Raw genomic sequence first — 136,602 nt, 5'->3', positions numbered from 1 at the left:
GGTGCTGGTCATCACCCCTGCTTTGCTGAGGGATGGGGGGCAGTGCTGGCAGGGGAATGTGGCACCCAGGAGGGATGCAGCACCCACATGGGCACATCCTTGGCAGGACAGCAGGCAGCAAGGGCAGGTGCCAGCAAGTCCCCAGCCCCACTGCACGCACTATGAGAGACTCCAACTCTCCAGCTTAGCATTGTTTAGCACCTCTTTATCTCCAAACCGAGATAAAAACCACACAAACATGCTCAGGTCTCCTCCAAAGCTTCTATTCTGGTTTCAGGATGATGCTATCTGGGTTCCTGTGTCGAACCTCCAGATGCAGGCAGGGGGAGGGGAGAGGAAGGCGGCCGAAACATGGCTCCACAGCAAACCTGCTGAGAAACGCAGCTGCTTGACCCTGCCTGGGGCCAAATCCCTCCTGCCAGGCAGGTGCCAACCCAGTGATGAGCTGCCATGCCTGCTGCACACCTGACACCCACCTCAGGGCCCCAATTTCCCTGGGATAGGCAGCCAAACCAGCTCCTCCTGCCTGCAGGAGGGAATCAGTCCCGCCAGCTGCAGGTGAAAACCTTGGGAGCTCAGGGGAGCTGGAGTGAGGCTGGATTCAGTCAGGCCCCCAAGGAATTTGAATGAGACACATATATTCCTGACCCAGATTCAGGCACTCTCTGAAGAAAAGCAGATGCCAACCCTGCAACCAGCTCTGCTGAGCTGTAACAAAACCTCGCTCCGTGCCAAGCGCGGCAGAGGCTGAGGAAAAGCACAGCCCTGACACAGCGCTGGAGAACTGGTGTTTGCTGTGCAAGGGGGGGTGAAAGAAAGGATTTAGGGGAATTATTAAACTGGGGTTGATCTTCTCTCCCCTTGCAACTTGTGTGCCAATTTGTGTGGAGTCAGGACACCCTCAAGAAAGGATGGCAGTCCCAACACCAGCACAAGAACTGGAGTCAGCACCAAACCAGGAACCCTGGTTCCTTGCATCCCAAATCACAGTTTCATCCCACACCACACGTAGCCAGGGATGCCATCACATGCAGCACCACAGGAGCACGGACATCCCAGACTGGGGATGTGTTCTGCAGAGGTGGGGTGACAGCAGGTACAGCCAGTGACCTTCTCTGCACAGCCAGCATGGCCAAAGACAGCAGAGGCTGGAGGGGACACAGGGAAAGGAGGCTGGGCAGGAGCTCCAGGCAAAGGCACTGGCAAACCCATGGCACTGCTTGGTGCTGTCCAAAACTCAACCAGGGAACCCTCACCCAAGGTATGGACACCATTTCAGGAAGGAAAAGCCTGCAGGACCAGGACAAGCAGGGACTTGCAGCCCCTCACACCACATGGCTTCCCAGAGAGGCAGCTGCTCCTGTCTCCTGGAGATGCTACAGGGAGGGACAGGCAGGGACAAGTCACTGCAGGGCTTGGTGTTAAACTGGAGGGTCCCCTGCTAAAGTGACCTTCAGAGCACCCTGAGAACAGCAACCAAAGCCTGATGCAGCTGCCAGAAAAGCCTCATGACCTTGAGCAGTGACCTTGGTGGTGGCATCCTCACAGCAGGGGTCATCTGCTACCCTGAGCCTGACTATGGTCTCCAGGTGGCTCAGCAGCTTCCCCAGATGTGCACATCCAGGTTGGGAACCCTGCATACCCTGGGGGCTCCCCAGTATGAGCACAGCATCCCCTTCCCCAGCTGGTACCAACTGCTTGCACAGGGCAGCCGTGTGCCACCTCCATCCCTGTCCATCCTCCATCCCATCTATCCTCACTCCCAGCCACCCTCATTTCCTTCCACCTTTCACCCCACCCACCCTCCATCCCCACTTACCCCCTCCATACCCAACCACTCTCATCCCAATCCACCCTCCATGCCCAGGGAGGAGCAGCCAGACCCCCAAAGCTGTTCCCCTTCCCCCATGTTCTCCATCTATCATCAGCTCCAGAGTCAGAGACTGGGGGTAATTTTTCCCTCTGCACTAAGTAGGGTTTTCTAAATGATGGGAAGCAAGAGCCCATTATCCAGCTCCATTGCCCACCCCCACGGCTCCCTGCAGGGCATGAAATAACCACCTGCCAGCTCCCCGGAGCCCCGCGCCATGGCAATGAGATCGCAGCTTCCCCTGTCACTATTGTCAGAGCAAAATTTAGATACCTGGTAATGAGGAGGTTTAATATGACAGATGAGAGGTTGACTCATTAAAAAGAAGAGCGAGAAGGAGAGGGAGCTGAATTCGGGGTCGGATCCTGCACTCGGCAAATCAGGAGTCTGTCAGAGCTAACCCCGCACTGCTGGGGAGCAGGAGCAGTTCTCCACCCCAAACCAGCCCCACACTGGGGACTTGCACTGGTGCTGAGGCCACAGGAAGGAAAGGGGAGGCATGGAGCGGGAGGATAGGGCTACAGTTTTTGGGGCCATCCAGTTCTGCTCCCCACAGAGCTGCTGCTGCTCTGGGGCGGGGGGATCTGAGCCCAGGAAAAGCCTCAGAGCCCAACGGCAGCAATGTTCCCTTGGAGGGCTTTTCTCTCTCAGTGAATTGTACAGCAGCACCCCAACATTAGCTCCACTCTCCCTGGCACCTGCATCCTGAGGGCGCACCCATCCCCCAGTGCAGCCCAGCCAGGACCCCACTGCCAGTGCCCTTATTGTGGGTCAGTGTCACCACTGTGCTCACCAAGGACATTGATGACTTGTGTGTCCCAAAGGGGGACAATTCCTGCCTTTGGCTCCAGCTCAGGGGCAGGATCTCAGCACTGGGACCCAATGGGGCTCCCAGGGGCAGCTCAGCAGCATCAGGGCAAAGCCCTCCCTGCTGGGAATTTAGGGGCTCTCCAGAAAGGGGACGGGATTTCCTCCAGCAGCAGAGGGGACAACTCTCTCCTCCTGGTGGGTTTTACCCAGGGGAAATTCCATGAGACCCAACTGCTGCTCCAGGCTATGCATGAGAGCAATGGAAATCCACAGCAGCCCCACAGAACATGGTTGAGAGTGAAACTGTCCCAGGGGAAACTCTGCTCTTCCCTCCTGTGTCAGCGGGATGGGGATTGGGGATATGTCCAGCCTGGGACATGTTTATTTATTAGACATGTAAAGGTCTACTATCCTTTGCCCAAGGGCACTGTGGCACAAATCATGAAATCCTAGAATGGTTTGGGTTGGAAGGAAACTTAAAACTCATTCCAACCTCTATCCCAAGTTGCTCCAATCCCCACCCAACCTGGTCTTGAACACTTCCAGGAATGGGGCAGCCACAGCTTCTCTGGGCAGCCTGTGCCAGGGCCTCCCCAACCTCACAGGCAAGAATTTGAACACTCTCAATATCCCATCTAAACTTGCCTGCTGGCAGTGGGAAGCCATTCCCTCCTGTTCTGTCATTGCAGGCTCTTGTCCCTCCCCATCCAGGTCCAAAGCCTCTCTCCAGCTCTCTTGAAGGGGTTCTAAGGTCGCCCTGGAGCCTTCTCCTCTTCAGGCTGAACAGCCCCTGCTCTCCCAGCCTCATCTCCAGCTTATCTCCATCCCCAGCCCAGACACATGTCCCATGACTGTGTCCCATCCCCACCCAGGAAGAAGACACCCCAGAGCAGCTTTTCAGACCCTCCAGCACCCAAAGCTCAGTGCTGGCTCATCCTGGGAGCCAGGGCTGCTCAGAGGTCCCCAGTGACCCCCAGAACTCAGCCCTCGAGCACAATCCTCCCTCCCAGTGCACAACCTCAGCAGCGCCATTCCCAAAGGCTCAGCCCTTTCCCAAAGGCCACCAAGATCTTTCAAACCAGCCTCCCACAATAACTTCTTTGTTGGTTTTGCATTGGTGAGTAACAGCCATGGTGCCCAAAGTCACGGGGCTGCTGATTTGATTTGCATCCACCAACTGCTGACTGCATCCATGCCCAAGGCAACCATCACTTCCGTCGGGTCCAAAGCAGGCAATGCAGAAGCAGATGTTGCTCCTGCACTGTCCCATGCCACACCAATCATCATTGGGAAACAAGCACCAGGCTCCCCAGAGGCTGCAGTGTCCAGCTCTCATCTGGGGTGCAAAGGAGCTGCTGAAGTCAGTTTTGCTGGGAAGGTGATGGTGGTCACCAGCTCCACTTGGCTGCTCGAAGGATAAGAAGCAAAAGATCTTAATTTGTCACTGATATGGCAGTGTTAATTACTGTGTGGATGATGCCATAGCAGAGCTCACTAGAAGAGTCCCTAGGAGAAATGGATGGAAAAAATCTGGCCAACACCAACAGGACCAGGCAGGACCAAACTCTGGCCTCCATCCCCGTGCTCAGACTCCACCATCACAGCTCCAACCTGCCTGTGGCACTTCCAGCCCGGAAACAAAGCCACAGAAATTGTCATACTGGCCATCTGCCTTTCTCAGAAGTGGACATGCCCTCCCATCTCTACATACTCCCCAAAACCCATTTTGGTTCATAGCCTCATGCTCAGAGCTGGAAGCTTGCTACCAGACATTGTATTTTAATAAAAGAAATAAAGGCCCAAACCTAGCATTTGTTATTTGGGACTGTCAAAGCACCAAAAGCACCCTGGGCATGAGAACCTGTCCCTTGGCCCTAAGATCTACAGCTGAGGAGGCACCACCAAAGCCCACCAGGAGGCTCAGACCATGGTCTGGCTCCACTGAACCCCAACCCAACTCACTCTAAGCAAACAGGAGGAACCAGGACAACATGCCACATGGCAAAGACAGGTTTAACTTCCTCTTCCCTTGCACTGCCTTGAAAACACAGTGTCTCCAGCCCAGCACATAAATAAAGAACTGCACTACCCAGAGGCCAAGCAGGGCACCACTGGAGCACCCAGAGCTGCTGCAGCCAAAGCCAGGCTGGGGAGAGAGACACAAACCAGTTCAAGGCTCTCCCCAGCCTGACTCAAGGCTGCTGGGAGCAGAGGATGCCCCCTGTGCCACAAAGGCTTTGCCATCAGGACCTGACTATGCTCCCCACTCAGCCACAGCTTGCACCCACATGCATCCTGAGCCACATGCCAATGAGCCAGAGGGGTAAGAATCCAGCCCCAGCTCATCAGGCAGCTCAAATCCACCAGGACAGCTGGTTCTCAGCTGTTGCTGCTCACTCACAGGACGCACATTCTTGTCGCAGGCACACAAATCCTGTCCTGCTCCTCAGCGCTGGCTGGGCCACCACAGTGAGGCCATGATGACTGCTGCCCCCATGGCAGCCACATACAGACCTGGATGATGGTTCCCACTGAGACAGATTCATCCAGAGCCCATCCCAGCACACATCCTCCAGGAACAGCATTCTGTCTCACAAGGGGATTTTTTAAAGTCAAACTCTGTGTTTCAGCAAGGGGGATTTAGGCGGTGGGGCAAGGTCCCCAACCAGCTGAGACCTTCTGTGGCTGCACCAAAAGCCACAGCCAGAAGGGTGATGATTTTGGCCAGCCCTCAGGATGCAAACATTGCCCACATGCCCCTCCAGGACATCCCAGCAAAGCATGGAGATGACGCTCAGGAGAGCAATGGGGATGCTCAGGCACTGTGGGAAATGCCAACATTTGGCACTTTCCAGAAGCACTGTTCCATCCTGGGTCTGGCACACTCTAAAATCCTACACAGAGCATCACTGACACATGGCCATAGCTGAGGCTAAGGGTTTGTCATGGTTCCCAGCCACAGTACCAGAGGGATCACAGAAAAGCCACTGGGATGCTCCTGAAGCACAGAGGAGATGGACCCTGAGGGCAGGTAAGAGCCATTGTCAGTACAGGAATGTCATGGATAAACACCAGCCACAATTCCTCTTGGAAAAGGAAAAATATTGGGGAAGAAAATCAAATACCACCGTTTTTTGTCAATACTTCCCATGCAAAGGTGGGATGAGAAAAAGTGAGGCATGACTTTGTAGAAAGAAATGAAAATATTTCAGTCACAATTTTTGCTGAAGAGTGGGGATGTAAAAATGTATCAATAAAGAGTTGTCCAAATGGGTTGTTTGCCTAAATGAGGAGCAGGAGAAAAGGGTTCTGCAGAACTGAGGGCAGCCACTCAGTTCCAAAAGCAGAATCTTGGGACCCTGTAGTGGTACCCAAAACAAACGAGACCACCTTGTGACAAGTCCCTCCAAGAGAGGGGAACCCACCTCACCCAAGCCCATCAATGGGTAAGGGGCTGGGTTTAACCCAAAGTTTATCATCCAGCCTGAACCATGAGCATCAGAACTAGGGCAGCACATCCTGGGAAGAGAAACACTTCTTTCTCCCTCCCTCTTGGGAGAGAAAAACTAAAAGCACTTCTGAAAGATCCCCTTCCTATGGGCTCTGCACCTCCATTTTCACAGACAAAGATTATCAGCATTATTAATTGTTACCCCAAAGCAGCAACAGCATAAAAACCCTGAAAAAAATCAAATGGAAAATGATTTTTCTAGGATGAGCCAAGCTCAGGACTGGTCTCAACCCCACCACATGCACCCTCCACCACATCCACCCCGGCCAGGCTGGGCTATAGAGCAAAACAAACATTTAGGAAACAGTGCAGGGAGGAGAAGGAACTGGACAGAGAGCCCCAGTGTGACTTCACCTGACACCCAGTGCCTGGTACCTGGCTCAGCTCCACTGCGGCCGCAAGCTCCTGCAGGGCATCCAGCCCTGGCCAAAAGGATCCAGCACCAAGCAGGAAGGTGTTAAAAGTCCCCAGTACCAACCTCTGAGGAACCACAATAAATAACCTCTGAGTAAACACAGCGGCTGCTCCCCATTCGCCTTCCTGTTTGCTTTCGCAGATCCGGGCTGGGACGTCCACTTCCAGCTGCTGGCCCCATCCTGTCCTGGCGCAGCCAAGCTCTGGCCGCGGCAGAGCCGGCGGTGACACCGTGCTGCTGGTGACACCGTGCTGGTGACACCGTGCTGGTGGCACCATACTGGTGGTGACACCGTGCTGCTGGTGGCACCGTGCTGATGGTGACACCGTGCTGGTGACACCGTGCTGGTGGCACCGTGCTGCTGGTGACACCGTGCTGCTGGTGACACCGTGCTGGCGGTGACACCGTGCTGGTGGTGACACCGTGCTGCTGGTGACACCGTGCTGCCGGTGACACCGTGCTCCTGGTGACACCATGCTGCCGGTGACACCGTGCTGCTGGTGGCACTGTGCTGCTGGTGGCACCGCGCTGGCAGTGACACCGTGCTCCTGGTGACACCGTGCTGCTGGTGGCACCCTCCACCCGCACGTCGGGCCCAGGGACTGTCCCTGCCACAGGGCACTGTGGGCACAAGCTTCCCAAAGGGATTTATCCCCCAGGACAGGCACTGATCCTGAATCCGAGCCCGTGCCTCCTGCCTTTTCCTTCCTGCTCTATGTTTGTTTTGAGTCTAAAAAGAGGAAATCCCAGCTCACCCACTCCCCATAATGGAACCATGACCCTCTCTGTGCCTCAGTTTCCCCTTCTGTCCAACATGGGAGCCTCACTTCACTCCCCTCTCCCTCCCTGCCCACCCAATCCTGGAAAAAAAACTAAGGAACGGGTCCTGATTTACGGGCACTTCTGTGCTTTACCACGAACACAAAGGAGAGGGAAAAAACAACAAGCGGCAAACTCACAGCGAGGATCTGTGTCAGGAGCAACTAAGGGGTCCGGGGCAACCCCCCCTGGCAGAGCAGCGCCGGCCGCGGAGTCTGGCAATAGATAAGGGGCTAAATTGGGAGCTGGGCTCCGGCCCCGGGCTCTGTAAGGCGATCGGAGTGGGGGAGCGCCGGGCTGTTTATTTGGCTCCAAACTCCGCACCGACACTGCAGCGTCACCCGTTTAAAATAGGAAGGAACGAAAAAAAAAAAAAGGGGAGGGGGGACAATAAAAAAATAAATAAAGAAACAAAAAGGGAGAAAAGTGCATGCACACGTTGAACAATAACAACAAAATTAAAAAAAAAAAAAAAATCAAGAGAAAAAGAGCCCGGGGACGGGGGAAATAAAAGGAAACTCAGTTGGGCTGGCGAGGTTTAAAGCGACGCCTTGCTTTAAAAAAAGAAGTTGCTAATTTTAACTCTCCAGTGGAAAGAGTGAGAGGTACTTACAGGAGACAGGGTGGCTGCGTCCTTCTCCACGGCTGCTGCGCGCTGGCGGCCGGGAGGAAGCGCCGGCCGGAGCCATCCCCGAGCAGCGCTGCCCGGCCCCCGGCCGGCCCCGAGCCCCCGGCCCCGAGCGCTGCTGAAGGGCAGAGGCAGATGTAGGGGGTGCAGGGGGGAAGGGAGCGGCCAGGGCTCGCCGAAAGGTTCCTCCGGCAGCCCGAGGCCGCGGCAGCACTGGGACACGGGGAGTGGACGCCGCAGGACCCCCGGGAGGCGTGAGCCAGCTGCTGGATCAGATGACATTTCTGCGCGGACGTTTCTGACCACGCTGGCTTTTCCCCAAGGGAAAAGGGCTTTGAAGACAGTTTTTTTTCCCCGCCAGCGGTAAAATAGAGGATGAGCTCAGAACCCAAAGTGCAGGGCAGAGCCATGACCAGAGAAGGCCACCCGGCTCCACGGGGACTGGAAAGGTGACCTCCAGCAGCTCAGCCACGTTTCAGCTGCGGCAAACACAGCACGAACCCACTGCTCTACCAAATTCAGTATTCCATATCCAAAAGGGTCAAGAGTGGGGATTTGGTTTCAGTGCAGCCACTGGCTAGATTTTATAACAAGATCAGAAGGATCTCGCCAGATGCAAAGAGCCAGGTGCCAGGTGAGGTGGCACACGAACACAGTAGGAGCCTGGAAGTTGCAAATTCCAGTTGCCAATGAACCTTCAAGAGAACACAGGCAAGGCCTCAGACAGGAGAGGAACAGACCTGGTGACCCAAGGGCTCTTCCCAAGCAGCTGGAAATGAGCCTCAGGCTGCAAAATCTCACTGGGAGAGAAGCAGGTGCATGCAGCGACGGACACGTGATTTACCGAGCATGGCTGCAACGAGAGATGCGATGTCTCCAGGACATGAAAGAGTCGATTCAATTAAGGTCACAGGCCCTAGAAGAGTCTTCTGTCACAGAAGAAGGTTTGCCTGGTTCACCTCAAACGGGGCTGGCCTCAGACAAAATGCCTATTGATCGCAGGCAGCGATGCTGCACGTCCAGGACGCGAGGACGTGGCTTCGCTGGGATTAAATCGCCCGGTGCCGGCCGTCACACGCTGCTGAGGCTGGGTCGATACTGCTCCTCTAATTGCTCAGCTCCTGTCACTCGCAGAGCGAAGGGGACAAGTCTTAAAGCAGTCCCCAGAGATGCTTTTCAAAATCCTCCTCCCTGAGCGCACCACTTGCTGAGCTGCTCCTTGGAGTGAGCAGTTCTGCAGTTGCAGAAATCACTGAACTGCTCCTCCCCGCTCAAAACTCTGTACTGGCAGCAGTGGCAGTACAAGGGCTTTGCGGGAGGACACTGCCAACTCAAAACCCGAGAATTTGTGCGAAACTAGAAAACAAGGAGCTGTTGTCACTGGTCAGGACAGAGCTGGCGGGGCTCCTGTCTCCAGCAGCAAGCAGGGATGTGGGGGAGAATGAAGTTACCAAGAGATCCTGCCAACACCCACCAGCATCCGGGCTGGGAGATGGAATGTGCACGGTCCATCAGGACTGCAGTGTTCGGGAGCCAAGGAGGGTCCTGCCCTCCACACACACGCCACAGCAGACAGACCCATCACCCCAACACTCCAAGCAATCATTCACCACATTCAACACGTGCCATTCAGTGAGTATTCATTTGTGCCCAGAGCCAGCGGATCAGAGCTGGTCCCACACCAGTCCCCAGAATGTTCCTGGAGCACTCAGCTCAGCCACAGCGGGACAGACCCAGCTGAGCCCTCCAACCCTCCTGTCCTCTGGCTCAGCATGGCCCAGAGAGCACACACCAAGCACCACTGAGACACAGCAGGGCCCTTCTGCTGCACTCCCCCTGACCCAGCCTGGGGAGCTCTCTTGGTTTCTATCAGCAGATGAAGTCCTTGGTGTTGACCTTGCAGAGGACGCAGTGATGCTGCCCCCATCTCCCACCACCAGGTCTCCAAATAAATTACCTGTCCCCTCTCCAGCACTAAAAGCCATCACAACCCCACAAAACTGCTCACTAAGCAGTCGTGACAGAGCCCCCTCCGTTCAGGAGCTGGGGGTATATTATTTTTAAAAACCTTTCCTTTTATTGATTTCACTCTCAGGTACAGAAGATGCATTACATGAAACCATAGAGCCCTCATCAACCAGCCCGCAGTGGTGTCTGTACCACAACCTCACTGCAGACACAGGAGACACAAACATTTACTGTAAGAGCAATAAACAGGCCAAGAAGGTTGAAAAGGAAGAAAACCTGGACATGAGGCCCTCTCCCCATAGTGCCTTATTTCAGAGGAATGCAAGGGACAAAATAACAGCAAGAACAAGTCTTGTCTGCACCAGGACAAAACAGGGCAGGAAAACCTTCCTTTGCACTGATACACGGGGCTGTGTTGCAAAACACCCAAAGAGCCCCAAATCAGTGCTGTGGCTACGGCTGGGAGCCATCAGAGCTGTGCCAGATGGGGAAGTGAAGGGGAAGATGGGCACTGGAGAACAGCAGTGGCACTCGTTGTTGGGTGTCACCTCCCTGCCCTGCTCTGGAGGCTCTGCACACCAGGACCCCCACATGCAGAGCAGGTGAGGAGTGCACAGTGGAGCAGGGTGTTCCCAGTTTCACCAGATCTCACTGCTCCTCCTGTCACTGGAGCAGGGCTGCAGGGTCTGGTCAGCACCACTGTGGGACCTAAGACCCTTGAGCTGCATCCTCTGTGGGACTCTCTGCTTGCTCCCAGCCTTCAGCAGGTGAGATGCACGTGGCCAAGCAAACCCAAAGGGAAAGCAGGAACCCAGAGTTTGGGATTTCCCCCCTACCTGCTACGCAAACTCCTGCATCTTCAGCTCCTGCCAGGGATGAGCTGCAGCCACCGCTCCTCAATCCAACTGCAAAGACAAAGCAAGCAGCTGTCAGTCCGAGGGGACAGAGGCAAGGACAGGGCTCCCCACGTGTCCCATCCAAGCACAGCCAGATGGAGGGAGCAGTGAGGGGAGCCCAGTATCCCCTGCAGAGCTGGCTGATGGGACAGGGGCTGCAGAGTCCCCCCTGCACTGCCCTGATCCTCAGCATCACTGCAAGGGCCATGCAGGCTGCATGAGACCTGGCCAGGCACCTGCAGGGATCCAGGGAACCAGGAGCCCTGGGGTTATGCAATGTGGAAATCCCAGTGAGACCAGAGGGAAAGAAATTAAAGAGAGCTCAGGAATGAAACAAATCATAAACCAAAAGTTAACACTAACAAAGGATGTGGCCCAGGCAGACGGCGTGGCCGGCAGAGTTGCTCAGAGTTTAGGTGAACTTTGTGTTTTCTGGGAAGATTCTCAAGCACATCCCACAAGAAAAAGCTCAGACACTCTCCCAGGGAATGCACACAGCCCATGTGCTTGGCCCAAGGAGAAACTGCCATGGCCCAGAAGGAAACACAGCTCCTAAACTCATCCCACTCACCACTAGGAGATGGGAGGAGACCCATGGGGCAAAGCCCAGCGGCTTCAGCCAGCCTTGTGCTGGTCATCTACCAGTGGTCACAGCCATGTGGCACTCGTGCAGAGCCCATCACCACAGCACACTCCCACGAGAGGAACAGTGCTGAACAAAAGGGAAACTGAGGCACAGAGACCAGCACCGCGAGCTCCCAAGCTGCAGCCTCACCCCAGCACCTGCAACAGAGCGAGGAATTGTGCGCAGCTTTCCGGCGTCCTCATCCTCCGCTCCAACCACAAAACCAGCCTTCCTCCCCCGGCTGCCTCCCCTCCCACAGCCAGCTCATTTCCTGACATTACAAAATTCAGCCTGAACAAAGAGCGAGGAGCGCGTGGCTCTGTCCAGGGCTGCACCTTCCTCTCGCTGCCGAGGAGCCAAGAGGAGGGGACACCCCTAAACAGCAGAGGTGCAAGTGGCATTCCAGCCTCAAACCTCACGGCACTTGGGCTGGGGTTCTGTGAACGGACCAGTCACAGAGATTCCCTCATCAGGACAGACAAATGAGTCTGTCTTCCACAACAGAGGAGCAGTGGGGACAAGGATGAGGGGCTCCAGCTACTGCCACTCTTGCATCCATTATGCCCACCCCAGGACCACTCCTTTATTTCTCTGAATAAAACAGAGTGTCCTACAGAATGACTGACCACCTGGGGACAGGAGCACCCACAGAAGAAGCACACCTTGCAAGTGCCACGCTCCCAGCCAGGGACAAGGGAAGTGGTGTTCAATGCAAAGGGTCTCTCAACGGGTTCCTGAACCTCCTCTCAGTGCCTGAGCAGATCTCACTGCTCTCAGCACTGCAGTGTCTTGCAGGGCTGGTGGCAGAGCCACAGGGGACCACAGGCCAGGCTGAGTGGAGGATGTGGCCAAGGTCTGCACCCAGGCTGGCTCTGCTTTGGGGGACTTGGGGTCAGCTCTACTGCCCACTAGGATGCAATGGGGAACATGTGGCCAGGCAAGACCTCATATGTCTGTACACAGAGTTGCTTCCTCTCAGTGGGAGATGTTGCTGGACAAGGCAGGAATAACATTTCCACAGGCTCCAGGATGCCCATGGTGCCATGGGACAGCCAGTACAGCCACACAGTCACCACTGACAGACTCTCACACAACAGCAGCCACATCCCTGGCTCCCACAGCCCAGCAGGCCATCAGGACACCAACTTCTGGCCACCACCTGCCCCCATGCAGCCCTTGGCTGTGCCACAGTCCCCAGATCAGGACAACAAACAGCAGTGCCTTTCTGACCCAGTCTGACAGAGCTGCCCTTTGTTGGGCCAAGATGGGGAACTCCAGGGGGAGCAGGACTGCTCTTGGGGTGTTCAGCCTGCAGGCAGTTCTGACATTGGAGCCCAGTGTCATCTGAGACAGGGATGAACAGCACACATGGGGTGACAGCCGTGAGTCCCTGACCCTTCATGCCCCACCCTGGCTGCCCTTTGGACCTGGTGGTACACCCAGCACCAGCAAATCCCAGTGAATCCCCAAGTCCCCATTTTGCAACATTTTGAGCTGGTACAAAGGAGCAAAGCCCTGACTCACTGGCACTGCCAACTCCCTTGTCTGTCCATGCACGTCCTTTGCCCCACCAAGAGAGGATCCTGGCACTGCTCCCAGAAGCTCTGGAGCATTTCAAAAGGTGACCAACCATCTGACCTGCAGAGAGAGAGCAGCCCTGGTGAGGGGCTGGGGCTGGGTCAGGCCACTGGCTGCCCCCAGGGCTCCTGGGGCAGCTCCCAGCTCTCACCCCACCACACATGTGCCTTCTTGTTATAAACAGAGAAATGCTGCTCAGGGGAGGGGAAAAGTACAATATTTTCAAAATGTTCTGTTATTTTATAAGCTAAGGGGGAAAAAACACACAGGGAAGGGATGGAGGTGACAAAGGCAAATTAACTCCCTGAGTGAAAAAAGAAGGGGAGAGAAAAGGGTAAAGACAAGACAATCTTTACGTTCAGCTTTGGGGCAGGAATGTTGAGCAGGTGCTAACACTGTTCCTATTTGAAAACCAAAGCTTTGGTTTCACCAAGTAACAAACCAAAATTCCTGAGGGCAGGAGAATGAGGGGAACCTCCTGGGACTCCCATTTTTAACTGATGCAGTTAGGTTGGCACAACCTGCCATGCAAAGGCAGCAGGGAGCTGCTCCAACCTGTCCATGAAGATCCTGGAGGATGTGCAGGAATGGCTTTTGGTGACATCCCTGGATATCTGCTCAGCCCCTGTGCCATACCTGGTCTTTGCTTACACCCTCAAACACACATATATTCTCACAGATATAACTGCCCAAAATATATATATTCCCATACATATAGCCCTCTCAAAATACATATATTCCCATATATGTAACCCACCAAATATATATCTATTCCCATACGTATAGATAAACCTCCAAATATATATTTATTCCCATGTATATAAACCCCAAATATATACAACCCCTACATCATATATACATATAACACCCCTAAATAAATAATCTATGGAGATGGATGGGCAGAATCACCAGCTTTGGAGCTGGAGGGGCCAAGAGGGAGGCGCAGATTGCGGAGGGGAAGAGCCGTGACCGCAATCTCTCCTTCCTCTTTTTTCATGTTTCCTCTAGCAACGGGCTCAGGGCTGCCAACATTTGGATGCCAAACCCAAATTTCCCCACTTCAGGCTCCCAACCCAGCCTGCCACTCCTCTGCCAGGTGCTCAAGGACTCCCGCCCCAAACCAGGGAGACTCCAGACCCCATTTCCCAGAGCTGTGACATCCAGGGAGTCCCAACAACAACAAGGTGCAGACAAAATAAATTAAAAAAAAAAAAAAGAAAAAAAGAAAAAAGAAATAAAATAATTTCCCCATATTTTCCATTTTTCTCTATTTTTCTCCATTTTTCTCAATTTCCCCAGCCCATGAAACTAAAGCATCTCAGCCATGGCCCAGCCTTCAGTTTGCACAAGCCACTGGGAATATCCCCAGAGTTTAATTAGACCTGTTGAGTCTTTTCCAGTTGGGTTTCCTCTGGCTTGACACCAAGAGGTGGGAAGGAACAAACTGGGAGAGATCTCACTGCAAGCAGGAGCATCAGGCTGGCAGTTGAAGGCAGTGAGGAACCCCAGCTCCCAACCATCCAGTGGTGCCAGAGCTCAGCAGCACAGCAGGAGGGGCTGTGGAAAGGGGGACAGCTGAGAGCCAGGAGGAGGAAATCCACCTCCAATGGCACAGGAGGCTCAGCTGCCCAGCATGACAATGCAGCAGTGAGCAATGACCAAGAATGATGGCACAAGCCAGCTGTGCCAATGGGCAACATGCTGAGTGTGACCACCCCCAGGGATGGGGTGAAGGTACCCCAGATCAAGGCAGGGTAGGAATTGTGGGGTCCTGCTCAACCAGGTCACCTTGCAGAGGTGCTGCCTCACAAGGGTCCCAGCATGGGACCAAATCCAGCCCCTGGATTTGGGAGGGGAGCTGGAAGCCACTCTCCATGTTCACTGAGCCACGCTCCAAGGAAGCTCAGAGCAGCCTAGTGGCACAGCTGTCGCTGCAAGTGTTGCAACAGCAGCTGCTGGCCCTGCCAGGACCTAGGGGATATGTGGGGGTGTCAGGGGGGGCACAAGTGCAACCGTTGGAGCCACCGAGTTTCACTCTCGCTGGCTGAGTTCCCCTTGGGCAGCAGAGATGCAGAACTGAAACCTCCAGCTGTATGGACGTGGGGGCGGCTGGAGGTGCAGGAGGGCTCAGAGCAAAGCCATGCACCACCACACCAGTGACCAAGGGCTGCTGGGGGCACCAGGGGAAGCAGAAGACCAGAAGCAGACAGGAGTTTCCTCTGGCTCACAGCACCCATCTTGCTTCTGCCCTCTCTGCACAGCTGGGCCACCCATCTCCTTGGACCTGGCACATCTGGTGGGAGCAGAAATACCCCTGGGCATGCAGGTACCCACACCTGGGCAGGCTCCAGCTGGCATGGACCCACTCCAGGAGCTGTCCAGGGGGTGACACTGCTGCAGGACAGTGCAATCCCAGTGCACTGGGCAAGTGCTGGTCAGCAGGACCAGGACTGGAGTGGTCCCAGCAGCAGCAGAACCACTTGCACCTCCCAGTGCAGAGAAACTGAGGCACAGGGAGGGGAAGCAAACCACAGAGCTGGACACTTAAGCATCCCCCAAATCCCAATTTCCTCCCCCTGAGCAAGACACTCACCTCCCTCCTTGTAGAAACCTGCTGACACAGCAGCACAAGGAAGACCCCAAAACTGACCCCAGAAGCACCAAAGACATCATGGGGGCTCTCATGAGAGCACAGGGACACCAAGATGTGAGTGTCCCATAACCCAAGCACCCAGTGCTTGCCCTCAGCCCGGTGACAGTGACAGTACCTCAGGCCACATTGCCACCTGCTGGCACCAGCCCTGGGGGCTGAGGGCACTGGCAACTTCCTTGAGGAAGGCAGCAAGGAGCTCTGTGCTGGGTATCAGGTCTGGGTCCAGGTTCAGGTTTGGGTACAGTGGGCCACTGCCACATCCAACTGGAGCAGCCACTGCTCACCTTGCTGAACTAATTTTATCTGACTTCATGGTAACCTGGGACAGTGCATGGGCAACTCAAACCCATCTTAGAGGGGTGTGGGTGCCTCCACCCTGCTCACATCCCCCACACTCTCTGGGGCACTATGTGAAAGTGCTGCTCCAGGGGTGCAGGAGACTTCAGAGCAGCAATGACAGTTGCTCCAGATCTGCAGCTCTAGCTCCTGCTGGCATTTCCAAGGCACAGGTAAAGCAGAGATGGCACCATCAACTGTTCTGCCCCCTAGACTCGCTGCAAGCCTTCCTGATGCCCCAACAACCTCTCCCCAGAGCCCACAGATCTTATTCCCACCTGTCTCCCAGGCCATGCTCTCCCTTCTGTCACAGGGGCATGGATCCTCTGCCACTGCTCTGCAGCCATCCTTGCATCCAGCCATCCACGTTTCCCATCCACACAAACCCCACGTGAGGCATGGGGGAGAGGAGATCCCACCTGCACACATGCTGACAAACACCAGCAATTCATCCCTGACACTCAGTGGCCACTGACTAACACAACTGTCCATGGGTTACACAATCAGAGCCAGAGGAAAATCAACACAGAGCACGGCTCTTCAACACACAGAAAGCCACCACTGTCCCTGGAGGGCAGCAGGGTGACAGGCACAAGGAGCAGTCTCATCCCAGCACACCTGTACCTACATCAGCACCAGCCTGGCCACCACCATGGCTCACATGTTTGCAGCACTGACGTGGATCCATCCATGTGAGGGGCTCACAGAAAGCACCAGGAGCTGCCTGTGAATGCCCAGCATGGGCAAAGCACACGGAGCCCTGGCAAGCGGGCGCCAGCTCCTCTCACCTCCTGCTTTGGGAATGATCTTGCATTGGGCAGGTCTCCAAGGACCCCATGGGAGTTTCCCCCAGGCAGATACAGCACTTCTCCCTCTCAGAGCCTGGGAACCCAGCTGCTCTGGCTGTCCCCACCCCGGCTGCTGTCAAGACCAGCTCTGGCTCTGCCAGACAGGTCCAAACTCCAGGGCCAGCGGGTGAGGTGTGGCCAAGCAGCATGTGCAGAGCCAGGTGGGGGAGACAATCACCATCTCTTATAGGAGCAAAGCCCTGGCCCCTCATGGCCTTGCTCTGCTATCACCTGAGCCAGGAACCACCAACCATGGGGACCTTCTTCATTAGCACAGCCTCGGCAGGCGGCTCAGGCTACCACCAGTCACTCCCCATGGAAACCAAACAAACATCATCACCCGTGTCCAAAACTTCCAGCACATCCATCTCCCCACTGACAGATGGTAGCAGGTCCTAAGACACCTCTCAGCTGCAACTGGGTGACATGCTGGGCTGGCAGAGGGCATTCCCAGCATGGGTTGTCAGATGATCCCCCAAAATCCCTCCCAACACACCACAAAGGAAGAAGGAGGAGGTGGGCACATGTGAGGTAGGGGGACCCAAAACTCCACTGGCCCCTTGCTGGTGTCCCCACTCCAGGAAATAGGGACAGATCCTGGCCCAGCCCTGCCACCCTTGCTGGAAGCTGAGAGCTTTTTTTAAACCTGTTTGTAAGGGCAGCTCACAAACAAGAAAAGAGAGCTCCTTGTGGGGAGGAGAGGGGCTCTGTGGTCAAATACCAGTACCTGGGAGACTCCCACTTAATTCTGGGTTGTGCTACAGCCCCTGCAGTGTGTCTGGAGTGGAGCCAGCTATGGCCAGGGCTGCTGTCTCCAGCACCACTCCAGCACCCAGCCCAGCAGTGCCAGCCATCGACAGTGGCAGCACCAGACAAACCCCTGATTTTCTCCTGCCTGGAAAATCACCTGGCCCAGACACAGCCTGAGCCAGAGGCAGGGATGCTCAGCCTTGGGAAGGAGAAAGGGTGTTCATCCCACAGCCAGTGTGCAAACCCTGACCCCCCACACAAACTCAGAGTCCTGTGGCTGAGCATGGCTCTTTACTGGCTGCAAAGTCAAAAAGTAGGTGTCACATCCCGATGGAGCAAGGCTTTGCCATCCAGCTCCCTCTGAAAACCCAGCTGGGGAAAACCCTGAGCCAGAGACAAAATCATCCTTGGAGTTACCCAAATCTCTCAGTTCAAACCCCAGTTCCCTCTGCATCCTTGGCAAATCTCTGTGGGGAGGGCACCTACTCCCCAAACTCCAGATCCACTATTTAAAAAAAAACCAACTAAAAAACAATAACAAAAAAAGATTAAAATATTTCTCCCCAGTGAGGTGCAGAGAAACACTTGCACATTCGATGTCAGTCGTCAGCAACTCCTACACCACCCCCCACGTACACCATTGCAAGGGGGGAGCAGAAGGGGGTTTATAGGCACCTACAGAGAAAAAAGAAGATTTCTGCATAATTTGGTTAATCAGTCAACCAAATGAATCCATGAGACTGTCCTGCACTCCCCAAAAAACTCAGTCCTTCGTGGGGCAACAAAACCTTCATGGCTGGTACCAGCATCACCTCCCTCTAATAGAACCAAATGTTACTCCCAGTTTGAACACATTGGCAACAACAAATGCCAAAAAAAGGGGATTTATCAAGTCTTGGAATCACCAGAAAAACTCGTAGTGCTGTCAAAGGGGACCCAGCAGAAGCGGGAAGGGAAGGGAAGGGAAGGGAAGGGAAGGGAAGGGAAGGGAAGGGAAGGGAAGGGAAGGGAAGGGAAGGGAAGGGAAGGGAAGGGAAGGGAAGGGAAGGGAAGGGAAGGGAAGGGAAGGGAAGGGAAGGGAAGGGAAGGGAAGGGAAGGGAAGGGAAGGGAAGGGAAGGGAAGGGAAGGGGAAGCAGCTCACTGGCCCAGAAGCCAATTACAACAAATGGAAAGTGTTTTGCTTTTTAATCTCATGATTTTTTTAGCTAATCTCTCCTTTGGAAAGGGACGATCGGCTCAGCAGCACGATGCTGCCAGGGGGATACAGCACGTGTGGAGTCCTGGCTGGGATGGAAACTCAAGTCCTTGCTCTCCAATCCTGTCCTATTGGGTGGATTTATCCTGTTTTTTTCTCGGAATGACTATACAGGGGCAGAGAAACAATAGCAAAACTTTGGGAAACTTCTGAGCAGGGGATTTTGCTGTGTTTCTGTCTCTCTTTTCTGAAGAGGGGAGTTTTCTCTTTTCAAAATACTCTTTTCACTTTGAGTTTTTCACCAGTTTGCACGGGAGGGTTTGGAGGTGGGAAAACCCTCCCCAGCCCCTGCAGACCCTTCTGCTTCTGTGGGCTTTGCCCTCCTTGGGAGATAAAGCCAAGTCCTATTCCTCACCTGCCCAGAGATCATGTAATCACAGAATTACAGAAACATTTCAGTTGGAAAAGATATTTAAGGTTATCAAGATGATCCTTTTCCTGCTGCAAAAAAAAAAAGTTGCGTTCTGGGGAACTTGATAAAAATGAGAAGTTTTAGAAATGAAAAGGACCACACACACACAGCAATGGGTTTGTTTCCTTCTCCAGCCCTGGGCAAGACCTCCACAGGATCCAGCAGAAGGGGAGAACCAGACCCAGCAGTCCAGAAGAAGACAGGAATCTCCTCACCCACCACCACTGGACAGCACAGGAGAGCTGGGAACCATTTGGAGCCTCTTCACCAACCCAGACTCTCCCAAGCACGTGGAGAGCCAGAGGAGGAAGGAGGCCGTTAGATGCCATCCCCAGAGCCCATAAATTACAGCAGGGAACAGAGTTGCATTTGCCCTATTTCTTATCTGCTTGGAAATTGTGCTGCTTTCCCAGCTGCAAAGGCAGCTCTGTTCCCAAGAATTTCAGCAAAGCCATGACCTCTTTCCAGGATCGTACAGTATATGGTGGCGGTGAGCCAGGGCTAATTATAGGCACAGGAAAAGGGGAGAGAGGCATTTGGAAAAGCTCTACCTTCCCAGCCATGGGGAGCAGGGCAGCACAGCCACAGCCAAGCCCCCCATGGGAGCACCCCAAAGGGCTGCAAAACTCAGGGAAGGAGAGTGAATCCCAAGGATCCCATCCTGCTGGACTCCACTATCCTCCTTTACTGGAAAGATGAGAAGCAGCATAAATCTCATCTCAAATACTTCACAATTTCAAAGGGCTCTGGTGAAGAGGGGAACCTTCCTCAGGGGGACCCCACTGCCTCGGCACAGGCTGAGTGTCAGCACAGCACCGCCCTGGCCACAGCAAGAACCAGAGTCTGTCAGTCCTACACCCGGAATCTGAGCTGCCTGGGGTCCCTGCAGAGCCCCATCTCCCAAAGGTGAGCGATGCCACAAGCCCCTCACTGCGCCCTTGTGCCCCAGCACTGCCCAAAAGCAAGACCTGCAGAGATGCTCCCCGACCTGGAGGCAAATAAACGTGCATTAATTTAAACACCAGCCAAGGCTCTCGGGCAAAGCCACGTGCAGGCTTAGAGCTGAGTTCATTGTCACTCACTGAGCAATGTCACAGGAGCCACCTCCCTCCCCTGACCCGCTGCAGAAGTGGACAAGGACATGGTGACACATGTGCCCACGAGACCTTCCGGCAGGGAGGAAGCTGGGCAGGAAAGCACAAACAGGCAGCAACTCTTTTAACCACCAGGCTCCTCTTCAGAGCCACATCTCTGCACAAAACAAAACCTGGGGAAGGCAAAAATCCCACCTAATGTTTTCTTTGAGGAAGGAAGAAGACAAGCCAGGAATCTTCTTCTCGCTTGCCGCAATGGTTTTCATTTTCCACCAAATTAACTCGAGTCTCGGCTCTGGCTGCCGGCAGACCCCCTCCCTGCCTGCTCGCTGCCATGTGTGCCTGCGCATGTGGCAATGTGTGGGTGTGTGGGTTTTGTTTTGCTTTCTGCACCGGCTCTGCAGACCATCTCCTGCTCTCGCCGATCGCAGCCTGCGCGGCTCAGCCCAGCTCCATTATCCAGCAGGGTGGACGTCCCACTCCTCCGGCTACAGCCTTGTGCAGGGCCACTCTCCTCCTCCAAGAACTTCCAGAAACAATGCTTGCAGCTATCCCAGCCCTCTGGGTGCTGCCATTGCCATTGCCAGTCCTTTTGAGAAGGTGCCTGTGCCAAGGTGGGTGCTGCAGAGTGCTGGCATGGCTGTGCCCCCTGGGACAGCACCAAGCGGGGCACCAGCGCAGCCTCCCACCAGGAAAGCACCTCTCACAAAAGCAAGGAATCTGCCTGAGCATGCCAGGTCCAACTGATGCCCTTTTCTAAAGCTCTGTGGCAGCAGGGAAGGCAATCAGGGCACATCAAGTTTGCTCCTCATGAGACCCTTGGGATCACCTCCCACCGGCTCCCTGGATAATAACCCCAGATAAAACCCTGTCCTTGGTGCCCGGCCCCGGTGCTGCAGGTACTCCCTGAAATGCTCCAAAGACTGACCAAGCCTTAGTACAAACCAAAACTATCACTTTCTACATGGCACCCTCCTCCCCAGCTCCAGCACACCAAGGAATGGAGGGGAAGGCAAACAGAAACAACTTCACAGTTCACACCGGTACCACCAGCACCCAGCAGTTCCCCAGCACCCACCCCAGTGCAGCAAGAGGACGGAACACAGACACCCATCCCCACAGAGCTAAGCCCACCTCGCTGGCACATCCTGGTGGAGCACATGGCCTGGCAGGGCCCACACAGCCCCTTCCACCCGGCTCCACGGGCGCCGCCACGCACGGCTCAGCCCTAACGGGATAACAAGCTCACAATGAGATCCTAATGAAGGATTAGCGAAATACAGTTTAAAGAGATTAAGTCTGGGTGTAGCACTGAAACTTTTTGATTTATTTAATTTTTTCCTGACAGCCCATCAGAGGTGAGACACGGATTACAGCCAACATGGATGGAGCTGGCATTCGCCGCTGGCTCTGGCGACTCGGGATGGTTTTCGCATCGCATTTGTGCAAAGAGGGGCCAGGGCTGTAAAAAGGATGGAGGAACACACAAAAAATGGCTCGTGGCGCCTGCAAGCCCTGCCCAAGGCGCTTCACAGCCAGCCAGAGGCTTCCTTCATCTCTCCCCTCCCACAGCAGTCCCTTCCCATCTGCATCCCAGCTGCGCCCGATGCTCTCAGTCCCGTTCATAATGACTGTTGATGTTATCCGCCCGAGCCCGAGCCTTCCAAGGAGCCCCAGGGAAGCAGGTACTCAACTCTCATTCAGGGAAAGTTATTAATAGTAATTTCTTGGCTCTACACAAACAGAGCAAGAAGTCAGCCCTGGCCTGGGAGAGCTTGGCGTGACTGCCAGTCCCACGTGCTCCGAAAGGTCAGGAGTCTGGTTCACCCCCAAATCAAACGAGGATGTTTAAAATAGAAGGCAACACATCTGGGGTTGCTTTTTGGCTTGTTTTGCCCACTCATATTTTTTCTGCAACCACCAACACCACAAATTTTCTCCTCCTGAGAAAGGGCAACGTGACAGTCACCCCATCACAGGAATCCAGGAGTGGGAATTTGCTAAACCAGCCCCAAGAGTGCTAATGCCCAAGGGAAAATGGAAAAGCAAGGCTGGGGATGTGGGACAGGCTCGTCCCATGAGCAGTGGGGCAACTGCTCAAACCCACCCCTCATTTCAGCCAAGTCCTCAAAAGCCACGCGACAAGAGGGAGGTGGGGAGCTGAGAAACATCCCTGTTGAGAGACTACAAAACAAATCAAATGAAGATGTTTGGAGCAGATCCAGATGTTTATTAGTGACGCACACGGAGGTATAAATAATTATCCGGTAGGAATTTTGTTCACAGGCAGCTCTCCCTTATCTAATCAGATCTTGGTGCGACATGGCCCTGGCCTCCCCCTGCTTAAAAAGTCTTGAGAAAACCAGATGCAAAATAAAAAAACCTCACTAGGGGCACCAATTTAATCCCATTAATCACTGGATACTGGGAGCAGAGCTGCCAGCACTCAGATCTCATCCGGCACAGCTTAAGGGAGGATTTTTTCCTCCAGCAGGAGCACTGGCAGAGGGTCAGATCCTGCACGAGGGTGAAGAGAAAGGCCAGGAGCTGAACCCTAGCACCCTGCCCCATGTCCAGCACCAGACACAGGTAAAATGCCATCTGTGGGCACAGAAGCCACCGTGGCACTGGCTGGGCCCCTCCACACCAGTGCAAGGAGCTGGACAAGCTCTCGCCTGTAAAAAACCAACTGCTTAAAATACCCTGGCCAACAAACCCCTCCCTTGTCCGGCTGCGTGGTACCGACCGGCCTCTCCAGCGTCCGGACACTGCAATTACCTAAAAATAAATGGACCACAAACCTCGAGAGGCCAAATGGCTGAGGGGGATGAGGATGGCAGGGAACGTGCCCCAGCAGCACCGAGCCTGGCTGGAGGGACCAGCAGCCATGAGCGGCTGTCACAGCACCACCGAAGCCAAAGGGTTCACATGCAACCAAAAACCAGGTAGAAAAAAAGGCTTTAACAGCTCAAAACCACCACCTGAGCTGATTTTTCATCACCTAACCCATGGGAGGTGCCAGCCCAATGAGCCGCACCACCACCCCCCGCATCAGCAGCCCCTCACCCTGCCAACCCCCCACCAGCATTTCCGATGGTTTTACAAAAATTTAACCAACCCAACCCACCATAGGCGAGGCTGCAGAGGGTTTTGCAGAGGCCAGAGAGGAGCAGTGTTGGAAACTTACTGTAGGAAATTGGCCGCTCGGCTCCAGCTCCTTGTCCCTACTGGTGGGAAAGTCTATAAATCTCTAATAAGGAAAAAAAAAAAAAATCCCCTCCTATTTTATTCCTTCTCTCTCCCCCCTTCCAAAGGATTGCGAAACGGAGAGGGCAGCCAGGGCTTGGATTCGCAGCATTTCTGAGTTCCTACAGAGTCTGGGCTCCCTGCCACCAGCAACAGCGGCTCTGGGGGTGTGGAAAAAGGGAGGAAAAAAAATAAAAAGAAGAAGAGGAGTAAAAAAAAAAATATATAAAAAAAGTCCTGTTTATTTTGGGGGATGAGAGAGAAAGCTTGCACTGCACAAAGCGGGGTGGAGGGGGAGCGAGGCTCTGGCACTCCTGCAGGCACCACGCATTTGGGAATCAAAAAGGCTCCGTTAAAACACCTCAATTTTGGGTGGGAATACTGAGCTTGCAGAGGATGCTCTTTCCCAGAGTGTACATGGGCAATAAGCAATCTCATATAGAGGGAGGCAGCACCTCCAGAGCAGCTGGAGCCCCTCGAGGGCACCCATGGGTGCCAGTGGCAGCTCTCCCCTGGCCTGCCCTGACGCGGCCCCGGGCGCTGTGAGGGGAATTACTGAAGACAGGCTGGAAGAAAAGCCTGCTCCAGCCGTGACCCAGATTCCCCTCCAGCCTGATCCCTCACTGAAGTCATAATCCTTGGAGGGCTTCTGGTCTTTTTTTTTTTTTTTTTTTTTTTAAATACATCCCTGAGCGTTGCCATGGTGACGAGGGGGATGCTATAATTTCAGCATTATAGACTTCAGTGCGAGAACAGGAGGGAGAAGGTGGTAGAAATATGGATGAGCTGCACTGGTAATGCATTTAGGGGGAAAAAAAAAGAATTAAAAAAAAAGAAAGAAAGAACCAAGGCAGCACCTTGGTTTGGGCAGCAGAGGCTGGAGGAACAGGGTCATGTCACAGCTGAAGGGATGCAGGGGATCATGGAATGGTTTGGGTTGGAAAGGACCATAAAGATGGTCTTGTTCCACCCCCTGCCATGGGCAGGGACACATTCCACTAGACCAGGATGCTCCAAGCCCTGTCCAACCTGGCCTTTGGCACTTCCAGGAACCCAGGGGCAACCTAAGCAACCTCTGCCAGGGCCTTACCACCTTTAGAGGGAGTATATTATTCCCAGCATCCCACCTAACCCTGCCTTCTGTAAGCATGAAGCCATTCCCCCCTTGTCCTGTCACTCCAGGCCCTCATCCAAAATCATCTCCAGCTCTCTTGGAGCCCTTTAGGCCCTGGAAAGAGCTCTAAGGTTTACCTGGAGCACACTCTTCCCTGGATTGGGCACATGCTCCTGTCCCTCGGCCAGAGGACCCACTCTGGGTCATTGTCAGGGCAGCAGCTTCTCTGGGCATGGAAACTCCAGACCCCACAGGGCTTTGGGGGATGCAGGCTGCCACCCTGCCAGAACACAGCAACAAGTCCTAAATCCCCCAGAAAACCTTGTGGAGCCCAAGGTGGCCCTGAGCAGGAGCACCCTATTTTGGTGTGGCCTTAGCTCAGCAAACCACAGCTCAGCACCCAGCAGATTTGCAAAAACTTTGCAAAGAAGCAACTCCAAAAGTGCTGCCCTCCCATTTTTACCTGTTTCCTGCCACCTTTCCTTTCTGCCTGATTTGCCCACAGCAGGTCTCCAAGGTATCCCATCATGAGCAGGGTGTGGGAGAGCCTGTGCTCCTGCTGGAACAAAACCCACCATGATTTCACAAGCACATGAGATACCTCTGGATGCTCTTAATGTCACAGCACCTTGGTTCAGCCCTAGAGAGCCCCTGGGCTGAGTTTTCAGGCTAGTGACCTGTGACCCCACAAAGGGAGGAACCAGGAACCTGATGGCTTCAGCCCTCCCCAGACCCTTGGGACCTCAAGCTCTCCTGTGGCACACAAATAGCAAAACTGCACGAACAGAAGCCAAACCAGTTTTAGCCACATTTCCACCCCGCTCGCAGCCCTTCCCGCCCCATTGCCAGGCACTGAACCGGCACCTGCTGTGACGAAAGATTTCCGAAAGACGCACAAATAAAAATAAGATCATACACAAACACCTCTGCCCAAACCCAGACCAACGGCCCATGACCCCATCACACGAGATGTGGGCTGCCAGGGACTCACGGGGTCCCAGAGGAAGCCAGATTGCCCCGAGGGATGCCAGGTCCACACCATGCACAAGTGGGAAGGTGAGAAAAAGCTGAGGTCTGGTGTGCAGCACATGGCACCGCGTCCTCTGGCCATGCAGCCTGCACCCCTCAGCCTCTCTGAGGGCTGGGAGAGAGATCCTGACCACAAAACCCAGGTGGGCAGTGTCAGGGGGCACTGAGACATCACTGTCTCAGTTCTGCACTGGAGCCTCGGTGCCTGGATCCTCGAACCCCAGCTTGATGTTGGGACAAAAGGGTCTCCTGAGCTCTAAAAGCCTAAATAAAACCACAGCACATCACTGCAAAAGTGGGAACTCCAGTTGTGAGGTGGCAGCAGGTGCCAAGGACCCCCCACCAGAACTCAATGTGCTGCTCCTTCACAACAAAAAAACTCGTGTAACCCCAGTGGAAAAAATATCATGACTGTTTTGTTTCCGTGCCCAAAGGGGAGCCAAACCCCCAAACTACCATCTTCAGCATCTGACCTGTCAGGCCTTGGGCCATCAGGGCGCTTTCAGCAGTGCCCCGAGCTCCAAATTTAGCCTCAAAGGTATTTATCTCTGAGAAGCTAAAAACCAAAGCTGCATTTGCATAACAAAAAGACCCCGATGCTCGGTGCTAGTGCTGCTGGCAGGGGAGAGGACATGCAAAGCAGGCTCTCTCTCGCCAAGCAAAGGCAATGAAGGTCACCCAGGCAGATGCTCAGCTCACCGTGGCTGGTCCTCTCCACTGGAAAGGACAAGGCAAGAACATCTTCCCATAAGGAAAGCATCTTCCCAACCTTCCCACTTCCACCTCGTCCAGTTGGAGCACCTCTCTCCAGCACAAAGGCAGGCGTGAAATCCTCCTTCCTAAAGCACACACTCACATCTGGCCCTAAGGCTGAAAGACCTGAGGGCAACTAACAGGATTTTTCCAAACTCTCTCAGTCTGTGTTGAGAGCTGGGCTCACCATTTTCCTCTCCTGCGTGCCAGTGGCTGGCACAAGGCCAGGCAGCTTCATCCCCTCAGGAGCAGTGCCCATGGGGAAGCAGGGGGTGAGGAACCCAGCCCTTGGCCTTTCCCCAGCACGTCCCCTGGGGCCCCCAGGAGCAATCAGGAGCTGATCCCACCGGGACCCCCACCCCTCCCAGCACAGCAGCTCTGCGTTCAGCTGTCTGACACCAGGTCAGCACCTGTTGGTGCCCGCCCGCAGCTCAACCCAGCACCTGTCCCATCGTTTTGGGACAAAGTCCCTTCAGGAACTGGCGCCACCCGACTCCCTGTCTCCTCCTTATCTCACACCGACTGAATCTCCTCCTGCCCCACCATCCTCACAATTCACTCAAAAGCTCAACTGTACCAAAACCCCAGGGCACCACACCGAGCCCAATAAAGCATCGCTGTGCCCCAGGCCGCCCCAAGAGCCAGATGTTCACGTCTCACCCCCCTCTCCCCTTCCCCCCCCCGACAAGGAAACGCCAGCTCTGGGGAGAGGATTGATGGAAGAGCAAGAAGCAGCCACCAGCTGCCGCGGGAAGAGGCCTTGGCTGCCTTCACTACCAGCATCTTGCTCCAACCATTTGTTCTGCTTCTATTTTCGAAAGCGCTGGGGCTCGGCTCCATAGATCCCAGCCTCCCTCCCAGCCTCCCCACCGCCGAGCAAGGCGACACATTTCTGCTAAGAGGGAGCGCCGGCTCCCCTCCCCATCTTGGCAGCAGCATCCACGCAGGACTGGGGATATTTTTGATCGAGCGAGCAGAGAGGTGCTAGTTTTCCCGGCGGCTCATTGCCGGCGCGTGGGAAGGACGGCCATGGCGAGTCAGGGAAGGTTGAGGATGGATCCGTGACTGATCCCTGTGCTTAAAACCCTGGAGATGGGGCGTCAAATCCTCCTAAGTCATGCAAAGTGAGATGTCCAGTGGCACACGGAGGTCTGTGGGAAAGCATCAGCCAAGGGACAAGGCTGGAGGTGAGGCCTGAGTTTGGCTGCATCCCAACGCCCTGAGCCCTTCTGGGAGCCCCCACGCACCCCATGCTCTCAGAGGAGAGCTGGCATGCACACACTGTCCTTGTGATCCCAAGTGCTGCTCCTCACTGGAGTACTCGATGCAAAACTGCCCCAAGCCCAGGTCCAAGTAAGCCCTGTCTTCACCCAACCTTCTACATCCTGCTCCAGTTATTGAAATAAATTTGCTGCTACAGCAGGCTTTTCCCAGGGGCAGAGATGTGTCTCCAGGGAACATGTGGTTTACCCCTGGGATAAACCCAAGGGTTGGAATGAGATGATTTTTAAGGGCCCTTCCCACCTAAACCATTCCATGTGTCTGTGATAACTGTGCCTAGAGGCACCTCCTCACCTCCATGACCTTCCCAGTGGTGCCAGCACCAGACACGATCGCTGACACACAAACACTTTCCTTTCCCCCGTGGTTCTTCCAGCAAGTTCTGAACCAGTCCAAGTGCTTGCTGCATGTCAGGCTCCATGACTGACAGAGCCAAAGCCAGAGCTCCCTGCAGGGAATTCTAAAGGCCAAAAAGCTCCCAGCAGGAGAAGGGTGCTTGTGGCAGAGCCAGGCTCCAGCAACACCAGGATTTTAACAAGCTGTGGAGTCTTCAGCCACTCCAACCTGCCACCCATCATCCAGCAGAGCAGCACCAGGGCTCCCACCCAGAGGAGGTGCCACAGGACACTGCGCGCCAGGGATGGACACCATTCCCAACCACGGGCATTCAGACAAAGTGGGCAGTTCCTCCCAGGGCTGGCAGCTCACTCAGATGCCAGCAAGAAGCCTGCGGGTACCAGCTCCACAGGGACATTTATCACATTTACACAAAGCACGACAGCTCAGCCCTCACCTATAGTTACACAAACACACAGCCACTCTCTGCCTCTGTATATCCAAAATGGGTGAAAAACACCCATTTCTTGGCCATCCCAAGCTTGCAGATGGTCCTTCCCCATGGATCAAGAGCATCCATGCCTGGAGCCTGATTCCAGACATTCCCAGCCCAGCCCCTCATCACAGACATTTATCTCCTGCTCCCAGCACTGAGCACAGCAGCTGCAGTGCAGGACGGTCTTGGTGACTGCCTGTGCAAAATAAAAAAAGGCTGGTCGGTCAAAATAACTTGTCCACATTCTTTATTGTAATTTTTTTCTTCCCTGCTAGTGGAAACTCCTGCTCCGGCACCATGTCTCAAGGTTACTGCTAGGGGTGGGGGAGGATTTCAGGTTTTACAACTGAAAAATTCCAGAAAGAAACCCAGAAATGTTGCCAGCCTTTTACTAAACACAAGTCCTTTATCCAATTAATTTATTTAACTTTTTTTTTTTTTTTTTTACATTTGATGCAGCAGTTTTAAGCAAACTGCGTTTTTTTCAGCCCCTCAAATTTTGTCTGCTTCGGTAGAAAATTCTCACTGATGCCATGAACATTTCCAATTCTCAACTTCTTTTTTAAAGAAAACTAAACCAGATGAATCTGACCCCACATATTTTCCCCACCTGCACAACATGAGATGTGTTCCTGGGTATGGCACCTAGCAATTTTTCCCTGAAGTCTTCCAATAATTGGAAAGAAAAAAATGTAAGAGTAAAAAGAAAAATTTCATCTTCAAAATAAGAAAAGAAAAAAGATGCTTTTGAAAAGGGTGGAGGAAAGTCGCTTTGTTCCAAAAGGCACTTCCATTTAAAAAAGAAGATGAAAATTTCCAAGCAGGGCTATTTATTGCCACTGCTTATATCCATCAATAATTCCTTGCACCTGAAGCTCCACCACATCCTCCAGAGCAGGCACCCCCAGGCCCACAGCCCCAGCAGTCCCGGGGCCATGAGCTGCAGGATCCATCAGGCAGGAGATGCTGATAATCCCCCTATAGCAAAAGGAGGAGAGAGGAGAAGAAGGAATCCCACTAGGAATCCTAAAATGATCCCTTGGCAGCCCTGGGGTGGGCTCAGGCCAGGACCTGGCCCCACAGGCAGGTGCCGCTCCCCAAATCTCATTACTACTTTTTGGGGATGGAAAAAAAGGTAAAAAAATCATCTGGGAGCCACGGATTTGTCCTGCCTCCTTCCAAAAGAAAAAGGCTGATGCAACAGCAGTGCTGCAGTGGGAGGTCACCCTTCCCCACAGCCCCCAGCTCCCCACCATGCCCCAAGCTGGGGGGGCTGCAGGCATCTCCTCCTGGAAGCGGTTTGGGGTTTGTGCCGGACGCTTGCAGGAAGCTGTCTGAAGCTCTGGAAAAAGAAACAATTCCTCCTCCTCCTCTTCCTCCCTGCCTAGAAATAGGTGATTTAATTACCCCCTTTCCAAGCCCAACCACCACTGACTCAGGACAGGAGGTGGGAGTGCTTCCACCCTGCGCCGGCTCATGCCCAGCAGCAGCCCAAAGCCACCGTGCCCGGCTTTGACCTTGAGCCATTGTGCCAGCAGCACTGGGCTGCCAGGGCACAGCCAGGGCTCAGCTCCCCACCTCTGCATTCCAACCAGTGCTGCTCACTTCAAGCAAGGAGGGTCAGGCCATAGGTGCTGCGACCCCCTCCACGCTCAGCCACGGGCAGGGCCGTGCGCCGCCTCCAGGAAAAGCAACGGCTAATTGCGAGCTGGGAAATCCTACGTGTCCTGCTGGGCACTAAGAGTGAAACGTGCAGCCTGGCTGCTTGGGGATGGGACACCATGGTGGCTCCTGGGTGGTGGCTGGAGCCTGCCACATCCCAGCACAGGCATCATCCCTCCCTTCCAGGACACCCGCCCGGCACCGCTACGGCTGCTCGGGCTTCGCATTTTGGCAGCAAAAGAGCAGCACCACAGGCTGGGGACTGGAGGGGCACAAAGCTGTTTTAAAGTCCCACTGGGCACCATGGCAGTACCCAACACTGGCAACAGGCCCTGGCAGCTGTTCCAGTATTCCAGCAGTCAACCATAACCAGGAGATCGCCCAAAGGGTGACACAAATGGTGGCAGCAAGGACCCACCACCACTGCGTGCACCTCACCTCATTGCCCCCTTTTATGTAGGGGAAGGTGATCACCCACAGCTCAGAAGCAGCCTGGGAATTGTGGAGCAGCTAAGCTGTCCCCACAGTCTTGTCATGACCCACACAAACACAGGACAAGTTTTCCCAAAAAACTGTTCCCATGCAGGTCAGAGACCCAAGCCCCCATCTTCTGAGCTCCCATAAAAGAGAAAGCAAACCTAGACCCCAACCCCCCCAAAATAAATCAATCCAAATTGGAGCATTTATCAAACCTTTGCTCTCCACTTGGGCACTTTTTTTTAGGATTTTTTAAAGGATGCAGACTTTTGTCTGTTTTGCAAGTAGTGGGGAGCTACAGCACAGGGACACTGAGAGTGAGGGGAAAGGAAAAATTAAAGAACCACAAGCAAAGCAAAGTGGAGTGCAAGATGCAAACCGACAGATCCAGGGAGGCAGAGCTGCTGGCAGGCAGACGGCGAGATCCATCTTGAAAGCAAAAGCAAACTGCTGCTCACACAGGCAGAGGGAAAACCTAGAGGTCTTCAGCACTGCCTGTGCTCTGATCAAACAAAGTGATTAACAAATCTCAGCTTTTTACTGAAAGCTTCTCTAATTAGAGGAAAAAAGGAAAGGAAAAAACAAAACCAAACCCCTGAGAGTCACATCGAGTGGTGAAGCCCCAGACAGTGCTGGGTGAAGCTGAGGGGGGAATGCACCCCACAGTCCTGCTGGCACAGGGAGGGCAAGCACAGCCAGGGCACCCAGGGCTCACCCCGTGGCACCAGCACAGCCACACATTTCCATGCCTCCCCAGCCTTCCTCCTCCTCCCCTTCCTCCTCCTCACTTGCTTTCTGCTCACCGCGCCGGGCTCAGCAGCAGAGCTGAACCTTCCCGGGAGCAGCACTGTCATCTACAATAGAGTCACCTCTGAACTCGGGACGGCTCAGCCTCCAGGAACTGCCAAAATAGCGATAAAAATAAGAAAGAGCCCCTGGCCCGAGGAGTTCACCCTCCGAACAGATGGGACGGCGGCGGGGTGAGACAGGGGAATATTTTTAGCTCTGGTTGCAGATGGGGAAGTCCAGCACAGCATCGACACGGCAGCCCCATCTCCACCCGTGCTGCTCACCGTGCCTGGGTCACCTCCGTGTGCACTCCCGGGTATTAAGAGGATTTAATGGGATGCTGTCTGCTCACTTCCTGAGCCTCAGGCACCACCTTCCAGGCCAGTTCACACCATCACAGCTCCACATGGCACCTCACCATCGCTGCCAGTAGGGCAGCTGTGGTCCGGGGGAGCAGAGGCAGTGTCAGCAACCCACACCCCTGTCCCTCTTTCCCCTTCATTCCCAAAATGTCCCTGCAATCCATCAGAGCAGAGATGTCACGCAGCACCCCACAGCGGGTTCCTCCCAGCACGCTCCAGGCGATGCCAACCTGACCCTGGGAAGCACTCTGGCATGGAAAAAAAGAGGGAAAAGCGATTTCTGCCCCTCACCACAGATGCTTTTTCAGCTTCAAATGACTCGCCCATGGTGCCAGATGCATAGCTTGTAGCTGAGTCCTCCACACCTAGTTGAAGCCCTCCTGTTCATTCGGGATGTGCCAAGCAGCATCTCCCCCCTCCCTCACATCCATCTTTCCTTCCTGAGCCAGGGCCTGCACCAGCACGGACACCTCCCTGCCAGGCAGCTGCCGGCACCAGCTCCCGGCACACGCCAGCACCGCGGCAGCTGGGTCCCGCTCCCGGACTTTTCGTCCGACACTTTCGGCTTTGTTCTCCCTCTCACAAAGCCGACGTGAGGCTGCTCTGGCAGCATGAAGGGACCTTGAAGTGGATGCAGTTTATGACCATATTTAGGCTCCTTTATGTTGCCAGAGTCACAGTAAAGGGCTGCAGCATTAAATGAGACTCAGACCCCACTTGTTTCACTTGGCAGCCTGGGAAAAATCCACCCTGGGTGACTCCAGCACCATCCATGCCTCCGCCCTGCCCGCTCAGGGACAGCACAAAATAGCAACAGCCCTTTCCAGCTCTGCAGTTGCACTTCCCAAGAGGAACAGGAGCCCCATAGCAGTGAGGAGGGGGGGATTAAACACATTAACCACCTCCCCCATTACGAGAACAACACCAAAGCGTGGGGAAGCAAAGGGATGTGCCCAAGGTCACCTACTGACAAAGCCAGCACTTCCCAAGGTCCCAAGAGCCCCCCAGCAGGACTGAGCACACACAAGGACGTGACCACTCAGCATGAGGAGCCCTCGAGCCGGTTTGTGCTGAGGGAGAGTCCGGGCAGGAGTGGAAGCCCTGAGCCACCTGACACAGGAGTCAATGCCCCTTCAACACGAGCATGTTAAATCCCTGCTGTGGCAGAGGCACCAGCGAAACCCGAGCAGTGGCCCCCACTGCTGCGGGGACACTGGCCACCTGCTTGGAGCCGGCACAAGTGCAGATGCCTCAGCTTGGCAAAGCCGCGACAACTGCAGGGGCTGAAGGGCAAGGTGGTGGGGGTGGAATGGAGAATTCATGAGGCCCATCCAGAGGTCTGTGACCTTCAGGAGCCTGTAGCGCTGATCCTGAGGGCAGAGCAAGCAGCTCGCTTTGGAGATCCAAAGAGACAGGGGCAGCTCAGTGCCCCCAGGCCAGGGCCACCAGCACCAATTCAGCTCAGGGAATAATCCTTACCTACACCTAAAACCTGCACCCCTGGCCTGATGAGCGTTCCCGTCGTGCTGAGGCCGATACAGCCCCTTCCCCATCAGCAGCAAGATTTCAGGCTGGCTATCCTGGGACAGTGGATTGAGAACACCCACCTTGGTCAAGCAATGCCAGCCCAAAAATCCACACACAGCCAGGCACTGCGGGAGAAGGGGCTTTGGAGGGAGAGGATCCGGCCTTCCCGGGGCGGGGGCAGGCAGAGGTGCTGAGCTGAAGTGCGAGGGCAATTTGCACAGGTGTCTCTGTCCCTGCCCAGACCCCCACCCACAGCAAGGGGGAGTCACCAGCCAAAACTGCGTGGCAGCTCTGACACTTGTGGAGGATGAGAGGAGGGGGCAGCCCAGCTGGTGGCCGTGCAGAGCTGGGGGTACCATGGAGCTCCACGGGTGCAGGGGGAAGAGCCACGCGTGTGGCACACACGTCTCACTGACCGTGAGCTGCTCTTGTGCATGAGGGGAGAAAAGGAAAATAAATAAAAAATAAAAATAAAAACCAACGACAAAGCCAAAGGGGTTTGGGAGCTGCAGGGAAGGGGAAAGCTGCAGGCGAACCGGCGTCACAGATGCCGAACAGGCACAGATGCCGGGCGCCCTGTCACCGCATCCCCAGCAGCATCGCCGGTGCCTGTGGCCGAGGAAGCGCTCGGCACCCCGGGGAGGCCGTGGTTTAGTGACGCGGTCCGGCCCCACCACGATGCCCTGCTCCGGCCGCTGTCGGATGGAGCTGAGGCACTGAGCCCCCCCGGACAAACAATCCCAGCTGTCGGCTCCGGAGCCGGCTCTCGGCCAAGGCATGGACGCTCCAGGACTCGATTTACCTCCGGCTCTCCCAAAATCTGCTCTTGCCAATCAAAACGCTGCCCCCACCGGCACCCGGAGCCTCGCCGGCGGGTCCCCCCACAGCGCCCGTGTCACCGCCCGATGTCCTGCCAGCGAGGGCACCCCCAGCCCCCGAAACCCACTGGGCCCAGCTTCTCCCGGGGTCCCGCCAGGCCGCAGCGGGTCCCATCCGGGGGTGGACGCAGTGTCGCGGGTGGGCTCACGGTCTGTCACCACGGGGGTCCCACGGGGACATTGCCCACCGCCCCAGAGCGGGGTGGGCACCCCCAGTGCTGCCCCCACCCCACAGACAGCAGCCAGCGGGACCATCCCCGTGTGCCGCACCCGGCACCCGCACCCCACCGCGTCCCGCACCCCGCCGCGTCCCGCGCCGCCCTCACCTGTCCCCGCAGCGCTCAGGCCGAGCCGCCACCTCTTCCCCTTCCTCCCGCTCCCTCCTTCACCTCTGCACCATTTTGGTGACGGTTTGTTTTGAAGCCGAGGGGGGAGGAGGAAGGAGGGGGGCGCGGGGGGAGGATGTGCCGCTGCCGCCGCCGCCGCCGCTGCTCCCGCCCCCGCCCAGCCCCGCGCCTCGGGGCGGCTCCGTGCGGCGCGGGGGTCGGGGGGTCCCTCCGTTCCCCCCACCCCAAACACAGCCGGGACGAGCGGGGCTCCGCGCGCCCCCCTCCTGAGGCTGCCCGGGGAAAAGGAAGGGGGGTGGGGGGGGGGGCGTTCTCGGAAGTAGCGCCAGAATCGCGAAACGTTAAAAGAAATCAAAAATAATTAAAAATAACAATTAGAAGGAGGGGGGGGGAAAAGCCGACAGCGAAGAAGCGCGAGAGCGGGAGGGACCCACCTGAGCGGGGCGCGGACCGGCCGCTGCCGGGGCTGCGGCGGAGCCGGCGGGGAGCGACCATGGCCGGGCCCGGCCCAGCGTCAGGGGCGGCGGCGGCGGCGCGGGCGGCCAATGGCCGCGGCGGGGGGGGAGCGAGCGGGGCCGGGGTGGGACCGGGGCCAAGGGGGGCTGAGCCGGGGGGGAACCGCGGCCTAGCGGGGCTGAGCCAGGCCCGGGGCTGCGCGGAGACGGGGAGGGGGGATCGTAGCCGGCCGGAGGGTGTGCTGGGCCCGGAGCTCCCCTCTCCCACCCTCAGGGTCTGGCCTGGCCTCACTCGTTTTCCCCATGGTGGGCAGCAGTGTCCGGCCCGGCCCCGCGTCACCCCATCAGTGTCTGGCCCGGGTGGGGGGGCATGGTGGGTTCTGCCCCAGCTTCCTTGGGGGGTCAGGCTCAGGACAGTGTGTCAGTGGGGTGCAAGTGTCCCTAAACCTCCTCAGGTGACATCGGCTGCCTGTGAAGGTCCCAGTTGTGCTGCCGGGACGCTGGGTCCGGCACTCGGACACAGTGGAAGGTGCCAGTTCTGTGTCTGGCAGAGCCCTCGTGGGTACAGTGCTGTCCGGTGTGGCCGGACACAGCCCAGGGGCTGCTCCTGCCTCTGGTGTCCTCACTGTGCTGGGCTCCCAGGGCTCCCAGCCCTAACCCAGCCCTTCCCACAGCACCAGATCCTCCCATGGCACCGGCACTGGGCTCCCTGTGCTCCTCGGCAGCTGGGCCACAGCGTCCAGACCCTGCTCCAAGCCAGGGCTCTACATTCCCAGCTCCTAAAGTAGCTGCAACCTAGGTAAATCACTCTGTGCTACCCACAAGAAATCCAACGTGTCCAACAATGACTCCCATCTCTGTGCCAGGACAGTTTGGGGCTGTGAATTGGGGCAGGGATCTGGTTTGTAGGGGCTTGGGTAACTGGTTCTGTTCCTATCTCACCACCATGTCCAGTGCTGCTCATCCACAGCCTCAGAGCAGTCAGTGGTGGGCACAAGCATCCTTGGGGCTGGGGGGATGCAGACCACCCACCTATACCCCAGGTCTGCACTTAGTGGCATGGTGGGAGCTGGTGATCCCATCCTTGGGGCTGGGGGGATGCAGACCACCCATGTATACCCCAGGTCTGCACTGAGTGCCACTGGGTGAGCTCTCCCATCGCTGGGAATGCTGGAGGAGTGCCATATGGCAGGGCTAGGGGTCAGTGTGGGACACAGGTTTTCCTTTCCCAGGGACACATGTGGCATGGCGGGCCTGGGCAGGCTCCCACATGCCACACAGAGCAGTAAAAATAAAAGTCAGGCTGGTGTGGGACTGCTCCTGGCAGAAAAAGACTGGTGCCAGGGGTCAGAGCCTCCACAGTAGATGTTTCATGTATCTGAGTGGCAGAATGCAGCCCACCTTCCATATGGTGACATGGAGGCAGCACGAGTCTGGTGCAGCTCCGGTGTTCCATAGGAACACTGAGTGATGGCTCTGCCATATACAAAGCCACTGTCCCAGCTCAAGGGGATCTAGGGGGCAGTGACAGGGATGTCCCAGCCCTCTTGGGTCACATTCAGCTGAAGCACTGGCAATATGAGTGCTCCAAGTGTCACAAAACAGCACAGGGCAGCTCCTAGGCGTGGGGACAGAGTCATTGTGTTTTCAGCCAGATGATGCCCATAGCCATTAAGGCACCAGCACGTGGTCCCCCTGCACTGGCTTCCACAACACAGGGCACTGCACTAGCCCAAAACACCTAATTTCCTTCCCAAATGCCTGGGGTGACACGGGATGGGGCTGGGGTGTGCCCCCATCACGGCTGTTCATCACGGCCAGCTCTGCCCTGAGCCCCATCCCAGGCCGGGAGGGCAGGAAGAAGTTCCCCGATGCCAGTGACTCAGCTGAGGGGGTTGTTTTGCAACACTCTGGGTGTGGGAGGCTCCTGGTGTGTGGAAAGTAGGCGGCAAATTATCCAAATTACCCAAGGTGTTTGGTGAGCTCAGGGCCTGGGGAGGTTGGTGGGCACGGAGCAAGCCAGGGGTGAACGGACCTGCACCCAGAGCTGGGGTAGGGGTTCCACTCCACGGCTCTCACCAAGTGCTTAAGGCTGGGATAGCGACTCTGGGATGAGCTTCCCCAGGGTCTGGTGCCCATGGACCCCCCTCACACTGATCTGGGACAAAGAAAGCAGAGGCACAAGGGCGAGAGGCAGCGATGGTCTCAACAGAGAGGCCGGATCTGGCCAAGCATCACTGGGGCACCTCAGCCGCCGCCACCCCTCTGACTCAGTGACACAGTTTCCTGCTGGCTTCTTCCCCCATCCCAATATGTATTTCTAGTGGACTTTTCAGTGTGTTTGGCTTTTTGGGGCTGTTTGTTGTCAGTTAGTTATTTCATTATATTTATTGTTAGAAATAGGGCTATTTTTAGCACACTGTTGGTTTAGATAGAGATGGGATTAGTCATCTCACCAAGAGCTGTTTGCAGTCTCTCCTCAAGGATTCTCTGGGGTTTGTTTTCCAATCAACTGAGATCATGTATCCAAAGAAATAAAAAATAAAAATAGTCAGAATAATATGCAGCAGCCGCGCTCTGGTGCCTCTCCATGAGTTATGGGATGAAAACGAGGGAAGGATCCAACCCAGGATATTTATGAGACAAAGACAAGAACATTACTGTGAACCTCAAAGTATTTTGGAAAGTCAGTTTGAGCTGCCTTTTTTTTTTTTTTTTCTTTTTTTTTTGTCTCTTGGGAACTGAATGCTGAGTAACTCCCTTCCCACACCAGGCTGCTGCTTTGTACAGCTGGTACGCAGCCTCTTGACAGTGGAAACTGCTTTCCCTTGTCCTATGCTAGCAGGAAGGAGGCAGGACTCCTGGGTCCTCCAAGATATGCAGCCACCTACACCCTTCAGGCTATTAAAAAAAAAAAAAAGGCACCTAAAAAGCTAAAGTGGGAAAGACATTTGTTCCTTTTTGTGCCCAAAGCTCAGGGAGTGGAGTGGGGTAAGGGCTGGTGGCAAAGGCAAGAGGCCGAGAGCAGAGTGTTGTATGGCAAAGCAGCATCTCCAGCCTCTTTGCCATGACTTTTTGTCTCTCTCTGCCAATGTTCCTTCCTCTGAACCGAGTGGGAGCAGAGTTCCATGGGAGTTTTGGGCAGACCAGTTTGGCTCTCAAAGACTGGGGTTGGATGCAGGGAGGAATCAGAGTTTGTAGCTCATCTCATGTCTCACTGGAGTGGAAGTGCTGCTGCCAGCGTGTCCCTGGCACTGCCCTTGGTATGCAGAGCAGAAAGCGAGGGCTGGGGATGGGGGTCCTGTCATGCCACATCAGCAGGACCCCGGCCCGGGTGGGGCTGATGCCCTGGCAGAGCACAGCCCATCTCGGGAGGGGACAGGAGCAAAGCCGCACATGCACTCGGGGGTCGTTCCCAGCTGCCCAGCCCCGAGCCGAGAGACAGCCCCGCTGATGGCCAGGGTCTCTGCCAGCCCTGCTGCCGGGACAGCCGTGACCTCCTGCCTGCGCTGGGGTGACACGGCCCGGGCACAGCGCGGCACAGCCGAGGACAAGAGTGGCACACGTGTGGTGCCAGGGCGGGGGGGCAGCGCGGGCAGGGAGGAAGCGCCGCCTTCACGTGGCCCCCCCGCCCACCCCGGCTTGGCCACGGCAGGAGGATGAGGAGGATTATTTGCCCTCGCAGCTGGCCGAGGCCCCGGGGAGGGGGGGGAACATTGCAGGGACCAAGCTGGTGGGAGCGGCGAGCGGGGTCCGTCCTGCCCCGGCCGTGCACCCCCGCCGGCCCCCCGCTCCTGCAAACGCTCCCTTCCTCCCTGCCCCCCTTCCTCTCCAAGTCTAAATTCTCCCACAGCGTCCATTGACGTCCTGCCTGCGTCACCGTCTCCAGCACAACCAGACAGCACGTGGGAGAGGCAGGTTAAAGCGGCAGGGCCCTGGGAGGGCTCCAGCTGCGCACCCCAGCAGCGGGGCTGTGCGGGGAGGGGCCGCCCTGGACCCCCAACAAACGGGACCCGGCTCTTGCTGCTTCTCGCCTCACCCCAGGCTTTTCCTCGCCCATCTCGCCCGGGGCTTGCACGGGAGCGTGAACACATTTTGCTTCCAGCTCCATGCCTGCATCCTCCCCGCCGTGCTCCAAACCCACCCCAAATGGGGACCAGGAGCTCTGTTGGCCGGGGAAGGCAGCTTGCATTCGACGTGCGAGCTCCCCGAACCCGCTCCCCAAGCCAGAGCCAGACTCGCGTGGTTTTTTCCCGGCTGCTGGGCCCCCAGCCAGTCTTTGTGCCTTCACATCTGGGCTTTGCCTCTGCCCGAATTACGGTGCGGCTCAGCTGGGTCCTGGGGGCTGGGAACGGGGTTTGCACGCAGGGGAAGTGCCAGAGCTCTGCCAGGGCGTGGGATGCAGCGAGTTTTGCAAGGGCTCAGGTGCGGGGTGCTGTGACTTTTACAAGGGCTCGGGTACCTCCCCTGAAGCCCACTCATCATTCCTGCTCCAGGATATTGCCTGGCAGCCGCAGCGCTGCAGGACATCCCCTTGGCCGTGACTCCGGAGAACACCCCCCACCCCGAAGCACAGCCCTGCTTCCTTGCTTGTGTCCATGCTGCAACACGGGGGGATATTTTTGTCCCTTCCCTTCTATTTATTGTGTCAGAGCCGTGTGTGCGGTTGGAGAAGGCTGTGGTGTTTGCTTTGTGATTGCTTCCTTCCCGCCCATAACCTTTTGCCTTAAAACGGGATTCGCCCTGATCCTGGACCCAAGGCCGGGAAGCCTGGGCAGCGTGCCATGGGCGCTGGCACCGCGAGGCTCTTGGGGGACAGAGATTCCTGGCTCTGACCCCGGGTTTGATGCAAAGCTGAGTGCAAACACACCGCCCTTCAGCTCTCCATGGCACAAACTGCAGCCCTGAAATCTCCTCCCCTCGAGCATCCCCAGCCCCCGCCCAGTGCCTCCAGCACTGCCACGCTCGCACCCAGCCTGAGGAATGCTCAGCTTCCAAAGGCAGACAGATGGGTGAGTGGGAACCATCGTGGTGAGCCCTCAAACAGGAGCCACCACGAGAGAGAGGGGGAAAATTAAAATAACTCGAGTTGCAGAAAGCAACCACCCAAAGTAGGGGCCACCCCTTATGGGCAACAGGCAGGGGCAGCTCTGCAAGAGCATCCTTGTGGCCAGCAGCACAAGGACAGACCATCCTCATCCTCATGCTCCTTGACACACCACTCAGGGTGTTATCAAGGGGACAGCTATCAGTCCTGAGCTGGGCTACCATGTCTGCGAGGTTTGGAGAGCCCCTGATAAATTCAATGGGGTGAGGGAGGACCCCACTGTTGTTACAAAGGATCGGTCCTGGCCACTGGTCAGAACTATTTGCCAACAACCCCAGCACGCTGCTGCCTTCACCCCACTGCAGGGTGTGGGATCTGCTCACCAGGGCTGACACTCTGTGGGATAAACCCTGTCCAAAAGAGGATTTGGGGCTGTTAGGGAGTGAGAAGCTCGATGTGACCTGGCAGTACAAACTGGCAGCCAATACAAACAGCGCTGTCCCACATATATGGGGCTCATCCCACAGCACAGGGATCACCTAAAGAGGGGGATTCTGCTCCTCTGCTCGGCTGTGGTGAGAGCCCACCTGCAGAGCTGCCTCCAGCTCTGGGCCCCCAGCACAGGAAGGACATGGAGCTGCTGGAGAGAGTCCAGAGGATGAGATATTAGAAAGAAATTCTGCTCTGTGGAGGTTGATGAAGCCCTGGCACAGGTTATCCAGAGAAGCTGTGGCTGCCCCTGGATCCCTGGAAGTGTTCAAGGTCAGAATGGATGGGGCTTGGAGCAACCAGGGATAGTGGAAGGTGTCCCTTGGCAGGGGGTGGAATAAAATGAACTTTAAGGTCCCTTCCAACCCAAACAAGTCTATAATTCTGTGATTCTGCAGGCAGCAAACCCAGCTGGGGTTTAGCTCAGCCCAAGCCAGTGGCAGATTTGCTGGTCTGTGTTGGAGGTTTCCAGCTGGGACAGCAGCAGTTCCTGGGGCAGAACAGGCGCAGCAGAAGCCCTCACCTCCTGCTGCTGGGGGTTTATCAGCTAGGTAAGCATCTTTTAGCACCCAGGAGGCTTAAGCCCAGCACAATGCTTATCAGCTAATGGAGTCTGGGAACACTTTGGAGCACCTTGCAATATTAAATTAACTTGATCTCTCCTTTTTCTTCCCAGCATGAAACTGCAGCCCCGTTGTGGTGCAGCCAGTGGTAGAGCTCCAAAGCTCCCCAAGCAAGTGTATCTCCTCCATGCGTAGGAGTAGCTGCTGACTAGGAGCAGCTCAATTTCCAAGAACTCCCAAAAGTTACAAGCCTTCACGTCTTGCTGAATCAGTGCAAGGTCCGTGGCAGCTCAGAGAAAGCAAAGACCCAGGTCTCTGCAGCCAGAACCTCGGCACTGAACACGAGTATTTCCATCCCCTCCTCCTAGAGATGCTCTTTGTGATTCCTGCACACATGCCTGGCCCTAATGAAAGGGCCCAGCTCCTCCCCATTGCCCAGCCAGTTAAACCTGCACAGACTGAGCCCATCGCACACAAAAAGCCTCTCCTGGGTGAGTTCCTTATCACCCATGAGTCAAGGCAGCCTCTCTGCATGGCTCTGACCCATCCTTGGCACAGACAGGAGGTGCCCAAGGCTCTGCACCAGGGAGGGAGGCTGGATCCCTGCTGGCCACGGCCCTGGGGAGTGTGACCCCGTGTGAGGCTGTGGCCAGCCTGCCCTCGCTGCTGCTCACTTGATCCCGTCTCCTCCCTGCCTAATCCTGCTCCCCTCCCGGTATCCTCTGCTCCACTTTAATGCCAAAGTTGGCCGGCAGCCACTCGGCTCCGAGGACGAGGACGCCTTTTTTCCTGGTTATGCAACGCACGGCTGAGCTGTTTGCCTTTCTCTGTGAGGAGTTTTGGGAGGCTGGGCTGGCTCCCCTGTCCGGGCAATGGGCAGGTCCTGGGATGCTCCAAATGGGGATAGAGAAGCTGCATGCTGCTTCTCCCCTCCTCTCTGCCCCAGGGCCTGCTGTCTGCTCCTAATCCATTCCCCTTCTCTTCTTCCCAGGTATCCCCCAGGGCTCAGCCCTGCTCCCTTTATACATGGCTTCTCCATGCTGCAAGAAGAGTTTTCTCCAAGCTCACAGTGTGCCTGGCACAGCATCCCAGTGAATCCTGCCACAGCATCCCAGTGAACCCTTGCCCAGCATCCTGGTAAACTCGCCACGGCACCCCAGCATCCTGATAACCCTGGCACAGCATCCTGATAACCCTGGCACAGCATCCTGGCTGTCCCTGGCACAGCATCCTGGCTAACCTTGGCACAGTATCCTGCCTATCTTTGGCACAGCATCCTGGTAAACCCTACCACAGCACTCCAGCATCCTGATAACCCTGGCACAGCATCCTGGTAAACCCTACCACAGCACCCCAGCACCCTGACTAACTCTGGCACAGCACCCTGACTAACCCTGGCACAGCATCCTGGCTGTCCCTGGCACAGCATCTTGGTTATCCTTGGCACAGCATCCTGGCTAACCTTGGCACAGCATCCTGCCTAAGCCTACCACAGCACCCCAGCATCCTGACTAACCCTGGCACAGCATCCTGCCTATCTTTGGCACAGCATCCTGGTAAACCCTACCACAGCACTCCAGCATCCTCACTAACCCTTGCTCAGCATCCTCGCTGTCCCTGGCACAGAATCCTGGTTATCCTTGGCACAGCATCCTGGCTATCCTTGGCACAGCATCCTGGCTAACCTTGGCACAGCATCCTGGCTGCCCCTGGCACAGCATCCTGGCTAACCTTGGCACAGCATCCTGGCTGTCCCTGGCACAGCATCCTGGCTATCCTTGGCACAGCATCCTGGCTGTCCCTGGCACAGCATCCTGGTAAACCCTACCACAGCACTCCAGCATCCTGACTAACCCTGGCACAGCATCCTGGCTATCCCTGGCACAACATCCTGGCTATCCCTGGCACAGCATCCTGGTTATCCTTGGCACAGCATCCTGGCTGTCCCTGGCACAGCATCCTGGCTAAGCCTGCCATCCCTGCTGGCTTCCAGCCAGGATCATCACCACCCCTCAGTGTGGCAGTCCCATTTCACACTGCAGTGCCATGGTACTGCTGGCACTGAGTCTCATTTTGGTTCTCCACATGAGTCAGAGCCCCCTCCAAGGACCACGAGGCACAGTCCCAAATTCCAGCACCCCCCAGGGTCGAGTTCCCCCAGCCCAGGGCCTCACCTCATTGCCTTTCCCTTGACCCAGGCTCCAGCAGCCCCTTGCAAGTGATGAGTTTATCTGCTCCAGCACAGCCCCTCTTCAGTGCTGGGAGCTTTGGAGATAAGCAGAGCTCAGGAGAGTGCAGATTTAAGGCTCCAGCTGCTGCTCCCAGGGATGCTTTTCCCAGGCTGCCACACACACCATGTGCTGGGTGACCAACTGTGCCACCAGCTTATTTTGGGGTACACCTGGTGCCCACTGCCAGTGCCCAGGGGGGACAAGATGCTTCCAGCCACAGGTGTGGGTCCCAGGCATTCCTCACTGCAGCTGAAGCTGCCATGCCTTCCAAAACCCACCAGGGCATAAAAAGCTGCCAAAGAGGCTCTTCCAGGGAATGAAACATCCTTTGGAAGGTATCCTGGCCACCTGCCACCAGACCCTGGGGCTCCTGACATCCAGCAGCCTCCCTGCACTCATCAGGAACCCACTGAGGCTGGGGGTGGGGGGAAGTTTGGGACACTGAGGACACTTTATTCCTTGTTCTCCTCTTAAATTATTCTGCCACATATAATAGATATTGGTGCTATTTTTAGGCCTTGCTTGTTTAATTATTGAGAAAGGTATTGAAGGATGTCTTGAAGGCAAGGAAACAAGCGCTTGGGGTGCTCACTGGATTTCCCTTCCTGAAGCACAGGGCAGAGAGCAGGGCTCTAGCAGTTGCCAGCTCCCCTTTGCCACAGGAATCCTCTGACAGCAGCTCCAGCAGGGCTGGAGGGAGCAGGTCTGGGCTTTGGAACCCCTGGGTGGTCGTGAGGAGAGTGGCTCAGGAGGGACAAATGGGACCGACCCCATTCCCAAACCAATACTTGTCTGGCACAGGGACTGTTGGAGCTGGGAAATGTTGGGTCCCAGCTCACAAAAACCAGTGCAATCCCAGCACCAGCTTCCATTAGGAATGAATGTGGCCCAGAATTCACCATTTTTATTTTTAACTGAACGGACACTTTTCTTGCTGAAAAATGACCTTATTCCCAGCTTGCCAAGCAGAATTGCAATGGCAGGATTTTTTTTTTTTTTTAAACCAGTTCCTTTCGTGTTTCCACTTACAAAAAGCCAGAGAATGGCCTTTATTTGAGATTAAAGGGGTTTGGTCAACTTGAAATCTGCTGGGATTTCAGCAAAATGGTATATAATGAAGCAAGAGCCAAATCCTCAACTGGTGTGCTTTGCCCCGGCTTCAGCAGCTTCAGCTTTCCAATACCTCTTTGTACCTGTCAGCAACCTGGCCCAGGACTTCAAGGGAAACATTGATTTACCTCAGCTGCCAGGGTCAGCCAGCTGGGATTAACTTCCCCCAGCTGAGGATATGCAGGGTATCTGTGATCTGTCCAGGCTTCCTAAGGAATATATGTGTGTATAGTCATGTATTTGATCTGCTCATCCTCCCCCTCTCAATCCTATTAGGTACAAAGGTAAAGATATTAATTGTAATAGTGCAGATACTGAGGTGCTACATGTCACATTAAAATAATTATCCCCCATGACAGACCCCGTGCTGACCCTGGAGAAGGACAACAGGATAACTCTGACTCCATCACAGACATCAGCCACACCACAGCAGGAATTGGTTCAAACCCCCCAAAACCACCTCTGCTGCAGCTCCCCACCTGCACCTGGCCCCTGGTGCTTCCTGGGGAGGTCACTGAGTGATGCTGCACTGCTGGGACGCTCCAAGGACTGGCCTGAAGGAATTGCTGTGCTCAGAGGGGATGGGATGAAGCCAGGTCTGGGGTGGGGACCTCATGGCAGAGCCAGGCTGCTCTGGTGGCACAGGCAAGGGGGGCAAGTTGTCAGCCCCTGCTCCTTAACACCCTGACAAGCTTATAACTATTTCATTTGTTACACTGTGAACCTTTTTAAATTAATGAGCATAAGGTTGTCACGGTTGCTGTGGCGACGACACGTTGCTGGGGCAACGGCAGCGATGCAGAGCCTGTGCAGTGTAATCAGGGGTCAGGCTGATGATGGAGCCAGGATGTGTGGGGGCTGCAGGAAGGGGCAGCCAGCCCCAGCTCCCACCAGCCCATGGCCCCACGCTGCTCCCCAACCCCTAAAGCAGCACCCACAGGTGGGAAAAGCATCATTGCTTCTCTGTCCCCACCCCGAGCCAGGGAGCAGCACTGCCTCCACATCCTGGGGTGTGCACGGTCCAGGGATGTGCTGTGCTCTGGGCAAGCCTGAGGCACTCATGGGGCGGCTCTCAGAGCCCATCCCAGGGGTTCAGCACCTCCCCTCTCCAACCTTCCCATCCCCTCTGGCTCTGGGTCTCTGGTCCCTCACCCCACCACAGCGTCCACCCAAACCTGGGGTGGCTCAGGCAGAGCAGACGTGGGTATGGGGCAAAAACTGCACCTCCTGCAGCACCTCTCCCAAAGGGACACGAGGACACCAAGGTGGTTTGAAATCAGCTGCTTTGTTCTTTCCACCAGGCAGGGGCTGGGGCCAGGGGTGGACAACTCATCCCAGCACATCTCCACCCTGGCACTTCCAGGGCTGTGTGCAATACAGAGGTTTTGCAGCCACAAAACTCTTTCAGAGCATTTATTTCCCCCCACACCAGCAACAAATTCAAAAAGGGAGGGAAGGGAGGGGGCAACCAAAGAGCTCTGTGGGGAAACTCCCCAAAATTCAAGCAGGAAAATGATTTTGCAAGACCTCTGGGCCCAGGGGCCTTGAGCTCCTCTTCCTAAGTCCAAGTGAAAGGATGGATAGGACAAGGGGGGAGCATTTTTAAACTAAAAGAGGTTGATTTAGGTTTGATATAAGGAAGAAGTGGTGAAGCCCTGGCACAGGGTGCCGAGAGCAGCTGCAGCTGCCCCATCCCTGGAAGTGCTCAAGGCCAGGTTGGACAGGGCTTGGAGCAACCTGTGATACTGGAAGGTCTAGTGGCAGGGGGGTGGGATGAGATGAGCTTTAAGGGCCTTCCAAGCCAAACTATTCCATGTTTCTATGATTTTATGGTCTCCAGTCCCTCTCACTCCCCATACACCCAGTTCTGCAGAGCTGCCCTGTGCTCGTGGCATCCACATCCAGGAGCTCCTGAGTGGGACCCAGCAGGGAGAGCAGAGGGTCAGGGGCCAGCCTGGGAAGCCACAGCCCCACAGGGTGTGGAAGGAGTCTCTGCACCCCCTTGGAATGAGGCAGAGCAATGGGGTGAAGCCCAGAGGGCTGGGACAAAGGAGTGGGGTGCAGGATGGGGACTGTCACTTCCCCAGCACAGGGTGTGGTGGCCACCCTCTGCTCAAGACAATGCAGCTGACATGTGCCTGACATCAAAACCCGAGGGTGTGAGCAGAAAAATGGGGTGGGGAAGGCAGATTCCTGGGCTGGGGATTTGCTCCCTGGAAAGGGAGGTCTGGGCTCATCCCAGAGCCATCTGCACAGAGAAGAGCAGCTCTGTTCCTCACTGACAGGCCCAAGGTCCCCACAGCATCCTGCAGCTCCAGATGGGGTTTTCATTGGCCCTTTCAAAGTACATCTGGCCCAGACACCTTCTGATGGGAAAATGGGGGGCTGGTATGGACCACAAACCAACTGCCTTTCCAGCCCTAATGCAAAATATCTGTTTGTAATACATATACTAGACTTATTTAATAATCAGCTAGTGAGGTTTAATATGCTATATAGTGTATTTTAATGTACTACATTTATTTTTGTGTACACAAGATATATCTATATATAGATATATATATGTATGTGTCTACACACACATCAGAAACCTCCCCAAAACAGCTCAAACCCATCTTCTTCTCCAGATTTTGAAGGCAGCTTGGTGCTGGGCTGCTGGCAAGAGGAGTGACCTTATGGGGTGAGCACTGTGGGTCTCGTGCTGCCGAGGATGCTGCGTCCCCCAGACTGATTCTTTGTGCTGAGCTTTCATCAGCACACGTGAACGGTGCTGTAGCACAGCTCTTCCAGCTCTGCTGCCTGTCAGGGAAATGTCTAAATATTTCTATTTTCCCCAAATACATTTTTCATCAGAATTGGAAAGGGGAAAAAAATTTTTTTTAAAGCCATGAAAACACTGAAATCCACATTAAGGCTTGAACAAAAGCAGAGTCTGAGCATTGGGAGGAGGACACACCCATGGGCCCCAGGGATGGATCTGCATCCCTCTGGGGCTGTGCTGGGCTCTGGGGTTCTGTATCTCCCTGTTTCCGTCCTGTGATGGGAGATGAAGCATGTGGAGTCCCAAGGGGACAATCTGCTGGGCTGTCTCCTGAGGATATCCACAGCAGCCAAGGAACAGGGACCAGAGTGGAGCCTGGCTCTGCTGTGTCCCAGATAACGCTGTCAACCCACAGAAGGCAGAAAGCAGAAAGCAGGCTCGTCCCAGCGAGCTCAGCAGAGGCCAAGGCATGAAGGAGATATGTCAGAGCCACCCTGCTGGGAAAAGCAGGGCTGTGATACCCAGGAGGGACGAGTGTCCATGAGACCTCCCCTGGATGGCCCCAGCTCTGCTCTCTGTCACTCATCAGCAGCCACTGGGAGCTGGGGCAAAAAGCACTAAACTAAAAATGAAAATAAATAATAAAAAAAAATTCAAATCTGAAAACCTTCCATGACCTCCACAGGTGTTTGGTTTAAGCTGGGGTTTGTTTCCCAGAGCTGAGCATTGCCCTGGTTGTTGCTCAGGTCACTCACTCCCACTCCAGCCACCCCCCACCAATGCTGCCACATTCCCCAGGGGCTGCTGAGCCCCTGCCCAAGCTTGGCAAGGAGCTTCCCTTTCCAAGAGGGTCATTTCCAGAGGCCAAACTATGACCTGGCAGCCAAACCACAGCTTCCCCTTCCCACAGAACCAGAGTCAGCATCATGTGCCTCAGTGATGCTGCTCCCTCCCTCCCTCCACTGCCTTTTCTCTGTGCAAGGATGGAAGGAAAGAAAATGGTAAGGAAGGAAAAAGGAGCCTGACCTCACTGAACCCTGCGACTTCAAGGCAGGGCTAGAGGAAAGGACCAGCAAAATCTGCTCCAGTAGCTGTCAAGACTAATTGAAGAGCAAATGCAGCCCTTCCCAAAGGAATCAGCACTCTCCAGCTGCAGCTGCTGCTGACCCGTGGCTCAGCCTTGGGTTGCAGCTGACCATTGTCACCTCTGCCACAGCAGCTCAGAACCCCAAAACCTGGGCTAAAGCTCCCAGCCCCCCAAAACCTGGGCTAAAGCTCCTGCTGGGTGCCACAGGGCACATCGAGGGGCTGCCCCCCATGCTCATCCCCAATCACACTCCCTCCCTGCAGGTTTCTCTGTCCTGAAGTCAAAGTCACTCGTGCAGAAAGGCTCTGCTGGTTCTCAGCTCTGCCGGGCACGAGGGACTAATCCTGTTTTACAGATTAAGGAAGCATCCTGCCACGTGCTCAGCTGGAAATAGTGCCCAACTCCCTTCCCTGCTCCAACCCACAGCCACTCCAACTATCAGCACCCCTGGTTCACTGTGTTTGTTAGCTCTAATCCCCAGAGTTTGGTGCTCCTGCTCCTCAGGGACAGGGCTCAGTTTCTCCTACTCAGTCCCATGCAGAACCTGCCACCTCACTCCCTCTTTCCCAGCACCAGGCATCTGCTGCACACCCAACTCTGCTCCTTAATCCTCATCCCCACTTCTGCCTCTGCCTCAGCCAGCCCTTATCGAGCTCCCTTGTCTAACTCAGGGGCAGAGATAACTCACCATCTCCCACCCCAATCTCTTCCACAGTCTATTTTCTTCCTGCCCAGAGTTGATTCCCCTCACCTAATTGCCCAGAAAGCTCTTTTCCCTTCCCCTAATCAGTCTGGAGCAGACTTTCTCTAGATAATTGCGCTGAGACCTGATCACCCTTCTCATCTCCATCTCTCCAACACTCCCATTTCTTCACTAAACTCATCTGCTGGATCTGAATTCCTTGGTCTAATTATTTCAAGGCTCCGTCGAGTTAATTGCTTATTCGTCTGGCACCCGTATCTGGAAACTACCAGAGCATCTGAGGCAGGGTGCAGGGCTGAGTTATCCTGGTATAACACCTTCCCAGTGGATAAAAGTGCTCCAGGTGTGTGACAGTGGGAGCCCAGAGCAAAACCTGCTTGGGAAAAAAAAAAAAAAAAAAAAAAAAAAAAAAATGAAATTCTGAAATTCACTTGCTCAGGTTGCCCAGAGCAGCTGTGGCTGCCCCATCCCTGGGAGTGTCCAAGGCCAGGTTGGGCCTTGGAACAGCCTGGGATAGTGGAAGGTGTCCCTGCCCATGACAGGGAATGTAGATGAACTCTAAGGTCCCTCCCAAGCTGAACCATTCCATGATTCTGAGATTCTGGGAAATGCAGAACTTTCTGCTTCTCTTGGTGGAGGAGCAGCTGCCTGGAGATGCTCCACTGCAGCCCACCAGGAGCTGAGTGAGGCTTACACCAGCCACAGCCAACAGCAAACAGCAAACTCACCTCCAGGCCAGGTGTGAATTCACTTGTGCCAAACTGGAATAACCCACCAATCTCATTCCATGACCCTTGGAGGCTCCAGCTGGGACCATTTTCCCTCTTTCCACCCCTTCCCCACAGCTCCTCACTCAAAGCTGTTGGGGTTGTTTTGACTGGCCCCACTTCCCTACTCCCATTATCACCCAGCCACCTCCTTTTTCCCAGGCTAATTGATCCACTGTTTTGTTTTCTTATCAAATTACTCTCAGCCTCTGATGCTCCTTTAATCAATGCTCAGCCCTATCAGTTCCAGGGACTGCTGGGAGACCTCCTCTGCAGCCACCTCTGTGTCTAATCACTCGGGGACTTTACCTAATTGGTGTAAAACCTGATTTCTTTCTCTAATCGCTCCGAGGCCCTGATTCACTTATCTAATCGCTCCAAAGCCCAGGCCTTGCACACCTCTCTCCATATCCTTCTCCTTCATAGGTTTTTCCCTCCCCCGTAGGTGGCCTGGCTCTCTTGACTCCCTAATCCCTCAGTGCTTGATCTCTTTAACTAATCCAGCCAAGATTCGGCACCCGGGCTGGCTGCTCCCCTAACCCAGTGCCGCTCAGAGCCTGCTCCCCATCTTCCACCCACCCACAGACTGCAGATCCACCACCGAGGGGCTCCTCCTCTCCAGGGCTCCCTTGGGAAGGGTGATGAGTGTCCCCAGCGCTCGGGGCGTGGTGACAAAGGCGCAGCCCCCCAAGGGTCACCCCCCAGCAGAGGAATCTCCCCTCTCTGCCGGGACGGGGAGCACCGGCTCAACCAGTTCCCCCTCTGCTGCACCCACTGGGCTGGGCACGGGGAGGGACAGGGGGAATGTGAGCCCTGAGTTTGGCTGGGAGGGGACTGGGGGACCCTGCTCCTGAACGCTCCCGAGCCCTCTCTTTCCTCCCGGTGAGTCACGTCCGCTGATTCAAGAAAAAGAACTCGATAGAGGAAAACATTCACGAGCGGCAGCCTGGAAGGATCCCAAGGCTGAGGACAGGGTGGCAGCAGCAGAGGGGAGATTTATCTGTTTTTCCCTGAAGTTTCATGGCAAGCGAGTCCCATCCCATCGCAGATGCCGCTCACCGAGCCCCGGGATAGCGAGGGGTGCCCAAACCTGCTCAGCGCTGCACAGCCCCTAATGCTCTCCCTGCAGAGGAGGAGCATCCCTGAGCTCGCATCCACTGCCCTGCTTCTCTCTGGCCAGCCCCAGAGCTCATTCTTTCCTCTGGAGCATCCGGCCTGAGCAAAAGCTTCCCTTTCCCGTGGCTGCGGGGCCGCGGCCTCAGCCCACGCTGGCTCAGCAGCACAAGGTCGCTCCTGCCTTGGCAGCAGCTGCGCTGGGTGACTCACGCTGGCTCCAGCTTCTGCTCAGCCCCGTGTGGAGAGCTTTTTGGGGTGGAAAACACTGCCCTCCCCTCACCACCCCCCATCTCGGGATGTGGATTCAAGTCCCAGTTCCAGCCTTTTATTTCTTCAGTTTTGCTTCGCTCCCCAGACCGGGGCTTGGGTTGAAGCTGCGCTCAGGGATGCTGCAACCGGTGCTGAAAGCAGGGAAATGGGAATTGGGTCTCGCCTGATAGCTCAGGGATGACAGAGAGCTGGGGCCTGATTCTTGCTCTCTCCTTTTCAAAGAGGGAACAGAGCAGCGAATCTCTGCACTTTGGGATTTTCCAGACCCCCATCAGGGTTAAAGTTGTGTTTCCCCTCACCCCAGACAGCTCCAGGTGTCACCAAAGCCGCTCCCTGCTCCGAGGGTGGGAGGATGCAGCAGGAGGGAGGCAGACACCCAGGACCTTGCTGGGTCCCTGCCCTCTGTGCAGGGCCAGGAGCACGTTCCCAGAGCCCAGCAGTGGGAATTTGCTGTGTTTATTTGCAATCCAGCAATGACCCCGGGACTGCAAGGAGAATGAGTCAGCTTGCAGTTCAGGGCAGGATTCTTCATCAGCCCTCTCAGTTAAAAAATCATCATTTGGAGTTGCAGCGGTTAAACAATTTCATTAAACTGGCACTTCTGATCAGTGACAGGCTGAAACCTTTCCACAGTGGCACTTTTCCGTGCCAGGCAGGATGGGAAGCAGCAGAACCCTCAAACCATTTTCTCGCAGGAATCTCTCCCCAGATGGCAGATGGCAGTGCCCACAGCCCCCAGGAGCTCAGCCTGCCCGCTGCAGAGCCCAAAGAGTTAACACACATCTCTGGAGCTGCACAGAACGCTGCTGGCTCCCAGGGGCACAGCCTTCACCCACCCCTGACTGCTGTGCCCTGGGGATGCCGCGGGGCACGCAGGCTCCTGCTCTGACGGATGTCAGCTCGCGGGGCTGCGGGAGTGGGAGAGGGGCTCTGTGAGCATCCCCATCCTCCCCGAGCTGCCCTTGGCCCTGTCCCCTCCTCTGTCCTGGTGTCCCCAGTGCCACGCTGCCCCGGGGGACCCTGGCTCCATCCCGCAGGGATGCAGGGAGGATGCTGAGGGGAGCAGCCCCTTCTCCACATACCCACAGGAGACAGAGAGCAGCGTGACCCTCCCCACACTGAGCCAGGCTCCAGGACCAGAGGAAGGGCTCTGGATGGGTGCAGGTGCCCCCACAGCCCCACAGCACTGCCTGGCACTCTCACAGCTCCTCTGGTGAGCGCTGCCTGGCAGCAGCTGCCTCTCACAACACCAGTGTTTCACTCTCTTTCCTCTAGTCGGGAAAAAGAGGATGAACCCAGGTACTCCCAGCCTCCTGAGGAACAGCAGGGCTGGCAGCTGTCCCCATGGACCCTTCAGCCAATCTTCCTTCGCTCCTCTCCAAGCCAGGCCCCTCTTGGAGATCCCATGGGATGCGAAGCGAGCGCCCAGCCCAGGCTCACCCGGGAGGGCAGGAGCTGAGCTGGGCCACAAACGTGACCCCATCAATCCCCACGGGGGGCTGCCAGCAGGCCAGCAGCTTGTCCCCAGGGAGCAGAGCCCCATCTCCCCAGCACACAGCACTGGTACCCGCCATGCTACAGCCTGGCGTGTCTTCCCAGGGTTGCCAAAGCAACCGCAGAAACACAACAAACAGCAACAACACACAGCAGACAGTCGGCAAACATTCCCCTCTTATTTTCTCCCCAGTTCGGTTTGTGCTTTTTCCCCTCTCCCACAAGGAAGCTGCTGCCATCGGAAGGGAACAACAATATTATTCCTCAGTGCAGGCTGCGCCATCCCAGCAGGAGCTGCTGTGCGGAGCCGCCGGCATTGCCAGGGACGCTGCTGCTCCTGGGGAGGAGCCTGGCACAGCTGAGCTGAGCCCTGCCTCTGCCACGGCCACTCGGAGCTGCTCACCTGCCTCCTCCGTGCTGCCTGCAAGGCGTTGTTGTGAGCGAGCAGGGCTGTGCTGAAGGCCAGGCAGGTGAATCCTGCTCCTGGGCAGCGGGGATGTCCCTGGAGGTGCTGCCCAGCCTCTATCCAGTGTGACTCAGGAGCCTTTTGCACAGGGCAGGCAGCACCTGAGCATCCTCAGGACTGGCAGGAGAAGGAGCAGGCAGAGATGTGAGCACATCCAGGGCTGCCTGTGGAGAGGAGCTGGGTGCAGGGACACCCTGGGCTTGGGCAGAAGGAGCAGGCAGAGATGTGAGCACATCCAGGGCTGCCTGTGGAGAGGAGCTGGGTGCAGGGACACCCTGGGGGTGGCCGGGGCAGCAGCACAGCCCGAGCCCTGCAGCCGTGGCATGGGGGGGGATTAGCGGGCACAGATTGGGGTGCCAGCTTTCCAAATGGGATTAACAACTCTGTGGCACATGGCAGTGGGGACAGTGACTCTGCTTTCCAGCTGGGTGCTCAGTGTCCAGCACCCAACACCCAGAACCCAGCACCCAACAATAGCTCCAGCACCCAACAGCTCCTGCACCAGGCCAGGCAGCCCTGAGCTGCTGGGATCAGGACTTGCAGCAGCACCTTCCTGAGTCCTGTTTAACCATTTTTCATCCCTTTTGGGTGTATGGATTCCCATGAGCAGGCTGGAGTGGAACAGGGACAGCGAGCTCCCAGATGTGAACCTCCCAACACTCCTTCATTCCATCTCACCTCTCCCTCACAAAGCCTGGCAGATCCCAAATCCCCTTTCCCACCCCAGACCAGGGCAGCATCCCAGTGTGGGGCACCTTTCTCCACAAATTACACTTTTCCTACACATGCTCAGCACCACAAGCTGCAGGACCTAGACCAACCAGCCTGGTGAGATGTGAAATGCTGAGTGCCTATCCTGTATCCTATCCCTCTCACACATCTATACACATGCACTCATACTTATACATACAGCTTTCTTAACCCTCCCTCATTCCTTTTTTTTTCTTTTTTATTTTTTTCCCAAAGTCCACCCATCTGGTAGCTCATTTGTACTCCTGGAGGCAATTATGGCAGTAAGTGAGGAGGGAGCAGGAGCAGGGTTTTGCTGCTGAGGGGCTGTTATGACACCTGGGGGGGATGTGGCACCTTCAGCAGCAGCACTGGGAATGCTGTATCACAGCTGAGTGTGTAGGTGCAGAGGGGGAAGTCAGTGAGGGGGTTTAATATAAGCATGATCATTCCCTGTGCCGTGCAGAGAAGGCTGGGGGGCCAGGAATGGTACCTGAGAGCTGGACAGGATGTGCTGGAGCTGGTCAAGGTGAAATAACACCTCCCTGTACCTAAAAAGTGACAGGACAAGGAGGAATGGCTTCCCACTGCCAGAGGACAGGGTTACACGGGATATTAGGAGGAAATTCTTCCCTGTGAGGCCAGTGAGGTCCTGGCACAGGTTGCCCAGAGAAGCTGTGGCATCCTTGGAAATGTCCAAGGCCAGGTTGGACAGGGCTTGGAGCAACCTGGGATAGTGGAAGGTGTCCCTGCCCATGGCAAGGGATGGGACTGGATAATCTTTAAGGTCTCTTCCAACCAAACCATTGTAGGAGTCTCTGGTATGAAGTACGAGCCCCAGGGGGAGCCCAAATTTCTCCTTTTCTCCCCCTTCCCAAATAACACCTCTCAGGATGGTCTTAGGGACAGGTTGCGGCAGGACCTGATTTTCTTTACAAGTCCCTTTCACTGTCCCAGCCTGGGACAGCACCGCACAGACCCCAGCAAGCCCAGAGAACCCAGTGAGCCCAACGAGCCCACTGTGCCCAGAGAACCCAGTGTGCCCAACGAGCCCAGGGAAACCAGTGTGCCCAGTGAGCCCAGAGAAACCAGTGTGCCCAGTGAGCCCAATGAGCCCAGTGAGCCCAGAGTGCCCAGTGAGCCAAATGAGCCCAGAGAACCCAGGGAAACCAGTGTGCCCAGTGAGCCCAGTGTGCCCAGAGAACCCAGTGAGCCCAATGAGCCCAATGAACCCAGTGTGCCCAGAGAGTCCAGTGAGCCCAACGAGCCCAGAGAACCCAGTGTGCCCAGTAAGCCAAATGAGCCCAGAGAGCCCAGTATGCCCAGTGTGCCCGACAAGCCCAGAGAACCTTGTGAGCCTAGGGAGCCCACCATGCCCAGTGTGCCCAGCAAGCCCAATGAACCCTGTGTGCCCAGTGTGCTCACTGAGCCCAGAGAGCCTTGTGAGCCTAGGGAGCCCACCATGCCCAGCAAGCCCAATGAGCCCAGTGTGCCCAATGAGCCCAGAGAACCCAGTGTGCCCAGTGTGCTGTGTCCTGTGAGCCCAGTGAGCCCAGAGAACCCAGTGTGCCCAGTGTGCTGTGTCCAGTGAGTCCAGTGTGCCCAGTGAGCCCAGAGAACCCAGCAAGCCCAGCGAACCCAGTGTGCCCAACAAGCCCAGAGCACCCAGTGTGCCCAGAGAACCAAGTGTGCCCAGTGTGCCCACTGAGCCCAGAGAGCCTTGTGAGCCTAGGGAGCCCACCATGCCCAATGTGCCCAGCAAACCCACTGTGCCCAGCAAACCCAGAGAGCCCAGGGAGCCCAATGAACCCAGTGTGCCCAGGGAGCCCACTGTGCCCAGCAAACACAGCGAGCCTAGGGAGCCCACCACGCCCACTGTGCCCAGCAAACCCAGAGATCCCAGGGAGCCCAATGTGCCCAGCCCTCCAGGAAGGCTGAGGAGAGCCTGTGCTGCAAGCTCCTGGCATCTGCAAACTTCAGCCTTACTTTGCCCACATCGGGCCGTGCTGGGATTGCTGTGGTGGATCCATCCTTGGAGCTGGGGCCAGGCTGAGCATTCCCAGTCCCTGGAGGAGCCCACGGCAGGGCTGTGCTCGCTGAGCACTCCCGGCTGGGGCCGAGTGGCCGCGGCCATTCGAGCGCTTATCCCCAGCTTGCAATGACATCTAGTGGAGCTGTCTTGGGAGGAGCTCAGCGAGCCAGCGCCAGCCCTCTTCCCGCACTCCCAGCACTTCATTTTCCCCTCCGACCTTCTCTCCAAAACATGTGGGCAGGAGGCAAGAGGTGGCACCCTATTTCTGAGTCATGGTTGGCCACAGCACATTTCCCGGGAGCCAAAAAAAAAAAAAAAAATTTAAAAAAATCACCTTTTCCACAGCAACATTGAGTTCCCTCCAGCCCATGCTGCAACTCTGCTTAGTGAATAGTTGGGACTACTATTATTAGGTGGAGTGCTCTACTTCAGGCTTCCCCTCCATCCCCAAAGCACCCCAAAAAAAGTGTTCTCAGCATGCCAAATGCTGCTGGTGCAAAGCCAATGGCTGCTTGGTTGCTGGGGGAGGTGGCTGGCAGCAACAAACCACACTGAGCCACAGCCAGAGAAATTCTGGATCCTCCTCTAAAGGCAAGGAAGGAAAAAAATAAACAAATATGCTAACCACAAGATAAAAACTCCAATGTGGTAATGGGTAATGTGCAGCAATTGTCCAGGATCCTGTCCCTGCAGATGGTGCAGCATCCAACAGGTTAATGGCAGCCCGGTCCTATTTTAAACACAGAAAAGTGCTGCAGCTTGATCCCACTTAATTCCTGTAGAGATATAATCATAGTCTTTAGGAGATGTAATCATAGTATTTATTTAAGAATTAAGTGTGTCTGAAAGTGGCCTAAATTCCCTGTGCAAGAGCTGAGTTGGTGCCTCAGCACCTGACTGGGCTCTGCTGCGAGGGGCCAGGCCCTGGTGTCCCTGGCCAGGAGCCAAGGGGGCACCTTGCTTTGGGAACAGGGGGCTGCAGCCATGGCACAGCCTCAGAGAGCCTGGTAAGCAAGAGGAGAGGCAGGTGAGAAGCACATGGAAATGATCATCCAGAGAAATTCTGCATTTTCTGATACATCTTTATTTAGAATAAACAAGCAGAGGCAGCACAGCAGGAATCCAGCACGGATGGGGATAAAATGAGCACAGTTTGAGGCAGTTAGATGAGGGAAAGAAAAAAAACACTTAAAAACCTCACAAACAAACATCACTTTCCAAAGACAAGACAGAGCCTGAGATGCCAATAGATCAGGTACCACTGAGCTGCCTCAAGGTCCCACAGCAGTTACTGAGCAGCAAGGGAGATTCTTATTCCAATCCCCCAAAAAACTTCCTCTGCAGAGCAGGTTTGGGACCTGCTGCTCCCAAGATGGGGTGGGAGGAGATGAGACTACCAGCAGCTCCTTTCCCATCCCATGGAAGGGGCTGGAGAGGGAGCTCACATGGAGAGAAAGTGCTTTAAAAGCAGCCATGGCCAAACACAGTCATTGTCTCACACTTGAAAACCGATTAATCACCAGAGCAAATCCAGAGGGGACACAGACACCACCATCCCTACTGAGATGGTGCTGTGGGGTTGCTCCACAGCAGATGCCAGGCACCAGTGTGGTCCCTGCTCCAGTCCCTCAAAGCAGCCATGGGGCAGCAGTGGCACTGAGCCTCACTCTTGTTTCACAGCCTGGCTGAAGAGCAGTGAAACTCATCTTTAAAATCAAAATTCTTCTACTGTACCTCAACAGACTAGAGAAGAGCTCACAGGTGTCTTCACAAACAGTTATTGCCCCTCTGTTCTGGCCTCTCCCTACCCCTCCATATAAAGACTGATTCAGACATTTCCCCAGCCTTAGTGTGAGGAAGAAATAAATACATACATATAGATATAGATAGATAGATGTAGATATATTAGAATACCTTTATTACATCAGTAAAACCTCTGTAGTGTCAGAAATACAGTGTCCTTGGGCAGCTGGCTGTTGGCAAGACAGGAATTAAACAGCCAAAATACCCAGATAAAATAGATTTTAAAAGTATCACATGCTATAAAAGCTTTAGCAGCTGCATCCTCCTGCAGGGAGGTTGGGCACTGGTTTAGTACCAAGCTCAGGGTGCCCAGGGCTGGGGCTGAGCCCTGTGCTCCCCAGTCAGGCAGTGCTGGCTGCAGATGCTCAAGCACACACACCCATGCAGGAAAGCTCCATGGCCAGCAGCAGCTTTCCTGCCCTAGGACCACTGACCCTCAGGTCTCTTTGGCAGGTTTACATTGCTCCCCTTCTCTGCAGCCCCACCCCTGACCCTGTTACTTCTTGAAAAACTTCTTGTTGAGGAGGAAAATGAGCAGGTTGACATTGACCTTGGCCTTATCGAACATCTTCATGACTGCTACACCCTCATACTGCAGCTGCAGCAGGTCCTGTGGGAGAGGGGACTGTCACTGCCAGGGACAGGGGGCTGGGTTTGCAGGGGGAGATGCACAGCCAGGCTGCCCCCAGCAGCTCAGGGCAGGGCTACACGTGGGCTCCAGGTCCCACCAGTCACCACCCAGCCCCCACACACCCTGGCTGCCCTCATCTCTCTGTCCCCCAGCAGCTGCAGGACAGGCTCCTCACCTGGTAGTGCAGCTGGAAGCACTCCATGTCGATCCCCATGAATTTGGCTTTCACCTGGAACTTGCCTGATTCCTCACAGGGGATGATGTCAAAAATCACATTCTTGAGCCTAGGAAGACAGAGCCACTCACTACCAAAAGGTGTTTCAGAGCTTTAACACAACCAGGTCACTCACCCAGTACACACCCTCAGCACAGCAGCCAGACCCACAGCCCAAATCCCAATTTTCCTGCACTCTCCTACACAATACAACTTGCCCCACATGGCAGGACAACAGCAGCCCGTGTGCATCCTCCTCCTCAGTTATTTTCCTCTACCTGCCCAAGTTTTCATAGTATTGTGGAATATAAAAGGGACCCACAAGGATCATTAAGTGCATTAAGTCCAACTCCTGGCCCTGTACTGAGTAACCCAAAGTAAGAGCTCCTCCCCTGGAGCAGAGTTACTCACTGGCTGGGTGGCAGGTCCTGGATCTCCAGCAGCACCCCCTTCTCCCACAGCTGGGCTGCTGTGTAGTGCAGTGATGGCAGCTTCTTGCTCTTCCCACTGACCCTAGAAGAGAAGGGACCACATGCTGAGAGCTCACCTCCAGCCATCCACAACTCCTTGGATTCCCAACCTCTCCAGGACTCACAACAACCAGAGAGCAACAAAAACAAATGGGATTTTTAGAAAAAAATAACTGATTTTTTGTAAGGAACCGCACTTGTTGCTGGCTGCCAGGTTGTTGAGGCAGGTCTTGATGTACTGGTTGTAATAATCAATTTGCTCCTCATAAAACAGAGTCTTGGCATCAAGGCCCTCCAGAGTCTGCCTCAGCTTCAGGAGCTCCCCGTGGCGCTGCTGCCGGTGGCGCCGCTGGTTCCGGATGTCCTGGGGGAAACACAGCAGTGCCAGAAAGCCAAGAGGTGCCATTATGGGCTGTACCTCTGGGGGTTCAGGGGTGATCCCCAACTCGGTGACCCCAGCACACCTTGGCCAGCTCATCAACGAGCTCCTGGTACTGGTTGGCAGAGTCCACCAGCCCCAGGCTCTCCAAGCGCCGCAGGTTGCGGATGACCTTGCGCTTCTTCTCCTCCATGGAGAGCTGCCCGTTGGCAGCCAGGGAGCGATGGCGCTTCAGCTGGGCAGAGGCTTGGGCGTCCCGCAGCGCGCGCTGGCGCACAAGGCGCTCGTGTGCAGCTTCCTAGGGATGAGAAAGGGTGAATCCTGGAGCTGGAATGGGATGCAGAGATGGAGCAACCAAACTCCTTCATCCATGCTTTAATGTGGGTCTCTTGTGGCCCAGAATGGGTGATTTTTCTGAAAACTAGAGTCCAGACACTGCTGGATTGTGGCTTTTCTTTTTTGGTCCTTGGTGGTATTTGCCAGGACCAGAGAGTGCTAACATGTAGCTCTCTCTCAGAAAAGCTCACATTTAGCCAGCAGAGAAAGACCAGAGGTCTTACTTGACAAGTTCCACAAGAGTCTTTATTTCATGCAAAGGGTGGTCAAGCAGGGATTCTCTCAGAACAAAGGGCACACAGCCATATTTATAGGTTCAGGGAGGATTCAAACTACAACCAATAAAAGTTTATACAAAGGACAGCATCCAATCTAAGTGAGAAGTTCTAAAGGTAAGCTGATCAATTACACAAACTAATTTCTAACCAATTATCTTCCAAAGTGTTAAGAGAGTGACCAAATTCTTAAGGAATTTGGCTCAACCTTTGTATCTAGGATACCTTATATCTATTATAGCAAGTTCCAGGGGCCAGGGGAAGATGGCTTTGGAGGAATTGTATCATCCACACTGGATCACAAGAGGAGGGGCCAAACCTCCAAGAGGAACAGGGCAGCTTTTTGCTGAGAACTTTTTGCTGTTTGCCCATTAAGTTTCTCAGTTCATCCCCAGCAGCAGCCTCACATATCCCACCTCATGCTCTGAGGCTGGTGTCCACAGGATTTCTGGGAGGGAATCTCCTGGCTGGGCCTGGATCAAATCCACCAGCATCTGCTTGGTGCTAGAAACCAGAGGGAGATATCAGGCATCTGCTCCAGAGCATCACCCTCCACACAATATTCAGTTGCCTCCCAAAACTTTCTTGCCCACTTTAAGCATCCCAGCCCCCAGTACCATTCCAACACCCCCAGTACCCTCCTGATGCTCTCAGAGCCTGTCCTCACCTCAGCAGCAGGCTCCTCGTGTCACTCTCCTCACTGTTGGCCACTGGCATCAGCTTGTTGGTGAGGGTGAGGGAGATCTCTGTTCTGCTGAACTGGGAGAGCACCTGCTCAGTACTGCTGTCTCCCAGGCTGGCAACACTCTCCCCTGGGAGGGTAGAGAGAGCCCTGCTAGCTGTGTTGGGCTCTAGAAGGCTGGCTTCCCATGCCCAAAGCAAACTAGCTCAAGCTTTGTGCAAGGAAAGTTTGCCCACATCCACCCTCCTTCCATCAGGGTAGGTGGTGGGTCCCAGAGTTCAACCTACCAACCAGGGACTGGACTGTAGGGAGTTCATCAAGATCCTCCAGGAGCTCATGCAGGGGGTCACTGTGCTGTGGTGCAATGGAGTCCTGGTGCTCAAGCAGGAGCTGGACAGTGCAAGGCATGAGTCAGTGGCAAAGGGGGATGCAAAGGGAGAGTGACAGAGGGCCACCCAGGAGTGACAAACACCCCTTGCACCCAAGGGGGGGATGAAGACAACATGGGGTTTGCAAAAGGACAAACCTGCAGAATCTAGGTTATTTCCTTGCTTAGAAGGGAAAAAAAGGGTCAGGAAGAGGGAAGCTGTGCTAGGGGTGGGGTACAGAGGAATGGGAAGAAATGCAGCAGAAAGCCCAGGAAGTGGGAGCAGAAGAAACAGAGCTTGTCATGAGCTTTATGCCCTGACCTTGTGTGTGTTGATGAGCTCCCCCACAGTGATGTAGATGACTGGTTTGGCCACTGCCACCATCTCTGAGTACTCATCCATGTTAAATCTCTCTTCAGGTTCAGGGACACAGCAGGCAGCAGAGATGAAGCTCCTGCAGGGAGGGACCCCATTGGTCAGCCCCAAACCCCTGCCACCAGCTCCTAGCCACCCTCCCACCCCACCACCATCCTGGGGCCCACCTGAACTTGCTGTGGGTGTCCTCCAGGTACTGGTTGAGCCTGCAGAGATGGGAGCTGTCCCCCTCGAAGGCCTTGCGGGCGGCGGCGTGCTGCAGCACCTTGGCGATGCAGCCCAAGCTGCGGCGCTGCTCGGGGTGCAGGGCAGCCCCGGCCGACACGTCCACGATGTCAAAGCCATCAGGGGCCACCACCGCTGGGTTCATGAAGCGGTAGTAGAGCAGGTTGCCCACAATCTAGGACATGAGACAGGCTGGGGGATGGGGAGCAGATGGGTTGGGGCCCAAGGAGGTGGGGAACCTTGGGGGTCAGCAGGGAAGGATGTTTCATCCTTGCTCTGCACAGTAGGACCCCCCTAGAAGAGATGGCAGCACAGGGAAAAGCCCACTCTTTGTATTTCCTTAGCAGCCCAAGGAAAATGGTGACTTGGAAGGTGTTTTTCAGTCAAGAGGACCTGATTTTCTGTGGAGGGATATTGACCCTTCATGTGCAGACATAGCTGAACCCCCCCAAATCATGCAGGTATCCCAACCCCACGGTACCTTATCAACCTCCTCTGCTGGGGCCTTGGGGAATTTCTCAACCAAGGATGTCCTCAGGATTTTGGCCATGTAGCGCATCCCATAGCTGAGGAGATGTAGTGAGAGGACCATCAGCATATGGGTCCACCCTGATGACCCAGTCCTGCTTACTACCCATCATCCAAGAAGCAGCAAGTCCCCAGCCCTGGGGTGATGGAGAAGCCCATAGGTAGGACTGGCAGCTACAGCACCCCTCAGCTCGTTCCCCCACCCTGCTGCCAGCCCAGGCATCTCCGGAGGAGGCCTCCTTCTTCTGAGATGACCACAAAGCTCAGTTTCTCCCTGGCAGACATCTCAATGTCAGCAGTAAACTGCCCAGAAACAGAGCAGAAAAACAAGCCAGTCCATGAGGCCCTGCTGATATTTGGGGTTGCCCTTGCTGACAGTACAGTAACTCAGTCCTGCAGCAGCAAAGGGGCCAGAAAGCTCCCCATAACCCACCTCCCTTTCTAAGTCCTTGCTGGAGACACCTTAGAGCCAACAGCACTGCTGGGGTGTGCACAGAAACCATCGGGATACTTACGGGATCTTATCAACAGAAGAGGTGATGGCAGAGACAAACTTGTCTGTTATTGCCAGGAGATTGCAGACAGAGATGTCCAGCCGCCTTTGGACCTCAGGGTGGCTGAGAGCCTGCTCAGGACTGACCTCATACGGGAGCTTGCTGTGAAGGGAAAAACAGGACCCCATCATCATCCCAATGCTCATCACCCTGTGGCTGAGCCGAGCCTTCTTAGCCAGGGTCTGACCTTCTGTGCCCACTCTGCGACTCAGTCTGGTTGATCCACGCCTTGTAGATGTCCACAGGGTCTGTGCGGATGCTGAGGGCCTTGTCCTGCAGGACCTCCTGCACTGGGCCAGCCAGGATGTGCCTCAGGGCGTTCTGCCCGCGCGCGTTGCGGTAGAAGCTGACCACCAGCCTGATCACTGTGGCATTGCCCGTCAGGATGTCATGAACGTGGTCCACCTTGGAGCTGGAGACAGAGATGGGGCAGATGGGATGAGGGGATGGACCAGAATGTGTGTGTTCTCCAAGCAGGAGGCAGCAGACAGAAGAGATAACAGCATCCAAGCTGATGCAGTTCAGCCTTTCCCTGATCTCCTGATCTCCCACCTGATCTCCTCCTGCAATGCCACTTTGAAGAGCTGGAGCAGCAGATAAGCCTCCCGTGGGTTGGACGCGTAGTTGTAAAGCGTAAAGATCACCGACTCCATGAACTTGGTGGACTTGTTCTGGGGCATCTGGAAGATCAGCCTGGCCAAGTACACTGGCTGTGTCTGCAGGAAAAAGGACACCAAGCTAACCCAAGTGGTGTGGGGTAACTGGGGGCCAGGTCCCTGCACTGCTCCCCCAGCTCTGGGGGACACAGCAGAGCCCCCCAGCCCCACCTGCAGCAGGTAGAAGAGGTGCTGATAGGCCTCCAGCTTCTGCCGCTTCTCCTTGCTGAGCGACTTGAGCCCCTTCTGCTTGTCCCTGGACATCATCTCTGAGAGCTGCTCCTTGTTCTTCTTGGTCAGCTTCTTGCAGTGGGAGACCACCTCCTGCAGGGAGAGAAGCACTGGGGTCTGCCTAAGGCTCCAACATTCTGACCACTTCTGGGAGAGCCAGAGGCACCCCAGTGCTCCCCAACCCCTCCAACTGCTCAAAAAATGAAGCAGAGACACGTCCAAGCTGAACTGCCATGGAGGACAGGACCACACAGAGGCAACCAAGTCCTCCCCCACTGTCTCTACCTGCAGAGTGATCCTGTTCTTGACCAGTAGCCCAATCTTGATGTCCATGAGGTCCAGGTCGTTCTCCAGCTGCCGGCTGGCGCGGATCCTCTTCACCACCTCCTCCTGCAGCCGCAGCACCTCCGACTCCTCCCAGAAATCGTGCTGGCTCTGCTCCAGCAGGTGGATGAAACGCTGGACGATGCTCAAGGGTGGACTCTTGGTGTGGACTGTGGTAATACACAGCAATGCCGTGAGTATTTGCAGTTTGATGGAGTGGCCATTCCCACTGCAGACCCTCAGACCCCCAGCATTCACCCAGACACCCCATCCTCCTCCCCAAAAAGCATCTTGCAGCACCAGGACTTGGGACAGCACATGGCCACACTGTGCAACAGCATCCAGGAAGCTTTTGGGGGCAGAGGGGCAGCCCCAGGGCTGATGACCAAAGAACCACCAAGGCTGTGTCACTCCTGTCCTGCTCACAACTGCTTCCCCACTGTGCAGGGCCAGCAAGGGAAGAGGCAGAGTCCCTTTCCCAATTAGCCATCACTTCCCTTTCCCAATTAGCCATCCCAATTCAGAGCAGGCACTTACCCAGCATCCTGTAATCCCCACGGGCCTTGTTTGCTCGCACAAAAGCCTGGATTTTTATTACAGCTTTAATCTGCCAAGACAAACAAGGGGGTGGGAGATGTCTTTCCACAGTGCCCCTAACACACACAAGGAGGGAAGGAAAGCTGGACAAGCACATCACTGCCTGGTTCCAACTGCCAGGAATGTATTAAGCCCTGGGATGAGGGTGTCTACAACACAGGAGAGATTTTGGGATTCTACCCTTCTCAGTGGTCATTCCCCTCTACCCACTGTATATCAGAAACTGCAGCAACTCCAGGGGTGCAACTTCACTTTCCACAGCTGATACCCCCTCTTTTCCCCAAAAAATTTCCTTCCCCTCTTAATTGACATCTTGAAATCATTGTTCTTTGATGGAACTGGAGTGATTTTTCTCCCCTCACACTTTACAAAACCTGAGAGTTTGGCTTCCAGACCCACTAGGTACCTATTCCTTCCCATCTGTCCCCCTGCCAGGATGAACCAGTTCTTCCAGCTGCACTCAGGGACAGGGATCCAATTGTGTGCTCTGGATCATCCCCCTACACCCCCTGAAGTTTTTGATTCCCATCCCATCACTTACATTCTGTCTGAAGTAGTGCAGCCTCTCCTGGTATTTCCTCCGTGTCTGCCACATCCTCACAGCTGCCTGGATCTGGGAGAGATGTTCAAACTTTTGGATTCTGGAAGAACTTGCTTTGGCCAAAGGGAATGGGTGGAGGGGAAAAATCATGAGGACATCTGGGGGAGGTTTAGGTTGGATATTAAGGAAAATTTCTTCACAGAAGGGGTGGTCAAGCATTGGCACAGGCTGCCCAGCAAAGTTGTTCACCATCCCTGGAGGGATCTAACACCCACAGGGATGTGGCACTTCGGGACATGGTTAGTGGTGGCCTTGCCAGTGCTGGGGGAACAGTTGGACTTGGTGATCTTCAAGGGTGTTTCCAGCCTCAGTGAGCCCATAGTAACAATTCTATTCTATGATTTTTTTTCTCCCCTGCCCACTCGCACACTGCCCTGGCCCAGTTGCCACAATCCCCCCTGGCTCCTCTAAGCTAGGCAGGAGTAGATGCCACCCTTACAAGCACGCAACAATGCCCAACATGGGAACAAAGGCTGAAGAGAGAATCTTCCAAACCTTGATTGCAGCCTCTGTGTTGGATTTCAGGTAGTGCAGCCTCTCCAGGTAAGCTCTGCGCTGTCTGTACCCCCTCCAACAAGCCTGGGCACAAGAAAACAGAGAGACCTGTGTGAGCCCACTGTGACTCCATTGGTTTTTCAGGGAGCACATAAGAGAATAACACAGCATGGGGAAAGAGGAAACCAGCACCTAAAGCTGCTACTGTGAGAGAAACAAGCCCCGCTCTCTGCAGCACCTCAGTAAAACCACAGAGCAGCAAATTCTGGCACTCCCTGGACCTGCTGGAAGGTGCTGCAAGCAGCTGCCCTTGGTTTGTGTCACTGTGTTCAGAGGAGAGACAGATTCTGGCTGTGTCACCTGGATCCTGACTGCAGCTGGCCTCTGCTCCTGCAGGACGTGCCGCCGCGCCGCAAACCGCTGGCGAACGAGGAAGCCGCGGAGCCGCGCCTGCAGCCTCACCACCAAGGACACGCTGGCTGCCCACAGGAGCTCCCGCTCGTGTGCCGCTGTCACACGGGTGATGACCGACTGCAAGGACACAGGGCATCAGCTCAGCCCCCAGTGATGCCACTGGTGCCCACCCAGCCCCATCCTGCCCGTACCTGGAGCTCCTCCCGGCTCAGATGGGTGGTGTTGAAGCTGCCGTTGCGTGGGCGCTGCCAGCTGCCCTCCAAGGTCTGCAGGTTCAGGTAGTACTCAGCTCCATCCAGCAGCCTGTGCTGGACCCAGGATGGCTTCACATTCCCTGCATGCCACGATGGATGGGAGCTGCTGGAGAGTGCTGCTCCTCCTGAACACCCTGGCCAGGGGTGCATCCCAGGTTCCCAGGGTGGGGGAGGTTTTGCAGCCCTCAGAGTTTTACCTGCTGGTCTCTTGGTGGCCATCAGAGCTGCCAGCTGCTGCTGGTAGGTGTCAGCACAGGCATCCACCACCCCACACAGGGCCACATCAGGGTTGCACAGCACCCTCAGTGTCTGTGATGCCTTCCCTTCCTTGATGGCTTGGTTGATGGCAGCTATGCCCAGAGCCACTGTGGGAGCAGAGCTCACATCAGCCCCTTCATATCCCCTGACCTCCAGCAGCACCCACATGGGGAGAACACTCACTGTTCCTGGCTGCCACTGTGTCCTGGTTGGCCTGGCAAACCCCTTCCTGGATCTCTTCCCACCAAAGAACAGCTCCATTGTCCTCTGTGGCCTGCAAGATTGGGGAGATGGGGTCTAATGAGCTGGGCAGACCCCTTTGAGCACCTCCTGCTTTGCAGATGCTGCATTGCTAGGGTGGGGGGGGTTACTTCACAGTCTTGTAACCAAGGCAGGGTACCCTGAATCCAGGGGAGATACCACACTGCCACAGAGGTACTGCACAGCTGATGACCCCCACCCCACCTGGACTTTGTGCCTCCGTGCCCTGGACAGGATGCTGTGGTAGCGTGGGGCAGTTGGAAGGGCAATGTCAGGCAGGGCAGGTGCCAGCAGCAGCAGTGCTGCCAGTGTCCTCTCAGGGTCTGCCTGCAGCAGTGCCTCGTTCACCAGCCGGACTGCATGGACTCCTGTGTGGAGGGACAGGATACACCTTCAAGCCCTGCAATGAATGCTCCAGGCACCCAAGGGAGTCACAGCCCAGGGTGGTACGAGATTCTCTGGTGTTTCATTGGGGTTGTAATCCCAGGGCAACCTCCCCTCCAAGGATATCTGCAGACCCCCTGCACGCCCAGCCTTCACATGGGCAGGACTCACGGTCGTTTTCATCCTGCACTGATGAATTGGTGCTGTTGATGCTGTCTTGAATGTCATTCCAGCTCAGGAATTCAGCTCCTGCTTTCCTTGATTGGTCTTTCAGCTGCAACAAGTCATCAAAGTACCTGCAGGAGAGACACAGGGCAATGACTTGGAGCATTCTGAGGAGGGTTGGTGCATTCAGAGCAGCAAGGTGCCTGTCAGAGCCAGTTTCCCAGCTCTTCAGAGGGGAGAGGCAAGGCACAGGACAGGGAGGCTGCTGGAACAAGCCCATTAAAAGCCCAGGTTCCCTGACCACCCCTTTCCACAAGATTCCTTCACACCAACCCACAACACAGAACCCAACTCACCGCTGTGCATTTGTATCCTTAACTCCTGAGAGGCCCAGGACAGGGCTGACCAGGCTGCTCCAGAGCCTGTTAGGGTTCCTGGCATCCAGGGCTTGGTTAACCAGTGCCACAGCTGAGAGCATCTCCACAGCCACAAACAACTCCTCCTGTGCCAACTCTCCCTGCACAGGACAGGCAGAGACACTGAACACCCATAATCTCCTCCTCCAGCCTGAGTTTCCCCAGGGAAGCAGCAGCAGAGGAAGCACCCCAGTCTTAGCAGAGGGACCAACCCACCCACCCCCATGGCCCATGACCCCCCATAACCCTGGGGGTATCTCACCTGTGGGTGTTGGCTCTGCAGCAGGGCCAGCTGGTGCTGGTACAGGGGGGCAGCAGGGACATGCACATCAGGCAATTGGGCTGCAGGGTCCATCAGTGCTTCCAAGGTTTCTGCTGGCATCCCTCGACGGATAGCAGCATTTATCCGGCCCACAGCCTGCAGCACTGAGGGACAGACAGGGGGGCTGCAGGAGGTGGCAGTGCCCTGTCTCAGGGCCAGGCTGCCAGCAGCCCCACCAGCTCCTAGGATGCACTGGGCAGCAGAACCTGCAACAAGTGTTTGCCCAGGCACTCACTGGCTCGCTGCTCCTTGTCCCTCTGGTTTGCTGTGAGGATCCCTGCCTGCACCTCCTCCTGCTCCAGCAGCTCCAAGTAGCCCAATTCCTGCAACAGGCAGAGAGGGGTGTGAGGTCTCACAGCTACCAACTCCCCAGCCTGTGGGACCTCCCTCTTCCTGGGGACCATGGGCTGCCCTCCAGCACACACACCCTGCACCACAGGCTCCTGCCAGTCCCTACCAGTGCCTTCTCCTCCCGGTCCGTGCTGAGCTGCTCCAAGTAGAGCTCAAGGTTGTCGCGCTGGAGGCAGCGCAGGGCCAGGGCGGGGTCCTGCAGTGCACGGTGCAGCACCAGCACATCCTGTCTCTCCAGGGCATTGTCCACCTCTTCCAGAGCCCCACGCACTACAAGAGGCCAGTTCACCCCAGAGGTGAGCAGGTAAATCATCCCACGGCTCCAGGGAGCAAAGGCAGCTATGGCTAAAGCCTGCATACTCATTATTTTAATTTCCCCTTTGAAATGCACACCCTGCCCTTCTTCCCAGTAGGTCTGAGGCTGGCCTGAGCAGATTTCTTTCTGCCATGCCCATGACTCTCCCCACATCCTGGGCTACCATGATCCCACCATAAGCCCTGGAGAACCCCCAGAGGGAAGGCCCAGCTTTGCTCACCGTTCACTTTGTTGATGTTCCCTTGGATTTCAGCCTGGGTCAGACACCAGTCATAGACATCCTCTCCTTCAGGGATGACCTGTGAGTACTGGACAGGGATTCCCCAGCCTGAGCTTTCTGCCCAAGCACACCCCAACATGTGCAGTGGGGTTGCCTGCAGATGCCTGGGCTCATTTCCCAGCCCCAAGCCCCGAGTGAACCAGCCCCGAAAGAGGAATCATCTCCTCCATATTCTGCTCAGCACAAGGGCTCCTAGGCTGTGTTTTAGCAAGCAGGGTATGGCCTGTGGCCAAGGGACCCTTCCTGCTGGAAACACCCACCTGCCCATCAGCAAAGGGGCTACTCCTCTCCCAGCCACCCTGGAGCACCCTATGCCCTCCTTACCCTGTTTCTGGCATTGCTGCCCTTCTCCAGCTTGGCCTGGTGCAGCACCTCCTGGTAGGCACCTGCCAGCTCCTCACGCAGTCCCACCAGCATCGCGTGGGGGTTGTGCAGGGTCTCCATTGTCTGGGCCACCACCCCCCGATCCACGGCTTCATTGATGGCCAGCACCGCGGCATGGACTGGAGGTGAGGCAGGAAGGAGGTGAGATGGGACATGGAGGGGCAAGATGGACCATCTGCTTTGTCCCTGCATGCAGTGGGACAAGACATTCCATGGGTGATGGTGGGAACCTGCCCTGTTCAAAAGGCAAGCTGCAGTCTCCAGCTCCCAGGGAGCCTGTGCCTCACAGCAAGCCCAGGGAATGCAGAACCCCAGCTGCTGCTGGCTAGGAAAGGGCTGTGCCAGCACCTGCAGGCTTGTGCCAGGCTGAAAGGGAACAACCAGGTGCCTCCCACTGCATCCCAGACCACCATCACCTCCCAGAGCACTCCCTCCCAGTTTGCTGGCCCCAGGTTTGCTGTTCAGGGGCTGAGCCAAGATCCTGCTAGGGGCTGACACCCATCCCCATTCCCCACCAGGCAGCCGTCACCTGCTGCTTCATCCACTGAGAGCTCGTTGGCCAAAATGCCGCCAATCTTGCTGAAGGCAGGCAGCTGCAGCCCATACTTCTCCAGCTCCCGCTTCATGTTGTTGATCTCCTCCTCTGGAGCAGAGCAGAGGCAACACTGCTCAGCACCAGCCCTGGAGCTCAGTACTGGAGCAGGGACAGCCAGCAGAGCTCCCACTCCCTTGCCAGACCAAGAGGGGAGCAGAAAATCTCCACAGCTGGGATGAGTATCCCTGAGGCAGCTTTGGCAAAATGCATCCAAGACTCACTCCCTACATCCCTACTCCCACATGACCCCAGAACATTGGTGGCAAATCCCCCTTGGCAACCCCCATCCCAGGTCTCCCCACACAGCACCACCATACCTGTGAAGTTCACTTTCCCATACAAGTCCTGGATCGGAGGAGCCAGCCCCAGCTTGTAGAGGTAGAAGCTGAAATACAAACCCACACCATGACATCACCGGCTTCTCTGACAGGTAACACCACCAAAGGGCTCATGAGCATGAACACACTCCATGACAGCCAGGCCAAGGCACCCACCTGAGTGCATGGATGCAGTAGACCACCCGGGGCATGTTCTTCTTGTCATACACATCAGTGGTCTCTGGGTGGAAGATCTGCCAGCAAGACAAGAGATACTCAGGGGGCAACGGCATCCAGACAGTTCCCAGGGTCGGCTGGTGTCAAAGAGTGGAGGACAAAACCCCACTGGCCATACCAGCACCCCCCCGGTACTGCCATAAGGCAAAGGCCAGTGTATCCCTTGGCTGGGGAAGGCAGAGGGGAGACGTTACCGAGGGCAGCCCCACGTGGCTCATGGCACTGCGCCAGTGGTTGATGTTATCCGTGTGCCGAAAGTGAAGCCCGGCTGCCTGGAAAAGAGAAGCTGAGGTCAGGCTGAACCACACTTTATCTCATCCCTGGGGTCCCCCATTGCCCCCAGAACAACCCAGCAAGTTAAAGACAGAGGCAATGCCAGGGACAGCACCACTCAAGGACCCCATTGCAGCCATCAGCTACAAAACAGCCCCTCAGTGATCGAGGGGCTCCTCACTCTGCAGGCAGCAGCAAGGGAAGGGTTTGGGGGTACACCCTAGGGGTTCTACACCTTCCCTCTGCTGCCACAGCCATACCTTGTACCGTGTCTGTTCAGGGTCGTAGATCTTCTTCAATGGGACAACAGCAGGGGCAAAGCAGTGGCCCAGCTTGGCCAGCAGGACCCCATTGCGCAGGGTCTCCTCCAGCTCTGTGGATGGGGGCAGCTCCTCACCCAGACAGGCCTCCATCCAGCTTCGGGGCAGAGACAGGGCACGTCACAGACTGCCAGCACCCTACACAGCAGAAAAGCACCCAAAGGACATCCCCCCAACCCCATTCCAATAAATCCGCCCCAGCGGGGGAGCTCAGGCTTCTGCTGCTGGGTGGTTTTCAGTTTGGGTATAGGGCTGAGTGTTTCTCCACAAAAAAAAACCAAAAACCAAGTTTCAACTTTGAAGAGCCACAAAGCTGCAGGATCCAGGCAGCATTCTGCAGCATTATAGCCACTTCCCACCCCTTCCCTCTGTCCCTCCCCATAACACCCCTTTTCCCCCCAAATCTGAGCTTGAGGATCTTCCCAAGTGCAGTCCCACCGCTTGGCTTCCTCCAGGTGACACAGGTACTGGTAGGCAATGTTCTGCCTCCTCTGTTCATCCATCTCGTCTGCAGTTGGGCGCTCACCTGGATAGAAAGGGGGTCTCCCATCAGATCCCCCTGCTCAGAGAGGCTTTTTGGAGCCCCCAAGGCCACTAAAACTAAGATTTGGGTGAGGAAGCCAGGCTTTGGGTGCAGTAGCCTCCCACAGTCCTTGTGGGAGTGGCACCTGCGTCACAGAGGCACCAGGCAGGCCCTTCTGGCAGTGGGAGGAAAGTTTCCAATTTCCCTTTTTTCCAAATAACAACCCTTAGAGCTAGCACTGCAGAGGGGGAGGACACAGAGCGAACACCCGGGAGGAGGCGGGGAAGGGGAACACAGCTCCAGGTTTGGGGTCCATTGACACTGCTCCTGCCGGCTGCCCACCAACAAACTGCTCCCCAAAATGTGTCCCTCCCAGTTTGTCCCCAGGGCCTGGCACTTTGCCACCACGGTCCCTCTACCCACATGCACACCTGCCTGTACCCCCTGAATCTCCTGCACTCCTAAACCCGACTGTTCCCCCATCCAGAGCCCCTGTTCCCCCCTGCTGTACCTGTCCCCTCACATTCCCCTGTACCCCCAGCTGTACCTGTCCCCTCACATTCCCCTGTCCTCCCCAGCTGTACCTGTCCCCTCACATTCCCCTGTCTCCTCACGTTCCCCTGTCCCTCCCAGCTGTACCTGTCCCCTCACATTCCCCTGTACCCCGAGCTGTACCTGTCCCCTCACGTTCCCTCTGTCCCCTCACATTCCCCTGTCCTCCCCAGCCGTACCTGTCCCCTCACGTTCCCCTGCACCCCGGACCCGTCTGTTCCCCCATCCCCGCACCGCTCTGTCCTCCCCCAGCTCGCTGCACCCCAGACTCGTCCCCCTCTCAGCCCCCTGCCCCCCGTGCCGGTCACTCACAGCGCCCCGGCCCCGCTCCCTCCATGGCCGCGGTGGCTCCGGCGGCTCCGCCCGCGGTTTGAATCTCCCGCCGCCCACGTGACCGCGCGGGGACCGCCGGGACAGCGGGACAGTGGGATAGACCGGGATGGACCGGGATACGCCGGGACAATGGGATAGACCGGGATGGACGGGGATACACCGGGACAATGGGATAGACCGGGATACACCGGAATAGACCGGGATACACCGGGACAGTGGGATACACCGGGATACACCGGAACAGCGGGATACACTGGGACAGTGGGATAGACCGGGATACACTGGGATACACTGGGACAGTGGGATACACCGGGACAGCGGGATAGACCGGGATAGACCAGGATATACCGGGACAGTGGGATACACCGGGGTACACCGGGACAGTGGGATACATCGGGACAGTGGGATATATCGGGATACACCGGGATACGCCGGGACAGTGGGATACACCAGGGTACACCGGGACACACTGGGGTACACCGGGACAGTGGGATAACGACACACGCCGGGATGCACCGGCACACAGCGGGGTACACCAGGATACACCAGGACAGTGGGACACACCGGGGTACAGCAGGATACACCGGGACAGTGGGATAACAGCACACGCCGGGGTACCGGGAAACACTGGGACATACCGGGACAGCGGGACAACGGTACACACTGGGATACACAGGGACACAGCGGGACCACCAGGGTTCCGGGACAATGGGACACTGGGACCACTGGGATACACCGGGGTACCAGGGCAACGGGATACACTGGGACACACAGGGATATACGGGAACAGTGGGACAACGGCACACACTGGGACACACCGTGGTACTGGGACAAGGGGATACACCAGGACAAACCAGGACAGTGGGACAACGGCATACACCAGGACACACTGGGTTACATGGGGATACACTGGGGTACATGGGGACACACTGGGATACAGCGGGGTACCGGGATAACGAGATACAACGAGACACACCGGGACAGTGTGACACACAGGGACACTGGGACACAACGGGACAGCAAGACACACCGGGACAGCGCAACACACAGGGACACAATGGGACAGCGAGACACACCGGGATACACCGGGACATACCAGGACACACAGTGACCCCGGGGAGGTGCGGCACTGGGACAGCGGGTACTGGCACACCAGGACACCGGGACACTAGGATACCCTGGGACATAGGGGAGCAGTGGCACCGGGGGGAGAGCGTGGGACTCACACTGGGGAGCTCAGGGGGTGCCGGGAGGTGACACACACTGAGAGAACGAGGGGAGCCTCGGGTTGCAGGGGGAACTTTGAGGCACAGGGGCTGGGCACACACATGGGGTGCAGGGGGAGCTCGTGGGTGAAGGGCTGCTGTGTCAAGGGGTCAGAACTGTGGATGTGCCACACCAAGGACGTGCCACCCGGCCCCAGGGTGCCCTGTACTATCGCTGCTCTGAACCCATCCATTAACCTGCTCCAAACCTGCCCCTGCACGGAACAAGCCCCCAGCACCTGCCCCAAGCTGTTGAGACAGCGAGGAGCTGGTTGTGCCATCCATCACACAGCTGTCCTGTCCACCACAGCGTTTTCCCGTCCATCCCTCACACTGGCACTGCTGCACTGAGTTGCCATGGCACTGCACACCACCCTGGTGACAAGGATGAAACTGGAGCCAGCAGAGCCATTGTGGGATGTGCTTTCCCAGGAACGGGCCTGGCTTTGTCCCAGCCTGTGTCACCGCCTGCCACGTTCCTGTGTCTCAGAACCCGGCTGTGCTCCAGCACTAGGTGCTATCGTCCATCAGCAGGAGCTGCTCCAAGCAACTCTCATCCATGCCTGCAGCAGAGAGCCGTGGCTTGCAGCAGTGATGCAGCTGCAGTGGCAGGGATGCCCTATTTCTCTGCTCCCCGCTCTCGGCACCCTCTGCACCTGAAGAGCAAACAGTAAGTGTGTGCAACTGGTTATTCTGCCCCCCAAAAAGGCAACCCAGTAACATCCCACTCCATGCTGTGGTGTCCCTCCTCTTCCTCCCCCAGTGACCTCTTTCCTCTCTCACAGCCACCAAGGTTTGTGGGGTCTTCCATGGAAAGGCCTTTTTGCTTCCTGAAACTTAACAGCAAACAGGCTACAAGACATCCCTAATTCTTCATAAATAATATAAAATAACACTGCTCGTTTGAAGTGCTCTCTGGCAGGACCCTGCTGTCTCGGCTGCCTAAGCACATCTCTTGCAGGCAGGTTGCTGCCCTTCCCCATGGATTCAGAAGAGGCTGCTGACCTGGCAGTGCCGCCCACCATCAGCACCACCCCTGCAGCCCCCGCAGCCTCCACCAGCTGCAAGAAGAGCAGGAAGAAAAAGGAGAAGGCCGAGGCCAGGGAAGCTGCTCGGGAGGGAGGAGACGAGGCAGGGCGGGTGGAGGCCATCAAGGGGCTAACACGAGCCGGGCAGCGGGCGCTGGCTCTGGGAGCTGGGCGGGAGGCAGTGGAGTGCTTCAGGAAGGCGCTGCTCCTCTCCAGGGACACTCTGAGCCCCCAGCTCCACAGGGCTTGTGCCTTCAACCTGGGGGCTGCCTACGTGGAGACTGGGAAGCCCAAAAAGGGCCTTGAGTTCCTCCTCCAGTCCCAGCCCTCAGAGCTGGAGAGCAGGGACCACTTGGGGAGCCTTTATTTCAGCATCAGGGCGGCTCACGAAGGGCTCCAGGATTTTCCAAAGGCTCTGGAATGTTCTGAGAGCGTGGCCGGGCGCGCCGGTGCCGCGCAGGCCGGCGGCCGAGCAGGGACGTGTGTGCAGATGGGCTGCTGCTACCTGGGGATGCAGGAGCCGGCCAGGGCCGCACGCTGCTTCTTGGACGCAGCACAGACCTACGCGGCGGCGGAGAGCCCTGAGGCCGCGGCCGTGGCTCTGAGCAGGGCGAGCGGCTCCATGCTGCAGAGCCGGCGCTTCCGGGCCGCAGAGATCGCCAGGGTGCTCGCCCGCTGCCGCTCGCTCTGCGAGACCATCCCCGACCCGGCCCTGCGAGGTAAAGCTGCGCTGCACCCTTCGCTCTCAGCGCCCTGGGGAGCAGCTTCCACACCTGCTTTTCCTCTCTACCCCAGGGAAACTCTACAACGACATCGGCCTCGGCTACTCCCAGCTCCACATCTTCTCCCTGGCTGCCGAGAGCTTTGAGCGGGCCCTCGGGCTGTGCAATGGGGAGCAGGGCCAGGATCGGCGGCAGGAGGCTGCACTGCTGCAGAATTTGGGGGCTGCCCACAACGCCCTGCGCAGCTTTGGCACGGCGCTGCGCTGGCACCGGCGAGCGGCCGCGCTCCACGGTAGCTCGCGCTGCTACCTCTGCCTCTTGGCTTTGCTGTGTGTGCCACAGCTCGGCACAGAACCCTGTGTTCCCAATTCCAGGTGCTCTGGGGAACCGGAGAGCTCAGGGGCAGTGCTTTGGGAACCTGGCGTACGCCTGCAGCCAGCTCGGGAACCATGGGGCTGCCGCTGAGAGCTACCTGCATGCCCTGCAAGCCTTCCGGGACTCGGGTGAGAGCACAGGGGGAGGCTGCAGCATCCAAGTGGACTCCAGCTGGGCGATGCTGCCCGCTGGGGATCTCGGCTGAGCAGTGCTGGGACTGATGCAGCCCTCTGCCTCCCAGGGGACTTGCAGGGGCAGTGGCAAGCGTGTGAGGGGCTGGGTGCAGCGTGCTTCCACCTGGGAGACCCCCAGAAAGCCATCGCGCACTATCAGGAGGCCCTGATTTTGCTTTCTCACTGTCAGGTAAGGCATGATGGGGCACCCTCCTGTGCATCACAGGGCACTGGCCTCAGCTCTGGGGCAAACCCACTCAGCCCATCACACGTATGGGTTCTCTCCACCACAGGACAGTCCCAGAGCTGCCCACAAACGGGTCGTGCACAAGCTCACGGATGCCATCCAGCACCGGCTCCACCTCAGCCACGTCTCCTACCAGGGGGGCTGGGCACCCACCCCTGCCCTGGTGAGCATCACCGAGGGCATGGGACACTCTGGAGGGCTGGGAACTGCAAACCCAGCAGGGGTTGTGGCAAGAGGTGCTTGAGTTTGCTGGGCAGAGGGACACATGTGTTAATCCCATCAGGAGCCCAGCCAGCTGCAGTTTTGCTCCACATTGCCCCGGGCCAGTAGGACACAGCTCCAGGGGAGCGAGGTGTGAGTAGGAAAGCTGCCATCCTCTCTCTCCTTCCTCTGGAATGAGTTTCCTGATCATGCAGGAGACAAGCCTTCCTTCCTTCACTCCATTTCAGGGGGAAAGCCCAGGCTGAGGACGAGATGTATATGTGTATACCAGGAACACATCCTCGATTTTCAGGTGAGAGGGTGTGAACTGAGTTTGGGATTGATTTGGAATTCCTGATGGAGCTGAGGCTTTGGCACGGTCTGATACTGTTCTTCCTTCCTGGAGGCACAAGAGTGGCCCTGGCTGGTGGTCTAGCACTGGAGCCCTGCAACCCACATGGTCTCCTGGGCACCTCTGGGGAGGATGATGATGGTCCCAGCTCAGCTCCAGGGTATCACAGTGAACCACAGGCTAACAGGTGGGTGGGCAAGGGGGAGGCACCTCAGTACAGCCCCTGGTACCAAAATACCTCTGCAGCACAAGGGACTTCTCCTGTTTAATGGTGAAAATCTAGATATTTTTAAAGATACATAATTCTGGGAGTGTGTTTGGGGTAATTCCAGCTGGATCCTAGGGAGGGTTCAGTGATAGGGGAGAGTTTGTCAGAGATGTTCACCCCATGTGAGGTTCACTTGTTTCTCAGTATGAGGACCACCCTGCACTCAGCCAAGCCACCCCAAGCTGGCCTCCAGCTACCCAAGTACCATGTACGACCAGAACGTCGCTCCTCCAGCGAGCCCAGGCCTGAAGGGCTCACACTGCATTCCACAGGGCACCAAAACCACCAAACCCTCCCTCCCAGGCCTCCGGAGAGGTAGGTGATGTCTTGGGGGAGTGGGCAGGAGGTTTGGTCTCCAGAGTGTCCTCTGGTGGGAAGGTTCACAGCTGGATACCCCAGCAGGGCTTGGGACACCCGTTTCTTGGAATGGACATGACCCCAAGCCAAAAGTCACAAGGGCTGGGGATTTTGGCACCGCATAGCCAACACCAAAACCACACCCTGTGGATGGGGCAGCAGATCCAAGGGTGGTTTTCAGGACCCTGGTATGAACCTCCTGCCCACTTCTGCCTTCCAGTGCTTGAAGGGACTCCAACAGAGCTAGAGAGGGACTTTGGACAAAGGCTTGGAGTGCCGGGACAAGGGGCAATAGCTTCTCACTGCCAGAGGGCAGGGTTAGATGGGATATTGGGAAGGAATTCTTGGCTGTGAGGGTGGTGAAGCCCTGGCACAGATTGCCCAGAGCAGCTGTGGCTGCCCCTGGATCCCTGGCAGTGCCCAAGGCCAGGCTGGACAGGGCTGGAGCAGCCTGGGGCAGTGGAAGGTGGGAGGACGACATGGGCTTTAAGATCCCCTCCCACTCCAAACAGTCTGTGACTCCATAATCTGATTATTCCATTCTGCATCCTGCTGGACCCCCTGGCTGCCCGTGATGCCTCCGTGACCTCGCAGCCCTGACGATGAGCCCACGGCCGCTGCTGCCGGCTGCTGGCCCCGCCGGGGACCCCGCACGGGGACCAGGACTGTGTCCCTCGTCTGCAGCCTCGTGTGACCGGAGCTCACCGCAGAAACGCCGCCGTTTCTCGGGCCCAAACCGGGGGGAGGAGGGGGCGCTGAGCCAACACGATTCTGACCCCGCTCCGTTTCCGCCATCCTTTGTACGGCCGGGTCGCGGGGAGGAGATGAAAACCGGGAGTGCGGATTCTGCGCGGCTCCGCCCCGGGGCGGCCCCACGCCTGCTCTGTGGAGCTCCGGGTGCTGTCCCGGGTTGTACCGGGCCTGTACCGGGCCTGTTCCGTGCCCGCTGCATGCCGGGCCCGCGGGCGCTGCTGGGGCTGGGGCTGCTGGTGGCGGCGGCGCGGGCGGGCGGGCGGTGCCGGGGCTGGGACCGGGGCTGGGACCGGGACCGGGAGCTGTGCCAGTGCCTTCCCCGCCGCGCCATGCACGTCCCCGGCCCCACGGGGCTCCGCTTCTTGGGGTAGGGCCGGGGAGAAGGAGGGAGGTGGGAGAGGAGGCGGGCGGTGCTTGGGGGCCGGAGGGGCCGGGCAGGACAGGACACGGTACAGGCGTGTGAGGGGTCAAGGGGTGAGACAGGACAGGACAGGACGGGACACGGTACAGGCGGGCTGAGGGGGCAGAGGGGTGGGACAGGACAGGACAGGACACGGTACAGGCGGGCTGAGGGGGCAGAGGGGTTGGGCAGGACACGTGTAGGTGGACACGGGGACACAGCTCTGTGTCATCCCCCGGCTCATGCAAAGTCGAGGGTATCAGAGCAGCCCCCAGGGTTTTGGGGTACCCAGCAGTGCCATCTCCCACCCTAGGCAGGAGGAGGCCCAGGCCATCGACCAGGAGCTCTTCAATGAGTACAAGTTCAGCGTGGATCAGCTGATGGAGCTGGCAGGGCTGAGCTGTGCCACTGCCATTGCCAAGGTGGGGATCCTGGGGGACAGAAGGGGGTCCTGGCATGGTGGGATGAGCTGTGCCACCGCCAGGGTGGGTGCACAGGAGGTGGCTGGAAATCCTGGGGGACAGTTCCAGCACTACAGGATGAGTGCTGTCACCACTGTGGACAAGGTGGGGGCCCTGGGGGGCAAGGGACAGTCCTGGTGGGCACCAGGGAGGCAGATGGTGATCCTGGGAATGGTCCCAGTCCCAAGGACATGCCAGTCCCAAGTTGGGGGTCTTGCAAATCTTGGCCCTATGGCGTGGGCCCACTTCCCTATGATAAACCTGTGCCTCTTGTCCCCATCAGGCCTACCCACCCAGCTCCTTCACCACGAGCCAGCCCGCTGTGCTGGTGATCTGCGGGCCAGGGAACAACGGCGGTGATGGGCTGGTCTGCGCCCGGCACCTGAAGATGTTTGTGAGTCTTGCACAGGCAGCCACAGGGTCCCCATGAGGGTGTTGGTCTCTGTGCACCCCTGTACCTGTGGGCTCCAGGGTCCCACTCCTCTGGCTGCTGCTGGTGCCAGAGTGGGATTAGTTCAGGTCCCTTCTGCTCTTGCAGGGCTACCAGCCAACCGTGTATTACCCCAAGCAGCCCAGCAAGCCCCTCTTCGAAGGTTTGACCACCCAGTGCAAGAAGATGGATATTCCCTTCCTCCCCGAGTTCCCAGCTGAGGTGAGGAGCAGCCCCCAGCTTGGCAGCACCTGCCCCTGGAGCTGTGGCCAGGACTGCCCTTCCTTCAGCTGCTGCCATCCCTGCTGCAGGCTGCGTTCATCGATGAGCTCTATGGCTTGGTGGTGGATGCCATTTTTGGCTTCAGCTTCAAGGGAGCAGTGCGGGAACCCTTCGGCAGCATCCTCAGCACCCTCGAGCGTGTCACAGTGCCCATTGCCAGCATCGACATCCCCTCAGGTGAGTTACAGCTGCACCTGCCAGAGGAAGGGGCCCAGCCAGGGTGGGCCCAGCTGCAGCCTGGCTCTGGGGCTTGTTGCAGGCTGGGACGTGGAGAAGGGGAAGGCAGACGGCCTCCAGCCTGACATGCTCATCTCCCTCACGGCGCCCAAGAAGGCGGCGATGCATTTCACGGGCCGGTACCACTTCCTTGGGGGCAGGTTTGTGCCCCCTGCACTCCAGGAGAAATATGCTCTAAACCTGCCAGCATATCCTGGCACGGACTGCGTCCTGCAGCTGACCTAGAGCTGGGGCCAGAGGGGCTGGGGGGTCAGGCTCCATGTCAGCACTGCAAATTCTGCCCAAGCCTCTGCCAGGAGGGTGCTCAGTGCCTCACAGCTTCAGTGTGAGCCAGCAGGATGAAAAGGGCCAGGAGGTGGGAGTGGTGAGAGGCTGCAAGAGGAACTCTGTTTGGGGTTGCTGCCTAATCCAAGTGCTACAGGTGTAATGGTGATCTGGAATCCGGGGCTCTGCCACTCATGGCACCACTCACACTTCAGGATAATCTGATTACAATAAAGATTTATTCATGCCCTTGAGAAAAATATCAGTACTCTGCAGGGTGTGTCCTTGTGTCCCTCTGTGACAGGCCTGTGGCAAATGGGTCCCTGCCCCTGGGTCTGGGGGAAACCAGGGTCACCCCTGAAGGTTCAGGTGGTGAAGTAAAGCTTGATTCAGCTCCAGACCAACTTGTCCTAGCCCAGCATCCCCAGGCAGCTGGGTCACAGTGCTGGACTCATCTGGAATGAGCTCAGAGCACCCCATGGCACCCACCAGCACCAGGATCAGGACCCTGACAGCCAGGTGGGACTGGCAGCTGTGACATGCACAACAGCCATGTCACTTGTTCACTCTGGCTCCCTCTTCTTCTTCTTCTTCTTCTTCTTCTTCTTTGTAGGGCTGTGTCCCAAGTTTGGCTCATCTGTGTCTTGTAGAGGTATGTCTGTTTCAGCTGGCTCTTCTTCGTCCTCCTCTTCCTGCTTCTTCTTCTTCTTTTTCTTCTTTCTCCTCTTTGCAGCTTTCTCCTCATCTTCTGCCACCTCTTCATCTGTGCTTAGCTCTGGCTTCTTCCTCTTCATGAGTTTCCCCTCCTCTTCTGATACCTCTTCTCCACATAGTTCCGTGACCACCTTCTTCTTCTTCTTCATCACCTCTTTGTCTCCTGTCAGCTCCTCTTCTCTGCTTGGTCCTCGGTTCTTTTTCTTCCTCTTCACAACCTTTTCTTCTTCCAACACCTCCTCCTGTTCTCTGTTTGGTTCCTGGCTCTGTGGCACCTCGGGGCTGGCTCCATCCCTGGACTGTTTCCTTTTCTTCTTTTTGTCCTGGCTGTTCTCTGGGGGCTGCTGCTGCCGCTCCTGTTGCTGATATGTGGCCAGGAAGGCTCGTTCCTGCTCCTCCAGGCGCGCCAGCTTGGCACTCATGGTCAGGCCGTGACGGGCACCCCTGCAATGACCACAGGCAGTGAGGACTGGCAGCTCCCCAGCAGTGAACGTGTTCCCCAGCCCAACCTGCTCAACAGCCCCTGCAAGGGGAGAGCAGCCCAGCCAGGCAACCCCCAGCCACTCACTTGTGTGCTGTGCGGCCCCCACACGCCTGCACCAGCTCCTCGTCTGTCAGCCTGTGGGACACAGATAGGATCTGTCACCCCCAGCATCTCTGGAGGGAAACAGGGTCTGGAGCAGGGCTCCACCTTGCAGCCCTCATCCCTCTCCATCAAGGGATGGGGCCCAGCCTCACCTCCTGACTGAGGAGAGGTCCAGCTTCTCCTCCTCCTCACTGCTCTCAGAGCTGGTGGGCAGTGTTATGGACTCCTCCCCACAGGCTGTGAGCGTGGCTGACTGCAGCACAGAGACACAGGGACTGTGAGAAAGGGGAACAAGGGAAAGGGGGCTCTGGGGGCCACAGCAGCAATGAGCTGGGGGCCATGCAGCCCCCAGGCTCCAGGTTACCTTTACAAAGCGGCCATACAGCAGGCTGCCACTGCTGCCAGCCTTGCGCGGCTTCTTATTGCTGATCCTGCCTCCCTGCTCAGAAAGTGCCTTGACAGAGATGCCATCCTGGGGGAGAAAAGGCAAAGGGCTTGGAAATGATCTGTCCAAGGGGCTTTGCCCCTCTAGCAGCACCTCTCCAGCACCACAGCTCCTGTGCAAGATGCTGCTTGCTGCCAGGGCCTGGGGGGATACAGAGGCAGTACAAGAGCCACCGAAGGAACCCAAAAACCCTCCCCTGCCTTCAACCCCATCCCTGCCCCAGCCCTCCAACCTGCCCAGCCTCCACAGCGATGTTGGCAGCCGCCTTGTTGAAGACGTGGTCCCACCAGTGGAAGGTGAAGGGCTCTGCCGCGTCGTGTCCCACCTGCGGGGTGCAGAGGAGCTGCCGGGATGGCTGCGGGGGGCACCGGGCAGCGGGCCAGGCCCGGGAGGGGATCCACACTCACTCACCCCCGCCGTGTCGCACTTCACCTTCACCCGGATGGCCTCGGCGATGCCGTCCTGCCGCCTGCCCAGCCCCTGCCCTGCAGACGAGGCACCGTCACCCCCGCACGGCCCGGGAGCACCGAGGGCTGGGGTGCTGCAGGGCCCCGAGGGTCGGGGTGAGGTCGGGACCGGGTCCTGCAGGAAGGACGGGGGCGGGGAGCCGGGCTATGGGGATCACCGGGTTCTGGGGATCACCGGGGTCTGGGCTGGGGACCTGGGGGCGGCCGGGGTCTGCAGGGTCCCGGGGCCTGGTGGAGGAAGATGGGGCCTGGGGGGGAGCCGGGGCTTTGGGGAGGATCGGAGTCCGGGGGGAGCCGGGGTTGGGGGCAGCCAGGGTGGGGCAGGACAGGCCGGGGAGCGCGGCCCGGGGACCCCGCCCGGGCCCACCTCGGCGCCAGCCGTGCCGCCTCAGCTGGGTCTCGGCGAACAGCATCCCGCGGCCCGGCGGCACCGGGGCGCTCATGGCCCGGCGGCTCGGGGGATCCCGGCGGGTCTCAGAGAGTCTCGGTGTGTCCCGGTATCTCCCGCTGTGTCCCGGCACCGCCGCACGAGGCCGGGGCGCCTGGCAGGGGCTGTGCGCATGCGCCAGGGGCGGGGCCGAGAATGCACCGGGGGCGGGACGGGCACGAGGAGAGGGGGCGGGACACGGGGACAGGGACAGAGGGACATGGGGACCGGGACAGAGGGACATGGGGACCGGGACAGAGGGACACAGGGACTGGGGCACGGGGACAGAGACACGGGGACAGGGAGAGGGACATAGGGACCTGGGGACGGGGACAGGGGCAGAGGGACACAGGGACAGGGACATGGGGACAGGGGCATGGGACACAGAGACAGGGAGAGGGACATGGAGACAGGGGCACGGGGACAGGGAGAGGGACATGGGGACAGGGGACACAGGGACAGAGGGACACGGGGACAGGGAGAGGGACATGGGGACAGGGGATAGGGGACACAGGGACAGAGGGACACGGGGACAGGGAGAGGGACATGGGGACAGGGGCACGGGGGCACGGGGACAGGGAGAGGGAGATAGGGAAAGGGACATGGGGACAGGGACAGGGGCATAGGGACAGGGAGAGGGACATGGAGACAGGGGCACGGGGACAGGGAGAGAGACATGGGGACAGGGACACGGGGACAGGGAGAGGGACACAGGGACAGGGAGAGGGACATGAGGACAGGGACACGGGGACAGAGAGACAGACACAGGGATGGGGAGAGGGAGATGGGGATGTGGGGTACATGGACAGGGGAACAGGGATATGGACACAGGGAGCGGGACACGGGGACATGGGGTACACGGACACAAGGAGAGGGACATGGGGACAGGGATATGCACACGGGGACAGGGGGGATACACGGACACAGGGACAGGGATATGGACATGTGGGTGGTGTCAGCTCTGATGTAGCCATCCCTACAAGCTGGAAACATTCACAAACCCACAGCAAACTCTGGTGGATATGACCAGCACCAGCCAGGCTGTGACAGGAAACCAGGTGTCAGCTTGCTGGTGGAATTAAAAATAAACTATGTCAGAGAAACATTAATATGGCCCTAAATGTGCCATGGTCAGGTCTTGCAGCAGGGAGTTGTCAGGGCTCACCATGGCCCAAACATGCTCTAAATCGTGATTTTTTTGTCCTTAAATGCTGTAGAATTCAGCAGAGAGGCTGAGAAGCATCATTCAGCCCTTCCTCATGGCTCCTGTGGCTGAGCAAAGGTGCTGCAGCAGTTCCACATACACACATATATATATTTTCCAAGCTATCCTACTCCTAACCCCAAGATATTTCCCTACTGACCCTCTCCTGAGTCACTTTGAACTTGCCCCTCCATAGTCAGGGCTGTGGCCACAGGAAACTGCCCATACCATGGATCTTAGTAACCAGAAAAACAGTTTATTGAAAGGAATGTAGATGTTGGTTTCCTGCCATCTTTCTTTCCTCCACATTTTACAGGTTTGATTTCAAAGTTGGAAGTGTTACACTGGGATATTGGGGGAAAAGGCTGCAGAGGAAGGAGGAGGAATGAAGTGAAAATATATTCTTGACAGCAGAAATCTCTCCCAATCAATCAGCAGGATTTGCCACTACCTGCTGCAGAAATTGCTTCTTTCATTATGTTTTTAAAAAATTAATTCTAGTTATCAGAATAAAGTGAGAGGAAACAGTCAGTAAGAGCACCTTTGGGCAATTCCTTGGGGAAGGAGAGATGTGGGAGTGAGAAAGGGCAGTCATTCTTTTGGAAGTGAGCCTTTGAACAGCACATTAGCAGGGATTAGGGAAAGCTCTGGAGGGGATTAAGGTTTCACTAAAAGATTCCTTCTCACCAGCCTTCAAAGAGCCTTTTTCTCCAGGGCCTTCATCCCTTGTGGGTACCAAAGACCAGACCCAGCTGCATCCACCTCCCAGCTGCCTCCCAGTGATCCCAGCTCCACTGTGTCCCACCACTGAGGAAGCTGCAACCCTCCCAATGCTCCCAATTCTCCTTCCCATCACAGAGCAGTACAGCAAGCCAAGCCCCTGGGCATGGGCAGCTTTGCCAGAGTGCTGGGGGAGGCTGGAGAACCAGGAGGGGCCATCAGATGGACACAAGAAGCTGCAGCCTGCCTTGTGTCTCTATTTGAACATCTTGGCTGGTGGGCTGGCAACAGGGGATGATCCCAAAGTGGCACAAGAGCAGATGCTACAATGTGGAGAGACAGGAGAATTGTGTTTTCCCACTTAAACAAGCAAGAGACAACGAGGACTGGATGGCCTGTGAGGGTTCATCATGGCCTTTCACGAGTTAAAGGGAACTTGTGAAAATGAGGGTCAAAGTCTTTTTATATGGACAGATAATGATGACTCAAGAGGAAATGGTTTTAAACCAAAAGAGGGAAGACTTATGCTGGACATTGAGAAGAAATTCTTCCCTGTGAGGGTGGGGAGGCCCTGGCACAGGGTGCCCAGAGCAGCTGTGACTGCCCCTGGATGTGTTCAAGGCCAGGTCGGACAGGGCTGGGAGCAACCAGGGACAGTGGAAGGTGTCCCAGCCCATGGCAGGGGTGTGGAATGAGATGAGCTGTCAGTTCTCTTCCCACCCAAACCATTCTGGGATTTTCAAACTCCTGTGGAATCCCCTCAGTGGTTCACAGCCAGCTGCACACACTGCAGCAGGATTCCCCCACCATGCAGGGATTTATTTCCAGCCAGCTTTGGAGTCACCAAACTGCTCCATCCCTCCAAGTCCCTGTTCTAACACAGATCCCTTGCACTGTGGTGACACTACCACGTCACACCTTGCCAACACACTGAGGAGGTGGAAGGATGATTTCTGCCTGGCCAGAAACAACACTGCTGGGACTAATTTTGCTCCTCAGAGGTTCAAACTCACCATGGGGTGATATCCCCACTCCCTGTGACCCTGTGCACCCCCTCTGCAACCTCCCTTCCCTGCTTGCACCATCCATCCTCCCACAAGCACATTCCTTACAAGAGCTGGCTTGTGCAGGGACACACTTTAGTGCTGTCAAAAGGCTCTGAAGAGATCCCAAGGCTCACACAGGTCTTTTCAGGAGCCTGTTTTGAGCTGCAAAGGGGCCAATCAGTAACATTTGGAAAGAGCTCAGACCCCACCAGTGCCGATCAGGATCTCCAGTCCCATCCCTACACAGCTCTGTGCAAACTCCCCACATCTGAGGAGAGGTTGCACAAAGCAATCCGCACATTTGTGCACAGCCTCCAGAAGAGGTTAAAGCTGCTTTCTAAATCCTCCTCCAAGGGATTGCTGTCTCATTAGGATGCACACACAGAGGCAGGAGTGTTTCCAGCCCCATGTTTTCTCCACCACCACCTACACTCTCAGCAACACGAACACCCATGGATCCCAGCTCCAGCTATGGAGCCAGCTGGGTGCAGCAGGTTTTACAGGTATGCAGCAAACCTCCTGTTCCCTCTCTGCCCAATCCTCCTACACAGAAAGAAACTCAAAACTATCAAGTAACACTGACTCCCAGCTCTCAACAGTCCCAACTTGCTAATTGTCAATTCTAATTCAAAGGAATTCTTTGCTTCAAAGGAATTCAATGCTTCCAAACCAGCACTTTAGGACCAGTGTTTGGGAAGCTTCAGCAGCATTCCTGAAGTGTCAAAGGTTTCCTGGCCACAAGGAAAGGCAGCTGGGCCAGGTGGGGAAGGGAGTGTGACACCACTGTCCCTGTGTTGAGCACGGGGAACAGGACAGGACAGGTTAAACCCAAGGAACAGCAAACTGGCCCAGCTGAGCCGAGGCAGCCAAGGATGAGACAGGGATGCAGGGAGACAGATGGTTGTGCGCATTTATTTTCCTTTGATAAAAATGGTGTATGCAAATTACACAGCCATGGAGGCTCCTGGGAAATACCACCCTGCTGGTCCTGGGGAGTCTCTTGGACAGTCAGAACATTCGAACACACCAGAATGGAAGGGGGGTGGAGGATGGATCTAAACTGGGAAGAACATGAACTTCAACATTTTCCAGTGAAGCGAAAAGACCGTTAGCTGATTTTCCATTTCCTTTTTAGTTTTCACACTTGTAGAAATGAGCCCACTGAGCACAGGAGTCAATGCCTCTGGACACCTCTGACCAGGAACCACACGACTTGGGCAGAAAAACACCTTCAGAACACCTTCCTCCACACAGCACCTTCTACTTAAGCTCAAGAACAGCACACCTGATCACTGCACACCTCTGGGCTCCCCACACAATCCCCAGAGTGTAAAGAGGCCACACTTCAAATGCAGGTTTTGCACCCATTAACCCTCTACCAGGAGACTGGAGGCACCTGTGAGTGAGGGACACGGGCTCGGTTCATCCCAGGAAACATTAAGACAAATGACATCAGAAATTCTCAGGTAATTTCAATTTTTCTTTTGATCCATTCCGAATAAGATGCTGAGAGAAATAACCAATCCCCAAACTCGGCTCAATATTTTAAATATTTGCCTGAAAGGAGGGCTAGGGGAAGGAATCATGTACAGTTAAAATCAAGCTACTCAAAACACAATCAATCAGGTAAGTAACTAGAAGTATCGCCTCTACCATCTAGAGAGAGAGAGAAGAGTGTCTGAGACAGGGCATATTTAGGAAAAAATACACATCTGAAGTCTCTGTGGCCACGATGAGAACTGGAATCCACATACAAGCCAGTTAAAAAGCATTTCAACATGAAATCTTAACTTAGTAGGAAGGTCAGGGGTTAAGCTGTATCTTTTTGTTTTAAATACAGTAATTTCACGATTACAAGCCACACCAATTATAAGCCCCACTTCCGGGTGTCGGCAACGTTTCGTTTTTCCTCCATATATAAACTGCACCAGATTGTAAGCTGCACTTCTGTTTGCAGCGAGGATCCCCGTGCAACTTTCACAAAGTTGCCAATCAGTAACAGAATTGCGGCAACGCGGGGTTTACTGGCTTGGGGCCGTGCGGGCTCGGCCTGGCTTCCCCTGCCACCGCGGAGCTGCCCTGGCCCTGGTACAGCCCCCCTGCTGCCACCGTGGAGCTTCCCCGGCCCGGCACGGCCCCGCTGCTGCGGAGCTGCCCCAGCCCAGCTCGGCTCCTGCCTCCCCCGCTGCAGAGCTGCCCCGGCCCGGCTTGGCTCCCCCTCCCCTGCCACGGAGCTGCACCAGCCCGGCACGGCTTCCCCACCGCAGAGCTGCTCCAGCCTGGCACGGCTCCCACCTCCCCTGCCACGGAGCTGCACTGGCCCAGCACGGCCCCCCCGCTGCAGAGCTGCCCCGGCCCAGCACAGCTCCCCCTCCCCCGCCAGCCCCAGCCCCGCTCCCCCACAGCCACCGGGGGTGGCCCCGGCCCTGCTCGGGGCAGGGCGGGCTCAGCTCGGCTCGGGGCTGCTGCGTGCTCGCATTTCCGGTTGGCAAATTTCTCAACTTTTTTCATATATAAGCCGCTCCGGAATACAAGCCGCACTTCCGGGTACGGACCAAAACTTTAGTCAAAATGGTGCGGCTTATAATCGTGAAATTACTGTACATGGACAGCTGTCAGATATGAAAATGATGGCGGGCTTTCCGGAAAGATCCCCTGTGCATGTGTATGGATGCATGTGCTGACGTCTGTGGGGCAGCAGGACAGAGTTTAGGAAGGCTGGGAGCCCAGCAGTCTCTCAATAGCTGCGTTGATGTCCCCACCGGTGGCGATGAGCGCCTGCAGATTGGCCTCACGGTTGATGAAGCCCATGGCATTCAGCTGCTCCAGCTGCTGTTGGAATCGCACTTCGGGACTCTGCGCCTGTGAGGGGAAGGACAGACCCTGGAGTCAGAGACAGCATTCTAACATGGGCAGTGCCAGCAGCCTGTGCAGGAACCCCAAGCTCAGCTTCAGGCTCGTGTGGGAACAGTCTCCATGTCCCCTTGGGTTCAAGAGTCAGTCCTGGTTCGGCACTGACAGTGACAGCAGTGCAGGGACAAGGATCCCCAGCACAATGAGCTTAAACCTCTCCAAGGGTTCAACACCCCAAAGAGTCACCCAGATCCCATCACCAAACCCGGCCTAGAGCACCACAGCCACAACAGATCATTGGGGACCACATGCCCTAAATGGGGTGAGTTGGGGACCCCCATGGAGACCTCCCTGCCCGTGCCAGCACCCGCTGGGCATTACGTACTTGAGAGCTTCCTCCGGCCAGCAGCTGGATCATCTGCTGCATGAGCTGCTGTTGAGGGTTACCACCCCCAGCTGGAGAGGCACTGGCCGGTGTCGAAGCGGAGGGAACGGGGTTCTCCGGGATTGTGCTTCCTCCTGTGGAGGACGGGGGCATCCGGGGCATGCCGAAGGAGCCGAGGCTGCGGAGGAAGGCAGGGCATGCTCAGGGTGACACTGGCATTCTGCTCAGCCCTGCAGAGTGGAGCAGCAGGGCAGCCAGCAGGCTCAGCTGGGCTGGCCCTCACTCAAGGCCCTGTTACAGGGCAGCTCTGAAAACTGAACTGGCTGCATCCATGCTCTGGTCACACGTGGCACTGGGAGTGAGCAGAGCTAACAGAAGCCTGCACAGAACTGCTGTAATGCAGCGTGACCCATGGTGACAGTAAGAAGAGAGCTGAGGGCTGCCAGTAGATCAGCCTGCCCCAGTATGAGTTCAGACCACACCAAATGCAGCAAACAGAGGATGGGGGAAGGACCAAGTGTGTTCCAAACCTTCTCTCCAAAAAGAAAGGGTCAAGGACTTCCCAGTGAAGCACAAGGAAGCAACAAGTGCTCAGTGAGGCCTGCAGGCACCCACCTGCACAAGTCCCCATGACAGAGTGCCCTAAGCAGATCTCCCAGATGAATCCACAGCCAGTTTTGCCTGCTGGTACTGGGCACAGCAGCTGTGCCTGCAGGGCCCCACTCCGGAGCGCTCCGTACCTTGGCACTAGTCCGGGGGCCTCTGTCTGCAGCATCTGGAGTCCCTGCTGGATCTGGAGCAGGGCCTGCATGGCGCGGGGGTTGGTGAGGATGGACAGGGAGTCCGGGTTCTGCATCTGGGGACCAAGGCAGAGAGACACCACGGTACCAACCAGTGAGAGCTCAGGCAGCCAGAGCTCCACCACTGTCACATCTGAGCCAGCACCAAGGCTCTTGCCTGCAGCCAGTGCTGGCCTTCATGTCTGGATCCTCTTCTGAGGCTCCAGACTGCAGGGCTCACCTGCAGGGACACTCACAGAACTGGGTGAATCAGACTAGAACTGGGGACACATGCCTTTGGACTCTGATTTACCTGAGAACCAGCTGCCCTAGCACAATTAGCTGTGTAACTTTTGTAAACTCAACAGTGAGAGACTATCTACACAAGGGTTTCAAGCATCTTAACAAGCCTAATCTGGAGTCCACCTTTCAGTAACTCAGATGAGTTAATTCAGACTCTACCTTGTCTAACCAAGTTCTTCCTCTTTGTCTCCCCTGTGCAACCCCATTCCTTCCTCAGCCTCCCCAAGCCCACATGCTTCCTAGTGCACTCGACCAAGCAGCTGAGATCCTGCCTGTGCCACAGTGGGGGGAGAAGCTCTGGAGCCAGGGGCTGAGGGCAGCACAGGGCCAACCAGAGGCCTTTACCTGCTGCAAGAAGACAGGGAGCTGAAGGCGGAGCTGTTCTTGAAGCTGTGGATTCCCAGCAAAGAGGGGGACATTTACCATGATCTAGCAAGAGACAGCACATGTAGGTAGGGTCAGAGGGTTGCTGCCACTTGCTGTTAAACCCTATGCAACTAAGCCATGAAGAGCAGGTCAGTTATGGGGCCCCTGACTCCCTCCCTGGGCTTTCAACATACTCCCCTGCCAAGGAACATCAAAATGGGACAGCTGAATTCCTGACAGCAGTGCTGAACAGAGGCCACTTGGCCACAGGCAAAGAGAAGGGGCATTCCCATGTCCCTCTGAGAGCCACCTCTTGTTTTAGGGGTCCTGCAAACACACAGGGCTCAGAGTAGGCTATCAAGAAATACAACCAAACTGTGTATTCACTGACCAGCAGACTGACCTCACACTGAGCTCATGGCCTGCCTGCCAACAGCAGATAACTGCAACACTTCTACCTGTGCTGCGAAGTCCGGGTTCTGGGCAAGAGTTTGCATCATGCTCCGCATGTAGGGGGCAGAGATCATATTCTGCATCAACTGAGGGTTTTCAGAAATCTGCTGCAGGAGTCCTTGCATCTCTGGGCTGTTGAACATGCCTGCAAGGGGAAGGGAAGACAAAGGCAAACCCCTGATGAGCCTGAGCACCACTGCATTGCCTGAAATACAATGTGACAGGTGACAGCACTGCCTGTACTCCATCCCCCCACCACCAGCAAACAGGGCTGTGGACAGCCATGGCAGTGCTCTGCTGGCCACTCTCCTGCTCTTGAGAGCTTCAGGGACAGCAGAGATCCCAAAGGAACCATCCAACAAGCACATCAGAATCATTCACTTGTGTCTGCAAGTAAGCTAGACCCATTTCTCTGGACAACAGTCACAGAGAGGGCTCAAATGCCCAAGAACTGGCCCTCCAAGGAAGGCTGGGTGACCTCCTCCAGCTCCTCCCTCACGTACCAGCGCCGATGCTGGCAGCATTCAGCCCAAAGGGGTTGGATACAGTCGGGGTGCCCTGGGTGGTTGCCGAGCCCGTGCTCCCTTCACTGCTGGGTGCCTGACTCTGGGAAGCAGGGGGTGTGGGGCTCCAGGGGTTTGGCAATGGCTCTCTGTTCTCCGTCCGCAAAGGCTGAGAGCTCGAGCTGTCAGAATTCCCCGTCAAGGAAGAGAAAGGATTGTTGCCAAACTAGGGAGGAAAAAAAAAAAAAAGAAACAGATGGAATCAGTTAGTCCCAGCAGACCAACCCCAGCACTGAGTGAGCCAGGGAACAGCCGATCACATTCAGCCAAGTCCAGAATTTGCTAAACACGTGCCATGATCCGCCTCCTGAGAAATCTGCAATCCACAACACACCTCACTCAGAAAAAGGCTCAGGAGTGGTCACAGCTCCAGATTCAACTCTCAAATGCAGGGCTTAACCAGCACCCAGACATACCAGTAGGTAATGCTGGACTGGAGTGTATCTGCACAGCCCTCTGCAGCCAGACCTGTGCTCCCTCCTCCTGCACTACCAGCCAACTGGATCTGAGCCAGCTCTGCTCCAAAGGCATCAGGCTCCAGCTAATCCAGGGAGCAGAGGGCTGTGCTGACAGTGACAGGGCCTGTCCATCAGTCAGAGCTGGCATCCAGCCTGCTGAGGGACTGGAGCAGCCAACACCTCAACCCATGTCATGAGAGGCACTGCACCATGTTCTCCAGCCAGTGCCTGCACTTGAGTGGAGGGATGAAGAGCCACACTCTAGGAAAACTGTTCTGTCAGCACAGAGGACAGGGAAAGACCCCTTCCCACACTACACCACACAGAACACAGGCAATACCTGCTCCCTGGCTGCACTGAACATGGGCTCCTGGATGTCCGTGTACATCCGCCGCAGGGCGTTGTATCCTCCTGGAATGCTCTCGAGGTTACTCAAAGCACGGTCCTGGTTCCGCATCATCTCCTGCATCATGGCAGGGTTACGAGCCAACTCCATCGTCTGAGAGAAGGAGGAAAAGGTGGAAAGCTCAGACCCACATGCACCATGAAGGGCCAGAGTGGATCAACAGCCTGGTCAGCAGTCAAGCACTGAAAGAGTTAAATCTCAGCTCCCAGGAGAGAGAGGATAATTAAACCCAATTTACGGGCAGAGAGCAGAGAGATCATTTATCCAAGCAAAGAGAGCCCAGGGATCCAGGCTCCTCCCCAGCCTTGCTCAGCTCTCTTCCTTCTCAGCCTTGGTTCAGCTCGATGAGACTGTTCTGTTCCTAAGCAGTATCAGGACATCCAAACATCCAACACACCCACATGTTCCCACTCAGACTGGATGGACTACACACAACAACCAGGAAGGTGGATCCTTCCACTCTCTCCAGACTTTTGATGGGTTTCCCCTGCACAAAGAATATCCAGGTCTCATTTGAGGAACTGCTTAAGTACAGATTATTCACAATTTAGTCCTGCAGCTCTGGAATTTCATGTATAGCCAACACAGTTGAAAGCAGAATAACTGAGAAGCAGATGGAAATTAGGCCCACTCAGCACAACCCTCTTGACAAGCCTTCCCAGGAAACAGCAGAGTCCTGTCAACAGCTATTAACACCCAGATTCTCACTGATCCCTTAGGATTCCCTTCTGATGAACCTCCCAGAGAGCCAGTCCTCTTGAACACAGGTCCTCTCTGTTCTGGGAAAAATGAGAGCCCTCTGGGATCCCAGCCTACACTAGTGCTCCCCACTGATACAGCAGTGAAACACTCACTGTACAGCTGTGGTCTCTATATAATCTGTCAAGAGAACTAGAGAGAAACAAAGATCTTTTGCAGTAGCTTCACTTCTCCAGTACTGTTTTCACTCCCATTCCTGAATCATAACACAGTAACTTCTTGTTGTCAGTATGCTAAGAAAATCCCAGCACCCCCTTTTTTCCCCAATACATCATGGATTCAATAGCTCTGAGAGGGAGATAAGAGTTGCAAGGATGTGGGTTGAGTAAAAAGCAGTCACATAACTCAACACCACTATCTATTTGTGGGGAGCTCACAGCAGGAGGGAAGAGATCTCCAAAACCACTGCTTTGCCATTCCTGCTTCTCCTCACAGTGCAGACACTGATGTTGGTTCATAAAGAATCTCCTCAACACTCCTTACTGAGCCCTGGTGTGACTCACCTGCCTCATGAGCTCTGGGTTATTGAGCATGTGGCTTATCTCTGGATTTCGCTCCATGAGCTGCTGCATCTGGGGATTGGCCATGATCATCTGCCTCATGAGGTCAGGGTTAGACATCATGTTCTGCACCAAGGGATTCTCCATGATCTGGGAAAGCATCTCTGGGTTGGACATCAGCTGCCGCTGCATCTGCTGCTGGAGCTCCATGAAGTTGGCAGAGCCCATCCCAAGGTTGCCAAGCCCAGTGATGCCACCGAAGCCAGCTGGAGAGAAAACAACACACAGGAAGAGAGGCGTGAGTCAGTAAAAGAGGACAGGCACATCAGCTGAACTGCACCCCCACAAATCCAGGGGCATCCTGGATTCCTAGGGCAGCCAGCTCTGAGTAAGGACATCCCTACACACACACTTCACTCAGTGACATCACCTTGAGCAGGGACACAAAGAGGTGCCATGGCAGTGACTCATGCAAAGCCCACGGCAAGCAGAGACAACAACAGGGGTCAAGAACCCCATCTCCTTGGTCTAATCCCAGAAAATTCTTCCTTCTCCCAGTCCCCACTTACACAGGATAGATGCAGCACTGTTGGGACCTCCATCTCCAGGACCCCCCACGGTCCCCGACCCACTGCTCCTTCTGCTGCCGCTCCCTGCGTCCGGACCAGCACTGCTGGATGTAGAGGGCTGAGATGGGGCAGCAGGAGAAGAAGGGGTTGCAGTGGGGGCAGAAGCAGCATTGGGGGCAGAAGTAGCAGATGCTGAATCTTGGACCCTGCAAAGGATAAAAAGTATTAAACTCCTGGTGCCAGGGAAGGGCGTGGGGACACAGGATGTGCACCCTGTGATCACTGGGCTCCCAGCACACCAGTCATCCCCACTGCAGCCAGTTCCAGCTTCCATCCCATCTCTGCCTGCACTGACCCACCGCTGTGCTCCCAGATGCTTTCCATCTGCTGGAATCTGCCTCCCATCCTGACGCACTGCAGCCCCTGACATGTCCTGGTCTATGCAGAGCAGCTGGACGGGTTTTACCCCAAGTTGTATCCAACTCCTCCTTGAATCCCACTGAACTATTTACTGCAGCCATATCCTTGAGCAATGACTGTGCTCCAAACAGGAAAATCCTTCTGCTGCTCCCACAGAAACCACAGGAGGTTACAGCAGGGCTAGTGCATGGGGTAAACACTGTTCACTTCTGAATATTCCTATCAGTGCTTCTAAGGCAAAAAGAAGCATCAGCATCACTGTACAAAGAGGGGAACTGAGGCATGAGGCAGCCAGCACCTGTCTCACAAAGCCACAGAACATTTCTGGCCAGCTTGGCTCCAAATTCCCAGCTCTGCCACTGGCTGTACTGGATGCAAGGCTTCTGCTCCAACATAAATTGTCTGGAGCTTCTTTTAACACACCCACACAGACACTCTGCTGTAAGCCACCACACAGCAGGTGCTGGACATCAGCTTTGCTCAATACACCAATCCAGATTAGTACCTTGTTACCACAGTTACTCCTCAAAAGTGCTACAGGAATTTGAAAGCACAATTAAAGATTTTCTGAAGCCTCTGCATTCACAACAGTGAGTCCTGGACTAGTGTTGAAGAGCTTTCATTAAATTAGACCACAAAATTCACTTTACTCACCTCAATAATTCTATTATTATACCTCTAACAATAAGAACAATTATTTCCTATTTTTTTCCCCAGACCAAGAATTATTCCTTTTCTTTTTCACTCCTCTAGAACTTGAAAAATCAACCCTGAAGGTCCCTGTTGACTGTCCAGACTAACCTGACTGATGCTGAACACCAGCGGCAAAGGGTAAGGAAACAAAGCAAATGGGAAGTTGAACAAGAAAGGAAGAAGGAAGCTAGAGAAAGGGCACTTGGTTTCTCTCAGCCTCTTCTCACAGGAAGAGACTGTAATGTCTTCAGTAAGCACTTATCTAGGACTATCAGCAGGAGAAAAATGAGCAGCCTAGGACAGCTCTGATCCACCTTTTGAAATGGTTCACCAATACCACATTTATAGTGGAGACAGCAGAAACATCTGCAGGCTCTCAGGTTATCTGGAGAGGCAGAACCCAAGGAGAGGCTGCAGAACCTGACAGGACACTTCCTTGTGTTTATTTAAAAAAAAAACCTATCTTGATTAATGCAGCTCTCCCAGGGGACAGAAGAGCTGCACAGAGCCACAGCCCTGGAGCTCCCCAGGAGCTGGGGCACACTGCAGCCAGAGCTCAAGGCACAGCTGTGAAGGGCCTTTCAAGATCAATGAAATGTGGCTGCAACTAAAGCACAGCAGTTGTTCCCAAAATCCTTCCATGCCCACCACCCCTCTGGAAACTGCTGGAAAGAGATAAACCTGCAGGACCCTGAGGTCAGGCCTGTGTCCCATTCTCAGTCTGAGGGTGCACAGGAGCCACATCCCCACTGGGAACTGCTCTGGGTGCACCCAAAGCACCACACAAGCACCCCCAGAACGTCCTGTGCATGATGTGGAGCATCCCCTGTCTGCACTGGCCTGTGCAGCTGTGCCTCCAGGGGCCACACAGGTGTCCCACAGGGCTCACATGGCATGTGCCTCCTGTGGTGCCTCAGAGAGCCTGAGCACAGGCTCAGAGCTGGGTATGTAGCAGGAGGTGACAGAAAACACAAGAACTGGCTTCTACAGCAGCACAAATTCACTGGGAAAGTAATTTCTTTTATCAGCAACTTTTTCTAGAACTTTTGCTGGTTTGCTAGAACCAGCATCCATTTCTGATGGGTTCTTTCAAGACACACACATGAGTAATGTTACAGGACCAGCCCCTCCAGGCTGCCATACACCACCACAGCTGCGTCATCCATGGACAGGTCAGTGACAAACCCCACTGCTGTGTGGTACAGCCCCTCCTCTGGGGTAGGGAAAGCTCACCAGGATCACCACAAGCAGTTATTCCCAGCCCCCATTTGACCCCCAAGACTCTTACTTCTGCGGAGTCTTAATGACCAAGTGAACAGTGAGCCCATCTTTGATCCCATGTTGATTCAACGTGTCTCCATCCTTCAGGATCTTCCCAGCAAAGATCAGAACCAGCTGATCTTGTTTGGCTTTAAACCGTCTAGAAATCTCTTCTTTGAACTGAAAAACAAACAGAGCATTTTTCAGGCCAAGGATTGGTACCAGTAACAAAAAGCTCCAGGGATCACATCCACTCTGGGAACAGCACAAGGAACTGAGAAACCCTCAGAGCCCATGAAGGTACCACCAACTGCTGATGATGTCTGAGGTGTTAATGAAAACCAAAACAAAGCAAAGACAAGCTCTGAAATCACAAACTATGGAGTAAATCTCAGAAAAAAACCAGAGACATTTCCTCAGAATAGCTGAAGGCTTCCAAAGCCAGACCAATTGTGCTTCAGGCCTAACCCAAACACACCATTTATCCTGAATGACTGAACTGGTTTCATCTGCTCACTTGAGTTTTTTTCCTAAGGAAAGCCAAACTCTGATTTAATACAGGACAGAGCTCTATGGAAAAGGGAATAATCCTTTATCAGCCAATGGAAATAAACTAGGTCTTCTCCAATTCCTATTTCTGCAACTGAATTCCCTGTGAGCATGCCACAGAGCATGGACACTTCTTCCTTGCTGTGTGCTGTGCAACACCTGCAAGCAAGACTCTCACTGCTGGCCCTGCTGGAGCGTTCCCAGATTGATTTGATTTGAAGGAAAACACAAACTATAGAGAATTCAGAGGAGAAGGCCAGGATGGAGAGTGAAACACATACTGGTTCCAGAGCTCTCAGCCTTTGCATCTCGACTCTAAAAACAAGGCTGGGTATGGCATAGCCCTGGCCCCAGATCACCCTGCCTGTGTCTCTCCCCACACAGTTCTATGCCCTCCTTGCACAAAGCCTTTTCTCTACACCCCTGTACTCCCCAAATGGAAGGAGGGCCACACATGCACAGCCATGAACTGCTGCCCAGAGATCCCTGCCAAGCCCTTCACACGCCGACCTCGTGCCCTGTGTCCGACCAAAGCGTGCAGCCAGCCCAGCGCAGAGCCCTTGACACCTTGTCCCAGTGGGCATCGCCACTTCCTCAATGCTAGGACCAGCCCCAGAGCCATTCCCTGCCAATCCCAGCCTTTGCTAACCCCAGCTCTTGCCAATTCCAGCCCTCTCTCATTCCCTAGCAGGTGCAGAGTTACCCCCAGCCCACCCGTGGAAGGGGTTTCCTTTCCTCCACCTCATCCAGGCATCTGCCCGGCTCATCTGCCTCCAGAGAAGTCCAGACCTATGCCAGGACCCCCAGATGTTCCCCCGGCAGCCCCCCACGCAGCCTTGCGGCTCTGCCCACAATCCCAACACCTTTCCCACACCTCGGCTCAGGGAACACTCTCCCACGCAGCCCAGCCCACGGGCCAAGCCCCCAGACCCCACCCCGGTCCTTCACACCCCTCCCACTGCCACCACCCCCAAACCGCTCTCCGAGTCCCTCAACTGTTGTGGTTTCGAAACCTACGACCCCTCCCGCAGGTGAGCCCCCCACACCTCCTCCCGCCCTCGGGACTGCTTCCACTCCAAAACCCTCCAGCACCTGCCCTCCTTCAGATCTCTGCACTCCCTCCTACCCCGGCCCCCGCAAGGCCCAAAGGCCCGGGGTGCCCCCAAAGGCCCGGGTCGGCCCCGGGGGCAGCGCCAGCCCTGATCCGGGTCTCCAAGAGGCTCCCCCGGACCCTCTGACCGCCCCCAGCCCACAGCCCCCTTCCCCCGCTCCTCACTCCCGCCCGAAATTCCTCCCCGGTCCCAAACTCAGCTCTCTTCCCAAAAACCCTTCACCCCACTCCTCGATCCCTTACCCGCCTTCCCTCAGACCAGCCGCCCTCGCCCCTCAACACCCGCGACAGCCCCCCCCAGGCCTCCCCGGCCTGCCCCCGCCCCCACCTCGCGCACGGAGGCGCCGTCCGCGATGACGATCTCCTCCTTGTCCTTGGGGGTCTTCACGGTGACGCGGATGAGCGCCCCGCCGGGCCCTGCCTGCCCGTCCCCGCCAGGCCCGGGGCCGGGGCCGCCGCCACCGCCGCCGCCACTCGGCTCCGCCATCTTCGCCGCCCGCCGCCAGCCCGGGCCGCCAGCACCACAGAGAGCCGGGAGCGGCGCCACAGCGCCTCCTCGGCCTGCGACAGCGCCGCCCGGCGGCCCAGAGGAACAGCGGCAGCGCGGGGGCGGGAGGGACAGAGCGGGGCGGAGGAGTCAGAACCGGAGCGGGAAGAGCGGGCAGAGCCTGGGGAGGGCAGAGCGGGGTGGGTGGTGCCCGCAACAGACCCCCTTTAACCGGCCCCATCCCCGCTCCCTGCGATCACCGAGGGCCCACGCCTGCCCCGTGCCCCCTTCTGCTGCCGAGGCCCCTCTAGAGTCCCGGCGCCCCCGGGCCCCCTCCCACGGGAGGGACTACAACTCCCGGCATGCTCCAGGCCCGGCGCGGCCTCGTGACGGCCCCGCCCGGCCCGGCCCCACCCCCGCCCCGCGGTGCCGGCGGCGGCCATGCTGCGGCCCAAGGCCCTGACGCAGGTGCTCAGCCAGGCCAACACCGGCGGCGTCCAGAGCACGCTGTGAGTGCGGGGGACCGGGCGGGGGGCGGCTTTCCCCGAGCGGGCAACGGGCGGTCCCGGATGCGGGGTCACGCCATTGTGGGGAGATGCTTTCGCTGCCCGGGGATGTTTCCGTTGTACCTACCCTGGCCGATGCTACCCCTGCCCGGAGATGCTGACTAGCATTCCCCAGCCCTTGCTCCTGCCCCAGCCCTCCTGCCCCAGCCCTTGCTCCTGCCCCAGACCCTGTCCCTGCCTATGTCCCTGTACCTGCCTCGGGCATGCTGTCCCTGCCCCTCTCCCAGGGATGCTGCCTGCCCTTGTCCATGCACCAGGGGATGCTCCCTGCTCCTGCCCTGGCAATGCTGCCCCTGCCCAAGGATGCTGCCTGCATTTCCCCTGTCCCCAGCCCCTGCTCCTGTCCCTGGCAGGGGATTTTCCCTGCTCCTTCCTCGTGAATGCCGCCCCTCCCAAAGATACTATCTGCCTTTCCCCTGCCCCCTGCCCAGGGATGCTCCTTGCCCTGCCTGGGGAAGGCAAGGGGCCCTTCCAGGGCCAGGTGTCACTGCAGAACTTTCTGGCTTTGAAACCCTCCCACCCCCTGTCAAACCCCTGCAGAGTGGGAGTGTCTTAGGAGCCGTGCTTGGGTCTGGGTGGGGGGTTTGCTCTACCCGTGATACTGAAAGGGGGTCTGGTGTTAGAGGCATCAGTTTTCCCTACCGTGTCCTTCCCAGGCTGCTGAACAACGAGGGGTCCTTGCTTGCCTACTCAGGCTATGGGGACACTGATGCCAGGGTCACCGCAGCCATCGCCAGCAACATCTGGGTGGCCTATGACAAGAATGGACACCAGGCATTCAATGAGGACAACCTCAAATTTATCCTCATGGACTGTATGGTACGTGCGGCTGGGGCCTGCCCTGCCCTCCCTGGGGACCTGGCTGTGGTGCCAGAACCGTGCTGGGGGGTCCAGGCCAAGCTGGGGTGCAACAGGTGCTGTTTCTCCCTGGGCAGGAGGGGCGAGTGGCCATCACACGGGTGGCAAACCTGCTGCTCTGCATGTACGCCAAGGAGACGGTCGGATTTGGGATGCTGAAAGCCAAGGTAATGCTGGTGGGGAGGTGGCTGGGGGGTCTGCAGGGCTGAATCCCTGCTTTGATGTGGGAAAGAGCTGTTGAAGAGGATTGGGATGGAAGGGCTGGAGGAAGCTGCTGTGCCTGGGACATGCTGCATCTTGCAGAGACTTCTCTGTCCCTCATACCTGTCCACGCACCGCACAACATATTTTTAAGGTTCTAAACTGAAATATAAATTACAATAAGCAAGTGGGCAGTGGGCACACAGGTTGCAAAACCCACCTGAGCGTGGCTTATGCCATTCTCTGCTTGCAGGCACAGGCGCTGGTCCAGTACCTGGAGGAGCCGCTCACGCAGGTGGCCGCATCGTGAGCAGGCAGTGGAGGGCCCTGAGGTGCCAGCGTCGCTGTCACTGGTGTGGGTTGGGCATGAATGGCCCCATGGGCATCCCGGAGCTCTAGTGTGGTCTTAAAAATAAGGTGTCAGGAATACAAAAGCTGTGGGGAATAAACGTGTGTTTGATGCTTGTGTCCATTGCTTCTGTTGTTTGGGGGTAACACAGACTGGCTGGGCTGGAGGTGCCTGGGCAGGGTTTGGGAAGTGCCCATTGCCCTGGGGAAAGACAAGAAATTGCAAGGGGCTGTTGTCAAAGGAGAGGGGTTACAACAGAGCCGAGCCCCTGCACAGCCCTGCTGGTCTCACTGGGATAGCTGGGGATGGTGGGGGCTCCTTCCCGTCCCAATTTCCCTGGCTTTCACACGATGGCAGCAGAGGCGAGGGAACATTCACAGCGGCAGCAGCCGGGCTGAGGAGGGGTTCTGTTCCTGGCACAGCTGCCCTCACACCCCACAGTGCCCTGCTCTGCCTTTGCTGCCATCTCACCACACGTTGCCCTGCTCTGCCTGTGTTCCCCCGGTCTGCCATGGCACCCTTCCCGTCCCGTGCCTGCCCGTGCTGCCCTCGCTGCCCTCGCACCCCTTCCCGCCCATGCTGCCCGTACAGTTCCTGCTGTTCCCGCTGCCCTAGCCTGCCCTGCACTCAGGATCAGGCCCTGGCTCCTCCTCCAGCCGCCCCGTGACGGTCCCAGGGGTGACACTACCTGCCCAACCTGCGCTGCGACACCCAGTCCCACCCCTTGAGTCAACCGGCCGCGCTGTCGCCAGCTCGGCCTCTGTCGCCGCCGCTGTCCCAGACCCTCCGCACTCCCCTGGATCCCTTCTCTGCCGCTCGGTCCCCGACAGACGGGAACCTTCGGTGGCTCCGTCTCCTCCCTCGGCGGCTCCGGGAGCCCGGCCCGCCCCGCCGTCCGCTCGAGGCTTGGCAGCGGCAAGGAGGAAACGCAGGGCGGCCCTGCCAGGGCAGGCGGCAGCCGGGGCGACATGGGCAGCTCCGAAGAGGACTATAACTTTGTCTTCAAGGGTGAGTCCTGCGCTCCATGCGACCCCTGCTTCCCCAGAAGGGGTGGACTAGAAAGCCAGGAGCTGCGGGGAGGGAAACAGGGTGTCCTTTTCCCAGAGCGGGACGGTGTTGAGTGTCCCTGCAGCTGTGATGGAGATACGGAGGGACAGGGAACTGGGGAGCACTTAGAGTGGGGAGGCACCGGCCATTGACAGACAGCAGTGAGGCCAGGGCTGGAGAGCAGCGCCAGGGTCCACAGAGACCCGGGGAGATCCATTCTCACCCCAAGACTGCAGGTGTGCAGTGCCAGGCAAATTGCTGTTGTGGGATGGGGGGCTGTGAAAGCTGGGGCTGAGTGTGTGAGCCATAAATGCCATGAGAGTCTGTAACCCCCGAGAGCAGTGGGCATTGAAAGTGGTGTCCTCGGCAGTGGCACATGCAGAGGGCAATGGGGGTCATGGGCTGGAGAAATGGGGGCACAACCTCACACCTCCCATGCTGAGCTCCTTGGGCCCACCTGGTCTCTGTCAGGTACTACTGGCTGGATTCTGCTGGAGCTCAGTGTTCCCTTTGGGCAAGTGGAGACAGACAGGCTCTGGTGTGCCACCTGTCCTGGGTGCCCACTGCAGCAGGGTGACCCAGGGCTCACCGACATCCTTGCCCTGCTCCTGCTGCTCAGAGCCTGGTATCCATGACCCCCCTGAACAGCTCTGGGGCTGCACCAGCACTAGGGAGCACAGCTGAGCTCCCACAGGGACCCCTTTGCTGAAGGAGCAATCACACCAGGGGTTAAACCCACACAGCTGCCACCTCAGACAGCAGGCAGTGCCCAGTGCTGGTAGCTGGGGCAGTCAGGTGGGATTTCTCCTTCCTTCCACAGTTGTCCTGATCGGGGAGTCTGGGGTGGGAAAAACAAACCTCCTCTCTCGTTTTACCCGCAACGAGTTCAACCACGACAGCCGCACCACCATCGGCGTGGAGTTCTCCACGCGCACGATCCTGGTGGGAAACGCCGTGGTGAAGGCTCAGATCTGGGACACTGCTGGCCTGGAGCGGTACCGCGCCATCACCTCAGCGTAAGGATGGGAGGCCTGAAATCCGTGCTCTCCTGGGCCTTGGGTTCGTCCTCACCTCCTGTGGGTGAGGATGCTAGAGGGGGAATCTGGAGCATGGAGTGATGCTGGGGTTCTGTCACAGGTATTACCGGGGGGCTGTGGGTGCCCTGGTTGTGTTTGATATCACCAAGCACCAGACATATGATGTGGTGGAGCGCTGGCTGAAGGAGCTGTACGACCATGCTGAGGCCAGCATCGTTGTCATGCTGGTGGGGAACAAGACTGACCTCGCACAGGCTCGAGAGGTGCCCATGGAAGAGGCAAAAATGTTTGCAGGTACAAGCTGGCACAGGGCTGGGGGCTTGAGAACCTCCCCAACAGCGTGGACCTGCAGCAGTGCAGGCACCTGAACATCTCTGAAGGTGCTCCAGATTGGAGCCATGTCCTCACTGGGGTCTGCATCATCTCAAGGGACTCCTCTCCTTGCAGATAACAATGGGCTGCTGTTTGTTGAGACCTCAGCGCTGGACTCCACCAATGTTGAGGAAGCATTCGAGACCATCCTGAAGGGTACAGGCACTGGTGCTGTGGTGCAGCAGGGTCCCAGGGCATTGTGGGGTCCCTTTCCCAGGGATGCAGAGCAGGGCAGATGATGTGCAGCACTTCTCTCCCTGCTCCACTTGAGCTATTTGGGGCTAGTTTCATGAGCTCTTTTGATACTGTCTTTCTGGCTCCTTTGGTTTTCAGCCTTTGGTGTTGGGCGTTTCACTCCCCACACCCAGAGCTTTGTTCTCACAGCCCCTGGGCATCCCTGAAGCTGCAGGGGCTGTTTCTCCCCCATAATCTCCTGTCTCCTTCCTGTTGTCCTGGGCTCATGACTTGGTGTCTCCAGCATCCTGTCAAACCGGCCGTGGGGACCTGGGGGGCCAGGGATGGAGTCTAAGAGCAGCTCTCCAGGAATGGCAGCCAGCAGCATCCAGGTGGTGAGGTGTGCCATTCCATGCTGAGCCATGCCAAGCCTGCAGTGCTATTCCATGCCATACTGGGCCAGGCAGTGCTGTGCTGAACCAGCCTGGCCCAGTGAGCTGCCAGTCTCAGCACAGGGTGAAGCATTAATCCCAGGTTGGGCAAGAGGAAATTGCCCAAGCACAGGGTGTTCACCAAGTGCAGCAGGGATGAAACCTGTGAAAGCTGCTCCCTTGTCACCCCTCAAGTCACTCATCTGCTGCACAGAGGGGAAGGAGAGCCACCAGCATGCCGAGCTGTGGGCAAGCAGTGGGGGCTGCAGGCTTGAAGTGGGGGCCTTGGCTGATACACAGACCCCCTGGCACTTCATCTTTTGCAGAAATCTTCTACAAAGTGCAGAAGCAGAGGAGCAGCCAAACCAACACGGTGTCACTTGCCAGCGAGAACCCTGCAAGCACGGCCGCAGCACAGGCAGAGCGGCGCCCGTGCTGCGTGGCCCTCTGAGCCAGCTGGGCACCCCAGGAAATCCCTGGGGAACCCCACAGCCCCAGGATACACCAGTGACCACCAGCACAGGCTGATGTCACCCTGCCTGCACTGCCACCCCTGTCCTGGTGCAGTGGGGACCAGCAGCCTGGACAGGGGACAAATTCTGCCATAAACAGTGAAAAGCACCATTTCCAGGAGCTCTTCTCTGTTTCATTTTTGCTGGGCCCTGATTAGCATCACCACTGTCACATACTGTATCAGCCCTTCTGGACCTGCAGGGCTAAAGGACCAGGACACCCCGAGGCTCCTCTGGGGAAGAAGCCAGGAGGTTCTGGGCAGGATCATGCCAGCAACAGGAGCCTCTCTGATTACCTCTGGCCCTGGGGTTGCTCCTGTCGTGTCACCCTGTGCCATGCACTGAGGATGTGATTGACCAACAGGTGTCTGTCCCACCAGAGACTGCTCTAGAGTTGAGCCAAGCCCTAGAGCGTGAAGTGGCAGCACTCAGCCCTTGGCTGTCTCGTCCCTAGACATCTGTCCCATCCCTAGACATGGGGAATGCGTGGCAGCAGGACCCAGCAAAGGTGCCTGCTGTCTGCATGGTGGGACAGGGCTCAGTGCCAGGGGGCCGGGAGCAGCTCTGTGTCCAGCACGGGCGTGACGCAATCATTAAAGGACTTGTGAAATGCAGGTTTACTGAGCTGGAATTCCTGCGTGTTTGTGGTCGACGCCCTGGGTCCCCACCTTCATAATGTGCTGAAGATGATCGCCTCCAAAGCAGCCCAGCTGGATGCCACAGCTCCCCTGTGCCCCTCCTACCCCGATGCCGTGGCACTCCTGCACTCCCTCCCACCCTGAAGCCATGCTCCCCCTGTGCCCCCTCCTCATGCAGTTTAAATCTCCTGTTTGAACTTTATCAGTTCAAACAATGACGCAGCCTCTGCCAGTTATCTGATACCCCTCGGAGATGGGAAAATTCCCGCTGGATTCTCCATGACTTCATCCCAGTACAAGCACTTTGCCCCAAGCCAGACTTGCCAGCCCAGCTCCATGTCCCACCCACGGTTCTGCGTGGAGCGTGTGACCGTCACTGTCCCCACCAGGTGCTCACACAAGTGCTGGCCTGTCCCTGTCGCCATGCAGCGTCCCTGCCCCCTCACCTGGCGCAGGTGAGCACACCTGAGTGCTGACGGGCAGCCCCGGCCGCCAATGGGTGTGGAGCAGGAAAGGCTGGGCCACCAATGGGTGGCGGGGGACAGCCCCTGCCAGGGCTGGATAAGGCCCGGAAATCCCAGTTGGCCCAGTGAGAGTGGGGCTGTGGTGCTGGGCGAGATGCGGGGCAAGGACGATGAGTACGATTATCTCTTCAAAGGTGAGTGTGCTGCCCGGCCATGCCTGCAATGAGCGTGCCTGTGCCTGAGCTGAGCTCGCTGCTATCGGGGCTGGCTCCACGCAGCACCCTCGGCGTGGCACTGGGAGCTGGGGGCTTGTACTGGGATGGAACACTCAGCTCCCAGTTCTCGGGATGGGGGGTTTGTACTGGGATCCAGCACTCAGCTCCCAGTTCTCAGGGGCTGGGGTTTGTACTGGGATCCAGCACTCAGCTCCCAGTTCTCAGGGAGTGGGGTTTGTACTGGGATGGAACACTCAGCTCCCAGTTCTCAGGGGCTGGGGCTTGTACTGGGATGGAACACTCAGCTCCCAGTTCTCAGGGGCTGGGATTTGTACTGGGATCCAGCACTCAGCTCCCAGTTCTCGGGATGGGGGGTTTGTACTGGGATCCAGCACTCAGCTCCCAGTTCTCAGGGGCTGGTGTTTGTACTGGGATGGAACACTCAGCTCCCAGTTCTCAGGGGCTGGGGTTTGTACTGGGATGGAACACTCAGCTCCCAGTTCTCAGGGGCTGGGGCTTGTACTGGGATGGAACACTCAACTCCCAGTTCTCAGGAGCTGGGGCTTGTACTGGGATGGAACACTCAGCTCCCAGTTCTCGGGATGGGGGGCTTGTACTGGGATGGAACACTCAGCTCCCAGTTCTCGGGATGGGGGGCTTGTACTGGGATGGAACACTCAGCTCCCAGTTCTCAGGAGCTGGGGCTTGTGGTGGTGTTCCAGGAAGGAGGGTGGATGCTGGTGAAGCTGGGGTTGAAGGGCTGCCGTGCTGGGAGGGTTTGCTGGAGCTGGCCTGATGGTTTTGGTTCCGATGCTCCTTACGGCAGGGCTTTACCCCTGCGGGAGGAGGCTGCACCCTGACCTGAGTGCACGGTGTCCTGGAGGGGTGGCTATGGCCATGGCAGGGTCCTGGTGGGAGGGAAGGCTGGTCCGTGGGGCTCTGGGTGCCATGTCGGCCCCTGAGCACCCCTGGGTGCCCTGAGCACATCTGCTCTGTGGCACTGGGTGAGGGGAGCACATCTGGGAGCTGTGAGAAAGCCGTGCTGCTCCCCAGCTGCCGTGGAGGGAGAGGATCCAGGCTTGTCCTTCCCAGTGCTGGTCATGCTCTGACCTCACTGCTGTGCACGGGGCGGGTGGGGGACAGGGACAAACTCTTGGAGACACAACACTGGAGTTCTGCCCAGCATCCCCATGAAACACCCCCATCCCCGTGCATGCCAGGCTTCCCTGCAGTCTGCTGTGGCCAAAGCAGGTGCTGGGGAAGCAAAGGGACATCTTGGCAATGCCACAGCCTCCTGAGCCATAAAACCCAGGGTGTGAGCTCACTGGTGGGTGGCTGTGAGTCAGCCTACCCACACATGCCTGCCCGCAAGGCCCCGAGTAATTCTAGCCACCGACACGACGTAATTCCAGCCAGCAATGTGCTGGTAGCCCCTGGCTCCTTGCACACCTCCCCTGGCTGCTGCCCAGGAAAATCCTGCTCCCTGGAGTTAGTCTGGGACCTGGTATGGGGGAAACTTTGATGCTAAGTGGTGCCTCAAGTACGGTGCCCAGGCAGGAGCAATCCCAGCTGCTTTGTTCTGTGCTTCCCCTGGTGCTATGTGACTCTGAGGAGACTTCAGCACATGGTCCTCGTGTGTCTGTCCATCCCTTGTCAGCCTGTAGGAGCCAGGGCTGCAATCAGCTCACCATAAGCTCTTCATTCCCCTCCTTGGCCTCATGGTGGTCTCTGGAGTCCTTAAAAAATAGAGCTCAGTTTTCAATGCATGAGCAGCTCATCCCTTCCAAAGCAGGAGCAAAGTCAAAGGGGAATACAATGTCCAGGGCTATGGAGCTGGGCCAGTGCTCCCAGGGTCCAAGAGCCCTGTGAGCCCAGCCTCCCCCTTGAGAAAAGGGAGACTGTCACAGCTGGAAGCAGCATTACCCCGAGTTCCACTGAAATGGGAGCGTCAGTTGTTGCAAAGCACAATGCACATTCCAGCTGTGCAAGGCCCCCACACTGCTGGAGGGGCTCAGTATGGCTGAGAAACAGCTCTGGGCATGGCTGCTCCTGAGACCCTTCCTTGGGGCCCTGTGTGCAGCTCCCAGCTGTTTCCATCCCTGCAGTGAGACTTGGTGTGCTGAGGATGTTCAGAGGCAGTGAGGACAGAATGTATAAAATGCTTTTGTGCCTGGGGTAGGGGGTTGCTGCTCCAGCTCCTCAAGCCATTCAAGCTCAGGAATGTGGGGCTCATCACCCACACAGGCTGCACACAGGGACCCTGCACCACCCACCCTGCATCCTTGCTGTGGTCCAAAGCCTTCCAGAGCCTGCCATGGATGGGGATTGTGGCAGTTGAGCCACAATCTTGGGGAAGCAGAAATTTCCTGTTGTTGGTAAAAAACAGAGCTCAGATCAAAACTTGGAAGCTTGGAAGTGCTCCACAGTGGCTCACCACTGGCCTGCATTTCCTGCTGTCTTGTCCAGGCTGTTGTGGTCCTCTCAGACCTCTGTGCACTGGGCAGCATCTGAGAAGTCTCCCTGGCATCAAGGCAAAGGGAAGGGGGGGGTTCTGCCCCTCTACTCCACTTTGGTGACACCCCCCTGCAGAGCTGCCTCCAGCTTGGGAGCCTCCCAGCACAGGAAAGATGTGGAGCTCCTGGAAGAAGTCAAGGAGGCCACAGAGATGCTCCAAGGGCTGGAGCCAGGCTGGGAGAGCTGGGGATTTTCAGCCTGTAGAAAAAAGGGCTCTGGGGAAACCTCAGAGCCCCTTCCAGTGCCTAAAGGGGCTCCAAGGGAGCTGAAGAGAGACTTTGGACAAAGCCTTGAAGGGACAGGACAAGGGAAATAGCTTCCTGCTGCCAGAGGGCAGGGTTAGATGGGATATTGGGAAGGGATTCCTGGCTGTGAGGGTGGTGAGGCCCTGGCACAGAGAAGCTGTGTCTGCCCCTGGATCCCTGGAAGTGTTCAAGGCCAGGCTTGGAGCAATCTGGTCTGGTGGAACAAGATGGGCTTTACAGTCCCATCCACCCAAACCATTCTGTGATGCTGTGGAGGAGCTGCCCCTCCCTCATTTGTTGGCTGTCCTGACAGTGACTGCCTTTCAGCTCCCCTCAGTGACCCTAGAGAGCTGTTCCACTTACTGCTGGGTTTCCTGGCACAGGCTGTGTGCTGGCTGCCCTGCACTGAGAGTTTTGGGATGGGATGGCTGCACGGTTGGAGGCTCTGCACCATGCAGGGGAGCCCTGCCTACGAGCTGGAGCTGGTGGAAAGGGGTTACCCAGGACATGGGACCACATCCTTGCAGGGTGGTGGCTGCTGAGCCTTGACTGAGTGTAGCTGTGCCTTGCTGAGGCTCCTGCAGTGTGGGGCATCCCAGTGGCCCCTTGCTGATGCTGCTGTTCCTGTGTCCTCACTGCCATGGTCACTGGATGGTTGTGACCCCAGGCCTGGTGGGGAGACATCCCACGGGTTGGTGAAGTGTCTGGGTACACCTGGGGAATGAACAAGATTGGCAGTGAGGGAATTAAAAATAAATTAAAAAATAAAACTAAAAACCTGTTGAGTCATAAACTCAACAAACTTGACCGGGGAGGTGTGTGATAAAGCTCCCCAGAGCCTGTTTCACCAGGTTTTACAGGAACCAGCCAGATCTGGGACAGGCAGAAAATGCATTTAACCCACACCCAGGGACTTCCCAGCTCATGGGCTGCACCAGCAGCAGCAGAGGAGGATGCTCCCTTTCAAACCATATCTTTGTCCTCCAGTGTGCCCTCAGGGTTGGCAAGAGAGGAGCCCCAGCTCTGCCTGGCTCTCCCCACACAGGTCCTGACCCTGATTTTCTGCCCATTTTGGGACATCAGTGCATGTGGTGCTTTCCCATCCCCAGGGACAGAAACTTCTGGCAACTTCCCAGTGAGGGCAGGGATTTTCTCAAGGGGTATTTTTATCAGCTTTTCCTGGATGTGATAGAGGTGGGGTGTGGATGGGAGAGCAGATGGGGAGATTCCCATCCCTGCCAGGCTGTGGGATGGGTGGCTGGGGGAGCTGACACTGTCTTTACGCCCCCCAGTTGTACTCATCGGGGACTCAGGGGTGGGGAAGAGCAACCTGCTGTCACGCTTCACCCGCAATGAGTTCAACCTGGAGAGCAAGAGCACCATCGGGGTGGAGTTTGCCACCAGGAGCATCCAGGTGGACAACAAGACGGTGAAGGCTCAGATCTGGGACACGGCCGGGCAGGAGCGCTACCGGGCCATCACCTCAGCGTGAGTTTCTTGCTCCCAACCTGTGACCCGTGCCTGGGGCCCTGCTGTGACCCTGTCCCCTCTCTGTCCCCAGGTACTACAGGGGGGCAGTGGGAGCTCTGCTCGTCTATGACATTGCCAAGTACCTGACGTATGAGAACGCAGAGCGCTGGCTGAAGGAGCTGCAGGACCACGCCGACGCCAACATTGTCATCATGCTGGTGGGCAACAAGAGTGACCTGCGGCACCTGCGGGCTGTGCCCACCGACGAGGCCAGGAGCTTTGCAGGTATCTTCCCCCATCTTGTCCAGTCCCATCCCATCTGGCTAGATCATGGCACCCACCTGAGCTCACGCTGTTCTTGCAGAGAAGAATGGGTTATCCTTCCTTGAGACGTCTGCTCTGGATTCCACCAATGTGGAGACAGCTTTCCACAACATCCTCTCGGGTAAGGGGTGACCAGGAAAGGGGGGGACAGGAATAGAGATGGCTTTGGACATTGTGTCCTCTCAGGAGACATCCCTGGGGGCCTGGCTGTACTGGATGGGATCTGGGTTGGAATCCTGCACCCCTGGAACTGTGTGTTTGTTGGGAGAGCAGCTTCCCCACTGAAATACTCACCTAAAGAATGTTTCCACTTCTCTCTCTGCTGGCAGAGATCTACCGCATCGTGTCGCAGAGGCAGATGGCTGGCCAGCCCGAGTCCGAGTTTGGCCCCTCCACCACCATCGAGCCCATCCGGGTGCTGCCCACGCAGCAGGAGGGCCGGCAGGCGCCCTGCTGCCAGAACATCTGAGCCCCTGGGGTGCCCCCACCGTCACCCCCCAGCACCCAGCACATGGTGGCATCGTGTCTCACCCTCTACCTCTGCCCACCACAGCTCCCTGAGCAGTGCAGGCTGGCGGCTGTTTCTGTGTGCGCCATCATCCTGCCCGTTCTGCTCCGTGTGTTTATGTAGGACCGAGAAAATCAGAGGGGGAGGCAAATGATCAGGGTGTCTCCCCTCTCTTCCCCAAGGTTGGGAGCATGCCATTCCGTGTCCCTGCTCCCTTTAGCCCTGCAGGCACAGTCACTGGGTGGCTGGGTGGCACTGAACAAGCCCAAACACGGTGAGTCCCTGTTTGGTGACGCCCTGTCTGCAGCCCTGTGGGTGGGTGTGGAGGGGGACACTGGATGCATCCTTCTCCTGCCTGGTGAAGCCAACAGTGATGCAGCCAGCTGTGCCCAGCCCTGTCCCTGCAGCACTGAGAGCTGGGAGTGCCTGCTGGGGCCAGGGTGGGGTGTGGGGATGACACTGGTTTTGTGTTGTGGCCCCCTCCCTGTGGCATGACCCCAGCAAAGGGAAAAGCTGTGACTCTTCCACGAAAAGAGACAGGAGCAGAGCCTTGGCTTCTGGGAAGCCCTGAGGAGGGGACAAGGGGGACCAGGGATTTGGGGGGCTGAGGGTGGGCACAGCTCCCTGTGCCAGTGTCCCCTTGGCTCCAGCTGCAAGGACCCCCAGGCCCTTCCCTGCTTGAGTGTGTGCCCACTGTGGCTGGTGGCTGCATGGCCCAGCCTGGGGACACTGCACCACTGGGTGGAGTGTCTGCTGCACTGCTGGGGTGACAGTGGCCTTGTCCCCTGCATGGGGCACAGCAGCTGCCCCTCAAGGTGGGCATCACCCACAGACTGTGCTGAGCCCTGTGCTGATGTCAGGGTGATTGACAGGTGTCAACCAAGAGGGGTGCAGGTGGGAAAGCCTGACCCAGTGCTGGGAGTGTGTCCCCTGTCACAGTGTAGGGTTTGGGGGGATCTCTTTCTCTCCAAGCTGCCCCCAGTCTCTGCATCTCACTTGGCTGTGCCAGTAGGATCTGGGCCAGGGTTCCCCCTTGGGGCATGATTTATCAATGAAATAGAAATTGAGGTAAAATCCCCAAATAAAGCTGCTGTTGAAGCCTTTTCTCTCCCTGCCAGGTCTTTCCTTGAGGCAAGAGCAGTGCCAGCCCTGCATGGGGCAGCTGGGAAACATCCACAGGCAGTGAAGGGAGGAGGAGGAGGGTTGGGAGGAAGGTGTGACTGTAGCCTGGGCAAGGGGTTGTCCTGCTGGGAGACCAGAGGGGAGAGGTTGAAATTCAGGTGGGATCCTGCTGCCAGCACAGGCAGTGCAGGGAATGGGGCACAGAAGTGGCCACACCTTACGTGTGTCCCTTTTCATCCACCCCAGCCCTGGCAGCACCTTCACCTTGGCTCCAGCCCCCTGGCACTGTGTCCCTCCACCATGGCACTGCCCCCTCCTCATCCCTGAGCTGGCCAGACCCATCCTCTGTCATTCCTTGGCTCTGGCTACAGCTGGGGGCTGTCCCCAGGTGAATGGTGGCCATTCTCTCACGGGCTGTGTTTTACCCCATGCCCACTCAGCTGGCAGAGCCCTGGCACCACGCAGACCAGCTGGAGCTGCCAAGCACCATCTCCTCCCACTCCATCTGCCCACACCAAAACACGGTGCCAAGAGGTGATGTCAGCCCCACAGGCTGGGGAGGTGGGTGGGTGTCTGGGGGATGGAGGCTGCTCTGCAAGGGGACAGGGCTGAGCCAAGTGTCCCTGGGGCCTCACTGCCAGCAGCCAGGCACAGCCATGGACACACAGGAGGGTGAGTTTGTTTAGACTCATGGAGACACTTTTGGGCTGGGCAACTCAGTTTTGTTCCAGGCTTTCCAGTTTTCAGATGTTTTCTGCTGGATGAAGAAGTGGGAAGGGTGAAATGTGGCACAGGGTAGCTCATGGATGTGGGACCTTCGAGCAGCAGCACTGGGAGAAACAGCTGCCTCAGGAGCTCAGCATCTCACAAGTGCTTTAATGAACCCCAGGAGGTGCTGCCAAAAGCATGGGACTGGGGGGAGATGCAGGAGGAGTGCAGAGGGAGGTGCAGCCCCACTGCCCTGGAACTCAGCCCAGCCCCTCCTTGCTCCCAACCACTGCTCCTGGCCCTTCCTAAAGTGTGAACAGACACAAACCAAGAGCAGATACCAAGTTTCTTAAGTAATAATACTTTAATAAAATTAAGTTCTTAATGTAATTTAGCACATTTAATACATTAACCCTTTCCCTTCTTTGTTTTCTACAAGTTGTGCAACATCATTATTTTAATTTTATTTTATTTTAATTTTTTTCCTTCTCCCATTATACTATATGCCTCAAAACTCAGACAACAAGCCTAACTCTACTTCTATGTTCGGTTATATCTCTCTCTCAGGCCTTTATTTTTGCGTAATGCCAGAGAGATGAAAATACCTGGATGGAACATGTGATCGGTTTCCAATAGTAACAATCCCGACTACAGGTTTCCTATGATGTTAAAAGAAAAAAGGGGAAAAAAAAAAAAAAAAAGCAAAGCAAACACAAAATACCAGGGAATGGACTTTGAATGGAAGGGCCACACAGTTGGTGTGGCCAGCTGGCTCAGCACGAGGTGGGAGCACCGTGGAGCAGGACTGTGCAACAGCGCCCAGACCGAGGGAAAGCAGACACACACCAACTTGGACGTCAGTCTGGAGCGAGGAGGAGAGGAAGCCAACGTGCTGCTGTGCAAGCAAAGGCAGGAAGGGCTGGGCAGGGCTCTGCTGGGTGAGCATCAGTGAGATGGGCTGCTGCAGGGTTTTGTTTTAGCACATCTCACGTGGGAAATCCCAACGGCAGCAAGCTGGAGCCTGGATCTCTGATACCAGGGCAGAGCCAGAGGAAGCCCTCTGCAACCCCACAGGTTTCCACTGAAGTCAGATGCCTGGGGCCTGCTGTGGGCATCCCTGGGGATTTCCTTGGCTTGCCTGGGGCTGGGATCAGAGCTGGCTCTAGACCTGCCAGTCTGCGATCTGCCAGCCCTCGTGCCCGTTGCCTTTCATGTTTGCTTCACACTGTTCTCTAACTCAGGAGCAAATCCTATACTGCAAAACAGAATCCAGCCCTTGGCCTTTCTTCTTTCCTCCTTTTTTTATTATTATTATCTTTCATAAAGCAAAAGGAGAAAAAGAATGCTGTTGTTTCACAGATAAGCAAAACAGCCTGTGACTACATCTTGTATCCCAGCTCTTGGGAGCCAAGAGCAGATCTCAATGGCCACACCACACTGCTGTGTCTCACCACTCCATTTCTCTGCAAGTTGTTTCAAAAGCATCATCATAAGCCCAGAAAGCACATCCTGCTGTCAGCAACCCAGTGCCACCATTGGAGGGGGACTTCATTTTCACACAGATAGTAGTGGAACTACTCCAGATTTTACATTAGTGTCACTTTACTGGGGGTGACTTTCAATTTGCTCCATTAGCAGCCCTGAAGTGATGCTGGAGCAGATCCAGCAGGGATGCTGCAGCCTGCCAGGGCTGCAGGGACTCCAGATTCCAGTGGAGTAACCCATTGGAACAGGGGAGTCACAGAGGAGGGAGGCAGGAGCTGCCCAACCTCTGCTGTCTCCTGCTGGCACGGCACAACCAAACCAAAATCTGCACTGGGTCAACTGACAGCAGAACGTGACTTCAAGTTTCTACAGGATGTGAAAACGCACACTAAAACACAGAGATTGCTCCCTAACATCCTAGAAAGGGTTTTGGAAGAACCAGCCCACGCTGGCTCACCTTGCTGGGGCTCAGCAGAGTGGGATGGGACCCACTGTCCGTACACAAGTGATAAAGTGCATCCACTCTCCAGTCCAGGGCACCACTGCACAATGTCCATCTCTGACGCTTCTTCAAGTATCAAATTAAAAAAAAATGAGGTAAAACAAAATGGAAAGAGCAAACAGGCCGCCTCACCACCCCGGCAGGGAAGGAGCAGGCGCTTGATTCCACCGAGCATGAACCCCCCGAAGCGCAGGAGACGCGGTGCCCTGCTTCCCCAGCGTGCCACGAGGGTCCCGGCGAGGGAGCTCAGATTCACAGTGCTATTTATACTCAGAAACCGAATGAGAACTGTCTTCATTCCTGTCCTGACCTATTGCATGGCTTTGCTGAGTGATGAATGCTGGTAAAGGCTGCCCCAGCCCCCCGGAACAGGCACCATCAGGGAGCAAGGGGTGGCCACCGCGCTTCTCAAAGGCATCTGTGTGGATGCTCCCAAGCTGCAGGAGATCCATGGGTTTGCTACGGCTGAGCCACAAAACAGAGGAGAGGAGCAAAGGCTAAACCCCGAGGGAACCAACTTCCAAGGGTGTTTTCTTTGTGGCACTTGGCTTTGCTAATGACAGCGCTGCCTCTTGGATGTTTCTGAGTTCTCTCCTTTAAGCAGAGATTTTGGTGCGGTGAAAAGCATCACCAGTACTCCAGAGGGAAGTGCTGTCCTGTCTCTGGAATGAATGGAGCAGCTGGCAGGGCCCCAGTGCTGGTGCCAGGGCTGTGCTGCCCTGCCCTGCAGTGCTCAGAGCGGCTCTGCCATCGCAGCAGCCCTGGTGCTGCAGGCTCAAGGAGCCCTTGCTCCTGCTTTGGCACTGCAGGGGCTCAGGATCCATTCAGAGCACAGCACACTGTGCTGGCTGAGAATGCCCTGCAGCCTCCTTGGTGCTCCTGCAGCCAAAACCAGGAATGTGCCACGAGTGTCGCTGTCCCGTGAGCAGAACAGCGTGGGAAGCAAAGCTGTGGGATCAGGGATGTCATGGCCCATCGTGGCTGCAAGAAGGGACTTTTCCAAACATCTCACCCACAGCTCCAATGCCCAAAACTGGTGTTTCAAGGCCAAGCAAAGAAATGCCCAACAAACCAAATCTCCTGGAAGATGCCACACGCTAAGCAAGTGAGCTCGTCCCGAGGCGCACGGCGTCTCCCGGTGCAACAAAACCGGGGTGAGAGAAAACCAAAAAAGAGAAAGAAAACAAAGAGGGAACAAACCAACCCTAATGCCCTGATACTGCCCAGTGCAAGGGCAGAGCCTCCACCCAGCACCTCTGTCTGTCACCTTACAGAGGGGAGACCACCCAATCTTCCTTTCCTTCTCCTTCCCACCTGGGATGGTTCCACCTGCCCATCCCAGGATCTTCCCACACCTTTGGTGCTTGGAGAAGTTCAAAAAGCAAGAACAGCCCAAGGAAAGTAACAGCAACTTTGAACATTTTTCTGCAATTTCCTGCTCCAAGCCCAAGGCTGGAAGTCAGAATAAGGCAAAAATTAATGGCCTAAAACTTCCTTATTTTGTTCCATGACTAGCCAAATCTGTCTATTTTTATTTAAAAAGCAACATAAGCCCCCAAACGTATCTTTTTAAAAAAATACATATTATTAGACCCTTTTTTTTTTTTGGTCTTTTTTTCCCCCTCTATAAAAATAACTTCAGGACTTTGATTGACAGAAGGTACCAGTTGGTGGTCATTATTTTGTTAGGCTTTCGGTCATTTATTTGTTTGCTTCAGAAAAATAGTACCAAAAAAAGATGAAGTTCCTGGGGAAGTTAACAATGATCATGTTCACAAGTTTATTTTACATTCTGCTCTGTCTGGGATCACTTGGATCTACTATAGATTAAACAATATGGATAGCATCTACTATTTGCACTAGTTAATTTTTTTTTAATCTTTACTCTAGGATTATATGAAATAAATTTGAGTGTTTATTATTATTAACATTTTTTAATACCCATTAACGCAAACTTTTTTTTTTTCTTCTCATTTTTGGTTAAAAACAAACAAACAAACAGAAAAAAAAATTCTTATTTTAAAATGCTTCTTTGAAAGGCAACAGAGCAGAAGCATCACCCCATCTTCCTGCTGCTTTGGGAGGGGGAGCAGGGCGTGGGCTGGATTTGGGATGGAGGGGGACAGACTTCTCCCACTGCCCAGCCCACAGGGACGTCATGGCTGCTCAGCACATCCCTAAAGCAGGCCCTGGGACAAGCCAGACTCATGCTGAAGTGTTTTCCTGGATTCAAGGAAGCTCAGAACCAGCTGGGGCACCCCCATTGCTCTGGCTGTCACTGCAATCGGCGTCTTGCAGGAGCTGTGCCCACGTTGGCTTGGAGGAGCAGATGGGGTGACCTGTTCCCATCTAGGCTGGGAACTCTGTGCAAGCTCAGAGCACCGTGGCACCAGCTCTGGTCTGGCACAAGCTCCAGAGAATGACCATGGATGTTCTCAAGATCATGCCTGGCCTGAACACTGCGACCAAACCCTCCCATCCCTGCAGCCTGCCCAGCACAGGCAGAGACGGAGCCAAAGCCTAAAGGGGGGCATCAGACAGTGACCACCCAGCAGGTCTGCAGAGCCCCCCAGCTGGGTGTCAGTGGCCACCAGGCCTGCCCAGCAAGGCTGTGGAAAGCACCAGAAATCCTCACATTACTCTGGGCTCTCTGCAGCCAGATCAAGGACAAAACTCCTCTGGCTCCCCGGGACGGGATCGATGCTGGTAACGAGGAGGAGGAGGAGGAGGAGGGTGGGGAGATGTGGTGCCAGCTTTGCCTGGGGAACACCCAGCTCTCCACACACCCCTGTCCCAGGGAAGCAAACTCTGCTCCCCAGAGCCCACCTGGGTGCTGGGTTCAGTCGGGGCAGGTTGGACCCTGGGGTGCTCAGGGTGCCCAGGGCCAGCACGGGGCGATGCTGCCCAAAGATCGCCCCAGAGCCAGCCCCGAGCCCACCCAGACCTCGACCCTTTCCAAGGGGATTCCCAGATGGAGCAGCCACAGGATGGGGGCACAGGCTTGGGTTTATAGTGGTTTTTCTCTTCTATTTCTCTGCTTTTAATTACCTTTTTAAATTTTTTTTTTGTTTAAATACATCCAACTGTGTTAATTTCTTATTTGTGGAAAGGGCTATCTGCACCATAACTATCACCTTTACATACACACACGCACACACGAAAAAGGAAACATATATTAAAAACACTTTTTAAGCAATACTCTGGATACAAATGTATTTTTTAACCTACATATATTCTAAACCTTCTAAACTTTTAAGGATCACTTTATCATAAAATAAAATATCCTTTTTTCTTATAATAAATTACCTAATAAAAAGTATTTTTATTAGCCCAGTTCCTTGCTACATTTACATGTAATAAATGCATTTATTAAAATAGAATATTAAATTATAAAGAAATGTTCTAATTTTAAAATCTTAATCTTTTTTTCCCTCCTCTCTCTCTCTTTAAAAAACACCAGGAAATGCATCAAAATAAACCCTTCAAACACCAAACAAAACAAGTTGGAGTATTTTGATTTCAGAGGTTAACAATATTAACAGTCTGAGCCTTTGTATGTATGAAGATTATTATTTTTTTAAGAAAGAAAGAAAAGAGAAAAAAATAATAGATATCCCTCCAGCTGAAAAATACTTTTGCAAATGGGAGCTAGGACAAGATATTTTTATAGTATCTCCTCATTAACTATAAATCCAATTTTGGTTCTTTCTTCTTTCTTTTATTATGCATTATAATACACACTATTCTCTATATAATTTATGTCGATGAGGATGACATCACAGCATGATAGTACTTCACCCCTCCGTTTCCCTTTGTCATGTTTTGTCACCCGCTCCCCCGCACGGTCCCCGGTCCAGGAGTTGCGAACACCGCCCGAGGACGCAGCTGTGGGGACGGGGCAGAATCCCAACACTGATCACAGCTCTGGGGACACTGATCACAGCTCTGGGGACATCCTGATCACAGTTCTGGGGACACCCTGATCACAGCTCTGGGGACAGGGCAGAATCCCAACACTGATCACAGCTTTGGGGACACCCTGATCACAGCTCTGGGGACGGGGCACCATCCCAACACTGATCACAGCTTTGGGGACACCCTGATCACACTCTGGGGACACCGCACCATCCCGACACTCTGATCACAGCTCTGGGGACATCCTGATCACAGCTCTGGGGACAGAGCACCATCCCGACACTGATCACAGCTCTGGGGACACGGCACCATCCCGACACTGATCACACTCTGGGGACACCCTGATCACACTCTGGGGACAGAGCACCATCCCGACACTGATCACAGCTCTGGGGACGTGGCACCATCCCGACACTCTGATCACAGCTCTAGGGACACGGCACCATCGCGACACTGATCACAGCTCTGGGGACACGGCACCATCCCGACATCCCGATCACAGCTCTGGGGACACTCTGATCACAGCTCTGGGGACATGGCACCATCGCGACACTGATCACAGCTCTGGGGACACGGCACCATCCCGACATCCCGATCACAGCTCTGGGGACTCCTCACCATCCCGACACTCTGATCACATCTCCGGGACTGGGAGCCCTCGCTCCCACAGCCCTGACACGGCTCGGCTCGGCTCCGCCCAGGAGGTCACATCCCCAAGGAAAGGTCGTAGGATGAGTCCCAAATCCAGCACAGCCCCAAAGCCCCGCTCCTTGCTCGCAGTCGGTGCCGAACTCGGGTCAGTTTGGCAAAGCACGGGTGGAAATCGCAGCGCTGACCCGGGTTGGCACCGCGCTAGAGCCGCTCCATCCCCCGGGGCTGAACCTGCCCATCCTGCCCGGAGCCGGACAGATCCTTCCAACGCTTTCCAGCGCAACTCTGCTCCCTCTGCTCCAGCCCCGGCTTTTGGGCACCTCATCTCGGTGCCACCGCTTGTGCCCGCGTGTGGCTGCTTCTTCGCAAAAGGGCACTACCGGCATTGGCACGGCACGGCACGGCACGGCACGGTCCCCACCCTGGCTCCACCGGCCCCAAGGGCTGATGCAAACCCCGAGGAGCTCGCCCCAGCGGTGCCCTTCGGGGGATGCCCGTGTCCTGTCACCGCTCCCAGGAACTGACCCCACCTCGGTGGGACGGGATTTTGCAGGGTGGGGGTCTCACGGACCAGGCTTCCCACAGGGGTCTTGCTGCTCCTAATCCAGAGGGAGTTAGACCCGGTTTGGTGTCGGGTCCCAGCTGCACCTGCCTCCCTCCAGCCCAGGCTCAAGTGGGGCGTCCCCATCACTTCAGAATTCCGAGGGGGTTATCCCAAAAGCCTGGGGAGGATGGTGGGGGCAGCTGAAGCCAGCCAGGCTCAGTCCAGCTGGTTCACACTACATCCCTGTGGTGGGAGGGAAGGGGAGAAGTGCAAGGACCCGGCTCGGTGGGCGTTGCAGAAAAGGGATGGGTGCAGGAGGAGGGGGCTGTTTTTAGTTATCGTTATTGCTGGTGAATTAGACCAACAAGCCATTTTTAGTCACCTATCAAGGAAGATACAAGTCAGAGCAAATAGTTAAGGTCATGGGCATTTTTCTTGTTTTTTGTTTTTATTTTTTTTTTTAAAGATTTTTATATATATACATATATTTAAAAAGAGAGAAAAAAAAAATTACGCAAATTTGTTGTTTAAGCCCCGCAACCGGGCTCCCCATGGATGCCAACAGGCAGGGCCCAGGCTGCCCCTCTCTGGGTGCCCCATGGGGCCAGGGAGAGACCCGAGCCCCCCGAGTTCCCTGCAGCCCCCGCTCGAGGCAGAGGTAGCTCTCGGTGCATTTACAGCGCCTGTTTTTTCTTTCTTCCAAAGTTGCTACATCAAAATATGGAGTCGGTGGGGGGTACAGCGGGAAGCAGGGAACGGGGGAAAAAAATCAAAATAAAACAGGGGCCGAAATACTTCTATTCATTTTAAACTAGAACTGCTACATCAAGCTTTTTTTTTTTTAATATATATGTATATGTATATATATATGTGTATATATATATATATATATAAAGGTTATTGGAACTGAAGATTTTATTAAAGGCCAGCTTGGAGACTTGAGTAGGAACCTCATCTGCAGAGAGGGGCAGCCCCCCCAGGACAGCCCCACTCCGGTTCCCAACAGCAAGCATTGGACGTTTGTTTGGGTCATGATTATTTTTTTTTTCCCTTCTTTTTTATTTTTAAAAAAAGAAAGGGGTTTTGTTTTTTTCTCTAACATTTTTCAGCATGCAGGAGGCTTTTACATCGTTTTCTCTTGTTAAGGTGAGGGAGGAGGTACAAGGAGCAGAGGTGAGCCCCCTGTACCTTCCCCATTCCCCACTCCCTACAGTCAGTGCTAGAACAGGTCCCCCCACCCCAGGTCCCCAACACAGGGGTCTCCTTCCCCCCTCCCCACTCCCACCCACCTCTTCACAACCTGGCATCAAATAAAGACATTGATCAAGAACTTGCTCACATTACCACGAACAGACTCCACTCAGCCAAGAACGACTACTCACTCACTAACACAGCGGCGCGGAGCTGCGGCCACGCCGCGCCCAGCTCAGCCCCTCCAGCACCAACACGAACATTTCTGAACGCCCCTCTGAAGGGTGGTTGATCCCCCTGCCCGCCCCCCGCCCCCCAGCTCGTGCTCCAACCACTCTCTCTCTACATCAGCGGGAGAATTTTGCGCAATGAACGGATAAAATACAACCCTGGGGTGGGGAGGGCAGGACGTGATGGAGAAGGTGGCACTGGGGAGGGGAGAGGTTCCCAGAGAACAGGCATGTCCCCCCTCTCCCTTCCCTTTCCTTCCCTTAAGTGGGACCAAACTGAGGCCAGATTTGGAATGAGAACTGGGTCAGTTTGAGGAAGGATGTGGCCAGCGCTGGCCGGGGCTCCAAGCCTTGGCTGAGGCCACGCTGTCATGGGGAGGGACAGCTGTGCCCCAGGACAATGCTGGGATATGGGGGCTCTGGGAATTCATCCAGAGCAGCCCAGCCCTCCATCACCCTACAGCCCCCACACCAGTGTGTCCAGGCACCTTCCCCCAGGAAGGGCTCGCATTCCAACTCCTGGTGTGAGCAGGGCCGGGACAAGCCCATGGCCAGGGATTTCTTAAAGCTTTGGGGAGGAGGGGAGTACCAATTCTGCCTGACAGCGCCCCGTTAGCACGGCATTGTTACATTTGTCTTTACATTTTCCAAAACATCAGCATCTACTACAGCCTGGGAACATTGTCCACCCCTCCAATCCACCTCCTGCCCCTACAGAACACATTGCTGTTGATGCTAAACAACAGAGGCAGCCCATCACCCCACCATCATTTCCAACCCTCCAACTGGTGTCTGAAGATCAAAAGTGGATCTTTACCAGCACAGAGCACCAGCAGCACCTGCCCCAGCACAGTGAGCTCAGCCCCCTCAGTGACTGCAGCCCATCACTGTGCCAGGGCACAGACAGCAGCTGGGAGCAAGCAGCAGCAAACTGAGCAGAAGAGAGGATGTTCCCAGGAACGTTATTACGATGAAAATAAAGTCTCCTGTAACTGAAGGGAATAAAAAAAATCTCAGGCGATTTTTTTTGTTTGTTTGTTTTTTGCTTTTGTTTTTTTTTTGCTGTTAGAACTGTCTCTGCCAAGTTGTGAAACTTGTTGGTTCAGTTCTAAATCAGGGTCCAGGATCTGTGAGCAGAAGTCGAGGGGTAGGAAATGGGGAAGCAGTGGTAGTGGGAGAAAAATTATATATATGCGTTTATATACACACATATATATATATATAGGTGCTTGATTAATTAAGTGCCTATATATATATATACACACATATATTTATAGCTGGGTGTACTGGTACTCAATAGGTCAATCCAACACATTTTTACCATCACAGCATTTTGGCATCCACAGACCAGCTGAACAAACCTGATGGAGTGAAGGTGCTGGCCTGCACCTCGCATGCGTTGGCACGGGAGCCAGATCTGAAGCTCATCCTCTCCCACTTCCCAATGGTTTCAAAGTATCTCATTAAACAAAACCAGGAGTCTTGAAATGATTAAAGGATGTTCAACAAGGCAATTTTTTTTTCTGTTTCGTTTTCGTTCTGAAAAAAATATAATATATAAAAGTGGCCAACCTCAGGAAGATCCAGGAAAAGGACAGCTGAAGAGGTTTTGGTCCATAAAGAAATACTTTTTCTTCTTTGTTTTTTTTTTCCCCCACTTGATTTGGGTAACAAAAGTTTTGGTCCAGTTTAAAAACAATGACAACAAAATTATCTCTATAAACTCGGGGTTTTTTTTTGCTCTCTGTTGGGATGCATGTTGGTTTCATATGGGCTCATTGCCTGTATTGCATGATCGTCTCTCTTAGGTTTTGGTGCAATAGGTATATTTTTTAAGAAAAGAAAAGCACAATGTTCTCTGTGTGTGTGTGTAGCTGCAGCTGGCATCACTTGGAGAAAAGAATGAAGAGTGACCTACGGAAACGTGGAAGTCGATGCACTCCCCCCATGGATGGGAACTCGGGACTGCTTTGGAAATACCCTGTTAGTGACTCCTGATTGGACTGATGAACAAATCCCTGCTTGGATAAGGAAAAAAGAACAAAGTTCCAGACTCCACGGTGGCTCAGAATAACAAAATAAACACTCGTCGCCTGGTGTGATCCCAATAGGTTCTTCCAAACCTTCTTCAGTTTCACTGGCGTCGTTTTTATTTCTTCACCTTATTTTTTTTGATTTTCTTTTTTTTTTGTGTTTTTTGTTTGGTTTTTTTTAGAAAAAAAGGAAAACAATAAAAGTTCTTTAGCTGTGATTTTTTTTTTTGTTTAAATCTTTGAGGTAATACAGTTGTGCCCTCGTTCTAACAGGTTCCCAGAGGTTGATGGTTTCTTTCTTGTTCTTCTAAATCCCTGTCATCCGTTTTCCTTTCTTTCTGTTGTTTCTTTCTGAGCTCCCAGTTGGGCCGACAACCCTGGGGGGAGGAGAGTGGGGGCTTCAGGCCAAGACAAAGGTTGGAGGTGGCTGGAGAAAGGCTGGCAGGGCCCTCCCTGCATCCCTGCTCCCTCCCCAGTCGACCCAGGTGGCCTGGCTTGGTCATTGCCAAGACGTCGCAATCTCACCACCAAAAAAAAACTGAACTAAACCGCTTTGCTTGCGAGATCCGAGTGTGCGTTCTGAGTACTTGGTTTACAAAAGACATTGCAGGCTGGAGCATTGTTCGCCCTTCAAAATTTCTGGCTTTGCTATTAATTTTAATTTTATTATTCACTTTTTTTTTAAAAAATAACATACATTGCTTGTAAAATAATTTCTTTTCTTCTTCTTCTTCTTCTTCTTTTTCTTCTTTAAATTAATTTATTCTTTCATTCTTTTTTTTTTTTTGTTCTTCAGATGTCATTATTATTATTATTATCATTATTATTATTATCGTCATCATTTTTCTCTCTCTCATGGACCCCCCCCCACTCTCCCTTCCTACCCCCACCCCCCCCAACGCCCTGCTCTGTCTCTTTAGGAAAATATTCTAATGGCCTGAGTGGCTGCCGCGTGGCAGACGGGGCACTCGGGATCAGTCCTCTCGCAGATCCTCACGGCACACTCCATGCAGAAGAGGTTGTGGCCGCAGGGCACCAGCGCGGCCGTGACCTCGCTCTCGAAGCACACCATGCACTCGCGGCTGCTGCCCACCGACGTCCGGGCAGCGGCGGGCGTGCCCAGCTTGGAAAAACCCTGCAGCGGCTCCCCCTGCGACCGCCTGGGCAGCCCGGACAGGCTGGGCTCCGGGATGGAGGAGGACGGCGAGCGGTGCGAGTTGGGATGGATGGCGCCGGTGCTGCTGGAGCGCTGCTGCTTCAAGAAGAGCACCGAGACAGGGTTGGTGTTCTCCTGCCCAGCCCACATCGGGGCCCCCGACTCCGGCACCCCATAGTACAGATCCTGCTTGTTCACGCCGTAGTTGGGGAAGAGGTAACCGTAATTGAAGTCGTTTTGGTCGTTCAGCCGCGGGGTCTCGTAGACGGGGTCAACAGAGCAGTCGCCGATGCAGCCCAGGCTGTTCTGGCGGAAGGTGGACAGGGGCTTGCAGCCCGGCGCCGGCGTGTGGACCCGCCAAGCCTCCGAGTAGCGGTTCTCCATGCCGGAGTCGGGGCTGCTGGAGAGGAAGTCATTCTCGTTGTTGTACTCCAGAATCTTGCCTGTCCTCACCGCAATGTGTGTCTCGATCTCCTCCCGGGCACGCTCTACGTTGCCCGGCGCCCCGGTGATCTCAAAGACGGGATCCCGGTCCCGGCTGGGCGTGATGATGTAGGTGTTGGTCTGCTGCTGGATGCGCTTGATGGTGGCTCCCTTGGGGCCCACCACCAGCCCCACCACGCGGTAGGGCACGCGCACGCGGATGGTGACCTGGCCCGGCAGGGTGGGCGCGCTGCCGAAGGTGGTGCCCGCCTTGTTGCGGGAGGCCCTGATCATGGAGAAGTGCTCGGCTGCCGAGATGATCTCCCGCCGGGCCATGGCCACGTCCTCCCGCCGCCCCGTCACCATGAACACCGGCTCTTCGCCCCGCACCGGGGTCTTGATGTAGGTGTTGGTCTTTGCCCGCAGGGCTTTGATCTTGCAGCCTTAGGGAGAGAGAGAAGAAGGCACGGCAGTTAATGAGGCTGTCCCACCGCTCTGCGGGATGCTGGGCTGAGTGGTTATCATCTCCTGTGCAGAACATGGAACAAGGGAAATCCCTATCCCCCTAACCCTCACCATTCCCAGAGACCTGCTCCCTCAGGAACACCATGCTCCCTCATCCCCCAAAACGGGGATCACCATTTGGTGTGCTGCACCCACCCCATCCCCCCGACTGCCTTCCCTCTGTGGTCATCCCAAAGATCTCCCTTCCACACACCCCAACGCCACGGAGTAATGGGAGATCCACCCCAGGTGCCAGCCCAGAGCCCCAGGGTGACTCCCAGAGACAATGGTCATCCTTGGGCTCTGGGGACAGGCCTGATGCATGGGGAAGCCTGGATGTCACAGAACAGGGGGATTCTGGTCCCCTGTGGAGCCCCTCGGCCACCCTGGGCCAGATCCCAAGGGGAGTTGTCTGCCATGACTCCAGAGACAGAGGATTTTGTTATTACTGAGGAGGTTTTGGGGTGAATGTGGTGAACTTCAGGGGGGCAAGTTTGGAGGGGAGTTGCAGAAATGCAGCAGTTTGGGCCTCCCCACTGCAGATATGACTGGACTGCAAATGCCAGCAGAGCTAGATGGGGTAGCAGGAGGCCAGGATTTGCTTTGGGGTTGAAACAGCAAAAAATGGGGCAGGGCTGCCCTCCTGTGAGCCCCACAGCAGGCTGTGCAAAGACTCCTGCTCCAGGTGCTCAGACCCTCTCCTGAGATCATTGGCCAAGTGGTGCTTTTGTGTACCAGTATCCACATCCCAGAGCTCATTGAGCCCATTCCCCAACGCCTAGAACGCACCAAGACCACTCCCCATGTCCTCACAGCTCAAAAAACAGCTTTCTGCTTTCCCAAAAAGGGCAAAAGACTTCCCAGTGCGTTTTGGCTTCCAAAAGATCTTTCAGAGGGTCTCGATCCAGCTGTTTGGCTCCAGGCTCCCAGATGACACCAGGAAGCCATCAAGCAACTGTTTTTAGAGATGTGGCACAGTTCTCTAAACTACTCCTGTTCCCTTCCTTGCTGCTGTCCTGCCCCTCATACCCCTCTCTAGAAAAGCCTCACTTGGTGCCCGAAGGCATTTCTGAAGCCTGTCATGAAGGTCCTGTGCAGGCTGGGGGTGCCTCTGCAGCAGGTGTGCTCTGAGCTCAGATCCCAAAGAAAAGTTAAAACCTGTGATTCTCCAGTGCACCTTACTCAGGTGAGCACTTTGCTGCCGTTTCCCGAAGATTTGGGTGTCTGACACAAGGCTCACAGAACCAGAGGATGAGCACACAGCACTGGGACCACTGTGAGATCCCCCAGCACCTCCCATCCCACCTCCTCTGCCCAGAAAAAACACCTCCTGCACTCCTCTGACTACCTCACACCAGCAGGTTTTCCTCCACACACTCCACTGACATCACACTTCAACACACAAGGACCTGCAAACGATGCCTCTGCAACCACAAAATGCAGATTCCTCAGCTCCTGGGCTGGCACATTATTATTTATACAGATCCTAATAAATAACAGCATCTCTCAGGCTGGGAGTTCAGGGCTGCCACTCATCCACAGCTCCTCTTGTGACACACGGGCTGGTGTTCACTGGAAGGCAGCGATCCCAGCATCAGTGGCAAGAACTGAAGCTGCACCTGTGGTGATGGGAACAGCCTCGTGCCACTGGAGCCGACAGGAACGGCTCCCTGGGCTCACAGGTGCTGCTGCATCCAGCAGTGCCTGGCATGGAACACGCCCAGCCCAGCCTAGTCCAGCTCAGCCAAGCCCAGTTCAGCCTAGTCCAGCTCAGCCCAGCTCAGCCTAGCCCAGCCTAGCCCTGGCCAGCCCAGCCCAGCCCAACCCAGCTCAGCTCAGCCCAGCCCAGCTCAGCTCAGCCCAGCCTAGTCTAGCCCAGCTCAGCCCAGCCTAGTCCAGCCCAGCTCAGCCCAGCCCAGCCCAGCCCAGCTCAGTTTAGCTCAGCCCAACCAGAGCCCTGGCCAGCCCCAGGCACACACAGCCTCTGGCACAGCCCTGAGCCCACTGCCCCTCAGAGGGTCATGGCAGCAGCATGGGACACATGCCAGTAAATCAGAACTTTGCTTGTTAAAAGTGTGACTTTTAACTCCTCAGAGCTACTTCAGCTCCTGGAGCCTCATTTCCCAATTCTGGAGCAGGAATAGCTGTCTACTGCCCTGTGCTCCTGCAAAATTTCCTCTTAACACCCCACATCACAGTGCTGCTGCATTAAACCCATCTCTGAAACAGGAATTCCATGCTCCTGGAGAGTGGAAATGCCAGATAGGGCACAAAGAAGGATCTGGGGAAATCCCTAAATCCTAACCAAATCCACCCCTTGCCAAATCCAGTGTAGCTCACGGGTTACTCCCCAGAGTTTGCACCATGAGGTACATTTTTGATGCTTTGAGGAGTAAAGTTTCCAAACAGCCCATGTGGACAGTGGTCACCCGGTGGTGTGCTATTAGCTCCCAGGAAATTCAAAGGACAGGACCTCATGGAGCCAGGCACAACTCAACTGTAGGATAAACCCACACAGGCAAAACCCATAAAAAACGTTCATCCCAAGGAGAGCTGGACAAAACTGTGAGAGGTCACCTATGCCCTGTGGCATCCCTGGGCAGGGTGGGCTGTCCCTGCCCCACTGCTGGCAGACATTTCCCTGCCCCACTCCTGTGCTGCTCACTCCAAAGAGGGAGATTCCATCTTAGGAAGATTAACTGAGATGCCACCATTTCCCCAGGGATATCACCGGAGCATCTCATGGAAAGACAGGGGTGTTCACAGCAAGCACGGAGCTGAAAATTCCTCCCCGTGCATCACCCCAGGCTGTAGGAGCACCATCAATTCAGGCTTGCTCTCCTGTGCAGAAAGAGCTCGGGCAGGCACGGCTGGGATTGGGCTCCGCGATTTTCCGAGCTGCGGGACAATGGGGGAGAGGGATCCGAGCCCGGCAGGACAGGAAACAATCACGGAGCCGCCAGGGAGGGTCAGGCAGGCAGAGCGGTGACAAAGGACAGGGCTCCATGCTGGGGACAGATGGAAGGGAACGGTGGCAAGGAATACACATGAATGAGGGCAAAGGAAAGCGTGTTACACGAGCTGGAGGGAGTTAGGGATGGAGCAAAGGTGGTGGAAATCGAGGGGAAGGCACACCCTGATCCCTCCGAGGGAGAAGGAGAATGAGGTGCCTGGAGGCAAAGCCAAGCCACCCCAAAAATGGCAAAGGGAAGATGGGCAAGGAGAGAGCACGGCGAGAGGGAGGGGAAGGAGGATCTGGAACGGACAAAAGGACGCGTGGTGCAGTCAGTGGTGTGAGAAGGGGGGGAGGAGGGAGGGTCTCTGTGCAGGCCTGCAGACGGGAAAGCCAGCTTTGTGGAGACAGACAGATGGGGATCCTGTGCTTAAAAACAGGAGAAAATCACCTCCTAGGAAATGAGACCAACTCCAGCAAGGCCAGCAGTCCAGGGGGCTCAGCAGTGCCGACCTCCAGCAGCTCCGAACTGGCACAGACAATGGCCAAAGCATCAGCAGCCCAAATCCAGAGAACTCCACAACTTCCAGGGGCGCTGCGCTGGTTTACATCAGCTAAAACCAGGCTGGGCTCAAACGTGATTTACTCACTTAGTGCCAAGGCTGCGGGCCCATCTCAGCCCCACCCGAGGCTGCTTTGCACACTGAAAAGGGTCTGAGCCTCCTCTGAGATCGCCCTGTTTGATGGAGCACAGCTGGATGTGGCCTGTGACATCCCAGCCACATGGGCAGCACACCCCAACGTGTTTATTCCAAACAAAATCTGTCCTGCATGGGGTGTTTTTTGGACACTTTCTCTTTTGTGGATAACTGAAATTTGAAAACACCGTGTAACAAAGCATTTTACTCGAGGGATTATTCAAAGGGGAGGGAGGTGGAAGGGAGGGAATTGCCTAGCAGGTGGTGTCAAAATGAAGCTAAGGGAAGAAAAGGACCCATGAAAGCCACACTAATACATAACCTGGTGTATGTTCTCGTTATGGCAGCGCACAGACATCAGTGTGTCAATCCCTGGCAGACCCCTGCCACTTAGATTTTTATATTAAACAGAGAATTAAGCCCTTTCTCATTGTGTTCCCACAGCCTACCTTCTATTATCCTGGCTTTCGTCAATAATGCAGATCCCAAAGCATTTCATGAAGGAGGCTGTAAACTCAGTTACTCCCCTCACCCTTTTTTCTCTTTAATTTCACTGATTACCAATTGACTCAAAGTAAATGTGTTTGCAAATTACCTGAGCACATCACAAACATTCCCACACAGGACCAAACACTGGAGGAGTGGAGAGCCTCTGGTGCCCAGACCAGTCAGCTAACCGGAATTAATCCGCAGGGCAGCCATCTCTGGCTGAAAACATATAATAAATTGAGTCTAGACATTGCCAAGATGGGTGGTGGGGGTCAGGGGGAGATCTGCATGCACAGCCACCCTCTCGTCTCTGCTTATCCCTGCATCAGGGCAACAAATCCATCAAAATTAACAGAGAAACAAAACAAACAAAATTCACCTCTCCAGCAAAGGCAGCTGCCCACAAGGGACACGAGGGTGCTGGATGCAGCTGATCTGGCTGTTGTTTCCTTGGCATGAACCCATCCCAAATGTTCTCACCCTGAGCAGCCCCAAAGCAAGGTGTTCTCACAGGACCTCAGGTGTAAACCCCAAGGCTCCCAGGCACTGCTCCAGCAGCAGGAGGGGACAGATCAGGGCATGGAATGGATGTGCCCAGCACACCACCACGGTGACAATGCCACCAGGACAGTGCAATGGCACTCACAGCCATGGCTGTGGAGCAGATCCCTCAAATCGTTTCACTCTGGTGTAAATCAGACCTGCTGATGACCTTCTCCTCGGTGCTGCCACGAGGCCAGATCCTGCTCAGGATTCTGCTACTGATTCAGTCTAGAGATTTCCATTTGGCACCAGCTGGCACCTCCAGCCCAGGAGCATGACCCTGACCCTGGAAGCACCAGAGGAGCTGTACCAGCCACAGCAAACAGCTCCAGAGCCAACCCCGAGCATCTTTTTGTTTCATTGACTGTGTTGTGGTTTTATTTTGGAAAACACACCCCACAAATCACTCCAGGTTCTGATATTTCTTGTTTTCGTCAGATACAACGTAATCTCCACAGACAAAAGCTTTTTAGCCCTCATTTATCCCAAGGCACCATTACACTGCACAGATACAAATTACACCTGTAAATACCCCACGTTCTGGCAATGCTAGTGGGGTGCAAGAGGCTCTAAGGGCAAATTAGAACTTGGTCTTTTTTTCTGTTGTAGTCATAAAATTGAAGAGGATCATAAAATAAACAACCCTCAGCTACCTCGGGTAAGGTGGGGCATTCTTTTCCCCGTTAACATGAAAGCCTTGTTAAAAGACAAGCACACAAAGAACCTCACAAGTAAACCCTCCTGACAGCCTGTGGGGTAAGGTTTTGCTGCATTGAAAAACCTGATGGAAGTGGTGTCAAAAAACACAAATGCGCACAAAAGGACCACAACCAACCAACTAAATCTCTTTGCACCGAGGCTTTATTGTCCTGATGATGCAAGTTGTGTTTACAAGAAAAAGGGGGAAAAAAACACCACCCAACACACCACGCCAGGAAAATCAGTGACTGCCTTATTCCAGCGCGGCGATTTTATGCTTTTTCACATTGCGATGAAAGTTATTTATGAAAAAAAAAAAAACAAAAAAAACAAAAAAAAAAGAAAAAAAGGGGAAAAAAAACCCCAGCGCCACAATCAGTGCCGTATGCGGTGGAAGAAAGTTGGGAAGCGGATGCCCCCGGCGATGGAGTGGGTGTGCCCCGCACGCACGATGCGGGCGCGGTGCGGGGGCAGCGGGGCACGGCGAGCGGGGGGGACGCGGCCAGGCAGGCAGGCAGGGAGGGAGGGAGGGGAGGGGGCTGCCAGACAAAGGCGGGGGCCCCCACCCAATGACAGCACACGCTTTCCCACTGCCCTAGATTCCGCTGCGGTTCACTCGGTCAGCGCGGCACCCAGCGCCCGATGCGATGCGCGGGGAGCGCGCGTGTCTCCCGAGAAAATTCCCTTTGTCTCTCTCACAGACCCATTTTCTCCTCCCACCTCCAGTTCAAACAGCGCAAAGTCGATCCCGTTCCGCACTTTTCCCTTGCGAAAATTCAGACCGATTCTCATTAGCACTTTGTAACAACCCGACTGCAATCTCTCTCTCTCTTTAAGGCCCATCCCGAGCTGCCGGAGCAGAGAACGGAGGTTGTCTCCAGACCCCACCACATCGGGTGGCTTTTGCTCCAAGATTTCGGTGAAGCGAGGAGACAAGAAGATCTGCCCCCCTCGCTGCTTCTCGGATGCTGTACATACATCCACCTCCACAGGGTGGGTGGGGGAGCTGCCATCATCAGACTTCCTCAATGGAAAAGGCTTCCTTGGACTATTTTTAAATGCTGAAAGCATTGGAGCATGTTTGGAGCTACACAAAGAGCCCAATCACCTGGGTTTAGTGGGGCCTCTTGTTATTTGACTTCACCTTGCCAAGAAAGAGCAATTTACGTTAAGATCCTCTCTCACATAATCTCATTCCTGGTGACAACAGGCTGGGAGATGCTGCATCAAAGGGTGTCTGTGAGCACAGGTGACAATGGATGCTACTACTGTGATGCCATCAGGAGCCCTCAGAAGGACCAAAAACCCTCAGAGAGTCCAAAAATCCTTACAGGGAAAGTCTCACCTGAGAGTGGGAGCAGAATGAAGCCAAACCAACCCCACACCTTCTGCCAACACCTGCACACAGCAGACACACAAAGAACCAGCACCGCGTCTCCCTAACCTCAACATCTGGCCCTAAATGTGCCCTGCAGCCTCTTCCCTGGCTCCACCAACAGCAGCCCAGTTTGTCTGTGGGAGGAGGCAGAAAAGTTGAATATGAATCTTGATCTGGCAGCTCCACACCCACCTCGGGTCACTTCTAGGGAAGAACCCACAGTGACTGAGATTTCTGCCCCTTTCTAATTTCAATCTGCACAACCAAGACATGATGCCCTTCAGACACTCTCCATTCCTCCCAGCACCTCTCCCATCTCAACACACACCCCTGAATGTCCCACCATCTCCTCAAAAAGCTACTGCAAACACCTCCAAGGCTTTGTCTTTACAATTTCATCAGTCATGACAGGCTATTGCAGGACACCCACAAGGTGAGCTGGCAGGAGAAATACAGGAGCCACCAAGCACTCTGATGTGCCACACACAAACCAGGAGGTTTGGTCACCCAACTCAGCACAGCTGGAGCTCACACACAGGCCAGGGGAAGCAGGGGTGACCTGCAGGAGCCCTGACTCAGGCAGAGACTTGCCCCTGCCCCTCATCCTCACAGCTACAGGAGTACAGGCATGGAGGTCATGGCTCCACCTCCAGCCAGGGTAGGGGTGTCACCACCATCCATGCCCAGGGGTCACAGGCACCAGTCAAAGGGATTCTTGTGACTTCATCCCCTCATTCTTCTTTTTTCCAGTTTCCTGTCCTGCAGTTTGGAAAGTAGCCCTGGACACATCCCACCAACCACCCAGCTCTTTGCCATGCACCCTGGGGCACCAGCTGGAGGAGCCTGCCTGGCCATTCCCACCAACTGCCCTTTGCACAGCCCACCATGCCATCCCAGCCCTTTCCCCATCCCAGCCAGCTCGTGGCTGCGCTGCTGGAGACGCGCTGCTCAAATTCAGCGCACAGACCAGCCCCAGCACAAACCCGAGCAGGGTTTCCAGCAGGCGATTGGCTCCATGAGGGCACGTTCACAGCTCCTGGGGAAAGCAGGAGCTGCCAAGCTCAGGTTGAGTTCCTGCAGCATCTCTTGCTTGGAGTGGAGCCACCCCCTCTGCCACAATTACATCTCTTCACAAACCACCCTTACAGACATTCCAATAAAAATATATCGGGTTTGAGCCTTGTTTACACTTAAGTGCCTTCTCACTCCCTTGACAAAGTGAGGGGTGCTTGATGGCAGGTGGAATTCCTATGGCCAAGTGTGTGCACCACGGCCCCTGCGCCCAGATCCAGGCCTCTCATATCCACGCCTGCCTGTGAGGAACACTTTCATAGATGGTTGATATTATTATAAAATAATCTGAAGGGATAGTGTGTTTCTTCAGAAAATAGTAAGTTGAAGAAAAAGCTAAACCCTGTTACCAAGTAAAGCCATTTAATAATTTTTATTTCATTATTACTCTTTTCCCTCCCCTCCCTTTTTCAAGATGTTCATCACCCTGTTCACAGGTACCCATAAAACAATTGTTTTCCTAGAAAACCATCTGCCACAGGAGCAGTACTACCAAGGGGTGACAATCTGCAGTTTCTGGGATTCCTGGTCAGGCATCCATGAGAGCTCAGGATTCAATCCCCCTTGGAGCCCCACACCCAGCTCCAGACCCTCTTAATCTGTCCTTCTACACAAAAACAAGGCACAGGACACAGTGGAGACATTCCTACAGGCCTTTAGAAACAAGTGTGGGCCACGATCTCTGCTGGAGTGAAGAGCTGTCGCTACAAGGACAGTGCTGAAGGAATCTCAGCACAGGATCCATCCCACCCAGCTCCATGATGGGGCACAGGCTGCACCATCTGCCCCATCAGCCAAAGGAGCACAGTCACAACCACATCCCCACAGCTCCAGCACACTGACATTTCAGTTTCCCAGATGTGGGAAAACCCTCACACACACAAAAAATGGTGGAAAAAATCCAGGTCTCCACGTTCCTCTCCATCGCTCTGGACAGAACAGGCACGTGCTGCGCTCTGAACACATCGGAACACACCCCCTTCTCGGGAGTCTGGGGCAGCACTGAGATGCTGGGAGAAAGCAGCCCTGGCACATTTCCCCTCGGTTCCGCCTGCCGAATCCTCTTTCCCAACTTTATTAAACAAAGGGGGCCTGATTCTCTGTGGCCTCACACCCACCCGTGCAGAGTTGGTGCTGAGCCCACCGTTGTCTGCTTGCGCTCCACTCCCAGCAATGTAAAGGCAGCACAGTGAGGATCAGGATCGGGGCCAGTGGGATCTCCTGGGCCAGACCTTCACCCCTTCGTGCCCGTTCCCCCGGGTCCCCAGTGAGGGCAGAGAAGATGCCAGAGCAAGAGCTGCTCCCTCGGCTGCAGATGCCCCAAGTTTTGGGGAGGTCAGCACCCCCGGACTGCTGCCCACGCTCATCCCGGAGCGGAACCGGACCCTGGCTCCACGGGTGGGAGCGAGCAGAGCCTCCGCAGGCCCCATTGTTCCACCCGCACGCCCTAGCGTCAGGGATGCCCAGCAAGGAGCCATTTGTGTCCCTCTCTCCGTGGCTTCCCCTCGCCCACCTCAGTCCTTCTCGGGGCACTGGGGGGGTCATCACCCCCACGGTCCCAGCACAAACCCCCCTGCTCAGGCGCCTTCGATCCCAACCCACAGGGGAGCATCTGCCCATGGAGCCGCAGGCTCTGCCCACCGCACTTCCAGAGCGTCAAGTTACTTGTTCAGAGAAAGAAAGAAAGAAAGAAAAAAAAAGCCCAACACTTAGCCGCACTATTATTATTTTTTTTTTCTCTGTAGCGACTCAAAACTTCTCTCGGCAGCGCCGTGCCCCGGCTCCTGCAGTGCCCACGGGCGGCACGGGGCCCCGCACCACACACCCGGGAGTGGTGGGGGTGGGCGAGGGGTGACTTAAGAGTGGGTGTGGTATGGATACACACACATATATATATATATATGATTTTTTTTAAAGCCCTCCTCCATTCCACCTCGCTCCGAACGGAGCCGTGAGGAGAACAAAAGCATCACTGTGGCGGCGCGCGGGCAGCGGCTGCGGGGGGCCCACGCGGGACGGCGGCTCCTGCTCCGGGGTCCCCCCGCTGCCGGGGGCGGCGGCAGGAGCGCGGCTCGCAGCGCTCACCGGCCGCTCGCACCGAGCCCGGCACCACCACACCCCCTCCACCCGGCCAACAAAGGGGGACTCCGAGGCGCGGGGCCGGGCTCAGCCTGCACCCCCCGCCCTTCCCCCGCCTTATTCCCTTTTTTTTTTTTTTTTTTTCCTTAAGGAGAGCGCGGTCGAGATCGGCTCTTTGGCAGAACCGGGGAGCGGCGCGCGGGGCTCCGGTGCCGGCAGCCGGACAAGCCCCCGCAGCATTCCCACACACCCCCCATCCCGCCCTGCCCAAAAACCCCCGTGCCGGGAGCACAGCCTCCCGCCCACAACCCGGGAGCCCCGGGCTTTGTCCCCGGCGGGGCCGAGCGGCCCCGGCCCCGAACAATGGGCGGGAGGGAGCGGCGGGGGCAGCGGCGGGGCCCCCCGGCCGCGGGGGAGTGTCCCGGGGCCGGCGACCGGCGACTCCGCGGGCTCGGGGGTACCGGGGGGCCCGGCGCTCACCTTGCCGTCCCACGATCTCGGCCACGTGCTCGGAGCTGGGCACCGGGACGCACTCGGTGGTGTTGGAGCTGCTCTTGAGCCGCAGCTCGGCCTCCTTGTAGAGCGCGCACAACTTGGGCTCCGCCGCCCCGGCGCTGGGCGCCGCCGAGCCCTTCGGGGCCGCCGGGGGCGGCGGCGGCGGCGGTGGCGGCGGCTGCTGCGGCGGCGGCGGCGGCGGCGGGGGCTGCTGCGGCGGCGGCGGCGGCGGGTTATTGTTGTTGTTGTTGCTGTCCTCCACCAGCACCACGGCCGAGGAGGAGGAGGAGGAGGAAGGCTCGCCTAGCCCCAGCAGGCAGAGCTGGTCCAGGGCGAGCTGCAGCGCCCGGTCATCCTCAAGCAGCGCTCTGTCTTTGCCGCTCCCACCGAAACAGCCTAAATCGCCGAAACCCCCGTTCCTTTCCATTATCCCTGGGACTACCAGGCTAGGCATGGCTAACAAAGGCTTGGGAGGGGGCTGGGGGCTGGGGGGGGGGGGGGGGGGGGCGAGAGGAGGGGAGGGGGGGGACACAAAGAGCTCGGGAGGGAGAAGGGAAAAAAAAAGGCAGAGGGAGAGAACGAGAGAGAGAAAAGGACCCTCCGCCCCCCGCCCCCCGCCTGGCCAAGCCCCTTTCCCGTGTAACCCGAGCCCCGCGCCCGCCGCCTCCACCGCGGTCCCCCCGCC

At 55.9% G+C, this 136,602-nt stretch overlaps 9 protein-coding genes across 16 annotated transcripts in view; 4 read left to right on the top strand and 5 right to left on the bottom strand.

The window, feature by feature from the left end:
* The window catches only part of MEF2D (myocyte enhancer factor 2D), a 72,394-nt gene extending 37,121 nt beyond the window's left edge, over positions 1-35,273 (bottom strand). The window contains exons 1-2 of one of the 6 annotated variants that reach the window (XM_033082830.1): positions 35,201-35,273; positions 10,858-10,926 (exon numbers count right to left, since the gene is read on the bottom strand). The gene's annotated coding sequence lies outside the window, so the exon portion shown is untranslated. Of the gene's footprint in view, positions 1-6,566; positions 6,587-8,038; positions 8,058-10,857; positions 10,927-23,656; positions 23,676-34,745; positions 34,860-35,200 lie in introns of those variants that run through there. The other 5 variants (XM_033082835.2, XM_033082829.1, XM_033082831.1 and 2 more) reach the window with 5 other exon arrangements.
* A 21,964-nt stretch (positions 35,274-57,237) lies between these two features.
* On the bottom strand, positions 57,238-71,900 carry IQGAP3 (IQ motif containing GTPase activating protein 3). The gene is made up of 37 exons (XM_033082951.2): positions 71,816-71,900; positions 71,318-71,474; positions 70,979-71,056; positions 70,725-70,801; positions 70,548-70,615; positions 70,165-70,278; positions 69,576-69,754; positions 69,192-69,279; positions 68,762-68,925; positions 68,540-68,627; positions 68,245-68,408; positions 67,923-68,083; positions 67,573-67,697; positions 67,222-67,385; positions 66,940-67,030; positions 66,696-66,863; positions 66,436-66,578; positions 66,191-66,361; positions 65,831-65,914; positions 65,276-65,347; positions 64,675-64,744; positions 64,099-64,307; positions 63,754-63,906; positions 63,479-63,642; positions 63,114-63,338; positions 62,888-63,028; positions 62,326-62,410; positions 61,787-62,019; positions 61,566-61,698; positions 61,164-61,266; positions 60,862-61,006; positions 60,611-60,698; positions 59,669-59,881; positions 59,402-59,568; positions 59,146-59,247; positions 58,696-58,804; positions 57,238-58,499 (listed from the first exon to the last, which is right to left on the bottom strand). The coding sequence occupies exons 1-37, from the start codon at positions 71,878-71,880 to the stop codon at positions 58,386-58,388; spliced, it is 4,875 nt and encodes a 1,624-aa protein (XP_032938842.1). The 5' UTR covers positions 71,881-71,900; the 3' UTR covers positions 57,238-58,385.
* A 2,280-nt stretch (positions 71,901-74,180) lies between these two features.
* Positions 74,181-80,854, top strand: LOC117008852 (NAD(P)H-hydrate epimerase-like). Of its 2 annotated transcripts, XM_033082952.1 has the most exons (11): positions 74,181-74,720; positions 75,012-75,797; positions 75,874-76,092; positions 76,175-76,303; positions 76,417-76,538; positions 76,642-76,758; positions 76,879-76,949; positions 77,045-77,109; positions 77,203-77,335; positions 77,561-77,731; positions 78,368-78,559. In XM_033082952.1, the coding sequence occupies exons 2-11, from the start codon at positions 75,032-75,034 to the stop codon at positions 78,465-78,467; spliced, it is 1,893 nt and encodes a 630-aa protein (XP_032938843.1). In that variant the 5' UTR covers positions 74,181-74,720; positions 75,012-75,031; the 3' UTR covers positions 78,468-78,559. The 2 variants fall into 2 exon arrangements, with proteins under 2 accessions (XP_032938843.1, XP_032938844.1); XM_033082953.2 differs by lacking the exons at positions 74,181-74,720; positions 75,012-75,797; positions 75,874-76,092; ... (4 more) ...; positions 77,045-77,109; positions 77,203-77,335 and adding exons at positions 79,240-79,348; positions 79,671-79,781; positions 79,926-80,039; positions 80,129-80,276; positions 80,359-80,854 and having other exon boundaries at positions 77,606-77,731; positions 78,368-78,893.
* On the bottom strand, positions 80,821-83,315 carry GPATCH4 (G-patch domain containing 4). Its single transcript, XM_033082954.2, has 7 exons — positions 83,180-83,315; positions 82,757-82,830; positions 82,578-82,670; positions 82,265-82,372; positions 82,053-82,153; positions 81,883-81,933; positions 80,821-81,758 (listed from the first exon to the last, which is right to left on the bottom strand). The coding sequence occupies exons 1-7, from the start codon at positions 83,253-83,255 to the stop codon at positions 81,164-81,166; spliced, it is 1,098 nt and encodes a 365-aa protein (XP_032938845.1). The 5' UTR covers positions 83,256-83,315; the 3' UTR covers positions 80,821-81,163.
* Positions 83,316-88,741: 5,426 nt separating this feature from the next.
* UBQLN4 (ubiquilin 4) lies at positions 88,742-99,149 on the bottom strand. 2 transcript variants are annotated; one of them, XM_033082867.1, is made up of 11 exons: positions 98,965-99,149; positions 97,005-97,156; positions 94,604-94,809; positions 94,038-94,300; positions 92,710-92,868; positions 91,852-92,077; positions 91,354-91,493; positions 90,875-90,958; positions 90,188-90,303; positions 89,448-89,625; positions 88,742-89,071 (listed from the first exon to the last, which is right to left on the bottom strand). In XM_033082867.1, the coding sequence occupies exons 1-11, from the start codon at positions 99,121-99,123 to the stop codon at positions 88,919-88,921; spliced, it is 1,836 nt and encodes a 611-aa protein (XP_032938758.1). In that variant the 5' UTR covers positions 99,124-99,149; the 3' UTR covers positions 88,742-88,918. The 2 variants fall into 2 exon arrangements, with proteins under 2 accessions (XP_032938758.1, XP_032938759.1); XM_033082868.1 differs by lacking the exon at positions 90,875-90,958.
* A 369-nt stretch (positions 99,150-99,518) lies between these two features.
* On the top strand, positions 99,519-101,214 carry LAMTOR2 (late endosomal/lysosomal adaptor, MAPK and MTOR activator 2). The gene is made up of 4 exons (XM_033082870.2): positions 99,519-99,632; positions 100,346-100,508; positions 100,625-100,714; positions 101,002-101,214. Exons 1-4 carry the CDS (start codon positions 99,565-99,567, stop codon positions 101,056-101,058), a joined length of 378 nt encoding a protein of 125 aa, XP_032938761.1. The 5' UTR covers positions 99,519-99,564; the 3' UTR covers positions 101,059-101,214.
* Positions 101,215-101,692: 478 nt separating this feature from the next.
* RAB25 (RAB25, member RAS oncogene family) lies at positions 101,693-105,242 on the top strand. The gene is made up of 5 exons (XM_033082869.1): positions 101,693-102,105; positions 102,965-103,160; positions 103,282-103,475; positions 103,629-103,709; positions 104,485-105,242. Exons 1-5 carry the CDS (start codon positions 102,066-102,068, stop codon positions 104,607-104,609), a joined length of 636 nt encoding a protein of 211 aa, XP_032938760.1. The 5' UTR covers positions 101,693-102,065; the 3' UTR covers positions 104,610-105,242.
* A 684-nt stretch (positions 105,243-105,926) lies between these two features.
* On the top strand, positions 105,927-111,334 carry LOC117008597 (ras-related protein Rab-11A-like). Its single transcript, XM_033082571.1, has 5 exons — positions 105,927-105,966; positions 110,039-110,234; positions 110,308-110,501; positions 110,581-110,661; positions 110,870-111,334. The coding sequence occupies exons 1-5, from the start codon at positions 105,927-105,929 to the stop codon at positions 111,007-111,009; spliced, it is 651 nt and encodes a 216-aa protein (XP_032938462.1). The 3' UTR covers positions 111,010-111,334.
* Positions 111,335-124,242: 12,908 nt separating this feature from the next.
* On the bottom strand, positions 124,243-136,393 carry MEX3A (mex-3 RNA binding family member A). Its single transcript, XM_033082857.1, has 2 exons — positions 135,903-136,393; positions 124,243-125,451 (listed from the first exon to the last, which is right to left on the bottom strand). The coding sequence occupies exons 1-2, from the start codon at positions 136,369-136,371 to the stop codon at positions 124,346-124,348; spliced, it is 1,575 nt and encodes a 524-aa protein (XP_032938748.1). The 5' UTR covers positions 136,372-136,393; the 3' UTR covers positions 124,243-124,345.
* Positions 136,394-136,602: the final 209 nt, after the last annotated feature.

The sequence above is a fragment of the Catharus ustulatus genome, chromosome 30 (genome assembly GCF_009819885.2).
Source record: "Catharus ustulatus isolate bCatUst1 chromosome 30, bCatUst1.pri.v2, whole genome shotgun sequence".
In the NCBI taxonomy this organism is placed as follows: domain Eukaryota; kingdom Metazoa; phylum Chordata; class Aves; order Passeriformes; family Turdidae; genus Catharus; species Catharus ustulatus.
The sequence above is the reverse complement of the archived record's forward strand: the minus strand, read 5'-3'. Positions and strand labels throughout refer to the sequence as shown.

What these genes read in the sequence shown, in the direction of transcription:
- GPATCH4 (XM_033082954.2), bottom strand. Translation starts at nt 83,255, where the DNA reads ATGAGCGCCCCGGTGCCGCCGGGCCGCGGGATGCTGTTCGCCGAGACC. An exon ending in GCGGCACGGCTGGCGCCGAG is followed by an intron (nt 82,831 to 83,179) that starts GTGGGCCCGGGC and finishes CCTCGTCTGCAG; the next exon opens with GGCAGGGGCTGGGCAGGCGG. An exon ending in TGTATGGCCGCTTTGTAAAG is followed by an intron (nt 82,154 to 82,264) that starts GTAACCTGGAGC and finishes TCTGTGCTGCAG; the next exon opens with TCAGCCACGCTCACAGCCTG.
- UBQLN4 (XM_033082867.1), bottom strand. Translation starts at nt 99,123, where the DNA reads ATGGCGGAGCCGAGTGGCGGCGGCGGTGGCGGCGGCCCCGGCCCCGGG. An exon ending in CAGTGCTGCATCTATCCTGT is followed by an intron (nt 94,301 to 94,603) that starts GTAAGTGGGGAC and finishes TTTTCTCTCCAG; the next exon opens with CTGGCTTCGGTGGCATCACT. An exon ending in ACCCAGAGCTCATGAGGCAG is followed by an intron (nt 92,869 to 94,037) that starts GTGAGTCACACC and finishes TCCTTCTCTCAG; the next exon opens with ACGATGGAGTTGGCTCGTAA.
- IQGAP3 (XM_033082951.2), bottom strand. Translation starts at nt 71,880, where the DNA reads ATGGATGAACAGAGGAGGCAGAACATTGCCTACCAGTACCTGTGTCAC. An exon ending in AGTGCAGGATGAAAACGACC is followed by an intron (nt 67,386 to 67,572) that starts GTGAGTCCTGCC and finishes CCCTCCACACAG; the next exon opens with GAGTCCATGCAGTCCGGCTG. An exon ending in TCGTTGATGAGCTGGCCAAG is followed by an intron (nt 59,569 to 59,668) that starts GTGTGCTGGGGT and finishes TGTTTCCCCCAG; the next exon opens with GACATCCGGAACCAGCGGCG.
- LOC117008597 (XM_033082571.1), top strand. Translation starts at nt 105,927, where the DNA reads ATGCGGGGCAAGGACGATGAGTACGATTATCTCTTCAAAG. An exon ending in TACCGGGCCATCACCTCAGC is followed by an intron (nt 110,235 to 110,307) that starts GTGAGTTTCTTG and finishes CTCTGTCCCCAG; the next exon opens with GTACTACAGGGGGGCAGTGG. An exon ending in CGAGGCCAGGAGCTTTGCAG is followed by an intron (nt 110,502 to 110,580) that starts GTATCTTCCCCC and finishes CTGTTCTTGCAG; the next exon opens with AGAAGAATGGGTTATCCTTC.
- LOC117008852 (XM_033082952.1), top strand. Translation starts at nt 75,032, where the DNA reads ATGGATTCAGAAGAGGCTGCTGACCTGGCAGTGCCGCCCACCATCAGC. An exon ending in CCCCGACCCGGCCCTGCGAG is followed by an intron (nt 75,798 to 75,873) that starts GTAAAGCTGCGC and finishes TCTCTACCCCAG; the next exon opens with GGAAACTCTACAACGACATC. An exon ending in AGTGAACCACAGGCTAACAG is followed by an intron (nt 77,336 to 77,560) that starts GTGGGTGGGCAA and finishes CTTGTTTCTCAG; the next exon opens with TATGAGGACCACCCTGCACT.
- MEX3A (XM_033082857.1), bottom strand. Translation starts at nt 136,371, where the DNA reads ATGCCTAGCCTGGTAGTCCCAGGGATAATGGAAAGGAACGGGGGTTTC. An exon ending in CGAGATCGTGGGACGGCAAG is followed by an intron (nt 125,452 to 135,902) that starts GTGAGCGCCGGG and finishes TCTCTCCCTAAG; the next exon opens with GCTGCAAGATCAAAGCCCTG.
- LAMTOR2 (XM_033082870.2), top strand. Translation starts at nt 99,565, where the DNA reads ATGCTGCGGCCCAAGGCCCTGACGCAGGTGCTCAGCCAGGCCAACACC. An exon ending in GGCGGCGTCCAGAGCACGCT is followed by an intron (nt 99,633 to 100,345) that starts GTGAGTGCGGGG and finishes TGTCCTTCCCAG; the next exon opens with GCTGCTGAACAACGAGGGGT. An exon ending in TTGGGATGCTGAAAGCCAAG is followed by an intron (nt 100,715 to 101,001) that starts GTAATGCTGGTG and finishes CTCTGCTTGCAG; the next exon opens with GCACAGGCGCTGGTCCAGTA.
- RAB25 (XM_033082869.1), top strand. Translation starts at nt 102,066, where the DNA reads ATGGGCAGCTCCGAAGAGGACTATAACTTTGTCTTCAAGG. An exon ending in TACCGCGCCATCACCTCAGC is followed by an intron (nt 103,161 to 103,281) that starts GTAAGGATGGGA and finishes GTTCTGTCACAG; the next exon opens with GTATTACCGGGGGGCTGTGG. An exon ending in ATTCGAGACCATCCTGAAGG is followed by an intron (nt 103,710 to 104,484) that starts GTACAGGCACTG and finishes CATCTTTTGCAG; the next exon opens with AAATCTTCTACAAAGTGCAG.